This window comes from Lissotriton helveticus, chromosome 1_2, assembly GCF_964261635.1.
Source record: "Lissotriton helveticus chromosome 1_2, aLisHel1.1, whole genome shotgun sequence".
Classification (NCBI taxonomy): domain Eukaryota; kingdom Metazoa; phylum Chordata; class Amphibia; order Caudata; family Salamandridae; genus Lissotriton; species Lissotriton helveticus.
Window position 1 is genome coordinate 275,931,636 of NC_136058.1, and position 144,179 is coordinate 276,075,814.

The window sequence follows — 144,179 nt, forward strand, 5'->3', positions numbered from 1 at the left end:
TAGCCTTTAAAAGCAATATTGTGTGTGCCTGATTGTCACTTGTCACTCATGTCAGACATCATCGGTCACCTTCCAAGTCTTCCTATTTCTAAAATAAAATCAACATTTTCGGATGAAAATCTGCTCGATACTTTCGATTCCCACACTTTCACTAAATCTATAAACTATATCAGCAAAATCTGTTCATATCACGTTACAAAATCCTATTCCAACCCAACAAATGCTGTTTAGAGAATAGGACACATTTTAGGCTGCAGGTGTTTACAATTCGTCCTATTACCCCACATTTTTTACTCCGCAAAATCTTTTACAACGCAGGGCTTTTCAACGCAATCAATCACAATGCAAGCTCACTCGTGAGTGAAGTTTGGTTGTGTTGTGTTACCGATGTCCTGATGAGGCCTGACTTAGTGGGCCAAAACACGTTGAATTAAAATGTGTATAAAGGCGCCTGACAACATACACAATATATGGACTGAACAGAGGAGGAGTTTCCCTCTGTTTTTGTGTGTGTAAAGTATTACCTCTCCTTGGATTGCGTACATTTATGAATTTTGTTGCAAGGGGCTTAAAATGGATGGGTACGGAAAGGTTTAGGAGTTTTTTGTTGGACCTTTGAATTTTGTATGTACAACGTCTTTTTTTTTGTGGCAATTTATATATATATATATATATATATATATATATATATATATATATATATATATATATATATATATATATATATATATATATATATATGTTATTTAGGCATCCGAAGAAGGCCGTCTTAGGCTGAAATGCATCATGCCGTTTTCTCCGAAGAAAGGTGTTTCCCAGTGATCCCCCGTGTGGCCTCTGCTCTTCTTCTGGAGAGAGTGTGGTTGGATATTATTTCACGGCAGCCGGCGCCGTGATTCAGAGGCCCCCGGTTTGCAAGTTGGCCGTGGACTATGCTGGCAGCTGCTGCTGCAGAATTCTTTGGACTCCGAGGTATCAGGATGTCCGTGGTCCACCTCCCTCATCAGGATGCTGTAAGGCGGCGAGACGTAGGGTGGGATGAAATGGGCACTCCTGCCTCCGCCTTAATTGGTTCCTGGTTTGTGGGGTTGAAGCAGTGTTTGGGGACCGGAGGAGGCACCTGGGAGTACATTTAAGCAGGAAATTGGCCGTGTCAATCATCACCGCATGCCCGACACTCCGCGATTCCACATGGATTGAATTCCCCCCCCCCTCCGCAGCACCTACCTGGACAATAGTGGTATCCTGAGACTTGTAGTCCCGACGAACTACAAGTTGATGAGCAAGCATCTAAGGAGGGGGTGGAGCGGGTTCCTACCAATGAGGAAGTGTTTGAACATTTAAATAGGTGCGTTTTCAAGCCTCCTGTCAATTAGGCATCTGAAGAAGGCCGTCTTAGGGCGAAATGCACAATGTCGTTTTCTCAGAATAAAGGTGTTTCCCAGTGATGCCCGTGTGGCCTCTGCTCTTCTTCTGGAGAGAGTGTGGTTGGATATATATATATATATATATATATATATATATATATATATATATATATATATATATATATACACAAAATGGATTTAACCTCTTCCATGCTGATGACGAGCTCAGCTCGTCATCAGCATTACCTACCCTTTGCGGATGACAAGGTGAACTCGTCACTCAACATGTTGATTTTGAAATTCCAGCACACAGCGGGAAAACCGCTAGCATGCAAGTGGTTAAAAAAGACATTTGAAAGAATTAAGAAAAACTCCATGAGTGGGTAAATTGTTTATGAGTTAAGGAAAATATTTCTTCCCCTGTTGAAATAACTGATGTGTATCCACCCCCAGACATCACTCTCTTTTTGCATCTGTATGCTTCTGCCCAGATGTGTTGGGTTCACTAGGGCATAACCTGCGTCTTTTGAATACCCTCTAGATCTCTGAGCAAGAGCAGGAGTAGCTAGGTACGCTGATGGGGAAATCCCTCTGCAATCCCTTTCATATGGTCTGATATCTCTACACCTCTGAGCAGGAGCGGTTAGGTACCCTGATGGGGACTTCTCTATGCCATCCCTTACATGTGCTCTAATCCTCTAGACCACTGAGCACTGACAGCTCCATGGTTTTCAGGATCTAGTCACATATGAGGACAGTTAAAATTACTGCCTACCATTACTAGCAAGGTGTCCCTGCACTTTTATCCACTTTATTCCCTGAGCCTTGATAAAGCCCTGCTCAGGGCCAAACATGTACAAATGTGTATGGGGTTAAATTGTTTGGTGCAAATAAGTGAATTACACTAACACAAAGCGCGCATTTCTAGAGACTTCAGCTACATGGCTCTAGACCGTTCCTCATCAGAGTCTCCTCCCACTTACTTCTGAGTGTATTTAGTTATTTCTCAATCTGTTACTCTCTTTCTGATTCTATCTTTCTCTGTTATTGTTATTATTTCTTTCTCAATCTCTCCCTCTTTTTTCTCTCTAGCAATCTTGTTTTCTCCATCTCAATCTTGTTATCTTGTCCTCTCTCTTTCTCTCTATCAATGTGTATCTCTCAATTACATCTGCATATGTTTCATTATGTCTCGGTCTAGTTCTCTCTTTCTCATTCAATCTTTCTCTGAAAATCTCATTGTTTAATTCGCCGATTGTCCCTCTTTTTCTCTTGAACAATCTGTTTTCTCTGTATCAATATTGTTCTCACTCCCTCCGACTGTCTTGATCTGTTCTTCTCTCTCACTCTCTCCTTTACTTCCTAAAGGACAAATATACCTCTGGAGGATTATGTCCTAATTTTTCTAGCTGCTCCGACATTTGAAAAACAAGACCTTGACTTTGTGGGAGCACCTGTCCAGGATGCTGAAGACCAGCCCTGGCACCATCCTAGCCCACAGGAGTTACTGAGAGAGAAACTGAAAGCTTTGTACACTCCTTACTAGGGTGGAATGATCCTTTATATATTGAAATAAAAGAGAAACTATCATATCATCTGGTGCTTTATACACAGTGGTAAAACTAAAACATGATACGGCAACATTTACTTTAAATGTAGTAAAAAAACACAGCAATTGTCTTGTAAATGATGCTTTAAATATCATGGGCAATGTATAACTTGTTTCGCAAGAGTTCTCTAAATATTCTGGGCATATAAAACTGGCTTGGCAGTAGGTATCTTACATTCAAGGGCAATTTGTAATCTAACGCAGAATGCTGTGCAATGAGTACTGGAGCAAGGATGGCACTGATACCATGATATTAAGTGTAATGGACAGGTCTTCTCTCTGAGCGCGTAATATCAGTAACTTCAGAACAATAAGCAATTTCTACAAGCCAGAGGATCTACAGACTCAGGTCTCTTGAGCAGCACCCTGGTCGGGTAGAAAATCATCTGTCACAGTGAGCACCCCCTGAAACAGTAGATAATCCTTCGTCACAGTGACCGCCCCTCACACTGTAGATAATCCTCTGTCACAGTGACCACCCCGGCACTGTAGATACTCCTCTGTCACAGTGAGCAGCCCCTGACATGTTAGATAATCCTCTGTCACAGTGAGCAGCCCCTGGCACTGTAGATAATCCTCTATCACAGTGAGCAGCCCCTGGCAAGGTAGATACTCCTCTGTCACAGTGAGCAGCCCCTGGCACGGTAGATACTCCTCTGTCACAGTGAGCAGCCCCCGGCACTGTAGATAATCCTCTGTCACAGTGAGTAGCCCCTGGCACAGTAGATAATCCTCTGTTGCAGTAAGCAGCCCCAGGCACAGTAGATACTCCTCTGTCACAGTGAGCAGCTCCTGGCACGGTAGATACTCCTCTGTCACAGTGAGCAGTCACTGGCACTGTAGCTACTTCTCTGTCACAGTGAGCAGAACCTGGCACCATAGATACTTCTCTGTCACAGTGAGCAGCCCCTGGCATGGTAGGCACTCCTCTGTCACAGTGAGCAGTCACTGGCACTGTAGCTACTTTTCTGTCACAGTGAGCAGCCCCTGGCAATGGAGATAATCCTCTGTCACAGTGAGCAGCCCCTGGCACAGTAGATAATCCTATGTTGCAGTAAGCAGCCGCCAGGCACAGTAGACACTCCTCTCTCACAGTAGATACCCCTATGTAACAGTGAGCAGCCCCGGGCACATTAGATAATCCTCTTTCACAGTGAGCAGCCCCTGGCACAGTAGATACTCCTCTGTCACAGTGAGCAGCCCCTGGCACAGTAGAAAATCCGCTGTCACAGCGAGCAGCCCCTGGCATGGTAGATAATCCTCTGTCACAGTGAGCAGCCCCTGGCACAGTAGATAAACCTCTGTTGCATTAAGCAGCCCCTGGCACAGTAGATAATCCTCTGTCACAGTGAGCAGCCCCTGACATGTTAGATAATCCTCTGTCACAGTGAGCAGCCCCTGGCACTGTAGATAATCCTCTATCACAGTGAGCAGCCCCTGGCAAGGTAGATACTCCTCTGTCACAGTGAGCAGCCCCTGGCACGGTAGATACTCCTCTGTCACAGTGAGCAGCCCCTGACATAGTAGATAACCCTCTGTCACATTGAGCAGCCCCTGGCACAGTAGATAATACTATGTAGCAGTAAACAGCCCCAGGCACAGTAGATAATCCTCTGTCACAGTGAGCAGCCCCTGGCATGGTAGATAATCCTCTGTCACAGTGAGCAGCCCCTGGTACTGTAGACAATCCTCTATCACAGTGAGAAGCCCCTGGCAAGGTAGATACTCCTCTGTGGGCAGCAGCTGACATGACAGATACTCCTCTGTCAAAGTGAGCAGCCCTGACATAGTAGAGACTCCTCTGTCACAGTGAGCAGCCCCCTGGCACAGTAGATAATTCTCTGTCACAGTGAGCAGCCCCTGGCACTGTAGATAATCCTCTATCACAGTGAGCAGCCACTGGCAAGGTAGATACTCCTCTGTCACATTGGGCAGCAGCTGACATGACAGATACTCCTCTCTTGCAGTGAGCAGCCCCTGACATAGTAGATACTCCTCTGTCACAGTGAGCAGCCCCTGGCATGGTAGACACTCCTCTGTCACAGTGAGCAGCCCCTGGCACGGTAAATACTCCTCTGTCACAGTGAGCAGCCCTTGGCACCGTAGATACTTCTCTGTCACAGTGAGCAGCCCCTGGCATGGTAGATAATCCTCTGTCACAGTGAGCAGCCCCTGGCACTTTAGATAATCCTCTATCACAGTGAGCAGCCCCTGGCAAGGTAGATACTCCTCTGTCACAGTGGGCAGCAGCTGGCATGACAGATACTCCTCTGTCACAGTGAGCAGCCACTGACATAGTAGATACTCCTCTGTCACAGTGAGCAGCCCCTGGCACTGTAGATAACCCTCTGTCTCAGTGAGCAGCCCCTGGCACAGTAGATAATCCTCTGTAGCAGTAAACAGCCCCAGGCACAGTAGATAATCCTCTGTCACAGTGAGCAGCCCCTGGTATGGTAGATAATCCTCTGTCACAGTGAGCAGCCCCTGGCACTGTATATAATCATCTATCACAGTGAGCAGCCCCAGGCAAGGTAGATACTCCTCTGTCACAGTGGGCAGCAGCTGACATGACAGATACTCTTCTGTCAAAGTGAGTAGTCCTGACATAGTAGATACTCATCTGTCACAGTGAGCAGCCCCCTGACATTGTAGATACTCCTCTGTCACAGTGAGCAGCCCCTGGCATGGTAGACACTCCTCTGTCACAGTGAGCAGTCACTGGCACTGTAGCTACTTCTCTGTCACAGTGAGCAGCACCTGGCACCGTAGATACTTCTCTGTCACAGTGAGCAGCCCCTGGCATGGTAGACACTCCTCTGTCACAGTGAGCAGTCACTGGCACTGTAGCTACTTTTCTGTCACAGTGAGCAGCCCCTGGCAATGGAGATAATCCTCTGTCACAGTGAGCAGCCCCTGGCACAGTAGATAATCCTATGTTGCAGTAAGCAGCCCCAGGCACAGTAGACACTCCTCTGTCACAGTAGATACCCCTATGTAACAGTGAGCAGCCCCGGGCACATTAGATAATCCTCTTTCACAGTGAGCAGCCCCTGGCACAGTAGATACTCCTCTGTCACAGTGAGCAGCCCCTGGCACAGTAGAAAATCCTCTGTCACAGTGAGCAGCCCCTGGCATGGTAGATAATCCTCTGTCACAGTGAGCAGCCCCTGGCACAGTAGATAAACTTCTGTTGCATTAAGCAGCCCCTGGCACAGTAGATAATCCTAAGTCACAGTGAGCAGACCCTGACATGTTAGATAATCCTCTGTCACAGTGAGCAGCCCCTGGCACTGTAGATAATCCTCTATCACAGTGAGCAGCCCCTGGCAAGGTAGATACTCCTCTGTCACAGTGAGCAGCCCCTGGCACGGTAGATACTCCTCTGTCACAGTGAGCAGCCCCCGGCACTGTAAATAATCCTCTGTCACAGTGAGTAGCCCCTGGCATGGTAGATAGTCTTCTGTCACAGTGAGCAGCCCCTGGCACTGTAGATAATCCTCTCTCACGGTGAGAAGCCCCTGGCAAGGTAGATACTCCTCTGTCACAGTGGGCAGCAGCAGACATGACAGATACTCCTCTGTTGCAGTGAGCAGCCCCTGACATAGTAGATACTCCTCTGTCACAGTGAGCAGCCCCTGGCATGGTAGACACTCCTCTGTCACAGTAAGCAGCCCCTGGCACGGTAAATACTCCTCTGTCACAGTGAGCAGCCCCTGGCACCGTAGATACTTCTCTGTCACAGGGAGCAGCCCCTGGCATGGTAGATAGTCCTCTGTCACAGTAAGCAGCCCCTGGCACTGTAGATAATCCTCTATCACAGTGAGCAGCCCCTGGCAAGGTAGATACTCCTCTGTCACAGTGGGCAGCAGCTGACATGACAGATACTCCTCTGTCACAGTGAGCAGCCCCTGACATAGTAGATAACCCTCTGTCACAGTGAGCAGCCCCTGGCACAGTAGATAATACTCTGTAGCAGTAAACAGCCCCAGGCACAGTAGATAATCCTCTGTCACAGTGAGCAGCCCCTGGCATGGTAGATAATCCTCTGTCACAGTGAGCAGCCCCTGGTACTGTAGATAATCCTCTATCACAGTGAGCAGCCCCTGGCAAGGTAGATACTCCTCTGTCACAGTGGGCAGCAGCTGACATGACAGATACTCCTCTGTCAAAGTGAGCAGCCCTGACATAGTAGATACTCTTCTGTAACAGTGAGCAGCCCCCTGGCACAGTAGATAATCCTCTGTCACAGTGAGCAGCCCCTGGCACGGTAGATACTCCTCTGTCACAGTGAGCAGCCCCCGGCACCGTAGATACTTTGCTGTCACAGTGAGCAGCCCCTGGCATGGTAGATAATCCTCTGTCACAGTGAGCAGCCCCTGGCACTGTAGATAATCCTCTATCACAGTGAGCAGCCCCTGGCAAGGTAGATACTCCTCTGTCACAGTGGGCAGCAGCTGACATGACAGATACTCCTCTCTTGCAGTGAGCAGCCCCTGACATAGTAGATACTCCTCTATCATAGTGAGCAGCCCCTGGCATGGTAGACACTCCTCTGTCACAGTGAGCAGCCCCTGGCACGGTAAATACTCCTCCGTCACAGTGAGCAGCCCCTGGCACCGTAGATACTTCTCTGTCACAGTGAGCAGCCCCTGGCACTTTAGATAATCCTCTATCACAGTGAGCAGCCCCTGGCAAGGTAGATACTCCTCTGCCACAGTGGGCAGCAGCTGACATGACAGATACTCCTCTGTCACAGTGAGCAGCCCCTGACATAGTAGATACTCCTCTGTCACAGTGAGCAGCCCCTGGCACTGTAGATAACCCTCTGTCTCAGTGAGCAGCCCCTGGCACAGTAGATAATCCTCTGTAGCAGTAAACAGCCCCAGGCACAGTAGATAATCCTCTGTCACAGTGAGCAGCCCCTGGCATGGTAGATAATCCTCTGTCACAGTGAGCAGCCCCTGGCACTGTAGATAATCCTCTATCACAGTGAGCAGCCCCAGGCAAGGGAGATACTCCTCTGTCACAGTGGGCAGCAGCTGACATGACAGATACTCTTCTGTCAAAGTGAGCAGCCCTGACATAGTAGATACTCCTCTGTCACAGTGAGCAGCCCCCCTGGCATTGTAGATACTCCTCTGTCACAGTGAGCAGCCCCTGGCACGGTAAATACTCCTCTGTCACAGTGAGCAGCCCCTGGCACCGTAGATACTTCTCTGTCACAGTGAGCAGCCCCTGGCATGGTAGACACTCCTCTGTCACAGTGAGCAGTCACTGGCACTGTAGCTACTTCTCTGTCACAGTGAGCAGCACCTGGCACCGTAGATACTTCTCTGTCACAGTGAGCAGCCCCTGGCATGGTAGACACTCCTCTGTCACAGTGAGCAGTCACTGGCACTGTAGCTACTTTTCTGTCACAGTGAGCAGCCCCTGGCAATGTAGATAATCCTCTGTCACAGTGAGCAGCCCCTGGCAATGTCGATAATTCTCTGTCACAGTGAGCAGTCCCTGGCATTTTAGATAATCCTCTATCACAGTGAGCAGCCCCTGGCACCATAGATACTTCTCTGTCACAGTGGGCAGCAGCTGACATGACAGATACTCCTCTGTCAAAGTGAGCAGCCCTGACATAGTAGATACTCCTCTGTCACAGTGAGCAGCCCCCTGGCACAGTAGATAATCCTCTGTCACAGTGAGCAGTCCCTGGCACAGTAGATACCCCTCTGTAACAGTGAGCAGCCCCAGGCACAGTAGATAATACTCTTTCACAGTGCGCAGCCCCTGGCACAGTAGATACTCCTCTGTCACAGTGAGCAGCCCCTGGCACAGTAGATAATCCTCTGTCACAGTGAGCAGCCCCTGGCATGGTAGATAATCCTCTGTCATAGTGAGCAGCCCCTGGCACAGTAGATAATCCTCTGTTGCAGTAAGCAGCCCCTGGCACAGTAGATAATCCTCTGTCACAGTGAGCAGCCGCTGGCACCGAAGATACCCCTCTGTCACAGTGAGTAGCCCCTGGCATTGTAGATACTCCTCTGTCACAGTGAGCAGTGCTTGGCATGGTAGATAATCATCTGTCACAGTGAGCAGCCCCTGGCATTGTAGATACTCCTCTGTCACAGTGAGCAGCCCCTGGCACGGTAGATACTCCTCTGTCACAGTGAGCAGTCCCTGGCACTGTAGCTACTTCTCTGTCACAGTGAGCAGTCCCTGGCACTGTAGATACTTCTCTGTCACAGTGAGCAGCCCCTGGCATTGTAGATACTCCTCTGTCACAGTGAGCAGCCCCTGGCATGGTAGACACTCCTCTGTCACAGTGAGCAGTCACTGGCACTGTAGCTACTTCTCTGTCACAGTGAGCAGCACCTGGCACCGTAGATACTTCTCTGTCACAGTGAGCAGCCCCAGGCATGGTAGACACTCCTCTGTCATAGTGAGCAGCCCCTCGCACCGTAGATACTTCTCTGTCACAGTGAGCAGCCCCTGGCACGGTAGACACTCCTCTGTCACAGTGAGCAGCCCTGACATAGTAGATACTCCTCTGGCACAGTGAGCAGCCCCTGACACGGTAAACACTCCTCTGTCACAGTGAGCAGTCACTGGCACTGTAGCTACTTCTCTGTCACAGTGAGCAGCACCTGGCACCGTAGATACTTCTCTGTCACAGTGAGCAGCCCCAGGCATGGTAGACACTCCTCTGTCACAGTGAGCAGTCACTGGCACTGTAGCTACTTCTCTGTCACAGTGAGCAGTCCCTGGCACTGTAGATACTTCTCTGTCACAGTGAGCAGCCCCTGGCATTGTAGATACTCCTCTGTCACAGTGAGCAGTCACTGGCACTGTAGCTACTTCTCTGTCACAGTGAGCAGGCCCTGGCAATATAGATAATCCTCTGTCACAGTGAGCAGTGAAGAACTGGGTTTTAAGACCCAGCGGTGCCAGGGGCACGCCCAAAGTCTTCGGGTTCCACCTGTCTTAGAATACAGAGACACGGGGCTCTTCTTGGTGGCGTCAAAGATCAAATTTATTGGCTGCAGCCAGTAACAGAAGTCCTAGAAATCATCACGGTATGAGTTCTCAGGAGACTGCTCACTTTTACAAAGCAAGTCATCCCTTTTTATGCCAAAAATCACATTCCAGACGAATACCTTACATTTACAAACTGTCCAATCACATGTATCCACACCAGAGGTATCGCATGACTGTAAAACCCACTTTTCAGTTGCCCAGCCCATGATCAATCATCGGTCAAACCCAACATTCTTCTTTAGACAGGTCAAACAAACCCATAATAAAAAAGGGCACATCCCCATCGTAAATAGACCATAAAGAAAGGAGCAGAAACAGGTGAGAGTAAGATAAGGCATATTTCTGTGCAATAAAGTTTTACGATGTCCTGTGCTCTGATCCTTAATCTTGATCAGCTAAAGGGCAGGAACTGGTTTAACAGGGTCAGCTTCAGGCAACAGGGTCAGTTCACTCAGGTCAAGCAGAAGTCAGCACGAACTGGAGCTAAAGTATACATGTACTTAAAAGACTTGTTCAGCCACAGTCATCGGCCTATGTGAGGGAAATCCCTAAATACGTAGTGAATCCATCAGTCTAACATGACGAAAACACTCATACTTGCCGCACTAACTAGTTACGGTTCGCTAATATCAAATTCATAACGAAACCATGACCTTTATGGAACGGGTTCAGAATACACGGAACCTCAGCCCCTCCTTTTGCCTTTACATAGGCAATAACCTAAACTCACGTCAATCTGAATCCAGGTCTATATTCATCAGATCATCAAGATGTTACTGGAGCATAATCCTATTACTTAGTACCTCTCTTGGGACAGGTCTCCTTGCACATGTAGTAGCACAGAGGCCACATATAGCAGGAGCGCACTGCACACAAAGACAGAACAGGAAAAGAATCGCTAAAGCCATCCCAATGATCATCAGAATCTTCCATCCCCAGGTCGATAACAGTTCCCAAAACCATCCAATCAACGACCAATCTCCTTTATCCACATTTATAGACTCAGAGATCTTATGTAACTTAGAAATGGCCCGGTATACCGTAGGAGCATTGTCTGGTATGAAAACGCAGCAACTCGATTGGATCACTTTACATACCCCACCTCGATCTGCAAGTATGACGACTAAAACCATTTGATTCTGTAACGTCATAAGGCGATCCGCTTGAAGCTCAGCGGTCAGATTACTAAGGGCACCGGCAGTTTCATTTATGGTGGATTCAACCACTCTCGTTAATTGCCGTAAGTTTCTACTGTTTGCCATAGGTCCCCAAAACGGTAGGAAACCCTTGAAAAAGTCTCCCACTTCTTGTCCAGTGGTATCTTCCTTACTGAAGACACCCCTAACGACTCTCGTTCTGTGGTAATCTACGGCAGCAGTGTACGTAGGAGGTAACAAATATGCAACATAACATGTTCCCGAAAAATCAGGGGGCAACCATGTATATGCTCTATCATAGCAGACAAAATATGTGCCCTTAGCTGCTAAAAACGGTGGGGAAGTTTGGGACGCAAAGACATAAGTCTGAGTACAAACACTCTTCCCTAACTGAGCTCTCGGATTCTTGCCTTTCCCTTGCAGACACAAATGACCACGATGGGGTACAATCCAAATCGGAGGTGACCTTTTTCGTCTCTGCTTCTCACCCAGACTAATACTATATCCGGTTGCATTCCAACCAACATATACTAGTAACTCATCCTTGGGAATAGTCTCATACGTTTCGATATCTCTACTCATATCTGTAATTCCCTTCACCAAGGCTTTATTACTTGAGTTATCTCTCATGGAACGCAGGGGATAGATTTCGATGGCATAAATAAACATAGTCTGATATGCCCATACGGACCCATTGTAACTGAATGGCAGAACCAGATAAGGAATACCTCTATCCATAGTATGTGGCATAAGACCACACACCCAACAATTAGTGGTGTTTACTACTAACTGGTGTTGATGGAGAAGTTGCACAATGGAATTATTCACAAATTCCGACCTTCTAATCTGTTCGTGTTCAGGTAAAGTATGAAAAGAATGCAAAGAAGTAGTAGCAGGTAAAGTCGTAGGTTGGAAAATGGGTGCAGAAATCAGTTGAGGAGAAAATACAAACCAACCCACCAAAGCTAACATCATGCTAAAAAACATCAAAAGACATGTGATCAGAAAACATTTGCTATGCATAATTTTACACAGTTTCTTCTTAACATTAATTTTCTCAACGGCTCTCTCAATCTCAAAAAACTCCATCCTCTAACCGATGCCGTTCACGGCGGTTGGTTTCTTCTGCTAAAGAATGCTTCTGTCAGCCCAGGGAACTCCCTTAGACCAACCAGAACCGTTGACCTTGCGTCTTCGGCTTGCACTCTCTAGTCTTTGCACCGTGACCCTACAGCTGAACCCGGATGGTGGTTCACAAAAATATACCAAAAAAGTTTCTTGGCTGAGAGAGTTCAGTTCCAAAAATCAAAAAGGAATTGTTTGTTTTATTAGTTCATTGTCCCTAGGTCGTAGATTATAACGGTCTTTTCCAGGCTTCGTTTGACTTCGGTATAATAGTTCAGGTTCAGTAGTGTCCAATCTTAGAGACAAAGGCACAGCTTCTTGAAGGACATCGCCATCTTCTTTCTCGGAGCCTCTCCACACCAACTCAGCGTCACTAAACGGTGCAAACTTCGGCACCCTTTCAGTCTCTGAATCTGCAATACCTTCACGGACCCACTGGTCGTACGGCAGAGGCAACGGCGCCCTCTTACAATGTATGCCGTGGATCAAGTTTTTCTTCCCGAAAACCTTTACTGAAGTCCTCATAGATAGCAGGAATTGGTACGGTCCATTCCAGCGGGGCTGATCATTCTTAGTCCGCTGAAAATTTTTCACCAGGACCCAATCACCGGGATTGAGGATGTGACCTGGGTCCGCAGAAGCTGGCGGCAATTTATCATGAACCTGTTGATGTAAGACACGCAATTTAGTCGTCAAGTCATACAGTAGTCCACTAGCATAGGGTATTCGATGTCACTGAACTTCGTTGGCCTCGGCACTCCCCACACATTTGTCGGACGGCCAAAAACGATCTCATACGGACTAAGGCCTATCCGGGAATGTACTGTAGTTCTAGTCGACAAAAGTGCCAACGGTAAAGCATCAGGCCATTGAAGACCAGTGCTCGCTTGAATCTTAGCCAGCTTTAACTTTACCGTGCCATTATAGCACTCAACTAAACCAGCTGATTGGGGATGATTCGCAGCGTGGAATTTCTGGTGAATTCCCAACCCTTCACACACTCTCTTCATCACCTTCCCCACAAACTCACTTCCGTTATCACTCCATACCATCCTTGGCAACCCAAACCTAGGGAAATATTCTTTGACCGGGACTTTAGCAGTGGACGAGGCAGTATTATCTTTTAGGGGGTATGCTTCTACCCATCTAGAAAAGGCGCAAACAACTACAAGGACATACTTTAAATTATTGCACCTTTCCATGTGGATGAAATCCAATTGCAAAACCTCGAACGGATACGTCGGAGGAGCAAAGTGACCAGCTGGAGTTGGGGTTCCCTTGCCAGGATTATACATTAAACACACCATGCAATTCTTGACCACATTCTCCGCACACTTGGGAATTCCAGCATTCTGCCATACTGGAGCCAACAACTTACAAATCCCTTTCACACTGATCTGAGACAAACCATGTGCCATCATAACCACCGCAAGCACATACGCATCTGGCAACATCCATCTTTGGTGTTCTGACAATTCAACCCAACAGCCAGTCGAATCCAATCTACACGTAGTTTCTCTCCAAACATTCTTCTCACTTTCAGTAGCTTCAGCCTGTATTGATTTCACACTCTCAATCGTATCTTCGCACATTCCAACATCACCAATCCATCTCGCAGGGCCTGCAACATACATTCGGCTCATCAGATTTCTTGCTGTGTCTTTCGCAACTTCATCCGCAAACGCATTACCACGGCCAACATCATCCTTAACCTTCCGATGAGCACTACACTTCACAATCGCAATTTGCTTCGGCAAAGTAAGTGACTCTAGAAGCTCATTCACCAACTGTCCAAGCTGGATTTTAGTTCCATGGGAAGTAAGGAACCCACACTCTCTCCACAAACGCCCAAAACTGTAAGCAACACCAAACGCATACTGACTATCGGTATAAACATTCACTCGTTTTCCTTCCAACAACACACACGCTCTAGTCAGTGCAATCAACTCTGCTACTTGCACAGAATTCGTGGTATACGTGCTGTCTCAACAACTGTATTTAAAGTTGTGATAGCATACGCTGCAGTCGTCTCACCATTCGGAAGCTAAAAACACGAACCATCAACCCACAGCGTACCATCCACATTCTCAAAAGGAGTGTCTTTTAGATCCACTCTAGCTTTTGTTTCTTCCTCTGTACGAAGAAAACAATCATGCTGTTCTTGAGCATCCGTCTCTGTAGAGATCGGCAATAACGTAGCTGGATTCAACACGTTACATCTTCTGATGTGGACGTGGCTAGCCAACAGTGTCAACTCGTAGCCTGAAAGACGTGCACTAGTAAGGTGCTGTGTCTTAGTCCTGTTTAATAAGGTATCCACTGCATGCGGCACCATCACAATCAACGTATTATCCATCACCAGTCTAGCAGACTGTCGGATAGAAACAGCCGCTGCCGCTGTAGCTCTCAAGCAACTCGGCAACGCTCTAGCTGCCGGATCTAACGTTGATGAAAAATACGCGCATGGACGCTGCTTGTCCCCAAAAGATTGTGTCAACACTGACAACGCACATCTCTCTCTCTCGTGCACATACAACGTGAAAGGCTTGTTATAGTCTGGAGTCCCCAACACAGGAGCAGAACACAATGCATCACGCAACTCAGAAAAACTTTTCTGACAATCGTCAGACCACGGAAGAGGATTCGGTGTATCTTTACAAGTCAAAGCCAACAGAGGTTTTGCCAATAGAGAGAAATTTGGAATCCACTGTCTACAATACGACGTGATACCCAAGAAAGCACGCACTTCTCTCTGTGTGCTTGGTACAATCATTTGCGCAATCACTTGAATTCGTTTTGGGGTCAACCTTCTTCCCTCCTTTGACAAGAGATGACCTAAGTAGGTCACTTCTTGGCGACAATACTGCAACTTAGAAGGTGACACTTTATGATGCAAGTCCGACAGATGTCGCAACAAAGAAAGAGTATCTTCTTTACAAGTTTTCTCATAATCAGCGGCCACTAACAGATCATCCACATACTGAATAGGAGCAGCACCAGCAGGCAACACAAGAGTATCAAGTTGAGTTTTCAAAGCCTGACTATAGATAGAAGGACTTTCACAATAGCCTTGGGGAGCTCTCTTAAACCGGAAGCTTCGGCCTCCTAAAGAGAAGCCAAAAATATCTCTACTCTCCTCAGCAATTGGAATGCTGAAGAAAGCATTTTTCAAGTCTATGACTGAAAACCAGGCAGCTGAAGCAGGAATCAATGTCAGCAAAGCAGTAAAATCCGGGACAACTGGAAACTGTGGCACGACAATCTTGTTGACCTCTCTAAGATCGATCACAAACCTATAAACAGGTGGCTGAGTAGAGTCAGTGCGCTTCAGGACAGGCAAAACGGGACTGTTACACACATTACCTCTCGTTTCTTCAATCACATCTTTCTCAATCAAATCATAGATGAACGCTAAAAGCGCTCTTTCACCATCGCTAGAAATCCGATATTGGGGAATATGCGGCATTTTAACATTCGCTTTAATCGTTACAACATAAGGTGGGATCTCCAAAAGACCCACATCATTAGGACCAGTAGCCCAAAGAGTATCAGGGAGAGAACGCAATTCCGGTGGAAGCCGATCTTTAGACAAATACATCGGAGAGATCACTTTCTTACCCAATGTAAGCTGTACTCCCGCAGGAGAACAACGTAATGTTGCATGCAACCTTTTCATCAAATCCAAACCCAACAAATTCTCACCACAACCTGTCGTTAAAATGAGAGGTGCTTCCAACTCACAAGGCCCTATAGAAGGAGACAAGGGACTAGAAACTGGGTTACGAACTGGGGCGCCAGAGAATCCTACTGAAACATTAGTTAAGCCAGACAAAGGTGCGCCAGGGAGTTTAGAGTGCCTGATAGAACTCTTCGCTGCACCAGTATCCAAAAGAAAAGGCTCTACCACACCCAATGTGGCTACTGCAACATAAGGCCCACTCTGATCTACTGGAACCAACACTACTCCCTCTCTTTGTCCATGGCTGTCCTAGCAATCATTATAGTCAGCATTCTCACTCTCAACATAATAGTCATCAGCATAGTACTGAGTCGACTGACCAGATGCAATTTTCTGTTGATCAAAGCAATTCATAGAATTCTGCGGGGGAAAGGAACGTTCGTTCTGAGGAAACGCACCACGTCCTCTACCCCTAGACACTTGCTGAAAACCACCACGACCTCTCGGGGCCGTCATACCACTCGCACGCTGTCGCAACACAGGGCACTCATTTTTATAATGACCTTCCTCCCTACAATACGCACACTGATTCAAACCCAAGGGGGGTCTTGGAGGAAAATACCCAGCATTCTGTTGCGGTCTCTGAAACTGTGGGCGTTGCTGTGACTCTTGCTGATTCGAGCGAGGCGGATACGCCTGAGGTAAAAGAACCTTTGTCTTTAAGTCTTTTGTCTTCTCATAGTACTGTGCAGTCGCCAATATCTGGGCCGACGATGAAACAGCCCAAGAACTTTCAGAATCTTTCAACTTATTAGAAAGTTCAGGGAGCAAATTAAAGACAAATGTATCTACGAACAATCTTTGCCCACCTTCCGTACTCATATCCTGACCACTATGATCTATAAATGTTTCTTCAAATCTAGTGAAGAAATCAGATACACTTTCGTCCTTCTTCTGCTTACATGCTGCTAACTTGTCCCAATTTACTCGTAACGCTGGCATCATCGTCTTCATTAAATTAATAATTCTACCTGGCAATTCCGTAACCAAAGGTTCAGGTTTAGCACCTCCCTGTTGTCTACCATCTGCAGCAATAATATTCGCCCAAGTATCTCCTAATTCTGCTGCATGATTCTCATGACGAATCTTCGCCCACAAAAGTTGCGGAACTACATTACCCATCAACATGTCAATGTCGGCTAAATTCATAATACATGCATCTACTGTCTATGACAACTCTTTGTAATAACCAGCAGGATTCTTACGAGGATCAGGTAAGGTCTGCTTAAGAGCCAAGACCTCTGCTCTCTTCCATGGCACGTGTACCCATACTCACTGAAAATTAGCCGGTGCGGCAACAATACCCTGATTTACATTAGCCTGAACAGCTTCCTTCCATACAGGAGGAACTTCTCTCATGGGATACTGTCTCGCTTTTCTTCTAACAGAGGAATCAGGTTCAAACAGTGGCTGAGAAGGGAAATCGCTCCTTAACGCAAGTACCTTCGCAACTGCATTCTCAATTCCGGGACCCACTATCGTCCCTTTTGCAAACTCAGACTGGACATTTAGCAATTCTACAGGGACTGAACCCAAATCATTATCTTCCCATTCCTCACGAAGGAAAGTACACATAACTTCAAAAACATACCTTTGCTTGGGTGCTTCCCACTGCTGGAAAACATCCATAACTGACTCTAAGTTATACCTCGAAACATTCGAAACCCATCTGCAAGCCAAGAGATCTAACACTGCCCGTTCTTTGGGACCAGGTAGCTGACTACGCATTTGTTTACGTGCAGAAACAGGGGTCATACTCAATGACCCAAAGAAAGGAGACAAAAGACCAGTAACAGTATCAGTCATTCGTTGTCGAGCAGAAGGAGAAGCTGTCATAAGGACAGGAGACAAAGTATTTTGAGGTGATAGAAGCGTAGGGTTAGTAGCAAGAGAAGTTGAAGGTACAGGAGAATAAGGCAAAGTAGTTCCAGACAAAACTGATAGCAAAGTCGGCGGCCCCAGAGGAGGCTGCGCCGTAGGAGAAAGAACCAGCTGAGGAGGAGCCGGTGGCTGAACAGCAACAAGAGGTTGTGCAACTGGAGGTTGCGGAGATGCCGTAGCACTCTGTGCATAAGGGGGTGGTAATCTCAACAAATGTGACATCAAAGGATCCTTCTCAGGGTCCTTTGTTGCCTTCTCAAGAAGAGATGGCAAAGCTGGATAACATTAATCAATAGCCATATTATGTTGCCTATCTGACACCTCAATTGCTTTATCTTCTTCGTTTTCTTTAAACTGCCTAGCAGCTTGCATTATTGATACATGCTTTTCTCTTTTATCTCTTTTAGCTTGTTTAATTTCTCGTTGTCTGGCTTCTTTACGCCAAAGGCGAAAGGAGTCAAACATTGCCGGCCGGGCTTTCTTCCTAAATAATTTAACTTCCAAATTATCTAGAATCTCTGTGTCATAGCTACCATGATGTGGCCATTTTAAAACACCGTCTTTCCTAGTGTATCGGACCCATACTTCATTGAACGTAATGGGGCCCACGCCGTGTTTAGAGTAGAGCTCATAAGTCGCAGTTCCAACTGGAGGCATCGGACATGAATCCTCCAATCGGGAATCCCTGTTGCAACCACAACCAAACCAAGTACCAAATTTGCTACGATTAGGCATCTCCGCTCACTAATCGAGCTTCAAACTTCAAGGGATTATCTCTACCGATACACTTGTAAATATACAAGACCCTCGGCTTTGGAAATTGCAATTTTCAAATCAAAACTAAGGACCAAACAAACTAAGAACCAAAGGACCAAAAACTAAGGACTGGGAGCGACCCACTTATACTTAACTGAGGTATCAGTCACGCCACCAGAAGACCCTTCTATCGTCTCGCCTTACAAAGCATCACAAATGGGTCCAAGACAGGGCGACAGTCAGGGCAGCAGTCCTTCGTAGCCATCAGGAAAGCGGGAAGCCTTGCAGAAAAGACCTTCAGTCCACATTCGACATGCCGGGGTCGATGAAGTGGTGGCCGTCCTCCAGAATTTCCTCACAAAGCTCCTCACGATCTTCAGGCTTGGACCGGTACCGCTGAAGTCGCCCCACGTTGGAAGCGCCAACTGAAGAACCAGGTTTTAAGACCCAGCGGCGCCAGGGGCATGCCCAAAGTCTTCGGGTTCCACCTGTCTTAGAATACAGAGACACAGGACTCTTCTTGGTGGCGTCAAAGATCAAATTTATTGGCTGCAGCCAGTAACAGAAGTCCTAGAAATCATCACGGTATGAGTTCTCAGGAGACTGCTCAATTTAAAAAGCAAGTCATCCCTTTTTATGTCAAAAAATCACATTCCAGACAAATACCTTACATTTACAAACTGTCCAATTACATGTATCCACACCAGAGGTATCGCATGATGATAAAACCCACTTTTCAGTTGCCCAGCCCATGATCAATCATTGGTCGAACCCAACATTCTTCTTTAAACAGGTCAAACAAACCCATAATAAAAAAGGGCACTCCCCATCGTAAATAGACCATAAAGAAAGGAGCAGAAACAGGTGAGAGTAGGATAAGGCATATTTGTGTGCAATAAAGTTTTACGATGTCCTGTGCTCTGATCCTTAGGGCTCCATTAGGATGACAGGCGGACATTGTCCGCCCGCCACCCTATCGCAGAACGGGACCGCCCGCCATAAGGGCGGGGGTCCCGTGGGGGGAATTAGGATGTGCCCGCCACAGTGGCGGGCACATCCTGTAGTTTTAGCATTGTGGCGGGAGGTGCACTCTGCACCGCCCGCCACAATGTGAAAAATGCTTTTTTGCATTAGCATATGCAAAGCGGCAGGCACCGCGTGGTGCCTGCCGCTTTGCATATGCAAATGTGGGGGGGTACCTCCATGTACCCCCCGACAGTGGTGGCAACCTGGGGGCCCTGCAGGGGGCCCCGCACCAATCTCCGCCTGCCTTTCCGTGGCGGCATTGCCGCCGCGGAAAGGCCTCTACATATTGCCATTGTAATATGGCTGGCGGTGTCCATTGGACACCGCCACCATATTAATCTATTACCGCCGCGGTCGCAGGGCGACCGCGGCAGTAAAGCGGCGGACGGTCTTTCCGTCCGCCATTGTCCCCTCCGCCATCCTAATCAGGCGGAGGGGAAAACGAGAGTGGTTGTCGGGCGGATTGCCTCCGCCAGGGTGGCGGTGGCCACCGCCACCCTGGCGGAGGCAATCCGCCCGATATTGTAATGGAGCCCTTAATCTTGATCAGCTAAAGGGCAGGAACTGGTTTAACAAGGTCAGCTTCAGGCAACAGGGTCAGTTCACTCAGGTCAAGCAGAAGTCAGCACGAACTGGAGCTAAAGTATACATGTACTTAAAAGACTTGTTCAGCCACAGTCATCGGCCTATGTGAGGGCAACCACAAAATGGCTGCCATACACAAAATGGAACCCAAGGGTTCAGAACGAAATCCCTAAATACGTAGTGAATCCATCAGTCTAACATGACGAAAACACTCATACTTGCCGCACTAACTAGTTACGGTTCGCTAATATCAAATTCATAACGAAACCATGACCTTTATGCAACGGGTTCAGAATTCACAGAACCTCAGCAGCCCCTGGCATTGTAGATACTCCTCTGTCAAAGTGAGCAGCCCCTGGCACCGTAGATACTTCTCTGTCACAGTGAGCAGCCCCTGGCATGGTAGACACTCCTCTGTCACAGTGAGCAGCAGCTGACATGACAGACACTACTCTGTCACAGTGAGCAGTCCCTGGCACTGTAGATACTTCTCTGTCACAGTGAGCAGCCCCTGGCATCGTAGATACTTCTCTGTCACAGTGAGCAGCCCCTGGCATCGTAGATACTTCTCTGTCACAGTGAGCAGCCCCTGGCACTGTAGCTACTTCTCTGTCACAGTGAGCAGTCCCTGGCACCGTAGATACTTCCCTGTCACAGTGAGCAGTCCCTGGCATGGTAGACACTCCTCTGTCACAGTCAGCAGCCCCTGGCACCGTAGATACTTCTCTGTCACAGTGAGCAGCCCCTGGCATCGTAGATACTTCTCTGTCACAGTGAGCAGCCCCTGGCATCGTAGATACTTCTCTGTCACAGTGAGCAGCCCCTGGCATGGTAGACACTCCTCTGTCACAGTGAGCAGTCCCTGGCACTGTAGCTACTTCTCTGTCACAGTGAGCAGTCCCTGGCACCGTAGATACTTCCCTGTCACAGTGAGCAGCCCCTGGCATGGTAGACACTCCTCTGTCACAGTGAGCAGCCCCTGGCACCGTAGATACGCCTCTGTCACAGTGAGCAGCCTGGCATGGTAGACACTCCTATGTCACAGTGAGCAGCCCCAGGCAATGTAGATAATCCTCTGTCACAGTGAGCAGCCCCTGGCATTGTAGATACTCCTCTGTCACAGTGAGCAGCCCCTGGCACTGTAGATAATCCTCTGTCACAGTGAGCAGCCCCTGGCATTGTAGATACTTCCCTGTCACAGTGAGCAGCCCCTGGCATGGTAGACACTCCTTTGTCACAGTGAGCAGCCCCTGGCACGGTAGATACTCCTCTGTCACAGTGAGCAGCCCCTGGCACCGTAGATACTTCTCTGTCACAGTGAGCAGCCCCTGGACCGTAGACACTCCTATGTCACAGTGAGCAGTCCCTGGCACTGTAGCTACTTCTCCGTCACAGTGAGCAGCACCTGGCACCGTAGATACTCCTCTGTCATAGTGAGCAGCTCCGTGGCATGGTAGAAAATACTCTGTCACAGTGAGCAGCGCCTGGCAGAAAGTGTCACCCAGACTTATTTGAACATAAGCTGTAGTACTCTAGCAAAATTACGTCACCCCCTAGGGTGCTCTCATATTGAGCTGTATGTTGTCTGCATCAGTCTAGAATTCTTGAGCCGTCCTCTAAAATACTGGTAGCATTCTGCAGGAAGTGCCAGCACTCAGATTTCCATTGTATGTGCTCTGCCATAGGGAGGCAACACAAAGGCAAATAATAGCATTGGTTCAATGGCGTTCTTATTTCTAGTAGAGAACATTTGATAAGCTATGACCGGAGACAGGAACAGTGATAGGCATTGGTAAATTTATATTCTCGTGTCAGACTTCTGGTTTACATTTGCGGCTCAAATAAGTAAAACATTGTAGGCATTACCTATTCTCCAACATTCTTAACTTCACTTCCATTGTTTTTAATCTAAAATACAGTTTATAAATGTTACTGTTCCTAGTTGACTTGGAACATATGCGACTAAGAAATTAAAGTAGAAAACATGTCAGTGGAATTTTTCCTTCTCCAATTTATTTTCAAATATTATTTACCTAAGCACATCAATGCTTGTATTTCACTTTTTTAAGGTGGGTGTTGCAGCTTTTGTCCTGCCACAGTCACCAGTGTTTATCTTGTGGAAGACATCTACACTGGGAAAACCAGCCATTTACGCTCTACCAGGCTGTCTCTGTAATCTTAGCAGCTGGGATGCTGCGTAAGCAGGACTCTATCATCTTTAAAAAGTTGTGAAATTTGTTCCCATTAAGATGGCCATCTCCCCCAAGATGTAACGTGTAGTGTCAGTACTTAAAGCTTATATAGTAAATGGATATGCTGCCATGAACTCACTGGCCTACCCTTCCACATGTACACCACCAACCAACCTCACTCTTAAAACTGTCTGAATTCTTCTTTTATGCTCTAGGCCACAGACACACCCCCAGGGAGCTGGCCTTGATCACTGACACTACTCAGCTAGTTATCACATAGTACACATTCCGATGTGTCTTTGAGAAACTTGACAGACTATTTCAAAGACTTTCTTCAGTACTGTTCCAACTGAGGCTATCTTTGCTAAATGTTTTTTCCTGTGGTACTTGCCACAGTTTGTGGCTTGACTGATGTCTCTGAAGAGGTGCCCAGAGCATCCTGGAGGGGGAACGGACTGGTCAGACTGGTTAGGCGAATTAGTTTGTGCCTCTGGAAATAACTGTGACTGTATTTTGGCTCGGGATTTTGGTGCTTTTTTTCATAATTAACAAGTTTTTCCTCAGTGCAAATGAACAGTAACAAGTATCCTGAGTCTGGTTGGCATAGCATGGTATGAAGGGCGCCAAGGGCACTGTGCCACAACCAGAGCAAAGCTCCAGCAACAACACTTAAGAATCACTGCGCTGTGAAAATGCAATATATATTTGTATCGATCATCTAGCTTCTAAAGCGCAGGAGTGTATTGTTGGGGATTGCTATGGTCCCTTATTTGATAGGGCACACTTTCCCTGTTTTCGCCCGGAGCACCTGGTTAAGGTGCACCGGGTGCAAACAGGGAAAGTGGGCCCTTTGCATTGAATGTGCTGCCCCAAGTGCAGCCACAAAGTCATGTATTCAATTTAAAAACGGCTTTGAAGAAGCTGCTCCATGTTTCACTGTGCAGGCGGCAATCCGCCTTCACTTCTTCGAGGGGAGAGAGATTCCCTTGCAGGCAGGAGCAGTGAGTGACTGCTCCTGTCTGCAAGGGGATGTCTGAGGGGTCCATAGGACCCCCTTGCCCCATCCAGAGGGCTACCATCAGGGTGTGCATTGACAGCGTGCCACCTTTTGGGTGCTGCACTATCAGTACCCGACCTGAGAGCTTCTTTGCCTCTACACGTGCTTCTATAATACAGTGCGTGCGCAGAGGCAAAGAGATTCCCTCATTTGCATGGGGCCACATCCTCCAGCCTCTGGTGATAGCGCTGGTAATATATTTGCGCTTGCACCTTCTGCATTATATAAAGGGGCACACATGTGTCTGCAGCTCTTTCTGGAATACCAAAGTGCACCAGTGGCGTGCATAGCAGGCACACATGGGTGTTGTGCCCCTGGGGTACTATCCGTACTACAGCCCCTGTTGTGCAAATGTTAGACAAAGGCATGCGATGGGTTAAAATAGTGGTGACTTGTGAACTGTAACACTTCAACAAAGCTTACACAGAGTTGCAGTGAAAAGCAAGAGAAAACCAATTGTAAAAGTATTAACTACTAACCCTGGGCGGAACTTGTGTAGTAGTACTCCACGGAATTTCACAGAGTTACTAGAAAACTTTGAAATTCTGTGCAGTTCCATTGCTGGTGAAGTCGCTCATTGCCCCCGTCTCCTTGCACCCCCTTGCTAAACCCCCACACCCACTAAACCCCCGCCCGCCCTCCCGCTAAACCCCCGGCCCCCCTTCCTGCTCCCCTCCCACTCCAACTCCTGCTAAACCCCGCCCTTCCTCCCGGGTAGTAAGGTCTGCTGGCTGGGAAACCGGAGCAGCGGAAGGCGTGTGGAGCCACAGCAGCAGGAGCAGGCAGGACCCCAATTTGGGACTAAAGGAAGGTGAATCTTACTCCGCTCTGCTGCAATTGCGGGGTTTTGGAAAACTTTGCACTTCAAATGGAGTGCAGAGTTTTAAAACTGCGCAAACTTGGCTGGCGGAGCGGAGTTATCCACCCAGCCTTATTAACTACCTCTTTCTTATCCTGCATTGGTGTAAGCTTTGCTTAAGCTTCCAGCTTACAAGTCACTACATGTGACATTAGGATGTAGGTCTAGATATGACATACCTAAGCACTACCTATCACCATATTGTTCTAGTATTCCCAATTGAGCAAATTAACCACCTATATGCTTAAGCCTTCTGAGCACATGATAGGATCCAATTTGGAATGTGTTTGTCACTGGTGATTGGTACAGCAGAATTGTTCGATGTTCTAACAGCCTGATTCATGAAGCGAAATAGCGCCCGCAATGGCTGCGAAAACGCAATTGCGGGTGCAAAACACGGAATCGGCATTCAAGTACGAAATAGCGAAATCGCTAAAAAATAATAGCGATCGGAATAGCGATTACGCTGTAATAGTCGCAGACTCCGGGAAGTCGAGCATTAGCGATACGGAAATAGCGACCAACCACGGAATCTGCGAAATGAATAGCGAAACGCAATATTGTCTCAATCGGCATTCATGAAAGAAATACATTAGCGAAAAAGCGCTAAATCGCACGTTTGCGCGGCGCAATTTAAGGACAACTCAAAGCAGGTGGTAACCATAAAAGCCATGATTAACCAAAATTTGAAAAACTGTTAGCCAATCACCAACAGGTCCAGGCCTGACCAATCACACATAAGGACATTCAGCAGCAGCATTAGGCGTTCCACAATGCCTGGGATGTACATGGTGTTGAGGCGGCGAAGGCTACAGCGAGCAGCACGGAGGAGACGCATGAGGCAGGCAAGGATTTACCGGCAGCGGGTCACCTTGCTGGGCCAAACCAGAGAACAGATTTATGCAAAATACAGGCTGAATGGGGAAATGATCACCTGGCTGATACAAGAACTCGACCCCATCATGCAGCACCCAACAAGGCGAAACAATTCTGTGCCCACACATGTGCAGGTATTGTGCAGCCTGCACCTCCTGGCCTCCGGCAGTTTCCAGGGCATAGTAGCCGCTGCTGGGGGGATATCCCAGCCCACCATGTCACGCTGCCTCCACACTTTTGTTGACGCCATGCTCAGCCAGCTCCACCGGCACATCACATTTCCCACGAGCCAACAGGAATTGGACCTGACAAAACTACAATTTTATAATGTTGCCCATTTTCCCCATGTCCTCGGCTGCATAGACTGTACCCACATCGCCATCTGCCCACCAGCTGGCACGGAGTATATGTACCGCAACAGGAAGTCCTACCACTCCCTCAACATACAGATGGTCTGCAATGCCAAGACCATCATCACTGACATTGTGGCCCAGTACCCAGGGAGTACCCATGACTCCTTCATCTTCAGGCACAGCGGACTCCACACACGACTGATCAGGGGAGAGTTTGGGGAAGGACACCTACTTGGTAAGTACACTTTGTCGACAATGTCACATTGCTATGAAGTAACTGCGCTGCACAGGCAATCAACATCTGCTCCTCTCATTCAGGTGACAGTGGCTACGCCCTACGGGAATACCTCCTGACCCCTTACCTCAACCCTGCCACACCTCAGCAACGGCGCTACAATGTTGCGCACATCCGGACAAGGAACTGTATTGAAAGGACATTTGGCCTGCTCAAGAGCAGGTTCCGTATACTGCACAAGACAGGTGGGGCCATGTATTACAGTCCTGCAGCGTGCTGCCGCATTGTGGCTGTCTGTGCAATGCTTCATAACATTGCAACCAAGCGCCGGATACCAGTTGACATCTCAGGCAGTGAATCTGAGGGGGACGACCGGCCACCAGCACATGCGCACCATGCACGCGGGGAGAACCCAGCTGAAGGCCACAGACGTCGCAACCACATCACAGCTAACAATTTCTAGCCCACCCCCTTCCCCCACCCCACATATCACAATTGCATGCAAAATGTAATGATTACACAAGGCGAATGTGTGCAGCAAAATAAATGTAATTGTTTGATTCACAAGAAAAAAGGGTCATGGTAACAACTATTTACAAAATGCAGTATTCCTGCATACTGCATGTGAAGGTTCATGGCAGGCTTAGCTTCAGCCTGCGCCTGTGTCCCTGACACAATGTCATTGGCGCCTCTGGCGCACAATTCCCAGGCGCCTGTGAGGCTCTTCCTCATCCTGGGCAGCTGTACCAGGCGTAGCCCTGGTGCTGCGCCTAGGTGGGGGGGCCTGCGTGGCAGAGTGGCTGCTCACACTGGAGGCACCCTCACTCGCATCGTCTCCCCCCACAATGGCCGGTAGCACAGGTGTATGCAGTGCGGTAACGGCGGTGGTCAAGTGCTCCAGCACCCGGGTAATGTCCTCGCAGCACTGGACCAGTTGGTGCTGCTGGGTCAACGAGCGCCGCGACAGCTGGGTGGTGGCATTTGCTGCCACATAATTTGAGCGACTATAGGTGGACAGCCGGCTCAACAGCTGGTGGTGGCGCCTGCTTGCAACACTGCGGTGCTTCACCAGCGCTGCAGTATTGTCCTCCATTGCCGCCGTCATGCGGTCCATGGCCGCCGTCATGCGGTCCATCCGCTCGCCGACTCCCGCCACATTGCGGCCAATCTTATGCAGCTGGAGCTGGATGGCTCCTTGCTGCTGCGACTGGTGCTGGTGTATTCGGAGCATGCGGCGCTCCACGCTTATGCAGGCATGGAGATGCCCATTGCCCCTCCTGCTGTGCGGCCGCTGTGTTGCGGATGTGGCTGGCCCAGATCTGGTTGGACGAGCTGCAGGTGGTGTAGCAGCTGGTGTTGCAGGTGCGGCAGGCACTGGAGGCACATTGGTGGGGGCTCTGGTGTTGGCAGCCGGTGGGCCTGCAGATGTTGCAGCAGGTAAGGTGGGGGCTCTGGTGTTGGCAGCCGGTGGGCCTGCAGATGTTGCAGCAGGTAAGGTGGGGGCTCTGGTGTTGGCAGCCGGTGGGCCTGCAGATGTTGCAGCAGGTAAGGTGGGGGCTCTGGTCTTGGCAGCCGGTGGGCCTGCAGATGTTGCAGCAGGTAAGGTGGGGGCTCTGGTCTTGGCAGCCGGTGGGCCTGCAGATGTTGCAGCAGGTAAGGTGGGGGCTCTGGTCTTGGCGGCCGGTGGGCCTGCAGATGTTGCAGCAGGTACGGTGGGGGGCCTGGCTGCTGGTGTTTGCGCAGCGGCAGGGGCTGGTGGCTGGGTATCGGGTAGGGATTCCTCCTCCTGGGCCTCCTCATCGATCAGCAGCCTCTGGCTGTCACTGCTATCATCCGCACCTGTGAGGGTAAGTGGATACTCATTAGGTGCATGTGACTGTCAGACGTGCAGATGTTATATGCATGCTGGGTGTCATTCCCTGGATGGCTGTGGATTTGCGCACTTTGGAACCTTTCTGGCCGCATTGTGGTACTACTACATTGTGGACATACTACGTCTCCCACAATGCTTCAGGGCATTTCCTGATGCACAACATAGGCATGACTAAGGGCCAATGAGTGAGCCTATTTGGTCAGGGACGGTCATAGGGGACAGGGTCGCAGGCGCATGCCACTTACCTTGGGTGTCTTGGGTGGGGCGGGAGGAGTCCAGAGGGGTCACGCCAACACACGCCTCCCTCTCCAAGGTGTCCTCTACCTGGTCCTCCAGGGGGGTGTTGGGTGGGACAGTCGGTCCACCACCTCCAGTGCCTGATGCCTCACCAAGGCGCTCCGCCGCCCTCTCCTTGGCACGCCCTCGGAGGTCGTACCAGCGCTTTTTCAGCTCCTCCAACGACCTGTCCGCAACGCCCACAGAGTTGACGCTGGAGGCAATCCCCACCCAGATCCTCCGCTTCTCCTGCTCTGGGACCCTCCTTGAGTTGGCTCCAAAGAGCTGGTCGTGGTTGGCCACCACCCCTTCTATAAGGTTCTCCAGCTCCTGCTCGGAGAACTTTAGTTTGCGCTTGCGGCCAGCGCTGGTGCTGGGGCCAGGGAGAGGTTCGTCGGACATGGCGGTCGCAATTTCGGCCGGTTCGGGAGTCGCTAACGGAGGTTTAGCGGCAGCTTTCCGTCGTGAACACTCGAATGATAGCGTCACTGTGGTGTTTGGGGGTGGGATTTGGCTGCTTCCTGGTTGTGATGTCATCACGGTGCTCGGAATGCGTCTTCCCGTTTTCCAGATCCCGCGAGAATGCGACTCGCAATCCCGATCGCACGGGATTGCGAGTCGCAATCACGTGCGATCGGGATTGCGAGTCGCAATCCCGATCGCAGGTAGCCGGAAATAGCGATTTTTCTGCGTTTTTTGTAGGTCGCTAACGGCTTTAGCGCCCGCGTGCGAGTCGCTATTTTTTTCCCGAAAAGTACATGAATGCCGTTTTGCGTTTCCTCAATAGCGAGTCGCTATTAATCGCTATTAGGGACACGCAAAACGGCCCGTACATGAATCAGGCTGTAAGCCATTTGGCAGTCGCAAACTCTGCAATTCGCAAAATCACCGTTTTGTAATTTGGTAAATGTTATACGAATGCAATGCAAATCACAATGTGGAAAGGGTATATCTAAGGTGTAATTCCAAATTGGGATTTGCAGTGCAAGGTATCAATGTTTTGCTGACTCAATAAAGGAAGTGGCAACTTATTCACTAATTAGATGGGTCTCCTCTAGACCCCCTCCCCTTTGTGAATGTTAAAAAAGATTTGTTGAGGAGTAAACAGTGGTCCAGCTCTTAAATAAACTTTTTTTCAAATAGTAAACCTTTTTTCGTTAAATGCAATCCTGTTTCCTGTTTTCAATAAGGAAAATAGGCTGCATTTAAAAAAAGGAAAAATTTATTTAATTTATTAAATTGACATGATCGTCTGCTGAGCGCAGCAGGCCATCATCTCTGTGAGTACATCCAATTGAAATAAGTGGCAATTTTTTACCTACCTCGCTAATATTAATGTGGTAGGTCAGATTGCGACACACTCCAAACAGTGAATTTTTGATCAAATTTTGCAAAAAATGGCCCCACTGTGTTATAGTAGTATTTTTAGGCTTACTTGGCCAGACGTACTATTTACTGATCACAAATTACTAGTCGCAATTTGCAACCAATATTTTTGTGGCACATAAATAATTTTTTTGAACCCATCCAGGTATCATTAGTTTAACTCATCAAAAACATAATCTTATTCAGTCACACTCCGGTCTACCTAATTAATATTCATGAAGGAGGTTGCAAATTACAATTCAATCTGATTCGCCATAATCACAGGGATGGTGGTCTGGGAGGGTCAACAGGCTACCATGTCTGTGATTGATTTTCAATAGAGTAAAAAAAACAAGTTTTTAAATGCAGCCCACTATCCATCATCCTTTTTTAATAAAAAAGTTTTTAGTATTTAAAGTTTGTTTATGAGTTGACATTGGTCGACTCTTCAATTTTGTTAGGTTAGGTACAACCTCCCTTTTACGAATGGGTTCCAACTTCCTTTGAGCGGGCTCTACATTTTTTTATGTTTACAAAAGAATTTCACAAAACATTGATATATAATGTACTAATATGGTATTTGGAAGGTACACCTACAAAACGTTCCTTCCAGAAACCGAATTGGCACTATTTTGGAATCCCATTTTAGGAGTCACAAAAACTTTTCTGACTCCTAAAGTGGGATTAGTACATAGGAAAAAATAATTTTACCTGTTGCAAATGCTGAATTAGAGCATTTACGACTGTTACAATGCTACGTACATATAGCCCACTTTGTGTTCAGAGTTCTGCTTTTTTCATGTCTTCACATCTAACATGGGTTTCGATTGGAATTCCATAGAGCATATTATCAAGCCCATTATCGCCGCTTTATCGGCCGTTTTCGGCCGATAAAACGGCGATAATTTTATCGCACAGGCTTGATAATATGCCCCATAGTTTCTTACGCTACAAATAGTACCCCTTTTTGCACAAAATTGAACTCCCATTCCAAATGTTTAAATACAAATCTAATTGTGTGATCAGCGAGTGGTTTAAATGGCCTGTGATGAGTAGAATTTCCCTGAACTAAATGGTGCAGGCTATACTGTCTATCAAAATGGCTCAGAATTTCATGATACCAAAAACACTGTTTATGTTGCTATGAGGTGGGAAATCTCTGTCTGGACTTTGAATACGTTGAGCACCTAGGTTTAGGTACGAAATTGTGCTTACAACAGGATGAAAAAAGCAGAACTCTGAACACAAAGTGGGCTATATGTACGTAGCATCTAACATGGGTTTCGATTGGAATTCCATAGAGCATATTATCAAGCCCATTATCGCCGCTTTATCGGCCGTTTTCGGCCGATAAAACGGCGATAATTTTATCGCACAGGCTTGATAATATGCCCCTATGTTATTTCATTTGATGAGGTATTTTATCCCATTACTGCTTGCAAACATGGCATAGGAAATGAACTAATGAAGAAGATGTAAGAAATTGTAAATGACAGTTATTGAGGAGACCCACACAGTACATGCAGCAATAAAGGAACTCCGGTTCATCTTCAAACATTGACCCTGGCGCTTACTACAATTCGAAACAGACACCATAATAGTTCTTACAAGCAAGTAACATCACTACATATCTCCACTTTTCCCTCACAATATGGTAACATTATCATAACATACTCCCCCACAACAAGAGAAAATAACACACTCGAAAAAAATAAACCATCAATTAGATAAGTCTGCAACAACGTCCTTGTTCACCGGGATGGTGTTCAAGCACAGAAGCTCCTACATACATACACACCTCTATCTTCATGTTTTACTATTTTCTGGAGTCCCACGTGGCCGAGCTTCACACTTAACAACCCTCATACATTACAGCATTTCCCTTCAAGCAGGAGCTCACCTTTTCACTTCTTCCGTGGCACCTGGTATTTAGCATAACTTTCAGGGCATTGTAACTCTGCAGAAGTCTTGCAACCATCCACTGTACAAATTCCACAATCATTTCTATTCATCCATTCAACCAGACTGTTTACCTGAGGATGATATAAACCAAACCCCACTCTGTTCTAAATACTGTTTCCATTTTCCACAATGTAAACCGAGCTGCAGTATCTGAAAACATTTCATGTCAAAATATCAATGCCATAATGGGTCCCCGGCACAACAACAAATCTTTCTTCAGCCCATTTGGAATAGTAGTCCATCACTGCTTTGTTTGTAACCTACTAATCCTTTGTTTCACCTTGAACATCTTGAACAACTATTCAAAAAATTCAGAAGCTGTCTATAATCCAAAATTAAATCCTGAAATCAATCTGAAAAGTGCTATGTATAGTGAGGGAAAGAATAGAATCAATTCATCAGCTAATTTACACCTAATGTATATAGGAAAAATGCCCTACCCTGTCCACGTGAATAGAAGTGTTTCATGGCCTTTTCAATAACTGATGTACATATGTAAATCATTAAAAATAACTAAGAGATTGCCTGGCTGGGCAGAAAGCAAAGTTAAGCTGTGCCAGTGCAGTGATTATGCCCACCCTTTTTCAAGCCGAAGCCAATGCGGACTGAATTGTTCATCAATGTGCATTGCAGTTATAGTTTATCTCATTTCAAAAGGACCTTTACTGGGTCTACCATAAAGTCAAGTATGTAGGAATTATGTGTAGCTACAGCATTTTCCACATGTGTATGTATGCACTACATACATAATCCCCTATCTGCAGCATAATTTGTGGATTTCAACAAACATAGTTTAAACAGAACATTGTTAATTAAAAAGCAGTGCACATGGTACCCAGTATGGACAAACCTATACAAAGGTTTGCGGGTCCCTTTTAGTTGTAAACTGGTAATGATGAGGTGAAATATTTGCTCCAACAATATTATTGTCTGTTAGAATGTCAAAATAGTAAAATAATGCTGCCACGGATTGTGCTGCTGTATACCACAATATTTACCTTTGTTTTCTTAGCCAACCCTATTACATAATTTGAGCCTCCATTGCTGCATAATTCAACTAACCCTGGATATATTACACCATGATTAGGAAATGTAGTACACGATTTAACTCAACAAAAGCTGCTATAGTAGATGACATGTATTCCTAATTTGTCTCTCAAAGCCTATTCAAATCAATTCTGTATTTCTGTCCGACACTGGAGAACTAGAAGATACATTGACATTACTGATATGTGCCATGTTAGTCGAAAAGCTCTCAACATTATGGTGATTTTGAGAAGTAAACAATGTGTTATGTTGCTTCACCCTAAAAATGTCCATGCAATAAGTTTGTGCTTTGCTCACTAGTGTCCCTCCTGACACACAGAGAAACCTTTTCTTGGAGGGAAGCTTTTTCGGCAGATTGCGGCCCCAGTAAATATGTGAGAAGATGTCGGAAGCTCCCAGGAGCAGCAGAGTAGTTTAATAGACCTTTAATTGGTCTCATTAGCTGTTTTATAGCTTTTTCCCTACAACTCCCAGCAAGTTCTGTTTAGCGGCTGCCATTTTACGAGCTTCCAAGCTCATTTCTTTTCAGGTGACAGTGCTTTCATTTCTCTCACCAGCAATGTGGGCTAAAGGGACACAAGATATCTCCCTACACTGGAAAAAACAATTTTGATCCATTTTTTAACTGTCTCCTGATGCTTTCAATATTATATGGGCAATTTCTGAAGGTACCATGAATGTTATATGTGTATATTGTGTGGATTTGCCAACATACTGGTTAATATTGGATTGTTGGACTTTTATGTGACTCCTCCTAAATCTTTTACACCCAATTGGTCTGATTTACTAGGTAACCTCATTAAGCTGCACATTCAGTTTTCTAATTTGTTCTTCATGGTTACTGAAGGACTACATAAGCTATCCTGCTCTTTCCTCTGTCTAAATACGACAATGGAGTCTGGGCATTCAACTAAATCACAGGTTTCTATCAATTCTAATGTGAATGTGCACAAGGAATCAGGAGGCAATGCTAACAAAAGGGTTAAAAAAGACCCCTCTTCTCCAAACAAGTCACCTTTGCTTTTGACACTGGAGGATATTATGAATGAGTTGAGAAACATAAAACCTTTTATGGCAGATATTGGTGCGGCTCTTCAAAGAATTGAGGAAAAGTGGTCTCATTTGGATTCTAGACTTACAGAGGTCGAACAAACGGTTATTTATGCTCAAGATATTTCCAAAGAAGTGATTCAGCTAAATAAGTTGACAGAAGACTTGGAAAACCATAACAGGTGCAACAATTTACACATATACGGCATACCGGAAGGTTCTGAAGGCCTGACATGATCAACTTCTTGAAGATTCATATACCAACAATAGTTCACCTACACATCTCAATATCCAGAGGGCACACAGGATTGGTTCTCTCAGTGTTTTGACCTCAAATAGACCACGTGGGATCATCGCCTATTTTCTTCAGTCCTTGGAACTAATGATGATACTTTCAGCAGCTAAACAACGTAAACAAATGCTATGGTCTGGCCAGAAGATTTTCTTTACTCATCGCCGGAAGGAGTTTTTAGATTTCAGACCTATGCCGCATTCCATGAATGCTCGTTATGGCCTTATTCATCCTTGCTTTTTCAAGGTCACATTTAAGGACAGGACTATAACTTTTACAGATTCTGCAGAGCTCACAAATTCATACTTATGCACAAAGGAGAAGACATGGAGCTTAATAAATCCTAGTAAATATTAGGTGTTGCTTATTTATTTATAGCTTTCTCTTTTTTGCAGGTCCCCAGTTCTCCCTTGTCTTGATGTGGGTGTCTCTGTTCTATAGGGTTCTTCTATTCTAATGTCCATGTTTTGTTCAGCCGTGCTGTTCACTTATTGTTTGGTAAGTCCCAAAGGGGCCATGTTGGGTATGTCTTTTTCATTTTATGTTGTTCTTCCATTCTTGTTGATACCATGTTTACTTAATTTCAGTGTTTCGTCTTTTGTATGGCGTCTGTTTTTCTCTTTCCCCCTTTCAGCATTATTGTCTCTTTTTGTACTTTTCTCTTACGGCTAAAGTCTTTTGGCTTTATGCCATCTCACTTCTATATTTTTATTAGGGAGCCCTTGTTCTCCTCTTGCTACTCTCTCCTCTTCCTTTCTTTTTCCTTCTCTTTCCTTTTTAAATTCTCTCTATGATTTATTTTTTTGCAATGCAACAAACTTTCTCTTACGTAATTTTGATTTTTTGGTCATCCATAATTTTCTAACTAATCCCTTATGGCTGCATAAGTATTATATTTATTGTAGGGTTTTCTATTGTTTGTTCTCTATCTTTTCTTCGTGTTTCTTTCCATGAGTAACTTATGTATTGTGTCATGGAATGTTGCGTAATCCTAAGAAGCAAAGGGTATTATCACATTTCTCAAAATTAAACTGTCAAATCGCTTGATTGCAAGAAACACATCATGAGGAATAGGATATACCCTCTATGCGCAGACAGTGGGTTGGGAGTGTCTTTAGCTCCCATGCTATAAATAGCAAAAACTGTGTTTTAATACTGTTTCATAAATCTTTAAGTATTCAGTTGTTAAATAAGTTTAAAGATGATGCTGGAAGATGACTTCTGTTAGATATTAAGATAAATGTTATACAGTTTCTGATTTGTAATGTATATGATCCCAGTGGTGTAGATGTGCCATTCTGGAATACTTTTTCCTCTCTTTTATGCACCAGAGAATCTTATAGTGGGGGGAGACTGCAATCAATGTAAGGACCCCTTTTTAGATCGCAGATATCAGACAAAGTTTATTCCTAGCAAAATGCACAAAGTCTTTTAGAGAACCATATCTTCTAGAGGGCTAGTTGGCATCTGGAGAGCATCTCAGCCTGATGTCTGAGAATTTACTTTTTATTCTCCTGCTCATAACTCACATTCTAGAATAGATTATATATTTTATACCCAGAATACTCTCCAATTCCTAATACATGATTAAATAGTTTCAATACTCATTTCAGATCATGTTCCCGTCATTGTAGACTTGAATTACCCTAACCCCATTCCCTCTACTCGCAGGCGGAGATTTAACAACACTCTTCTGCTTGATAAACAATTTACAGAACAACTTGCAATATCGTCGCAAGAGTTTTTTGAGAATAATTCTACCACAGACAGGTAGATTAATTTGATTTGGGATGCCTTTAAAGCAACTACAAGAGGCTTTATAATAGAATTTGTAGTGAAAAAAAGAAGAGGGCCCTTAGGGATTCTGAGCACCATTTAGGACAGATCAAAGCTCTGGAACACAAATATTGTTCTCCTAATTGCAACAACACTTTGTCTAAACTTATTGAGGCCAAGATTCAGTACAACAAACAATCCTGGGATAACGTCTGTGGTCATCTGCTTTGGTTCAATGTCAACATTTTGGTGGTCAGAACAAGGCTGGCAAAACCTTGGCTAATTACCTAAAACTAAGATAGCAAAAACTAACATTGTCGCCATAACAGATACGGCCCGGATCAGGCATATTAGTGACTCAAAAATATTAGAGTGTTTTTCTGAATACTACATGAGGTTACATACCCCAGAATCCTCTTTTTCAACTGAACAGTTAGATACCTTTTTTCGATCAATTCCTAAATCCCATAATAGAATTGTAGATTTGTCCTCTCTTGATACTCCAATTTCCGAGCAAGAGATTTTAAATTCCATCATCCAGCTTCCAAAAGATAAAGCTCCAGGGCCTGATGTTTTTTCTGTACACTTTATTTATATCTTAGACATCTTTTAATTCCTACGTTATTTCTTCTTCTTACTCATTTTTTGACCTCAGGTTGGACATAAGGCTCTTTTTCTCAGGCTATGCTTTTTTTTACTCACAAAAAAAATAAGGATCTCTCTAAATTTAGCAAATATAGACCTACCTCAGTGATTAATACGGATTGTAAGATCTTTGCTAAATTATTGGCACTTCGTATTTATCTTGTTATTCCGGATTTAGTTGACATACATCGAGGTTTGTGAAGGGATGATCCGTTTCAGGTCATTCGAGAATCTTCCTTCATATCATTAATTTGGCCACTGAATTAAACTTTCCTTTAGCTGCCATAACTCTTGATGACGAGAAGGCTTTTGACTGGGTGAATTAGGAATTTATGTTTGGAGCATAGAAGTGGCATGGTTTTAGTCCTCATTTTCTTTAATATGTTCAGTTATTATATTCCAAACCCTCTACCTCTATTTGGGTCAATGGTAAACAATCCAGATACTTTCCTCTTCATAGAGGGAGAAGACAGGACTTCCCTTTATCCCCACTTGTATTCATTTTGTCACTGGAACCGTTCTTAGAAACAAATCACAGTTTTCTAGCTTTTTCAGGCTTTCAAATTAAAAACTTGGATATTAAATTTATGGCATACGCAGATGATATTTTGTTATATTTATCCAATCCTAATACATCTTCTCCGTAGTTCTTTTCAGCACTCAATACATACACTGCAGTCATGGGGTACAAACTTAACATAGACAAATCAGAGGTCTTGCCCCTAAATAAGTACAGCCTCCCAGATATGGTTAAAGATTCAGGGTTCACATAGAACTCAAAATGTATTAAATGTTTAGATATCCTTTACTCAAATACCATTAAAGAAACTATTAAAATGTATCTTAATGAAACTGTGACAAAAATCACTTTGTTGGCAGAGGGTTGGTCTCCTTTATTTCTGTCTTGGTGGGGTAGACTAGCTACAATTAAAATGATGCTGTTACCAATTGTGAATTTTTACTTGTCAATGCTCATGATTTCACTTTCACATATCTTTTTTAAAACTATTAACCGCTCCTTGATTACATTTTTGTGTAACAAACGCAAACCTCGAATCTCTCTAACCTGCCTTCAGCAATCCAAAGTCACTGGTTGGGTTAATTTTCCTAATTTTAGGCTATATCATTCAGCCTTCATATTGAAACATATCTTGACTTCACTCTCGGTAAATTAAAAAAAAATTATATACAGTTTGGGGCCAATTAGAACACGCACAATTTACACCTTTTCCTTTTAGGGAGGTGGTTCACATCTCTCAACTCCCAAAGATGTTCCTCTCTCGAATACTTACCCATTCTAAAGCTATCGTTAAACCTTTAATTATTTCCTCTAATTCCTGCTCTGAAACTTTTTCACAAACTCCAATTTTGTACAATAAACATGAAAAATTAAATAATAGAGGGGCCTATTAGCAAGAATTAGCGATATTTATCGCTAACGTGGTTAGCAACTTTTTTTTATTGCTGGCTATCACTGGCTATTTTAGCGAAGAAAACATGCTATTAGCAACGTTTTTCTCCATTGTGCTAAAAATATCCAGCCATAGCGGCGAAATGCGAGAATGTCGCTGGAAATACAGCGATATTCTCGCATTAACGCCAATGAGGGTGATAATCCACCCCTCATTGACTTTACAGGTAAGTCAGCTTTTTAGCAGGCGTTAGTTTATAGCGATTTTTTTAATCGCTTCGCCTGGCTTGCTAATAGGCGATAGCTGTGTTAGCGACTGTTTTCAGTCGCTAACAGTTTGGGTATGCCCACTTGCATGTCATTAGCGATAAATATCGCTGACATGCAAAGCGCCTAGAAGCTGTCGCTAACTGCTGTTAGCGACAGCTTGCTAATAGGGCGATAAAAATATCGCCGCTTTAGCGGGAAAAAGTCCCGCTAAAGCAGCGTTATTGCCCTTGCTAATATGCCCCTCAGTTCTCTCATGGATAGAATGGATCACCAGTGGGATTACAACCATAATCCATCTATTCTCTAATAGTTTCCTGTTAGATTTCTCAGATATCCAGAGAAAATACAACATATCTTCTTACTATGCCTCTCACTTTCAATGCCTTAAACCTCTACTTCTACTTTATATTTCCCAACAATCCACTACTGTTTCAACTGTGCAGCCTCCCCCTTTTACACTGGATTTCTCTTCACAAATGAAGGCCTCTGGAATGTATACGTTTTTGACTGACTCTTCTAATTTGAAAACAGAATTTAAAATAGAGCATATATGGGAAACAGACCTTCATCATGAGTTCATACTCCACACCTGGAATTCAATATGGGCTGAGATCCACAAGCAAGCACAACCAAAACATTATATTATTTCTACAACAGATTATTTTCAACACCCACAAGCCTATATAAATGTAAGCTTTCTAACAATGCTAAATGCTGGTCTTGTGCTCATAATAAAAGTGATCTTCTACATATGTTTTTGAATGTCATCCCCCCACTATGGCGTTCTTAAGGTATGGTTGGGAAATTCATTGACAGTTGCTCTTGCTTTACAAATAATCACAACTAATTGGAAAGATACCACTAAAATTACCTATATTTGCTGGTGGAATCTTATGTCATCACCACAAATTGGACCAAGCTTACGCTACCTCTATTCCTTCAATGATTAAAAAAAGATTTATTAAGCTCTTACTCTTGGAGATGGTGAAGTCAGTGGCAAAGATGGCGGTTGCGTGAGCCTGTAGCTCCGTACTGGCCCGTCATTTATCCTCAAGCTTCAGCGGCAGCCCGGACCTGGGTGCCTGCCTGGGGTGGCCTCGGTGATCGGAGGGGACCCGGAGGTGGTTCTGGCCCTCCCGCTGCCCAAGGGTGCGGGGGCAGCCAGGATTTGTGGGCGGTGGTCTGACCTGTGTACCTCCAAGATGGCAGCGTAATATTGTGGAGACCGTGGCGGAGATCGAGAAGACCCGAGGCTGCTGGGTTGCATGTCGAGGAGGAGGTCCTTCGAGCAGTCGTGCAGACTTAGATGCGGGGGAAGACCCGGGAGCCCACCTGGTGTCACGGCATCGACACCAGAGCAGTGATCTCGTAGTGGTGAGGTCCACGCCTGAAGGACTCCTGGGACTGCAAAACTGAGAGGCGGTGCCCAGATCGGGACGGTGAGCACTACGTATCATCCCGAGCAGAGAGGGGAGCAGTCCTGGTATTATCTGTTGCGCCCGCTCAGCGGGAGTGAGCGGGGGCTATCCGACACTTAATGTGCGGCCTGGCGGCTTGGGGCTAATTCCTGAAGGAGGAGGCTGTACTGGCGGGGAAACAATGATTGTGGCCTAAGACTGGGCCCGAATAGGTACTGTGGTATGAGAGAGGCACCCCAAGCGCAGTGAATGATTCTGGAGGCTTGATCAGTGCTAGGATTGTGACTGGTAGCAGTACAATAACTTTACAATGTACAATGACCTTAGCCTTGTGATGATTGATAACTAAAGTTGCCTGACCCTAAGATGGCGGCAGAAATGTACGGGAAACGCTTTTCTTTTCCCTACGGAGATGCGCTGCAAAAGATTGGCAACTCGTGCAAGTATTAATAGTAAGGCTGTGTCCGCTACCTATGAAGGTTGATCGTTTCTGAACACAATCGTTTCCACCAGCACAGCGATCTTCCTCAGAGCGGGGCCTCGCCCTAAGATGGCGCCCATGGTCTGATATCGACAAAATCAGTCAGAAATATAGCCATCTGAGTTTGATGCAACGTTGAGCTCACTTCAACCCTTCCTTGCTTCACCAATTCGGGGGACACGCTACCAATATTACCAGCCTGTTACCAGCTTATCCCACAATCTGTCCGCACCGATGACATCTTTCATGGAGCACAGCTTTTAAGATCTCAGCTCCCATCTTTGGAAGTAATTAGCCAGGCATTTGACAGCCATCCAGACACCTATGTGATTCCGCTGCTTGACATCGGATCATACACAGCTCTGTATCCTTTGCGGCCGATACGCATGCGATTAGTCAAACATTCTGTGAGGTGAGCTTCACTCCTGCCAAGAGGGTGGAAGGCAAGAACGATGGGTTGTCACACAATCTCCAGACTTTGGAATCTGTCCCTTCCACCTCTCCTCTCACCACTCTTGACCTGGGGGCGAGCTGAAGGAGGAGGAAGCGGATGGCGCTTCCCAGCCACACCAAGACCGGTGTTTTTCGATGGAATTATGACAATGCTATTCATGTGGATCAATCTGGATTCATGAAAAAAAGATATTCATCAAACAACATTAGACTTTTGTTTCATGCAATTGATGCAGCAGCATTACTGCCTTTTCCTGCTGGAGTTTTAGATGCGGAAAAAGCTTTTGATAAAGTTCATTGGCAATACCTTCTCCATACCCTACAATTTTTCAATTTTGGTCCTTTGTTTCTGCTTATGATTTCGGCACTCTACTCTAATTCCTCTGCTAAACTTTTTTATTAATGGTAAACTCTCACAAAAGGTTTGCCTTTTTAGAGGGACCAAACAAGGCTGTCCATTATCTCCCCTACTTTTTCTTATTGCAATTGAACAACTATTATGTGCAATTAGAAACTGCACAGAAATTGAAGGTCTCCAAATTAATAATGTCTCTATCAGGGCCCCCTAAGCGCACTGTACACGTACACGCACAGATAGGGTCCGTCTGGGATCTAATTTTAAACTTAGGCTGCCTGTTCTCTCATGCTGGCCATTCTTTCCTGCCTTCTCACCATGGTAACCATTTTCAGATTTCATAAAATCACACTTTCCTGTTCGATTTTGATGTTTGGTGCTTTCTCGCACTCCTGGCCTTTCCTCGACCTCTATGCATGCTAGTGACAGCCAGTCTCAGGTATAACAACAACTTTCCAACTCCAACTCCAATGACACAGAACAGCAAATAGAGATGGAAAGAAGATGAAGGCATCAAGGGGCATATTACCAACAAGTAGCGATATTTATCGCTAAATAGGCTTACCGACTATGGGGCAGATTTATGAAGGCCTTGCGCCGCCGGTGCGTCATTTTTAACATGGGAAAAAGTGACGCACCGGCGGCGCAAGGCCTTCATAAATCTGCCCCTATATTTTTATCGCTGGGCATCGCCGGAATTCATCGCTGAGATAACGTGCTATTAGCAACGTTTATCTCCAAAGCGATACATTTTCCGGCGATAGCGGCGAAATGCGTGAATATCGCTGAGAATACAGCGATATTCACGCATTAGCGACGAAATGCTCTTAGCCATGTTATCCACCTCCCATTGGATAACATGGCTAAGAACTGATCCGAGCAGGCATTAGTTTCTAGCGATATTCGCGCTTAGCGCACATTTTTTTATCACTTCGCCTATCTCGCTAATAGGCGATAGCGATGTTAGCGACTGCTTTCAGTTGCTAACAGGTTGGATACGCCCACTTTGCATGTCATTAGCGATAAATATCGCTGACATGCAAAGCGGGCCCCAAACCGCTCGCTATCGCCTACAAGCTGTCGCTAACTGCTGTTAGCGACAGCTTGCTAAAAGGGCGATAAAATTATCGCCGCTTAGCAGCCGAAAACGGCCGCTAAAGCGGCAAAAATTGCCTATCGCCCCCCTTGATAATATGCCCCTGTCTCCCAAAAATGTAGCACATTCGACTCTATAAGGTCACATGAGCGAGTGCAGATTTACTACAATGTATTATTCACAAACATCAGTGATAGTTCTCCTTGAAAGCTGCTTTAATCGTAGGTTCACAGGAGTAATTACTGTTGGCAATTGTAATGTGATATTTTTACAACTTGCTATTTCCTAAATGCATAATTGTGCAAGGTACAACTACGCGTTTGAGAAGAGCACATTTTTCTTTTTGTTTCCCCACAGAGACACTTCTTCTATTATAACCATGCACATTTTAAGGGGTGATCCCCTCCCCTTCCCATCCTGGTTGGGGATTTACTCCAGCCCGTTGCTGGAGCACAGAACTAACTTAAGACAAAATCCTAAACTTACTACCATTTTCGTATTCACAGAAGGCACTTACTCATTTTGGTATTCACAGAAGACACTTATTCATTTCGGTATTCACAGAAGTTAGGAGTCCTAACTTTAGGACTCCTAAATGCCTTCTGTGAATACCAAAAGTCTTAAAATTAGGATTTTTCTCAGTTTAGTAGTAGTAAAGTTAGGACTCCTAACTTTAGGACTCCTAAATGCCTTCTGTGAATACCGAAAGTCTTATAATTAGGATTGTTCTCAATTTAGTAGTAGTCAAGTTAGGACTCCTAACTTTAGGACTCCTAAATGCCTTCTGTGATACCGAAAGTCTTAAAATTAGGATTGTTCCCAGTTTAGTAGTAGTAAAATTGAGAATATCCTAATTTTAAGACTTTCGGTATTCACAGAAGGCATTTAGGAGTCCTAAAGTTAGGACTCCTAACTTCTGTGAATACCGAAATGAGTAAGTGTCTTCTGTGAATACCAAAATGAGTAAGTGTCTTCTGTGAATGCGAAAATGGTAGTAAGTTTAGGATTTTGTCTTAAGTTTGTTCTGTGAATCGGGCCCATGGTGTATAACTATTTGTTAGTAAACGCATATAGGTCCGCCTGGTATACCTTTGCGTATACATGAGAGGCATGAATGGAGATATTTTTGCCGTAAAATATATATAAGGCTCGGCGTTCTTAGCCGTTGGGGACGGGCGAGTGGGCAGGAAAGGAAAACTGGCTCTTTTTTTCTTTCCTTCTTGCCCAGAGAAGACAAGCGCAGTGTCCACTTCTCTTTCTCTCTCTGCCACTGTCATCTAAACCCCCCCTCTCATTCTTCCTCTTCTTAATATTCCCTCTCTTTCTGTTTCTGTCTCATGAATTCAACAAACTGCTTTCACCCTCTCTCTTCTCTCCTTTCCTTTATTTGTTCCCCTGTGCAATGGATCCCCCCAAAAAAACCACATGCTGGAAATGTCATCTTTTTCTGACATATTTCTAATCCAAAGTGCAGTCTTCCGAAGGAGAGACAAAAAAGGTGAAAAATACAATAAATAAATAGCTAAATAAAGCAAGACATAGTGGTCGCAAGGAGGCCAGATTGGTTTTATTCACACTCACACACTTTAGCGCCACTTAACAAAGTTTACAAGTGAAGAGGTACTTTAGTTTTCTCATCTTTCTTGAAAAGCATTGTTTTCCTTAGTTAGGGAAGTGCAGCATTCCATAAAGGAACTGCAAGACATAGTTAATGTGTAGAGTGGAAAATGTTTACGTTTAATGTGTTCATTGTCAGCTGTTTTCCTTATTTTAGTCTATCTGGGCCCGATTCACATAATGAACTTAAGACTCAATCCTAAACTTACTACTATTTTGGTATTCACAGAATGCATTTACTACTTTTGGCATACACAGAATGCACTTACTACTTTTGGTATTCACAGAATGAACTTACTACTTTTGGTAATCACAGAAGTTAGGATTTTGTCTTAAGTTTGTCTTAAGACAAATTTAAGACAGACTTAAGACAAACTTAAGACAGACTCAAGTTAGGATTTTGTCTTAAGTCTGTATTAAGACTAACTTAAGACAAAATCCTAACTTCTGTGAATACCAAAAGAAGTAAGTTCATTCTGTGAATACCAAAAGTAGTAAGCGTATTCTGTGAATGCCAAAAGTAGTAAGTGCATTCTGTGAATACCAAAATAGTAGTAAGTTTAGGATTGAGTCTTAAGTTCATTCTGTGAATCGGGCCCGCAGTGTCCAGGGATGTGGGGCCCGATTCACAGAATGAACTTAAGACTCAATCCTAAACTTACTACTATTTTGGTATTCACAGAATGCACTTACTACTTTTGGTATTCACAGAATGAACTTATTACTTTTGGTATTCACAGAAGTTAGGATTTTGTCTTAAGTTTGTCTTAAGTCAGTCTTAAGTCTGTCTTAAGTTTGTCTTAAGTCTGTCTTAAGTCTGTCTTAAATTTGTCTTAAGACAAACTTAAGACAAAATCCTAACTTCTGTGAATACCAAAAGTAGTAAGTTCATTCTGTGAATGCCAAAAGTAGTAAGTGCATTCTGTGAATACCAAAATAGTAGTAAGTTTAGGATTGAGTCTTAAATTCATTCTGTGAATCGGGCCCTCCGTTACTGAGATCACAGGACTCTTGAAACCAGTCCGCCTCACGCATTGGTACCTCCATTGGCCTTCTTACAGCAGTAGTAGTGCAACTCACCAGGGATCGGCAATGCAGAGTTTGCACGCACGCCAAACTAAGTTTGCACACTTCACTGTCTCTCTGCTTCATGCATGAGCACTTTTAACATGGGCTGTCTGCTTTGGGGCCATTGGAATTATACAGCTATGGGGGACAACATTATGCTGCATTGTTTACTAAATTATGTAGCAAAAAATCAGCTGCAGCGTAATGCTGTATATTTTCTGATACTTTATTATTTAGACTTTTACACATACTGTCTTTGCAAAGATTTTGCCTCATAAGTACCAGTGTAACATACAAATGAAGCAGTGGGAAAGGTGATCAGTCAACCTTTGCAAAGGGCCCTCCACTTCGCAGCAGCACAAGTCACAATTTTTAGTAACCTTTGATCCGTTTGAGCTACAAACAATGTATTAGTTATAATCGTCAAATGATACAGCAGATGATGTATCATGTGACCAATATGGCAGAGCCATAATTATGTGGAATACATTTGCAAACTAGGATATTTCGCCATTCACATTTGAACTGCTCTTGTGGAAAAGGGCAAGAGAAGTACTGATGACAGAAACTGCATGGCTCGGAGACAGATTGTTTGTGATTCCACTTTTGAGCATATGTGGGACATTCTGTAATTGGACATGTACTGTAATGTAATTTCGCATTTATAGAGCGTGTTATCACCGTCGGGCCACTTTGTGAATGTATTTTAATGTCAATAACTCATATTAAACCTTTAATAAACACGTGCATCCATTGGTTGAATTATATAATGTAATAAGTTGTAACTGGTCAGTGAAATGCTAAACAAATACTTGAAATTGGGATGTCCTTCTCTTTTAGGCTACACCTCTGACTCCGCCCACTGATGCAATCTTCGGGTTATCCCCACACTCTGATTCTCCGCCCACAGTTCCCCTACTTTTTCCCCCCACTTTAACCACTGGTTGAGTTCAGTTATGTTTTCTCTTCATTTCTCTGCAGTTGAGGCTGCTTTTATTTAGGGACCTGTGTTCCGGATTTACTTGCATGCCATTTGCGAGACTCTAGCCACCACGAGCCTACACCCATCATCAAATAAGCCTTACTTTCGTGAAATTTTGCAGATGTCAGCCTGCGTCCCTGCAAGGGTATTTGATTTATTGATGCTTCTTTATTGGCGGGTCCAGTGTCTCTGGATGGGGTGCAGCACATAAAAAAACTTGACAAATGTTTTTTTCAACAGCTATTTTCTTTTACAGCCTGCTGAAAACTAACATGGGCGGATTTTGCGGATTCACGATTCACGAATTTGCGGATTCACGGATCGTGGATCCGCAAAATCCGCGGATTTTGCGGATCGGCGGATTTGGGGGCAGGGCTTCCTCGAGTGTGTGGGCGGGGCCAAATGGACGGGGCTTCCATGCGAGCGCACATGCCTCTTGTGTGTATAAAAGGTCAGAGACCGATCAGAGCAGCAGATTAAGAGACAGAAGCTCCTGGTCACAGGAACAGCACGGGGATAGCGCTCGTGAAAGTCAAAGATGCAAATGCCTCTGGCCTGCATCACAGCGGATTTTCGATGGTATATTTGGGAAGAAGGCACACCTGCCCAGACTCCACAACGCTCACGATTGTTTTTGGGCTGATGAATGAGTCACTGAATTTAAGCTTCAACTAGGGCACATGCTTTATTGATATCTGCAAGTGTTTCCTGTTGAGGTTTATTTTTTGTGCCAGGACCGTCGTGCCAGAATGAACCCTGCCCTTCATATTTATTCAAGAGGACACCACCGTTTGAGACCACCGTTTTTCCCCAACAAAAGTTCAAAGCCTAATTTACGATGGCGCCGGCAAGCTGCCAGCGCCATCCTGAAAAAGTTACTTAATTAGCTTCAACAGGAAGCTCCAACTGATAAAATAAAGCAGGCGCTCGAGCCCCTGCTTTATCTTATCTATTAGAGCTTCCTGTTGAAGCTAATTAAGTAACTATTTGAGGATGGCGCTGGCAGCTTGCCGGCGCCATCGTAAATTAGGCTTTGAACTTTTGACCGCGGAATCCGCCGCTCGCGGATTGCGGATTTTCGGTAAATTCGCGAGAGTTCGCGGACCGCGAATTTACCGAAAATCCGCAAAATCCGCGATCGGAGCGGATTTTGCGCTCATGCTTACTGAAAACTATGAAAGTGGACAAACGGCAAGACCCAAATGTCTTAAATCCCATGCTTCCTCTGGAGGAGCGGTGTTCTGTTAATATGGCTATGTTAATTTTTCATTGTTTTTAAAATACCCAATCGTGCTTCACATTCAGAGTAAACTGTGCATGCCCCTATTTCTTTTTTCTGCAACGTTTGTATGTATATTAGGCAATACTTCAGGGATTATTTTTCTCCAGCAGAGATGTTACATAACCCCCACAGTGTGGGGTGCAGAACTCCAGGTGGCCCCCTCAGCAAAAGTGGTAGGAGTTGGGGAGGGGGCCCCCTCCATGTACTTTGCAGGGGGGCCCCTTCAAGTTTCGTTACGCCACTGGTCTCTATTAAAACTTCCGCTTATGCTGATGATATTCTTTTATATATTGCTAACCCTGAATCTTCTATTCCTTCATTATTAAATTTAATTGATGTTTATTCTATTATTTCAGGTTCCAAACTTAACACAAAAAAACTGATTTGTTTCTGTTAAATATGCATTGCTCACCTGATATGCTAATCAATAACGAGATTGTCTGGCAAAAGATGAATTAAAATACTAAGGAATTTTGTTTGCTAATAGTGTAAAACAAACATAGAATTTTGAATCTACTCTGGCATGTATTAAAATTAAAATTTAAAAAAATGGTCCTGGTGGGGAAGAGTAGATGCTGTTAAAATGATTTGGGCTCCTAAACTTTTTAAAATATTTTTTCAATGATACCTGTTCAACTTCCTCTAAGTTGTTATAACATTTTAGATAAACTCCTGTCTCATTTTATTTGGAATAATACATTGTCTCGCATAAATTATAAAAAAATTTAAACTATCTAAATCTAATGCAGGTTTTGGTTTGCCAGATTTTCTAAGGTATCATAAAGCATTCATTTAGAAGCAAAGTATTTTCTGGTTTCAACATTCTGATCTTAATAATTCACCTACGTGGATATGTATTAAAAAGAATTTAGTATCACCTTTTTCTTTTCCTGGTTTGCTTACAATGTCCAACTCCTCTGTTCTCTTAAAGAAATCAGTAATATTGAAATCTACCAGATAATTTTACGTGATCTTGACTCATTTCATTTTCCGGTTACCATTACATTAAGTTTAACACTGTGGTATAACCCATTACTAAAATTAGTTTGTCATGTTAAATTTTGGAATTCCTGGATTAAAGCGGGCATTTGGTATTTTAAAAATATTTATTATAATAATGCCTTTATATGTTTTGAGGATTTAAAAGATAGATTTCATTTGTTACCGTCAGACAGTACCAAATATGAATTGCTTTGTAATTCTCTTCTGGATTCCTTCCCAAATGTTTTTCCCTCCATTGTTTCCTCTGACTTAGAAGTGTATCTCCAAACAATTGCCTCCTCTTCTCATACAGTGTCATTATTATATAAAAAATGTAAACTCTCTAATGAAGATAATATTTATTTCCTTCAAACCTTTTGGAACAAAGAATTAAATGTGTCCTTATCTTTAGATATGTGGAGGACGATTTGGGTAAATTCTATTTCGGGTTGGTTGCCTGTAAAGCTATATTTAATTTAATTTAAAAGAATTTATAAAGCGCGCGTATGTCGTGCGGCTTCATGGCGCTGTTGAGCACTAAAACCAAAGACAGGGGAGTAGGAGGATTTTTAAGCCGGGAAAGCTTTCAGAAAGAGAAAAGTTTTAAGAGATTTTCGGAACTCCATGTAGGAGGCAGTAGAGCGTAAGGCCAGCGGAAGGGAGTTCCAGAAGGAAGGTGCCAGGACAGAAAATTTCAAGCCCCCCATCCGGCTCTTCTTGAAACGGGGAACTGTCAGAAGACACATGGAGGAAGAACGCAGCTCCCTAGTGGGCTGATAGGCTTGAATTGCGGAAGAAATATAGGCAGGCGCCGTTGCCGCTCGGGCTTGAAAGGTGGTACAGCCTAGTTTGAATAAGGCCCGCTCCTTGATCGGCAGCCAGTGAAGGGACTTCAGTAAGGGTGAGGAATGGTGGAATTTAGGCAGCCCGAAAATCAGCCGGGCCGCCTGGTTCTGAATTGCCTGAAGGCGCTGGAGGGCATAGGTGGGAGCACCGTTATACACGATGTTCCCGTAATCTAGCCGAGAAAGAACCATATCAAACTGATTCCTACATTCTTCTCAATTGTTTTTGGACTCCTTTAAAATTATATAAAGCTAAACATTTAACATCCTCCACTTGTTGGAATTGTTCTTCAAAAGTTGGATCATTAAAACATATGTTATATGAATGTCATTTTGTTAAAATGTTTTGGGTTGAAGTTTGGGATAAGATCACTTGCATATTGAATATATTAGATACTCTTTTGTATGAGTTAATTATTTGTAAAGCATCCTCTCTTACCACAGCGTTGCCCTTGTTACATAATAAGCATTTTGATTTTTTAATTTCAGCAGCTGTAAGAGCGATTACTGCTAATTGGAAAGACTTGCTAGAGCGGGACTGCAAAAATAAATCTTAAATCAGCCTCACCATTTCCCTCAAACCTCCGAACACACATTTATTCTCCTGTGGGGCCCATAACACTGCACACTTTCTCTGTCTCATTTATTTCGATTTCAGGGATTGGTGAAATACAAAGGAGTAATGCTGTAACATTGGCAGAGTGTCTAAACCTGTTTAACTAGTCATTTATTTATATCTGTAGCTTAAGCAATTTACCATGGTTTTAACAAACAATGAATTTATTCAGACACACCACCATAGTGGCAATGGATCTGCTAGAAAGAAAATCAGGCGTAGGAAAAATTACAAGACAAGCTTTAATATTCCATTTTCCCAATTTTATTAAAAGCAAACTTTAATATGTCTGACATTTAAGCATTAATTAATTCTTTATTCAGTACAATCTTGTACTTTAATTCAGAATAATCATTTTATTTAGAGCTCGGAAAATAGTCATTTAGTTTATGGATCAGTTGAAAAGTTTAGCAAAGAATAGATAGTTCCAAATTCATTCTCTCCTAACAACCCTAACTAACGCCCTCATCTTATCCTTCAGTCCTGCAAAGCAAACAAGAAAATAAATCAAAGTATCTTACATCCAGGAATCGATCAGCAATCCGACAGCACTTCGAGATGAAATCAAAAGAGCGACCCTCTCCAAGCAAAATCAGGGGTTTTTATACACTAATTTCCTAAATTAATCTATCTAAAAAGTATCTAACATCACCAACTCGGGTTCTGTTTGGACAAATTTGGGATGGGTGAGCATCTCCTCGCCATTACAACATCATATTCACGGTGAATCAGCGATTTAATAAAAGGGTATTGTTTAGGACTGTCTTTGGCCTAGTCACATCCTCGACTAGCAACTTTACTGTTCTTTCCCACATTCAGAACTCTCGAATGTCCATGTTTTGGCAACCATCCTGACTTCCAGGGCACAGTAGCCTTTAACTTTCCATCCGAACACAGGCAGTTCACGCTTACTTGCAGGCTTTGGGCGCACATGCGCAGTCCAGCATTTGCTCGCAGTTTACCAGAGCAGCCATGTTTTCACTAGGCCTCAGAGGCCACTTTTGGAACTATCACAGAAACAAACACAAATTCATGTTAAATATGGAACTAAAGCCCACCGTACTAATGTTTTCCCATTAGTTATTACCTAGCAAGTAAGCCACATAAATGCGTTTCATACTCACATATCCGACGACTTTCTGGCCCTATAACATGTACAATAAGCACATTCATGCTACGTTTATTTATTTTTAAGCTGTGCATTAATTCACATCACAATAACAATACAAATTAGTTAATTATATTGCTTCATGCAGGCAAAAATGTGTATTCCCACGTGTGCATTTGTGTGCATCTTATACTATTGTTGATTATTTCACCACAACACACCATTAGTAAATGTTAACGTTATGGAACATTGATTTTACAAGGGGTAAATAAAATTTAGTTTTGCCACCTTGCTCCATCAGACTCACCTTCTTTATCTGTTCATATGTGGTGATCTTGGATTATTTTTACAAGAAAGGGTGCTCATTTGACGTTATCTGGTAATATTCATAATAATTCAAACTATTTAAAATTTTGGAAACCAATGGATGACTATTTATTGTTGCATTCCTAGTTGATACATGTTCAAGTATTCCTATTTATGTATCTATTTTTAGTTTAGTAGCTCTGAAGTTTTTATATGATATTATACTATTGTCTTTATTATTTTTCATTCTATATACATATCTTTTAGCATGAAATGTACTATATAGCATTTCACTGTAGTTCATATTTTTAATATTAGAATATTTATTTTTACTCATATGGTATTTTATCGATTAATATTTGTACCTTTTTGGTGCTCTTTTATGTACGTCATTTATTATCAAAATTCTAATAAAATACCTTGAACTAGGAACTACAACGATGCCCCCTGGGTGGATACCATAACTGTCTGATCTTACCGCGGAGCCTGAGCAACCTTGGCCGATGCCCGGTAGAGCTGTCCTTTGCAGCTATAGAGGAGTTTGGCCCTGGTTCACCCCCTCGGTCGGCACCTACCCAGCAGGACATCTGACATTGTTTTCCTCGTCTCCCCATTGTGTTTCCTTTCCTCTACCTTTCATTCCCCATAAGACTTGTGTCTTTGCTATACTATGCTCTAATAACTCATATTATTGTGTAATCTCATGGTTTTCTCCTATGTCTATATTTGGAACCTGTAATTGAAGTAATTATGTAACCTACAACTTGATGATCCTCATGTACAGCACTCTGATACCTCTGGGTCTAGCCAGCACTATATAAAACTTTGCAAAGAAATACAATTAAAAAATAAATACCTCATTCTTATCCAGACAATCTGCTCAATCCACATCTAACATTACTAATTATGAACCCCCATAAAGACTAGAATGTTTACTACATATTTATTATTATTGTTGCTCATTAATTTTATATAGGAGTATACTTTCTTATTTTCTTTCTCTTCTTTCCCTCTTTCTCTTTCTTTCTTGTTTTTCTTTTCTCTCTTTTTTGACAACCTTTCTTTTCTTTAAAAAAAAAATGGATAAAATGCATTCGTTTTTCGGCAAATATATTTATATATTTCAATTCAAGCTTTTAGGTTTCCAGTTTACTATTAAATGCTTTATGAAATCTAGATGGTTTTTATATTCTTAGTTCTCCCTTCTGTTTATAAGAATGGCGTATTACTACACTGTGGGGCATATTATCAAGGGGCTTTATCTCCGCTTTTTTGGCTTTAAAAGCCAAGAAAGCGGAGATAAAATTATCTCCCTATTACCAAGCTGTCGCTAACACCAGTTAGCGACAGCTAATAGGAGATAGTGACCATCTTGGGCCCCGCTTTGCATGTCAGTGATATTTATCACTAATGACATGCAAAGTGGGCGTGCCAAGATGTTAGCGACTGAAAACAGTCGCTAACATCGCTATCTCCTATTACCAACTTTTGGAGATATTCGCGCTAAGCGCGAATATCTCCAAAAGCTAACACTTGCCCAGGAGCAGTTCTTAGCCATGTTATCCAATGGGAGGTGGATAACATGGCTAAGAGCATTTGCTCGATAATGCATGAATATCGCTGACTTTTCAGCGATATTCATGCATTGCCGCCGTTTTTCATCGCATTTGCGATAAACCTTGCTAATAGCAAGGTTTATCTGCGATAAAAATCGCCGATTTGCGGCGATAATTTTTGTCTCTAAATAAGTTAGAGACAAAAATGATCTCTATTGGTTGGTAATATGCCCAACAGTATTTCTTAAGATTTGCGTGGATTGATTTTGTTTCTCTTTTACATCTTTTAAATGCTTTTTGTTTTGTATTTGCCAGGAGCGGTCAGTGGTTGGAGTGCTGCCGGGTGGTGTCGTGGGGCGGGGGAGGGGCAGGGTGGGGGTAGTAAACTACAGAATACGGCCAAATACAAGTAAGTAAACATATGAATATCGTTGCACGCAGTGCATTGCATTTTGCACAACAAAATGTGTTTTATTTATTTATATGTTTACTTACCTGTATTTGGCCATATGTACATGTGCAAAAACCCTTTTCTCTACACAAAATTCTGTCTGACTCATAAAATGCTTTTGCAGTGCTTTTAAAGGAATGCTTAGGAGGCACGGAAGGAGTATTCTCTGTCTATTTCCATATCAGAAAGGAATGTATCAATAGTTTGTGACCACAATTGCAGTCGCAAACTAATGATGTGTCACCAACCCTCAAGGTTTAGTAATAAATGATTTGCAAAGCGAAGGTGTTTACTCTCTACTTTTTTACTGTCTACTGTTTACTTGTTTACTGTCTACTCTCACTGATATTTTCCCAAACATCATTTTTTTAATTTATTTTTTATGTACCACCAGTTTTTTTATGTAACATTAGATGCTGTAAAAAAAAGTTTCTGGCTTGGGAATTCAAACACAGCAATGGTGTTCGCTTTTCCTTGCAGGTGACCATCCCTCTGTTTGTGGTTGTTGTCAATCCCAACAGGTCGCAAGTAGACCCACCTAATTAATAGACATTAGAAAGGTCATTCTGTAACACCACTCACCCCCCTTGATGATGTTGCATAGGTCGCATAATAAAATTAAAGACTGCTTGCAAAAATTTGGTGCACAATTTGCGACCATTTTTGCTAAACTGTCTGTTAGTACTTCTGGCTCTAGATTGCTGAGATAGCACAGAGAATAAATGACATTTGACAGAAGTTGGGGGCATATTATCAAGGCGGGCAATATGAGATTACCGCCGCTTTTGTGACCGTTTTCGGCCGAAAAGCGGCGATAATGTTATCGCCCTATTAGGAAGCTGTCGCTAACAGCAGTTAGCGACAGCTTGTAGGCGATAGCGACCGGTTTGGGGCCCGCGATATTTATTGCTAATGACATGTAAAGTGGGCATACTCAACCTGTTAGCGACTGAAAGCAGTCGCTAACACAGCTATTGCCTAATATCAACGCAGGCGACGTAATAAAAAAATTCGCGCTAAGCGCGAATATCGCCAAAACCTAACGCCTGCTCAGACCACTTCTTAGCCTGTATATCCAATGGGAGGTGGATATTCAAGTTAAATCGCTATTAATGATAATGCCTGAATATCGCTGGATTTCCAGCGATATCCATGCATTTCGCCGCTATCGCCGGATATTTTATCGCTTTGGAGATAAACGTTGATAATAGCACGTTATCTCTGCAATGAAATCTGGCGATGCGCGGCGATAAAAAATATATTGCTAAGCTCATTTAGCGATAAATATCGTTAGTTGTTGGTAATATGCCCCTAGTTCTGCAAAAGGGAGTGGAAATAAGTAAGACAAAGAAATATAAGTTGTTTTGGTGAACATTCATTTTCAAGAGTTTCAAAGATGCTAAAATCAGAGATAAATACCTTGGGGCAGATTTACAAGCCCCTTGTGCCACTTTTGCGTCATTTTTCCAATGTCAAAAATGACACAAATGTGGTGCAAGGGGCTTGTAAATCTGCCCCTTTCTTCTTTAGCCCGAGGAAGGCGTCTCATATCTTCTTTGTTACTCTTTAAGTATTACATTTGGTGGTTATTATCTTGTCACAAGCTGTTATTTAGCCCCTCAGGCTGTTCTATTTGTGGGTTATATTGTTTTTTAATTCCTTTACATTATTCTGTTGGCATGATCAGAAACAACCTTCCACCACTCAGCAGACCCCTCATTTAGAACAGCCATTCATGTTAGGTTCTCTAGATCTAGCATTCACTTTAGGAACCCTACAACACCACTGAACACTCCCAGACAGTGTGGAAGGATCTTGTGTTATTTACTTCTTATTCTACCCTTAGATCCTCAATAGCATCCTTAGTACTGCCCAGGCATCACTGGAAGTGCAAAGAATGAAAACTATTATGCCTACTGAAAAGGCTTTTTTAGCAAGCCTGGCCATAGTACTACTAGTTTGTACTAGTTTGTACTAATTTACACTCCGCAAATTGCACATAGCACAGTACTAAAACTATGCTCAATCACATAGTGTAGTAGTTAAATCAACAACACCCTTAGATGCTTTGATAAAGCAATTTTACCTGCTAAAAAGCATATAACCAATTCACTAAAAATGAACCTTTTGAGTAAAACTATCAGGCAATGAGAGAGGTGATGATTTGTAGGTCCCCCCTAACCTAGGGGGAGGTCCAAACAGATGCCTTGAACACAAATAGCATAAGCAAAAAGCACATCTTGTTGAACTTCGGTGGTGGTCCCATCCTCTTAGGACCACCCCAAGCACAGTTATTGGCAAAAAAACAATCCCAACCAAAGGCCCTGCAAAGCATTATGGGACGATATTCTAAAGTGCAGTGAATATTATAGTATCCAATATCAAAACCATCCTCAAGGGGCAGGATCTCGGGCTCAGCTGAGAGCTAATACTATAATATTCACTAAAATCTAGAATCTTGCCCCATAATGCTTTGCTGGGCCTTTGGTTGGTATTGTATTTTTGCTCATAAATTTGCTTGGGGTGGGACCACCACCGATCGTTCAGCATGATATGCTCTTTGTGTTCACAGCATCTGCTTGCCCTCCCCCTAGGTAAGGGGTGACCCCAAAATCATCACCACTCTGATTGCATAATGTTAGTCAAAGTTCATTTTTGTGAATTGGTTATATGTTTGTTTTTTATAATTAGCATGCAAAAGTAAAGTTGATTTATAGTAGTGTTGTGGGTACAGTAGCTAACTTCATTATGTAGCGGAGTGTGAATTCTTCTGTGATTTCCATGTTTTCTTTATAACTTTCGCTTGCGAAGTGGTGTTCATTACCCAAGGTTACTTTTTAGGTCAAAGCCTATCAGCCAGCGCAGTGGTCTGGTTTGCTAACGACATCTTGGGGACATTCAGTAAGCTTCCCTGAGAATGCATTCTCTCTACTGCTTACCTTGGCCTTGTAGTTTCTAACTCACATTTCCTGCTTTCTTTTTGCTTGCTTTATTTGTTTAGGCTGTCTAGCTTGCGTTCAGCTTGAGTTTGGGTTCAGCTTGGGTTCAGCTTGAGTTGCGCTTGAATTCGGTCCTTCCATTGCCCAAAGAAGTTTACTGTATTCTTCCACCAGTACTGGATTTGTGTAAACAGGCCTTTAAATCATATTCTTATCTTGTCACGTTTGCTGTGAACTCAAAAACAGAGGTCAAATGCCAGGTTATGTCTTCTGGGGAGCCTGGTATTTACTCTTCTTGTCTGACTTCAAAGTGAGAGGAGTTATGTGACGATCATGCTGGCTACTAGGGGTGTACCGTACAATAATATGTTTTTTTTAGCACAAATCAAAATGTAAATGCCTGTAAATGAACTGTTGAGATATTTCAGAATATGGAAATCACAAATGAAGCAAATTCTTTTGTAATTCTGAAGTGTGGTGGAAATAAATATTTTAATAGAATAAAAACAATTTGATACACCAGGTGATGACATTTCCACATATAATCATTTGTGTGCTGCACTACCACACCAAGCATACTCTACTTTAACCTACTCCACCCTACTCTGCACCTCGCCACTCCACTCCAATCCACTCCAGGCCACTGCACTCCACACCATTCTACACTGTGTCTCTGCACTCTACTCTGCACCACTCCACTCTACACCACTTCACTCGACACCTCTCTACTATACACCACACTACTCTATCATACACTCTTGACCACTACACTCTATGCCAATCCACTCTAAGCCACTCTAATCTACTCTGCACAACTGCAGTCTACGATATTTCATTCTACTCTGTTGCAATCTACTCTATGCCACTGCACTCGACGCCACTCTATTCCACTCTATGAACCTGCTATCTACCCTGCACCACTCCACTCTATGCCGCTGCACTCTATGCTACTTTACTCAAAACCAATACACTCAACGCCACTGCACTCTATGCCAATCTACTCTGCACAACTGCTCTGTATACCACTATACTCTACTCTGGAACACTCTATGGCACTCTACTCTACACCATTGCACTATAAATTAATTTAATCTGCACCACTGTACACTACTACACTCTACACTTATGCACTCTATGCCATTCTACTCTACACCACTGCACTCTACGATACTCTACTCTGTAGCACTGCACTCTATGCCACTGAACTCTAGGCCACTGTAATCTGCAACACTGCACTCTATGCCACTGCACTCTACTCTGCACCACTTTACTCTTCGCCACTCTACTGCACTCTTCACCACTGCACTCAATTTTATTTTATTTGCAGTATTTATAGAGCGCAACACTCATCCCTAGGGATATCACGCCGCTATGTACCAGAAAGGACTACTGATGGCGTATGCTGAGCGGTTACAATTTAGGGAAGAGGTGTGTTTTCAGTTTTTTCCGAAACTGAGGTTAGTTTGTAGTATGTCTTAGGTCGGTAGGCAGGTCGTTCCACCTTTTTGCTGCAAGGTAAGAAAAGGAGCAGCCGTCTGTTCTGACTTTGTGGATGCGTTTGGTTTTAGCCAGAGCTGATTGACACGAACGTAGGTTCCTGTTGGGTACATAAAAAATCGATCTTCCCTTGAAGGATTGTGGGGCCTGTTTTATATAAAGCACTGTGGGCATGGCTAAGCAGTTTGAAGGCAGCCCTCTGACGCATCGGGAGCCAGTGTGGTTTCTTTAAGCCCTCCGATGCCGAGTCTCGTTTGCCCTTGTTGCAAATGAGTTTGGCCGCAGGTTTTGCAAAACCTGTAGGCGGGAAAATAACTGTTTGTTCATCCCTACAAATAATGCATTGCCATAGTCTAAGCGACTGACCAGTAGGGCTTGTGTGACTGAGAGTCTGCAGTGCAGGGGTATCCAGGGAAATATCCTGGCGAGAAGTTTTAGTATGGCTTTGTAGAATTCTTTTAATATTGTATACCATATAATATTCACTGCCCACTGCTAATCTCATCCCATAATGCTTTGCAGGGCCTTTGGTTGGGAATGTTTTTTTGCCAATAACTGTGTTTGGGTTTGTCCTAAGAGGATGGGACCACAACTAATTCTTTCAATAAGATGTGCTTTTTTGTTTTCAAGGCATCTGTTTGGTACTCTTCCTAGGTTAGGGAGGATCCCAAAATCATCACATCTCCCACTGCTTGCTGATTTTTCAGTTTCACCATTGTGAAAATATTATGTGCACTTTAGCATATCAAGATAGAAATACTTATTTTATCATATATGGTCATATACAGGAAGCTTTTTGCAACTTTTGCACAGTACAGACAAGTACACAGTGTTTTCAGCTACACTGCACAACGTGTAATGCTGCTATGCAAACTATGTCCAGGCTAATATCAGTGTAAAATATCAGAAGAAAGAACTATCGGAAAATACTGAGACATTCAAATATCATGATGCACAAATATTGTTAACAAAATATTGTTTTTGAGGTAAGTAATATAATCATATTAATGTTTTTAATGCAGTTCTCAATAACATTGTGGTTAAAGTATCGTCAACAAGAGAATCACCTTCCGTCTCCTCACCCACGCACACAAAGCCCTACACGATCAAGGCCCGAGCTACCTCAACAACCGCATCAACTTCTACACTCCCAAGCGCCACCTCCGATCAGCCAGTCACGCCCTCGCCGCCGTCCCCCGCATCCGAAGAACGACAACAGGAGGAAGGTCCTTCTCCTACCTGGCCGCCAAGACCTGGAACTCCCTCCCGACCGACCTGCGCCTGACCCAAGACCACCTCTCCTTCAGGAAGAAGCTCAAGACCTGGCTGTTCGAGCAGTAGCAGCACCCCCCCCCTCCCAAGCGCCTTGAGACCCTCCGGGTGAGTAGTGCGCTCTACAAATGTCCTTGATTGATTGATTGATTGATTTTTAATTATTTGAATATGTTTTAGTTGATATATTAATTTTATGAGTTACTAATATTTAGATAAAGGTTATTTTCTTTAAATATAGCTTTTTATTTTAAGTCATTTAGAATATTTTATTAAATTGTTTATAGTAATTTATAGTTTTGAAGCAGGTTGTTGAGTTGATAGGGGGACAGGGTGGGAAGTTAGGGCCTGATTACGATGGCGTGGAGGCTGTCAACGACAGGCTGTCGGTCTCCCTGCCATCGGAACAGGGATCTACGTCTGCCATATTATAATGGCTTCTGGACGGGTGGCCATGGTCCCAACAGGTGGTCTCTATCCAACCGCCTGTCAGACCTCTCTGTAGTCCCAGAATGGCCAAGTAGCGGAGTTAGCTACTGCACCCACAACCCTTGATAAAACAACTTTATCTTTACATGCTAAAAAGCATAAAACCAATTCACAAAAGTGAGCTTTAAAAGATATCAGGCAATGAGAGAGATGATGATTTTGGGGTCCCCTCTAACCGAAGGGGAGGACCAAGCAGATTCCTTGAACACAACAAGCATATCAAGGCCCTGCAAAGCATTATGGGGCGATATTCTAGAGTGCAGTGAATATTATAGTATTAGCTCTCAGCAGAGCTGGGAGAGCTGCTGCCGCTTGAGAAACATTTTAATATTGGATACTATAATATCCACTGCACTCTGGAATCTCGTCCCATAATGCTTTGCAGGGCCTTTGGTTGAAATTGTATTTTTGCCCATAACTGTGCTTGGGGGTGATCCTAGGAGGATGGGACCACCGCCGAATTGTTCAGCATGAGGTGCTCTTTGTGTTCAAGGCATTTGCTTGGTTCTCTCCCTAGGTTGGGGAGTGCCCCAAAATCATTACCTCTCTCATTGCTTGCTATATTTTCACTTTTGTGAGATGACTATATACATTTTAGTATGTAAGGATAGAGGGGCATATTGTCAAGGGATTTATCTCTGCTTTTTTGGCTTTAAAACCCAAGAAAGCGGAGATAAAATTATCTCCCTATCAACAAGAGGGTGCTAACACGCAAATTCGCATGTTAGCACCCTTTTTCTCTATGCTTCTCCTTGCATCTCTAAAGAGATGCAAAGAGGGCGTTCCAGAGAAAAATAATAGGAGGAATGTTGTTAAGTGACATTTCTCCTATTATCAAGGATTTCGCGAACCCTGTTAGTGATAAAAAAAGCAGCGCTAACAGCGGTTAGCACTGCTTTTTTTACACCTGGTATTTTCCTGACTTAGGGCCCGATTCACAGAATGAACTTAAGACTCAATCCTAAACTTACTACTATTTTGGTATTCACAGAATGCACTTACTACTTTTGGTATTCACAGAAGTTAGGATTTTGTCTTAAGTCTGTCTTAAGTCTGTCTTAAGACAAACTTAAGACAAATTCCTAACTTCTGTGAATACCAAAAGTAGTAAGTGCATTCTGTGAATACCAAAATAGTAGTAAGTTTAGGATTGAGTCTTAAGTTCATTCTGTGAATCGGGCCCTTAGCCATGATATCCTATGGAAGGTGGATATCATGGCTAAGTTTGTGAGCCCCCATCATCAAGCTAACACCAAACTTCGAGAGATTATCGTTAGTTTTCCAGCGATAATCTCTCATTTGGCTGCTAGCGCGAGGATTTTTATCACTTCTGAGATAAACCTTGCTAATAGCAAGTTATCTCTGCGATAATTTCCGGCGATGCTTAGCGTTACAAAAACCGTTGCTAAGCATCGTTAGCGATAAATATCGCTAATCGTTGGTAATATGCCCCAGAGTTACTTGGTTTTTTACCAAAGGTATGGGAGGTTTCTGTTTAATGAATTAGGATGAGATGTATGGAGCCCACCCTTAATCCTAAACACAATGTGGTCCGTGATTGATATTTATTATGTATATTATATAATATTGATTTATTTATTATTCTATGTTATTTGCAGCTTGCTAGATGTGTAGGAGTCTAGAGTGGAAAGGTAATTAATCAATAAACAATTAATAAATATGTAAAATATGGAATACTGATTTATTTTACTGACATTTTAGTTGTGGGATGCTAGGTTTGTAGGATTATAGGGTGGATTATAGGGTGGAAAGTTAATTAACTAATCAATTATTAATTGTAATATAATTATTTGTTTCATTTTAAAAATGTAAATTATGGAATACTTATTTTTTTAATTATATTTTAGGTGTGTAGGGGTATAGCATTGAAAATTAATTAATTAATAATTGAACAACTATTATGTATTAATTGGAAGTATGTATATTATTGAATAGTAAATGGATCATTTTTTTGTTTTTTCTATTCCATATATATGTATATATTATGCTAATTACTAATTTTTATATTACGATTCAAATATTTTGTCTACATTTATGGTGTTACTTATATACTTGCCATCTATGCAATGTGAAGCACTTTCCCTAATCTTGTTTAGACTGCAATAGGTATGGTAAAACTAACCCCTTTGCAGTTCAACACTTTCGCTACTGTTGTGCTGTTTGGAGTGAGAATAGTAAATCTCACCCCTCCAAAATCCAACGCTTTCCCTCCTGTTTCCCAGACTGGAGTGGGAATACTAAATTTTACCCCTTAAAGTCCAACACGTTCCCTACTGAAGTGCTGACTGGATTGCAAATAGTTTATTTCACCCCTCCGAAATCCAACATTTTCTATGCTGTCGCACAGATTGGAGTAGGAATTGTAAAACTTACACCTCCTAAGTCCAACACTTTCTCTAGTATTGAGCTGTTTTGAGTGGGAATAGTAATAGTAGTCATTTTTACTCCTCAGAAATCCAATGCTTTTCCTACTTTTGCCCTGTTGGAGTGAGAATGGTAAATGTTCCCCCTCCGTAATCCGATTCTTTCCCTACTGTTGACCTGTTTTGAGACAGAATAGTAAATTTAACCCCTCCAAAGTTTTTTTGAAAATCTTTTTATTAGCAGTATAAGTAAGAACACATATATCGATTCCATTACAAGTATAGGCCCCATAGTCCATGGTTCTTACATAGTAGCCACAGTGAGTTGTTAATCAAACATTTTCATTTTATATATTCCCAACTATTCCCATATATACGCTTCCCGCCCTTACCCTCCCCCCTGGCACTCACGGTTAATCACATTCGTCACTCATGGTACTTGTCCCAACTTAGCGTAGTTAATTCACAGTTATTGTATTAACATAAACCTATAGAGGACTACGTACAGTACAATACATATGTGATTTCCAATTTTTGCACCTAGAACTACTCTCTCTCATCGGAGCATGGGTTGGCACCAATTATAGGAGAAGCTCCGCATACTCCAAGCATAGCACTCTGCCCCTCATACATCAGTGGTTGATAAATTGGATGAAGTGTCATCACCCATCTCAAAGGCCCCCAGTGTAGCATTCCAATCTAAGGACGTTAGAGTCTTCCTGAATCCCCTACGCTCTTCGCGCTGCAAGGTCGTACCCTCCGCCTTTGCCCAGCGCAGTACCTCTGCTCTCCATACCTCTGGGTCAGGCGGCCTAGCCGACTTCCATCTCATTGTTATGATACGTTTGGCAAGTAGCAGGGCTAGGTCAGTAAAGCGCGTAGCTACACCTTTTTTTCCGTTCTGTAGGTCCCAGTCCCAGTATAGTGTACTCTAATGTGGCGTAAGGTTTGGAAGTTTAAGTAGAGCCTCATGGACCGTCTTCCAATAGTAAGCCAGTTTCGGGCAATCCCAGATCATGTGTAGCAGTCGCGCATCGTCTGCGCCACAGCGGGGGCATGTGTCGGTTGTGTTGGGGAACATCGCATGTAGACGGTGGGGTGTGAGGTACGCCCTATGCAAAATCATAAGTTGAATGAATTTAAACTTCGGGTTCCTCGATACTTTTTTCGGGAATTTGATGATTCGTTCCCACTCTTTGTCTCTAACCGTCCTCCCTATGTCTCCTTCCCACTTGTCTCGCAAGGACTGTAGCGAGGTTGCTCTCCCCGTTCTTATACCATTCGTTATCCATTTCATCAGGTGACTGCCCGACCCCATGAGGTATTGCATCGTGAGTAGCGGGTTCGTGGGTGGTTCTGCCCCGTTTGGTGCCCATGTCTGTGCTATATAACGACGCACACCAGCGTGTAAGAGAAACATTCCTCCTGGGGTATGGTGTGTGTCGCAGAAATCCTCAAAAGCCATAATCCTGCCATCTGCAAATAGATCCCCCACCTGTGTTAACCCCTCCAAAGTTTAACAATTTCCCTACTGTTTTGTTGGTTAGAGTGGGAATAGGAAAGTTTATCCCACCGAATGCCAACACTTTCCTATTTTTGCATAAAATAGTATATTTAATATTCTTACACTCCAATAGTTTTCATAATGTTGGTTAAATAGAATTTATAGTATTAATTGTTTTAGTTTTCAAAATGTTTTATATTATCTGTTTTTACATAAAAATATATTTTAATATTTATAGTATCTTTTATAAATGTGTGTTTTGGATTTTTTAAATTCTAATATTTTGGGGCTCATTAGGATGGCGGACGGAAGAGCCACCGCGGCCCTGGAGTAGGCGGAAAAAGCCTTTTCCGTGTCCGCCTGCCGCGGATACTCCGTCCGCCATATCAGGATAGGAAAACGTGTCAAATTTCCGTCCGCGACGGAAAAGCACGCACCGCCGCCGAACTACACACGACCACGTGGCGGACGGAACACATCCGGAGGCCCCGCCGTACGTACTGACGTCTAAGACCGTCCCCCAAATCAAGATGGCGGAAAACACACATAAAACCGCAGCGGAAAAACAACCTGTCTGAACACGGCGGAATCCCCACAGCGAACATAGGTGACATAGCAGAGATACCCACCGCAAGCTGACCACCACCATGGACCCAGCGCTACACGCTTTCCCGATGCTCTTCGCGATCCACCACGTCCTAGTCATGGCCCACTATGGACGACGACGCAGGTAAGGCACAAACCATTGGCTGTCTGGAGGGGAATACCAGCAAGGGACGTGACGTAGGGAGGGGGAGTGTCATGTTACCGAAACCACTGATGAGAAGCATATACGAATACACATTTGTAGTACGCAAGCAGGAATGACAACGACAGACCACGAGACTTGGTAGACTACCTTTATTGTACAAAATAGGGGTATAATCACAGTGTATGCGTGAGCATGGGCAAAGTGGGCACCAGAGCAGCTACATCATTGGCAGTTAACGAGAGGGCAGAATGCAGTATCAGAGCTTCAACAGGGCATTGTGCAGTACAGAGCAGGTACATCATAGGCAGGTAACGAGAGGGCAGTATGCAGTATCAGAGCTTCAACAGGGCATTGTGCAGTACAGAGCAGGTACATCATAGGCAGGTAACGAGAGGGCAGTATGCAGTATCAGAAACGAGAGGGCAGAATGCAGTATCGGAGCATCAACAGGGCATTGTGCCCAACAGAGCAGGTACATCATAGCCAGTAAATGAGAGTGCAGAATGCAGTATCAGAGCATCAACAGGGCATTGTGGAGTACAGAGCAGGTACATCATAGGCAGTAAACGAGAGGGCAGAATGCAGTATCGGAGCATCAACAGGGCATTGTGCAGTACAGAGCAGGTCCATCAGAGGCAGCACGTGAGAGGGGCTAAGTGCATCAACAGTCCATTGCACAGAACAGGTCCATCAGAGGCAGCACGTGAGAGGGGCTAAGTGCATCAACAGTCCATTGCACAGAACAGGTCCATCAGAGGCAGCACGTGAGAGGGGCTAAGTGCATCAACAGTCCATTGCACAGAACAGGTCCATCAGAGGCAGCACGTGAGAGGGGCTAAGTGCATCAACAGTCCATTGCACAGAACAGGTTGATAAAAGGCAGCACATGAGAGTGCAGAATGCAGTATCAGAGCATCAACAGGGCATTGTAGAGTACAGAGCAGGTACATCATAGGCAGTAAACGAGAGGGCAGAATGCAGTATCAGAGCATCAACAGGGCATTGTAGAGTACAGAGCAGGTACATCATAGGCAGTAAACGAGAGGGCAGAATGCAGTATCAGAGCATCAACAGGGCATTGTAGAGTACAGAGCAGGTACATCATAGGCAGTAAACGAGAGGGCAGAATGCAGTATCGGAGCATCAACAGGGCATTGTGCCCAACAGAGCAGGTACATCATAGGCAGTAAACGAGAGGGCAGAATGCAGTATCAGAGCATCAACAGGGCATTGTGCAGTACAGAACAGGTACATCAGAGGCTGCACAAGTACGTGTCCCTACCAACCCGTCACAGGAACCACAAGAGTGCCACGCAGTTCTCAATGGACACACCATGTGAAATAACATTTGAGTGAAGTGTTCAGCACCTCACATCACAGAATCAGGGGGACTGCGTGAACTACCTGCCTCGGACACACTGGCAGCACCAGCAACAGGAGTGTGAGACACAGCCACAGCCCGAGTGACACACACATGGGCCACGGACCCAGACACACTGGCAGCACCAGCAACAGGAGTGTGAGACACAGCCACAGCCCGAGTGACACACACATGGGCCACGGACCCAGACACACTGGCAGCACCAGCAACAGGAGTGTGAGACACAGCCACAGCCCGAGTGACACACACATGGGCCACGGACCCAGACACACTGGCAGCACCAGCAACAGGAGTGTGAGACACAGCCACAGATGTAGTCACTGACACGTGAGCCACTGACCCAGACAGACTGCCAGCACCAGAAACAGGAGTGTGCAACACAGCCACAGATCTTCTAACTGACACGTGAGCCATAGACCCAGATACACTGCCAGGACCTGCAACAGGAGAGGGCACAACTGACACTGTGCCACCATCTGATACATGAGAGTCAACTGCACCAGCGCCACTGGGACAACTGAAATGATGAGCCACAGGGCTGTATGGGCCAGGAGGCAGGGTGGGCCTGGGAGCTGGGGATAGCTGACCTAGAGCCAAATCGGGGTTGGCAGGTGTCAATGGTGTGTGTCTGCGTTTCTTAGGGATGTGTGAGTGCACCCTGGACAGGACAGGACTGCCAAGTGGTGGGGACTCCAAAGAATCACCACCCACCATAGGTGGAGCATCTGCAGCCGGGGATCTGGTTTCTGGGGACGTGCTGGAGCCTGCTTGTCGTTTGCTCTATGCCTGCCGCCTGGACTCGGAATCATGTGTAATGGGGGATGCAACTACAGGGGACACCCTCCTCTGCTTCTGACTGGCCTGGATGGGAGTGGAGGTATGAGGGGACTCCGCCGCGGAGACATCTGTTTGGCGTTCAGTAGAAAACATCAGCCTCAGTGCAGCCAGGGGTGAAGTATGCCTGTCCTTGATTGCGCCATTGTCCATGCTAGATGCCTTGTCCGTAGGATGTGCCTTATCCTTAGGTGGAGTGTTGTCTCTGGATGTAGCCTGTGCCCTGGTCGCCGCCCTGTTCCTGCCAGCAGACTTGTCGTCTGTGGTGCACCTGTCTCCAGTAGACACCTGCTCTCTGTGTGTGTCCCTGCCCTTGGGAGATGGACCTTGCTCTGCTGTGGGCCTGCCCTTGGGAGTCTCCCTGCTCCTAGGAGGTGCCTTTGTCTTGTCACTGTCCTTGGGAGTGTCCCTTTCCTCTGCTGTGGCCCTGCCCTTGGGAGTCTCCCTGCTCTTAGTAGGTGCCTTTGTCTTGTCACTGTCCTTGGGAGTGTCCCTTTCCTCTGCTGTGGGCCTGCCCTTGGGGGTCTCCCTGCTCCTAGGAGGTGCCTTTGTCTTGTCACTGTCCTTGGGAGTGTCCCTTTCCTCTGCTGTGGGCCTGCCCTTGGGAGTCTCCCTGCTCCTAGGAGGTGCCTTTGTCTTGTCACTGTCCTTGGGAGTGTCCCTTTCCTCTGCTGTGGGCCTGCCCTTGGGAGTCTCCCTGCTCCTAGGAGGTGCCTTTGTCTTGTCACTGTCCTTGGGAGTGTCCCTTTCCTCTGCTGTGGGCCTGCCCTTGGGAGTCTCCCTGCTCCTAGGAGGTGCCTTTGTCTTGTCACTGTCCTTGGGAGTGTCCCTTTCCTCTGCTGTGGGCCTGCCCTTGGGAGTCTCCCTGCTCTTAGTAGGTGCCTTTGTCTTGTCACTGTCCTTGGGAGTGTCCCTTTCCTCTGCTGTGGGCCTGCCCTTGGGAGTCTCCCTGCTCTTAGTAGGTGCCTTTGTCTTCTGGCTGGCCTTGTCCAAGGTACAGTCCATGGACATGTGAGTATCCCTTGCCTTGGGAGTACCTTTTGTGTTGAATGCCTGTGTAGCTCCTGAAGGCATGTCCCCCAACAACACTTGTGGATCCTGTGTGTGTACTCCAGTGTATCTGACGTCGTCTACGTGAACAGATTTAGCTGATCTAGGGGATGGGGTCTGTGCCCTGCGTGCCCTGACGTGCTGTCTGACGCTGCTTCTAGTGCAATAACCTGTATTTGAGTCCTGCTCAGAATAATCACTACCCCCTGAGACATCCAGTGGTGTAGATGGGGAAACAGAAGTAGCACCCTGTTCATGCGACTGTACTATTGCAGACGACACACTGCTTGCCAATGACTGCACTGTCCTGTGTAGACCTGCAAGATCGCCATGCATCCCTTCCATGAATGCCACCACCTGCCCCAACTTCCTATCATGGTCCTGGAAAGCATTTGTCATATTGGTCTGCCCCACACACAGCTGTCGCAGCAGATCAACGGCCTCAGCACACAGTGCATTTTGGCTCACCGTGGCAGGGGCAGCGGTGCCTGCACCGAACGCCACTCTGCTCCCCCTACTCCTCCGGCCACGAACAGTACATGGTGCAGTTGGCGGAAGTGTGGGCCCTGTGTGCTGTCTTCCGACAGAAGGTGATGAGTGCCCACTCCCAGTCTGTGACAACAGTGCAGGCTCACCAAGAGTGTCCGACGAGGAGAACGATGGTGTCTCCACATGCGAGTCCTCAGGGACGGTCCTGTCCCCCTCTCCGGCGCTGGCCTCCTCTGTGTCAGTCTGCGTGTGTGCGAAGTCTGAGCCGGACTCATTTCCTCGACTACTCTCCACCGTCTGTGGCTGAGTGTCCTTTGTCATAGCTGAAATGCACATAAAAGATGTGTGAGTCATGGGCAGACTGACGTACAGAAGGACCAGGATTGCCAAATTACATAGCTGACAAAGATTTTGTAGCCCTCATCCTGCACACGGCCCACCTCTACCAGTCATCCTCACATTTCCTGCCATGGGGCCATGGATCACTAGGGGATGTGCTTCAACACTCAACTACTAAGCAAGTGGCGTGTCAACATGGCGGACCTGGATGTCAAATGAGAACCACCCAATGGGACCAAAATGGCATCACAGACATACATACGCAACACGGAACTCAATACTGTGTCTGTGCACCAATACATGCATAGCACTCACAGGTTTCCTACACAGACAGTATGCTCACCGCTAGTTTGCTGTTGATCGGCACTCAGACGTTCGGCCAGTTCAGGATGCGTCACTGCAATGATACGGTGCATGAGAGGGGTCATGGAGCGTCGGGCCAGACGGGGCGTCCTTGGAATCAGGCCCAGTGTTACTTCCGCTACATTCTTGCTCAGCCTGGAAATGTCGTCCCAGCGTTTGTGGCAGTGTGTATGTCGTCTGTTGCACACCCCCAATGCCCGTACTTCCCGTGCTATGCTCCTCCACAGGTCCTTGCGAAGGTGCAGCTTGACCTACCATGATGGGAGACAAAAGGGTTTAAGTCAGTGGACAGGTGGCCTGTCACACACATAGGGGCAAGACGTAACTGTCAGCAGCCATGCACAATCAGGAACATATGTCTAGCCCACACTACACAGCTAAGATAGAAATAGGCCTGATTATTTGGCCCCCTCATGCACACCAACATGTCCCACACTGCACTTACCACCCGTCCTGGTGCGCCGTAGAGGCGTCCATAGTTGCGGAGTACACCGTCCACGAGGACATCAAGCTCCGCGGCGGTGAAGGGTCGAGACCGGATCTCTTTGCCTCTCGACATGGCAAGATCACGGAGTATGGCACTAGAGCAGCAGTCGGTGGTCAGCTCAGCAGCAGCAGCAGGTCGAGGTGATGGTCACAGGCAGCAGTCGGTGGTCAGCTCAGCAGCAGCAGCAGGTCGAGGTGAACAGGCAGCACTGGTCCCCAGGGCAGGAAGTGTCATTTTGGCCAACACACATATATAGGGCCCTCAGCACGTGTCAGTGGCATACGTCGCCAGCAATTGGTCAGCCCTGGAAGCGTGATCGTGAAATGGGCCAATGACTGGCCCTGTTGTTGCGGTGCACTGCTTCCGCTACTTGCGATTGGCCATATGCGGCCAGCGGCCCTCTTCCCATTGGCTGCATGTGCAGGGACTGTCACAGGCACACATCGGCAACCGCACGTGCAAGCCTCAGGCACGGATGCTTCAGTTGCAACAATGTTCTATCACTGGCGCCTCCATGGCGGTGCACGTACTCAGCGGGGGAGGTGCAGGCCTATACACCCTGTAGATGTACTCAATGGACATGCCAGTTCATGACCCCCCTTACAGTCACCTTGCATCATCCACCGTACACCGGCCGGAGCGGCCGGGCCTAGGACGGCCGTGCCCGGCCATGTACACAACCGCCGTGCCCGGCCATGAACACAACCGCCGTGCCCGGCCATGTACACAACCGCCGTGGCCGGCCATGTACACAACCGCCGTGCCCGGCCATGAACACAACCGCCGTGCCAGGCCATGTACACAACCGCCGTGCCAGGCCCGGCGGTTGTGTACATGGCCGGGCACGGCGGTTGTGTACATGTCCGGCCATGGCGGTTGTGTACATGGCCTGGCACGGCGGTTGTGTTCATGGTCGGGCACGGCGGTTGTGTACATGTCCGGCCACGGCGGTTGTGTACATGGCCGGGCACGGCGGTTGTGTACATGGCCGGGCACGGCGGTTGTGTACATGGCCGGGCACGGCCGTCCTAGGCCCGGTCGCTCCGGCCGGTGTACGGTGGATGATGCAAGGTGACTGTAAGGGGGGTCATGAACTGGCATGTCCATTGAGTACATCTACAGGGTGTATAGGCCTGCACCTCCCCCGCTGAGTACGTGCACCGCCATGGCGGCGCCAGTGATAGAACATTGTTGCAACTGAAGCATCCGTGCCTGAGGCTTGCACGTGCGGTTGCCGATGTGTGCCCGTGACGGTCCCTGCACATGCAGCCAATGGGAAGAGGGACGCTGGCCGCGTATGGCCTTTGGGAAGTAGCGGAAGTTGAGCACCGCCATGGCGGCGCCAATTATGTTATCTTGTCAGACGCTGCACCGTGATGTGTTGTGTGCAGTTGTGTCATGAGGGATGTGAGCGTGATAGGGAAAGGTCATATGTCATACAATATAGCATGTGTGTCCATACAATGCCCATCGGTCGGCACACAATGGGCAACAGATGTGCATTTGTACGTGTTGACGTCGGGTGTGACCCTACAGACGTTCTTACATCTTCACAACTACACAGTACATCACGGCTGTATGGCCAAATTATGCATCTGTTGTCAGTGTCTTGTTCTGGCGAGGTGACTACAGTGGTGGTGGTACACATGCATTCCGTGTATGTGTTTTGGACGTTGTGTCACCATGCATGTAATTACCGTATGCACATCATTATTGGTGTTGGCATTTGTGCTTGATGACATGGCGTGTGTATAATTATCGTTTGTGTGCATGCAGTTGCATGTGTGTCTGTGATGTGGCTACTAAACATTAGGGTGAAGACTGAAGTTTTGTCAGTAAGGTTCACATGTGATGGAGTTGTACACGTATGCGTCGTTTGTAAGTTGACCTAAGTTACATCTCTCTCCCACACAGGAGGGCTCCAAATGTGCATCGGCCATACACTGTGCTGGAGGATATGGTTGACGAGGAGGTGATTCGGAAATTCCGGCTGGATCGACGTCGGTTGCTGGAGCTTGTGGCTCAATTGTCTCCTCATCTGCAGCCACGTAGGACGTATCCTGGGTCGATTACACCCACTGCAAAGGTCATGGCGGTACTACATTTCTTTGCTACTGGCACATTTCAGTACACAGTTGGACATGCCGGGGGGATGTCACAGGCCATGTTCAGCACGGTTCTTCGGGATGTCTTAACAGCTATGATGCTGTACAAGAATGACTACATACATTTCCCACGGCCGGAAGAGTTGGCAGCTGTCAAAGCTGATTTCTATGCACTGGGCCACATACCTCACGTTGTGGGCTCAATTGATGGCACACATATCGCTATCATTCCACCACGGGCACGGGAACAAGTGTTCAGGAATCGCAAACACTTCCATTCGCTGAACATGCAGGTGGTGTGCCTGGCAAACAACATCATCTCCCATGTGTGTGCAAGATTTCCTGGCTCCGCACATGACGCCCACATCATGCGGAGCAGCATTGTCCCACGACTCATGGCAAATCTGCGACCCGGTCAAGCGTGGCTTGTTGGTGAGTGTGCAGTGGGGACTCTTGTGATCTCTGTGTTGCATGGGGTACCCACCATATCTTGTTGTGATGTTTGTGTCTGTCATCCCCCTACATAGGCGACTCGGCTTACCCAAACCGGCCCTGGCTCCTCAGTCCCCTACGTAATCCTAGAACAGCGGGTGAAATGCGGTACAATGAAGCACATGGAAGGACACGGAGAGTCATCGAACGTACCTTTGGACTGCTAAAGTCTAGGTTTCGGTGCCTCGATAAGACCGGAGGGGCCCTGCCTTACTCACCAGGAAAAGTATGCAGGATCGTGATTGCCTGCTGCATGCTCCACAACCTGGCAGTACGCAATGACATTGAACTGCTGTTGGACCCTGAAGACGAAGAAGTTCCTCGGCCTCCCATCCCACCCATGTCGACTGATGAGGATAGTGGTGAGGAGGAAGGTGTGGACCAGAGGCGCCAGCTCATAGATCGCTACTTCCCTTGAATGTGAGTAACTACCTCTAGTGGCGGTTGACAATGCCTCATGTATGTTTGCTGGTGTTGTGTGGATGTGGGGTTCATCAGCTGGGTGTTGTTTGTGATGGTTGCATATGTGTGTCTTCATGTCTTTGGACATACAAGTCTCTATGATGTGTGTGCTCTCATCCCATGCTTTTGTGATGGTTGTCGTTTGTGTAATGTTGCTGTGCATTGTGTTGTGATGTGTGTGAATCTGTTTCCTGATGTGTGTTTGCTGTCTCTGATTTTCTCTAGGTCACTCCCGCAGCGCCATGATCATGTACGACTATGATCCCTGAACCTGTTTACGTCTGTTTCTGAAGGCAATCATGTGAATAAACATGGAGGCAAAACATCATTGTGTGAGTAAGTGCAATTTATTTACAGGTTGTGCTTCTGTGCTGGTGAATATTTACAAGTAAGTGGGGTGGAGGGAGTTGGAGTTGAAGGTAATGGCAGATGAAATGTCCGTGCTGACACCACATTGGGGGGTGTCAGGGTAGTCCAGCAGACCAGTGGGAATGATTGTCTGTGGGACAGGATACTTAGCTGGGTGAATGTCTGGCACAGGCAGTGACATTGTCATGGTCGTCCCCTCTTGGAGCGTGTGGATGGCGCTCCAACACTGCTCTCAGCCACTTCCTGCCTCGGCCGGCCCCTCCGTCTCTGAGGTGGAACAGAGTCAGCTGGGAGGGCAGGTTGTTGATGGGCCACATCCGTCGCCAGGGGCACAGGTGGTGGTGGCGGCGGTGGAGGCGGAGGTGACGGTGGCGGGGGAGGCGGAGGTGGCGGTGGAGGCGGAGGTGACGGTGGCGGTGGCGCTACGACACTTGGTGGAGGGGGGGGGGTTGTTCCGGCCAACCCATTCCCTGCACATCGTTGCCTGCTGGCCCATGATCTGCAACATCTGGCCAAGGATGCCACAGATTTCGCGCTGGATGTTGGTGTTGTCCACTGAGTCCTGGTGTGCACGATCAGCGTTTGCCTGGGACCGGTCGTATGACGCCTGGCACCTGGCAAGGGCTTGCAGGGACTGTGCCACTGGATGGGGTAGCTGTCCTTCCTCTGCACGGCGGTGTGTGGCTCGCCTGATTGGCTGATGTCCGTTGCCTGTGTTTGTGGCCCACTCACCCTGCTTGTGTGTGAGGCCGATGGACCAGCGTCGTGCGCTGGGTTATGCTGGGTGGCACCGGCAGGAGTCGTGGTGCTGGTGGTAGTGGTGGTACTGGTGGTACTGGTGGTACTGGTGGTACTGGTGGTGGTGGGGACTGTGCAGATCACAGAGACAGGTGTCGCTGGAGTCACACATGCGACGTTGGTCGGTCCCGGGAGTCCCTGTGAGCCAGATGGCCCTGGCTGCGTGCTTGGTCCCGCTCCATCCTCCGCACCGGAGCTGCCTGTGTCCTCGTCACCAGAGAGTCCTGTAGGTGTGGGAGGCGAGGCTGGCGGCCGGGTACTGGTTTCCCCAGTCAGTTGACGATCACCTGAGGGACGAGATAGAGCTGGTCAGTAATGTGGACATTACATGGTTATATAGATTTGTAGACATTTCTGTTTCCTGTCGCACACACCCCACCCTCCACCACCACCACCCTCCCCGTGAACATGGGGGCCTGTTGGGAGTTGTAGTTTGGGCCTCTCACACACCCCACCCTCCACCACCGCCACCCTCCCCGTGAACATGGGGGCCTGTTGGGAGTTGTAGTTTGGGCCTCTCACACACCCCACCCTCCACCACCACCACCCTCCCCGTGAACATGGGGGCCTGTTGGGAGTTGTAGTTTGGGCCTCTCACACACCCCACCCTCCACCACCACCACCCTCCCCGTGAACATGGGGGCCTGTTGGGAGTTGTAGTTTGGGCCTCTCACACACCCCACCCTCCACCACCACCACCCTCCCCGTGAACATGGGGGCCTGTTGGGAGTTATAGTTTGGGCCTCTCACACACCCCACCCTCCACCACCACCACCACCACCCTCCCCGTGAACATGGGGGCATGTTGGGAGTTGTAGTTTGGGCCTCTCACACACCCCACCCTCCACCACCACCACCACCCTCCCCGTGAACATGGGGGCCTGTTGGGAGTTGTAGTTTGGGCCTCTCACACACCCCACCCTCCACCACCACCACCCTCCCCGTGAACATGGGGGCCTGTTGGGAGTTGTAGTTTGGGCCTCTCACACACCCCACCCTCCACCACCACCACCACCACCCTCCCCGTGAACATGGGGGCCTGTTGGGAGCCATGGACATGTTAGTGAGTTGGTGTCCAACGTGCATGGGTTGGGGCGTAGGAGATGTTTCTTCTCAGTTGTGTGAGCCTGACCATGTCGTGCTGATCGTGGTGCTTGGTTTGTACTCACCAGTCTCTTCTCCTTCGTCAAGTCCGTCTAGGCTCTCTGGGTGTAGTATCACCAGCACCTTCTCCTCCCAATCGGTGTAGGGTATGGGCTCCGGGGGTGTGCCACCGCCAGTATGATTGGCTCTAGCAAAGTTTTTAGCTCGGATGCCCTTGACCCTGGTCTTCAGGTCATGCCACCGCCTCTGAATGTCATGCTTCGTCCTCGGCACAGTCCCCGACGCATTCACCCGAGTGACGATCCTGTCCCACATGTGGTTCTTTTGCGCCACGGACGTCTGCTGGACTTGGGCCCCGAAGATGTGGGGCTCAACACGGATTATTTCATCTACCATTACCCTCAACTCTGTCTCTGTGAATTTAGGGTTTTTTTTGGGTGCCATGGTGTGTGGTGCTCAGTGTGTGAGTTGAGTGAGTTGGGGGGTGCAGGTGTGTGGTGTGTGATGTGTAGGATTTGTGTGGTGGGTGTTTGTGTGGTGGGTGTGGTAGGGTGGTGGGTGGGTGTCTTCTATGTGAGTTTGCAGTATGTCAAATTGGGCCTCTTGCTAGCAGCAATGCTGTGATGCAAAGGATTGTGGTAGTGTGTGGGTGTCATTTTATAGTCGTGTCTCAATGGTTGTTGGCAGTCAGGTGGTAGGTGGGCGTGTTGACTAGTGTGCATTATTGGATAATTGGGACGTGTCATGGTGGCTTGTGCTTGGTGTTGGTGTGTGGGGGGGGGCGTTGTCAATGTTCGTATGTTTGCTTTGGACTTGCGGTACACTTTCTAACATTTGTTTGCCGCTAGGGATGTTGTGCGTGTTGGCCTTCCGCAGTGATGCTGTGGTTATCGTAGCATTCTTTCCGCCGCGGACGTGGATGGCTGTGAGTTCCGTGGTACGGGCGGATTTATCCTAATTGCGGCCACGGAGTATTCACAGGTATGGCGGTACATGTGTTATTTTCCACGGTCATTTCCGTCCGCGGCAGTGGTTGTTCATTGGACTCCGTCCGCCGCGGACGGAGTTGGATGTGTTCCGTCCACCGCGGACGGTGTTGGTTATGATACGTCCGCCGCGGTCGGAGTTTCGTGACATGATTATCCTAATCCCAACCGCGGAATCTCCGCGGCGCAGCCGGGAGTAAAATTTCCCCCACCATGGCGGACAGTACCCATTTCCGTCCGCCATCCTAATCGACCCCCATATCTATGGTCTACATTTGTCTACAGTCATTAATATATTTTTTCTTATTCAGTTTTTTATATTTTTTAAGGTTTTACTGTGTATGTGTGTGTGCGCGTGTGTGTGTGTGTGTGTGTGTGTGTGTAGATATATATATAGTATATCATAATTAATAAAATATTTATTTTACATTACATTCATTTTAATTTTTTCAATGTATTAGTTAAAAAAAAAAAAATAATAATATATATATATATATATATATATATATATATATATATATATATATATTAAACCTCAAACGCCTGGAGCATTTTGAGAGCACACTCGACATTTCTCCACCCTCTGGGTTTCTTTGTAGCGCACTTGTCCATCTTGCATAGTTTTCCTTGTGCCCGACGCGTTTCGGGGAATTCATCCCCTCATCAGGGGCTGCCGACAGTGAACACTCGTTGGTGCATTCGTGGTTGCAGGGATCTTTGTGAACAAACCACCGGATATGCGCGATCTTTATACGGCGTCATACCTTGCTTTCTGGGGTTTGTAGTCCATTATGAATGCCCCCATGTTTGTCTTGCTTTGTAGTAAAGTCGAGTGCTTGCTGTCTAATACGGCAATTCAGAACCTTGAGTAGGCTGCATTATGTGGGTCAATGCGCTTGTTTGTTCAAAGGGAGTTATGTGCGATCCCTCCAAACAGTTTGGAAGCATCCGCCTCACGTTGCTGCGAAAGGGCGTTTTTCTAGCAAGTGATGGTGCACTCTCCACGGCACAGGCAGCCGTGCAATTAATTAAACCTCAAACGCCTGGAGCATTTTGAGAGCACACTCAACATTTCTCCACCCTCTGGGTTTCTTTGTAGCGCACTTGTCCATCTTGCATAGTTTTCCTTGTGCCCGACGCGTTTCGGGGAATTCATCCCCTCACCAACGAGTGTTCACTGTCGGCAGCCCCTGATGAGGGGATGAATTCCCCGAAACGCGTCGGGCACAAGGAAAACTATGCAAGATGGACAAGTGCGCTACAAAGAAACCCAGAGGGTGGAGAAATGTCGAGTGTGCTCTCAAAATGCTCCAGGCGTTTGAGGTTTAATATATATATATATATATATATATATATATATATATATATATATATTATATATATCCTTTTACCACGAAACTCCTTCCGGGCTTCATCGGACCCCTGGAGAGTGGCGCGCACGCCGGCAGAGTAGACCGGCAGTATTAATCTCTCACAAAAAAGTAGCAAATCAGCTCGCTCTCAGAAATGCCAGACGCAGCGATGTTCAGGAACCTGAAGTTTATTCACTACAGGTTCCTGAACATCGCTGCGTCTGGCAGTTCTGTTAGTGAGCTGATTTGCTGCTTTTTTGTCACATATATATATATACCAATCTCAGAACTTCAAAAAATGAAGAGTGCGCACTAGCGTGAGAGGAGAAAGACTCGATTTATTCAACGAGTCACGAAACAAACTGAACGCGTTTCACCTAGCACCTTTTTCAACTGTCAGTATGTTTGCAGTATTACCGTGCTTATATTTTTACAACAATAATTTGGATGTCCTGTAACGTCATTAATATATCAACATAGTAAACGGACTTGCATTTGGAAAGGAGACCAATGCAGTGTAAAAGAGGCACCATCTTTGAAGTTTGAACATCATGATATTGTTACTGCTCATGCAAATGCATACACGCTGTGACATTTTACAAAACTGTTGCAGATATAGAATTCATTTCTAACATAAATTCTCCAAGAAAAATTAGGTTAATTTAGAATTTGTGGTGTTAATAACACTTATTAATGCTCTGGATGAGTTATCATTCATATTAACAGTTGATAATATTTTCAGATTTACACAACCGCTATTGAGCTTTGTATGAGCGTATGTACCGTTCCTAAAGGATTATAACCATGTATCCATCTTGGAACTGAATTACAGGACATCAGTTCATTGTGAATTTTCATAATCCATAAGATTTTTTTTATAAAGAAATACATTTTTACAAATAGCAATTCATAGGTACTATAAAAAATTAAGTCAAACATTTTGCTAAAAATGAAGAAGACTTTTCAGCCAGGGGGCAAACCCAGTTTAAATTATCCTAGGTAAATTGCCAATTCCTCTTCTCTGTTCAGACCTAGAGGCACTTTTGTTTGCAAATCAACAATATACATTTTTACATCTTTACTTTTCAAATGGGGAGATAACAACTGTGTTCCAAGATAGGAATAGTAAAATCATGTGTCAAAATGTTCATACAATAATTTTGACACCACATGGTATGGTTAGAGAGATATCAAAGAGGAAAGAGAAGACAGAGATGACTTTGATCATACACTGAACAAGAAGTGCCCAGACCAGTTAAGCAGAGACTATACCCAGATCAAGAACGTAAGCTTGCCACTAGCTGGAAGTGTCAGGAAGCCGATCACGAGAAATGTTTGTTACAATTCTTCAATTCTTCTCATGGTATTCAAATGTCATTCAAGCACTGAGAAATACAGAGTAGTGGTATTCGGTCCTCCTCCGTAAAAAACGGCAGTGAAATTTTGAGAAAGCTTGCCCCAAGTGTACATGTAGTTGAAAAAATCTGATGCATCCCAGGGGTGCTAGCTCACTCGCCACCTCTGTTCAGACTTAGCTCCGTCCGTCATATCCTTGTGTTTGGTTTGTTCGCCTTAAGTTGGCAGGGTACGCCCAGATGTGGGTCCCTTGCTCACTTAGGGCCCGATTCACAGAATGAACTTAAGACTCAATCCTAAACTTACTACTATTTTGGTATTCACAGAATGAACTTACTACTTTTGGTATTCACAGAAGTTAGCATTTTGTCTTAAGTGTGTCTTAAGACAGACTTAAGACAGACTTAAGACAGACTTAAGACAAAATCCTAACTTCTGTGAATACCAAAAGTAGTAAGTGCATTCTGTAAATACCAAAATAGTAGTAAGTTTAGGATTGAGTCTTAAATTAGTTCTGTGAATCGGGCCCTTAGCCACTGGATTCAAGCTTGCCCGCCTGATGAGGGTTGCTACCCCGAAACCGGTCCCAGGATGCTTGTTTCTGGTTCAGGGAAGACCTGGCTTGGCAGTTCGGGCTGGACTGTTCCCATGAGGCACAGGTTCAAGCCTGATTTGCATATAGCTGGGTCTAAACTGAGGTGGTAAAGTGAGCTAAGGAACTAAGATGGATTCAACCCAGATCTGTGACTGGGAGTGAGTGTCTGAAAAGTTTCAGCGCTCCGTCCACCATCTTCTTGTGTTTGCTATAATGGACTTTCCCTGTGACGCAGGGCAGCGCAGCAAGGTAACTTTGCACCTCCTCCATGTAGCGCAGAGTCTGTGTGCCTCCTAAAGGTCTCTTTGCCTCTATGTCCTATGGGTCTTATTTACAAGCCCCTTGCGTTACCAGTATGTTGCTTTTTCCCATATTAAAAAAGTGATACACCGGCGGAGCAAGGGGCTTGTAAATGAGCCCCTATGACTGTAATGCTTCTATGGCATAGTGGCATAATACTGTAATGATATGAAGCCTTAATCTTGTTTTGAGATGTTTATTACATCGACACAGAGCAGTCCACTTGTTTCCAACATCTCTCTCTCCAGCAACTGACTACAGTAGAATCTCTGTAGATTCTACGTGGTCATGACTACAAGGCCACCATTCTTATCCATGGCATAACTACAGCTAGGGGCATATTACCAACAACTATTTATTTATTTTATTTATTTATAATTACATTTGTTGAGCGCGCAGCTACCCGGAGGTTTCCCGGCGCTAGAGCAAACTGAACGGTGAAAGGGAGGGAGGATCATAAGATCATAAATTAGTTGTTGAAAAGCCAAGTTTTTATTCCCTTACGGAATTTCAGAAAGCACAATTCAGTGCGCAGAGATTGAGGAAGAGAATTCCATAAGGATGGGGCCAGCAGGGAAAACGAGCGTCCTCCCATCTTGGCTCTGTTGATGCGCGGAATCTTAAATTTATTCTGCGTCGAAGACCTGAGTGTGCGGGGGGGGATGTATTGCTGCACCAGAGCAGAGAGATAGCAAGGGGCTCTACCAGTCATAATTTTGTGCATGTAGCAGAGTGCTTTGAAGTTAACTCTGCTTTCAATCCGCAACCAGTGCAGATTCCGCATATGGTGCGCGACCGAGGATCGGGCAGGAAGGTGACAGATCAAGCGGACAGCCATATTCTGTACCACCTGGTACTTCTTGATTACCTCTTTGGCAGCACCTAGGAGCAGGATGTTCCCATAGTCCAGGCGTGAGATGACAAGAGCCTGGACTACGGTCCTCAAGGTGTCCGCAGGTAACATCCAGGTGATCTTTCTCAGCCACCTGATGATGGTAATACAGGTGGCTGAGACTTTCACAGCGTGTTGTTTGAAAGTGAGTTGGTTGTCGAAGATCACACCAAGATTGCGGGCAGACACAGATGGAATGGGAAGAGGACCCATCTCTGGAGGCCAATGGTGTGGGCCCCAGAGAGAGGTGTCTGGGCCAAACAGGAGCAGCTCTGTTTTATCCCCGTTTAATTTTAGTTTGTGCTTCAACATCCAGTCCGATATATGTTTCAGTCCAACTTGCAGAGAGGAAGATGGGAGGTTTTTATTGGTGGAGAGAGAGTAGATGACTTGAGTGTCATCAGCGTAGGAATAAATTGTGAGGCCAGCTTGTTCCGCCAGGAAAGCAAGCGGCCTCACGTACAGGTTAAAGAAAAGGGGACTAAGAATAGACCCCTGGGGAACACCGTGAGGGGAAGGGAGAATAGATGAAACAGATGTGGAAGAAAAAACTTGAAATGTGCGCTCAAAAAGAAAATTAGCGATCCAGGCCAGGGCGGTACCACCGACACCAACTGCCTCCAGGGTGGACAATAGGATGGAATGGGAGACGGTGTCAAAAGCGGCACTCAGGTCAAGCAGAATGAGTGCCACCGTCTCACCATTATCCACTTGGCGTCTGATGGTTTCTGACACGCCAAGGAGAGTTGTTTCCGTGGAGAAACCAGCCCTGAACCCGGATTGAGAACCATGAAGAAAATTGGTGGATTCAACAAAGGAAGACAACAAAGAATTAACATGCTTCTCCAAAATCTTGGAAAAGCAAGAAAACAAAGAAATAGGGCGAAAATTGGAAGGATTATTGGGGTCTGCGTTGGCCTTTTTTAGTAATGGTACCACCATTGCGTGCTTCCATTCGTTTGGGACAATCGCTTCTGTTAGGGAAGCGTTCAGGACGTCCAAAATAATGTGGAGTAGGGCTGGGTCAAGGGAACTCACAACTTGAGGGGGCAGAGGGTCAAGGGGGGAGCCAGATTTGATGTCCTGAAGATACGTTTTTAGAAGCGCGGGGGAGATAGGATCCCAAGCGTGAAGTGGGGTGGTGATAAGCAAAGAGCAAGGAGTAATAACCGGAGGAGAGTTGCAAGGAGCTTGAGCAGCGTGAGTTGAGGCGGCTGGAGTAGAGTTGAAAATCGCATAGATTTTATCAATTTTTTCACGAAAGAAGTTGGCTAGAGCATTACACTGGGCCGTGTCTAGGCAGGGATCCTTAGGAACAGAGGAAGCACCTGAGAGCTCCTTGACTATTTTAAACAAGGCCTTGGGTCTATTTTGAGCTGTGAGTATGGTGCTGTTGGCAAAGTTAGCTCTAGCGGTGTCACATGCCGCATGGTAGCTTTTAAGAGCTGACCTGTATTTTGCTTTATGCTCAGGGTTATAATTTGAACGCCAAATTCGTTCCAATTTTTTGCAGTTGGATTTTTCAGAACGGAGGGAGTCATTAAACCAGGGTGCCGGGGGGTGATGAATTTGAGATTTGTTTTTTTGTGTAGGGAGGCATGAATCCAAAGCAGTAGTTAACCATGATCTAACCACAGGTAGCTCTTTGATAGTCAAGTTGGAAACCGAAGGTTTGGAACTGGCAAGGAGAGAGTTTAATTTATTTAGATCTAAGCGTTTCCAGTTCCTGCTAGCTTTGTGAGGAGGGTCAGGCCTGAAAGAAACAGCTTCGCACGTTTTAATCGAAAAATTAACAATAAAATGATCTGACCATAGAACAGGGATAGAGGATTGATAGGAGATGCCAATCAAGTTGGAAATGATGGGATCTAGAAGATTACCGGCCTTATGAGTAGGGTCGGAGTTAAGGAGATGCAGATCTAAGGCTTCAAGATCCTGTATAAGGCGTTTAGCAATGGCACAAGAAACAGAATTAAAATGAATATTTAAATCCCCAACAATAGTGAAGTTGGTAGATTGTGCTAAAAAAGGGGCGATAAGATCAGGAAATGAAGCAGCCCAGCAGCTAGCTGAACCTGGCGGGCGGTAAATCAGGGTGCCAGTTAGGGTAAACTGAGGAGAAAGAGTTAATTTAAACAGGCCAGCTTCACAGTTTGGAAAATCTAAATCTTCCCAATTACAAGAGAATGCTCTCTTGAAGATGATGGCAATTCCCCCGCCGTCTTTAAGCGCTCGATTTCGTCCCACATAGGTGTAGTCATTGGGAAGAGCCATGGCGATATCGGGGCCAGAGCTATCATTTAGCCAAGTTTCGGTGACAAACATGGCAGCAGGATTAGCTGTCTCCAAAAGGTCGAAAATATCTCTCTTGTGTTTTGAGAGTGACCGACAGTTAATGCTAATGAAGCTCAGAGCAGGTGAGGGTTTGTGCAAGGTGGGAGGGAAGGTGCGCGTAGGGGAAGGGAAATTCCAAAACGTGGATGACATGCTGTCTGTACATGAGTCAAGGGAGTCCAAAGCCAGAGAGCAATGGGAACAGTATATGGGAGCATTGTTACAATTCAGCACGGTATGTGAGGGGCACAGTGGTCCCCGCAACTGCAGTAAGGCGGAACGTGAGTAGGAGGTAGGAATATGTACAGAGGGGCTGAGCCCTGGGCACGTGCTGGCGCGGACGGGCGCAGACGGGCAGGACTTTGGCACGACTTCGGCGCGAAGTCGGCGCTCCCGCTGCGCTCGTCCGCTGCGCTTCCGCCATTGTGGCATTAAATACACCGGGAGAGATAACCACTACACCACTAACCTGCCAATTGGGGAGCAGGGCGGAAGTGAGGATGAAGGGCGGAAGTTAGAGTGCGCTCGTGTGGCCACCGCCGCTGCTAACGGCACAAGCCGTGGCGGATCGGTGCCAGGAGCGAAGGTAAGGAGGTGGCAATCAATTACACACGTTGCGCCAGAAGCGGCGATCAAATAACAAACGTTGCGCCAGAGCGGCGATCAGAAGAGGTGCGAATGCGTTATTAAAATCAACACAATGCAAAGTAAAGCAAAGCGCTGAAAAGCGCTCACTCCAACATAAAATAGTGCTTTTAAAAGTTATTACAATAACTAGCGAAAATTATCGCTAAATAGGCTTAGCGACAATTTTTCTATCGCCAAGCATCGCCGGATTTAGCAACGTTTATCTCAAAAGTGATAAAATACCTGGCGATAGCGGCAAAATCCATGAATATCGCTGAGAATACAGCGATATTCATGCATTATCGCTAACAGGGTCTTAGCCATTATATCCACCTCCCATTGGATATAATGGCTAAGAACTGGTCTGAGCAGGTGTTAGTTTTTGGAGATATTCGCGCTTAGCACGAATATTTCCAACGATACGCCTGCGTTGATAATAGGCGATAGCGAGTTTAGCGACTGCTTTCAGTCGCTAACAGGTTGGGAATGCCCACTTTGCATGTCATTAGCGATAAATATCGCTGACATGCAAAGCGGGCCCCAAACCGCTCGCTATCGCCTACAAGCTGTCGCTAACTGCTGTTAGCGACAGCTTGCTAATGGGGCGATAGAATTTTCGCCGCTTATCGGCCGAAAACGGCCGCTAAAGCGGCGAAAATTGCCTATTGCCCCCCTTGATAATATGCCCCTCACTTCCTTGTAAGTATGGGATCGCACCATCACACAAAGGGGGGAACAGTCCCTCCTAATCACACCAGCGCCACCCATATTATAGGAGAGTTCCCTAGGGGGTGCAAGAAGCAAGCACAAACAGTTGAGCACTCAGGGCAAATTACTGTGATACAACCCAAGGTGAGTTTTCGGCCTCTTAGACACAAATACCAGAGGAAGTGGATGGAACCCCAGAACCTCAGCTTGGGTCAGTGGATTACAGCCTGTTCGTTCCAAGGGCCCTACTCCTGATGCAATGAGAAAGGTTTGTCCAGAGCTGACCTCAGCCGTCACGTAGGCGTGAGTTCTTCCTAGATTGCCTTAGGTTGGAACAATGCTTTGCGCCTTGGCACCGATGCAACAGCTGTTGTCAGTGGTAAATTTATTTTAAAAAATAAGTGCCGGGGCTCTCGTCAGGAGGCAGCTTGCACCTGCCCATTTCTCCTGTTAGCACCGCCTAAAACAGAACCAACTACTAACCATGAAAGTGGGGAGAGGTGGCATAATGGCCTGAGCTGTCGACTTAGAATCTCGGCGTCAGCTCAACATCTGGGCAAATCACTTCATCTTCCCCTGCCCACCATAAATGAAAGTGTCCTTAACTGGTGCTCATGAAAAGAGACGGTGTTTTGTTCAAAGGCATGGACGTATAGCCCAGCTATACTTGGAGCAAAAACACTGCCCATGGACGTGCCTCCTATTTGGAGGTACAGTGAACCCTCATATTCGAAGTAGTTTCTTTTTAGTGCGAGAGTGGCACATTGTAAGATGAATGTTTTAGGCGTTTGGTGCTCCCAATTGTTCTTGTCCAGGATGGTTTGAAGGACATTCAGGGTGGCATCTTGCGGTATACTAGTATACAGACTCTCTATGTCAAAGCTGAGTAGGATGGTTTCTTCGTCTACTCTTATGTCATTCAGGAGTGTCAACAGGTTTTTTGTGTCTTTTAGATATGTTGGTGTTGATTGCACGATGGGTTTTAGAAAAAAGTCACAAAACTACATCCTGACGGAGGAGAATCCCTACATTGAGCATATCAAGTTCTGGCGCCGGTACATTGACGACGTCATAGCAATCTGGCAAGGACCTGAGGAAATACTCAAAAATGTCATCACATGGATCAACACCTGTGATCCACACCTCAGATTTACCCACAGTTATGATAGACAACAGATGATCTTTCTTGATATAGAAATCACTAAGGAGGAGAATGAATTGATGACCAAAACACACTTCAAACCAACAGCCAAGAACAACTTGCTGAGATACGAGAGTTTTCATCCTCGCCCCCTCAGAGAAAACCTGCCCTACGGGCAATATCTCAGAATACGGCGCAATTGCAGTAAACTATCGGACTACAAAACTCAAGCACAAGATCTCACTTGTAAACTAAAACAACGAGGATATCCTAACAAGATAATTGAGAAATGCCAGAAAAGAGCTAGGAATCAACCTAGAGACGCGCTCCTAGAAGACTAATTGGCACACAATGACCCAGTTCCCCTCACTTGTGTCACGACATACAATACTATATCTAACAAAGTGAGTAAAAGTATCAACAAACATTGGCCAATATTGAATACTGGTATGCTCAAATGGGACAAACCTCTTTTTCCCTACAAAAAGGCACCAAGCATAAAAGACAGCTTAGTCAACACCAGACCTAAAGTAAAAACCAGCAATCCCAACCCAAGCATCACAGAACTGTGGAATCTGCCACCAGTCACTGGACACTTCAAATGCGGGGATTGTAGTGTGTGCCATCTGACAGAGAATACAAAAACATTGAATTTAGAAGAAGGAAAAGTATGGGAACAGCGCAAACACACGAATTGCAACAGCACTAATGTCGTGTATATGATCACATGCACATGCGGTAAGAACTATATCGGCATGACTACCAGGAAGGTCAAGCAACGTATCTGTGAGCACCGCAACACCATACGCTGCAAGAAAAATGCAACAAAACAGACGGACCATTTCTTAGATGCAAACCACACTCCTAATGACATGAGGTGGACCATCATCGAACAGATCCCGACAGGACCAAATTCGCAACAACTCCTGTATGAAAAAGAACAACGTTGGGTCTACAGACTATCTACCCACATAACAGGCCTGAACGATAATATCCCGTGGGCGTCAGTACTTAAATAATACCATCTGATCCCTATCCAGTACCATCCTCCTAGCATATGAACTCCCCACCGGGCAGTCCATCAAACGCCCAAAACGAGAGCCACATGATGTAATATCACTAATCCCTTTTTGGAATATCTACAGTTCCTCCCAATGTCCCCTAGCATACTCTCTAGAGCTACCTTCACGGGCACTTAGAATTCATGCCAGTTTTAAACAAATCCCTCTATTTCCAATGGTTCTCAAAATAAAAACCTGGCACCGCCCCCGTCTGACAATGGCTGGTCACATTTCGACCATTTCTAATATGTCTGTGTGATTTCCGGTTTATTTAACATTTACCGATTACTATATATAATCCTTGTCAGGGACTTTGTTCCGTTTTTTAATTTGTTTATTATCCAGATTTCCAATTCACCCTCACTGGGTACCCAGACCGGGGATCGAACACCCCGTGGTAACCACTACCATGTCCCAATGCAGCCACCATTCTTGTGGCTTTCCCGGTCTCCGAGATACCGCTCACGTGATCGGGAAGGGAAACCCCGCCCATCATGGAAGCGCGCTGACGATAACTGCCACCTCCGACGCCCAGCTCAATACTAGCGGGGCGGAGAAGGAAGTAGGTTACCGGCCAGAGTCCTCGCTGCCTAACTGTAAGTAAGAACCCAGCTAATCCTGCCTGTTACACTAGGGCATTACTAACGCATTGAGCGCCATCACGCGCCTCCAGGACACGGCTCTGAGCTTTCCGAAGCCGGTCTCCCGCGCACTAACGCTCTACTTTGGAAACACCCTTTTCTTTCAGAATACGTTTCGATGCGAGGGTAACCTCCCCTGCCCTATGAAGTCTTCGAACACTCCATTGAGAGTGAGCCTTGGTCTTAGTTTGTTTCGTATTGTTGGCGTGTTTGTTTTGTTTTATGTTTTGCAAATTAGCATGGAAGTGCATGCATCATCTAATTGATATGCCCTCGCACACACTAGTCTGTATGCGAGTTAGTACCACGCCACAAAAATTACTGAGTTGCGTGGAAATTGTGTAGATATATACGAATACACAGCACCTTAGTTACTTAGTGTGCAAGTTGCGGTTAATTTCCACCGCCCCCCTTTGGTCACATTCACTTCCTTCCTTCCACTAATTTAAGTCGGAGCTGAATATTACCTCTGTCGCGCCACATTGATTGGTGTTACAAAACAATACACAGCCTCATTGGGAATGACAGCATGCAGGCACAATGTTGAACCACTGCACTACGTAACAGGCATGTATACCGTCCATTATTTGACAAGTGTCCGTATCTTCCTTTACAGGTATTTTATTTTTGGAGCTCACCCATTGAGGTGCGAGCTGATACCACGGGCACACTTTTGCCTTCCAGTGGTCCCAGAGTGTAGGATTGGGTGCGTCTTTTAGGGGACGTAGACCGTCCACCCTCTTGGTTTCTTGGTCCTGAAGAAAACCTGGTTAACTATAACCTTTATGGTTGAAACATGTAGACCGACCTAACACATACAGAGATACACGGGCCCATTACTGCCCTCACTTTATCTCGCCACGATTTTAACATTGTCCAGTTGCTTGCTAATAAAAATTTTATTTTCTTCAAGTTCAAACCAGGACAATTTTTAACACACTTACTTTTTCCGTCTTTCACGCACCATCACTCACAACCTGCTCCACTGTAATCAGGTGTTGCAGCACACCCTGATGGCGCTAGGTCATTAGGGTGGACCCTGATGATGAAGCATGTCATCACTAGGTGATGAGTGAGGGGTTTCTAACAAAAGGAGACTTTCTTCCTTTTGTCTAAACCTTCCACCCCAATAGGAATCTGTGATTTCTTGCTGGTGGTACTCCTTCTTTTGTTTTCTACAGTTACATCCAGGGGTACAGGAGTACTCCCCGTTCACGTTCGGTGAACATAACCCTTGCTCTCCTCTTTGTTCCTTCAACCCCAAGTGCCCCAGACTCGGTAAACTTGTCCCTGGGCCTTATTTTACAAATATGGACCTGTTTTAGGCTGGGAGAAGATTGTTGTTCATAAAACAGAACATGCATCCAAGCCTGTCCAGATCTGGCTCTCTGCAAAGAAATGAAAAAAGCTCTTACTGGAGTATTTGGGGCAGATTTTCAAGGAACTGACACATCTGCATAGATGAGTCAGTTTCCTTGCACAAGCCTCAAATGTCCTTGTGCCACCATGGAAGCACTGGGACAGATTTACAAGCCCCTTGCTCCACTTTTGCGTCACTTTTCCCATGTTAAAAATGACGTAATTGTGGTGCAAGGGGCTTGTAAATCTGCCCCGCTGTATTTACAATACAGTGCTCCATGGCGCAAGAATTAACAGATGCGTCACAAATTCTAACGCATCAGTTGGCCCAAAAGTCACGCATTGCTGTAGTTGTGTTGCAAGCACGACGCAACTTCAGCAATGTATTTTGAGGCCTATACTTACTGTACTGCCTCACTCCTTACGCCTGCTTTAAGCAGGCATAAGGTTTTGAAGCAGTGGTTTCCTAAAAGTGGAGGAGTGAAATCTTGTAGATTTCACTGCGTCACTTTTAAGAGGCCTTCCGGCGTGGGAACGCACACCCTGCATACATTATACCTGACGCAGGTATAACATGGCGCAGGGCTTTACAACGTGACGCATCTCCCTAGATGCATCACGTTGTGAATCGGATGCATTGTTTGCGCTGCCGTTGCATAAAAAGTGACCCAATCATGTCGCAAGAACGCGCAAAGGGCTTGTATATCTGCCTCCGTTTTTAAATTTCAAGACATGAAACATGTGGAATGTTCTAAACATGATTTTTCACTTTGGCTTTAAAATTCTTGCCTCTATCGATTAGAGCTGGCCAAAGCCGAGCGCAGAGGCCAAACGTGTCTATTGATTGCCTTTATCTGCAAAGTTTGCTAAGATTACCATTCTTGCGCAACAGCATTTGTGATAGAGAGAGGTTTTCTACACAATGAAAGATTTTGCAAGTGGGTTTTCATATTCTTTTAAGAAATTTTTCCTCCAAAAATTGTGTGTGTGTGTGTGTGGAGTCTTCTTCTCCCTCCTTCTATTTCAAAGTTTTCTTTTGCTATGTGTTTGTTTTAAAATTTTCAAAGTTATTAAAGTTTACCAAAGCTTCAATAATTTGTGGAAGAAAGGCCCTCTGAACATTCACATATTCCAACATTCCCCTTTTAGTAAGGGACGCTTCGCTCCCCTTCCCCCGCCCTCCGGAAGTATTACCCTAGTGTCTTTTGGAGCATGTGTGACTGAAGCTAGCTTCCTTTACACGGGGTTCAAGGGACCATCGTGGTCAATGCTGACAGATCCCACCCCATCGCCATTATCTTTCCCTGCAAAGCTGTGTGAAAATGAGCTGGCACGGACCACCGGCAGACTTGCTACTTGGACATCATTTAAGGGTATTCAGGGGTCACAGCTGCTGCCCTTGCCACTGCCTTTGTGATCCGCGGCCACAGTGGTGGCACAGGGTCATGACTGATTTGCATATGGTCATGTCTGAACTGGGGTGGCTTGGTGAGCAAAATAACGATGGATTAAACTCAGATCTGTGACCGGGGGTGAATGTTTTGCCATTGTGCAACATTCCGTCCATCATCTTGTTTGTTTCGACAAGGACGGCTGCTCCATAGTTGTTTTCTCGACATTTTCTGTTACGCTAATAGTGAATAATGATGCATTATACTATTTGCCTAATAAAAAGTGGAGCAACAGGAGCTGGACCAGGAGGACATTCACCGGCATCTGAGGTAAATAAAATAAAATATTTTTTTAATGTATATTGTTTGCGTGCATACTTGTGGGTGAGTGAGTGAAAGTGAGTGAGCGTGAGAGGTAGTGAGTGCGAATGACTGACAGTGAGTTTCAGTAAGTGAGTATGAGTTAGGTTAGAGAGTACAGTCAAGTGAGAGAAAGAGGGACTGCAAATGAGTGAGAGTAAATTAATAAGAATGAGTGTGAGGGAGTATTATAGAGTGTCAGGGAGAATGAATGACAGCGAGTGGCAGTGTATAAGGGAAACAATGGGCCCGATTCACAGAACTAACTTAAGACAAAATCCTAAACTTACTACCATTTTGCTATTCACAGAAGGCACTTACTCATTTTGGTATTCACAGAAGGCACTTACTCATTTCGGTATTCACAGAAGTTAGTATTCCTAACTTTAGGACTCCTAAATGCGTTCTGTGAATCCCGAAAGTCTTAAAATTTGGATTTTTCTCAGTTTATTAGTAGTAAAGTTAGGACTCCTAACTTTACTACTACTAAATTGAGAAAAATCCTAATTTTAAGACTTTCGGTATTCACAGAAGGCATTTAGGAGTCCTAAAGTGACTCCTTGGCGCCACTATGGCAGACAGGCTCCTGGGACTTTGAGTCCCTCGTTAGCACCATGGCGCAAGGATTGACAGATGCGTCAGAAATTCTGACGCATCTGTTGACGCAAAAGTCACGCATTGCTGGAGTTGTGTCGCAAGCACATTGTGCTGCGTCACTCCTTACGCCTGCTTCAAGCAGGCGTAAGAATTTGACGCAGTGGCATCCCAGAAGTGGCGCAGTGAAATCTTGTAGATTTCACTGCGTCACTTCTACGAGGCCATTTTGCATTGAAACGCCCCCCCTGCATACATTGTACCTGATGCAGGTATAATGTGACACAGGGCTTTACAACGTGACGCATCTCCCTAGATGCGTCACGTTGTAAATAGGCCGCATTTTTACACTGCTGCTGCGTCCCAAAAAGTGACACAACAGTGGCGCAAAAAAGACACAAGGCTCTTGTAAATCTGCCCCTCCGTATGCAGGATCACGGCGACAAGAGGGGTGCTGTAAAGAAAAAGGTCTATACGGGTAGGTATGCTGTGTACAGGGGAATAAAGGTAATAGTTGTGCTCTGGGTGCTAGAGGCACCACGCATCACACACCCCATGATGGGTCAGCCAGTCTCCTATACGGGCAGTCGTTCTATGGCAGACTGCCCTTGCAAGAGTGGGGACAAAACGGTTCATATCTATGTTTAGGATGCAATTGATGTCACTGCCCCATAGGGCTGGATTGTGGCGGTCACGCAGCAAGGTCAGCGTGAGTCTATCCATAAAGGCCGGGTGACCTACATTGGGGCATAGACAGCTGCCAAAGCCAAGGGTCTACTGTCTAATCTCCCCTTGACAGCAACATGCCTGCCTTCCGGGTCAGTACTGTGAACATCTGAAACCAACGGAGCCCCCAGGGCAATCCAGATGGGAACCTCCGGCATAAGCCAACACCGTGGTTCCATAGACTTGTCCCTTTCATTTTGTATGCAATTTGAGAAATTCTGTCTTGGTCAGATGCGTGCCCTGGAGATTCACCACCTGTATGTGATTTGCCTAAGATAAAAGGGGACGCTGTAGCCATATCTCGTACATTCCAGGTCATAAAGTTATATTAGGTGGTCATATGTTTGTTAGGTGGGGCCATGCAAACTTCGAAATAGGAAGCAAGCAAAGGCTAGCTGGCCTATCCAACACCTATCCAACACCAGGGCGTTCTCGGTGAGAATACCATCGCATCCACCTAGTGATGCTCCAGCCGGAGGTCATGTAGCAAATAGATAGGTCAACAAACAGCTGGAACCCTATGCCCCAAACATAATAAACATTCCCTCTCACTACTCCCTGGCAAAGAAATGAGTCCATCCTCTGCCATAAAGTGAAAAAGAATTCAAACAAAGCAGAAGTTGAAACAACAATGCCCATCAGTCTGTTTCGGTAAACTAGGGTGTGGATGACAAGGAAGCAAATCGCCCTGTAAATGGCACTATGTACGGAAGTATCATTGATCCACACCGACTCGTCCTCCCCCCAGGCCATCAATTGAAGCCCACTGCTGTGGCGATATAGCCAGCTTACCCCCAAGAAGAAACAGCAGGAGAGAATCATGGGCCATATTATCAAGAAAGGGTGATACATTATCACCGCTTTTATCGGCAGGAAACTGCCACTAAAGCGGCGATAATGGGCTTGATAATATGCCCTTGTGAATTCCCATAGCAGCCCATGTTCTGGTGTTAACCAGGGCATCTATGGGAATTCACAAGGGCATATTATTGAGCCCATTATCGCCGCTTTAGCGGCAGTTTCCTGCTGATAAAAGCGGCGATAATGTATTGCCCTTTCTTGATAATATGGCCCCATAAGTCATCAGCTATGCGGACGTCACCAAGGGGCCCCAGAAGCTATGGAGATGGTGCATAACCTACTCAACTGCCTGTGCATGTTCAAGGGCCACCTGTTCCGAGGTCAGAGTGAAGGAGGATCTGCAAGGTCTATGTTTCCACCGCCACAGCGTGAGCCAGACCCCAGGATCCTCGGTCGAGGCAACATGCCCACCAGGCCTTTACTGTGGAGCCAGTGCCAAGCATTCACTGGATTCAGAAAGAAGTGGTTTTGGTCTCCATCTGTAACGCAAAGTTTGGCAGGAAACAAGGCATAGGTAAGTCCCGAGGCTCACAGCTGAGACTTCACTGCCTTGTATGAGGTGCGGCGGTGCTGTACCTCTGCAGTGTAATCCGGATAGGCAGTGATTTTAGAGTTCTTGAAGTGCACGAAAGAGCTGGAGAAGCAGATCCCTGTATTTGTAATTGAGGAATTGGGCAATCACCGGGCTTGGGCATGCCCCCGGCTGTGAGGGCATACTTGGCAGATGGTGGGCTTGCTCAATGGAGAAGAATTTTGGACTTCACCCAGCTGGCACCATCTTGGACAACCACTGCTCAAGAAAGGGTTCTATATTAGGTCCCTCAAAGCGTTCTGGAAAGCCCACAAATCACTCACTGTTGCGCTGGAAACAGCCCTCCGCATCCTCCACGCTGTGGGGATACGATGTAAGCCTGCATCTCCTAGACCTGGTAACGCAGGTCTCGCACCATAGGTTGTACACTAGTCAAGACGGATTCAGTGTTATCCACCCACTTAGCTAACTTGCAGCGATCTGTGGGAAGTATCTCGAAGACTAGAAATACCAAATCAATATTAAATTCAAGCTAAGTCTTGATATCCAGTATGGCCTGCGAGATAGATTCAAATTAAGTGGAATGCCGGTCAAAATGAGCCTCGAGGTGGTGTGACGCGCCATCCCCTTCTGACTCCTAAGCAACAGGGACTGAAGGCTGCCCCCTAGCAAGGCATGAGTCTTGTTCGTCTTAGGCTTCACCATGTTGGAATGGCGTCAGAAGTTCCAGGCACCACTGGAGTCAAGCTATCCTGGCTGATGACGGCTGATAGCCAGAAACCGGTCCCAGGATGCTTGATTCCGGTCCAGGTAAGACATGGCTTGGCAGTTCGGGCTGGACTGTTCCCATGAGGCACAGGGTCAAGACTGATTTGCATATGGCCATGTCTGAACTGGGGTGGCTTGGTGAGCATAATAACGATGGATTAAACCCAGACATTCCGTCCATCATCTTGTTTGTTTTGAGGGTCATTTGTAAAGCAGGAGGCTGGCGCATACTTCCACAAGGCCAACAAGTTATGTCCAACCGAATAGGGACACAAAGCACCTGGTTAAGATCCCTTTCCTCAGGTCCAAACCACTAACCCACAGGGTTGGGTGCCACCCAAGCACTCGCAAAAAATCAAAAATCAGCTTCCATTATGCACTGGAACTTCTAGGCTGGGGGATTGTGATCTCCGTGTGCTCTCCTTCCAGTTGATCAAATCCGACAACAAGGGTGCCCCAAGGTCAGCTATGTTGGGGGCTGCAGAGGCATAAGCACAGTCCAAAAGGCAAGGTCCCTCCCGGTGTCAGGTGAAGGGAGCCACAGCAAAGGAATGAGGGGGCTCGCTCCACCAATCAGCACTAACAAATAGCCCCAGATATGCCCACAGTGGGCGACTCACCCGCTGCGGCTGAGGGGCCCTCTGTTAGGCATGTCACCACCAAATCACAGTTCACTTCAAGGGACCGCCAACTCGCGGGTTCGAGAGCCACACACTAGACTGTCGCTGTCAACCATACTACCTCCGCGTTGGAGCCTATATAACAACCTGGCTCACCTTCCCAATGAACATTAGGGCTGCAAGGGTGAGTGCACTGTGCTGGGGCCCCCTCTGCAGGAAGAGGGGCCCTCGGTGGGCACCGGTGTCTCAGCAGCTACTGTAGTACTGCAGCGCGGCCTGACCAGCCCAAGCTGCTCCCCTCACACGCAGCCCACTTTCACTGGCTACCAGGGCTTGGGCCTGTGTCTTATGCAGGTCTCTGGTACAGCAAGATGGGTCACCCATCTGAGGTCTGGGTGAGACCAGACAGCCACCCCTGCTGTACCACCGAGGCCGCACTGTGGTCACTATATGCTGGTAGCCCTAGCGGCTCCTCAAAGTGATACTTCACATCCTGCTAATGACAGCAGCAGTGACGAGCATGGCCGGCTGGGGGGTGAGTGGGAGGGTAGTCAGGCACCCCCCAATAGTGTTGATGCGGTCCCAGGGACCCAAAATGCCTGCGGATGAAGCTGGGCTCGTACGGGCAGAGATGTCCTCCTCGGTCACACTCTTGGCCACGGCCCCTATGATGGATTAAACCCAGATCTCTTGGCTAGGGGGTGAGTGGTTGAAAAGTTTCAGCACTCCATTAGCTTGTTGTGTTTGCTATGTTTGCCCTAAATTGCGAAGGGTATGCCCAGACGTGGGTCCCTTGCTCGCTGTGTCACTGGATTCAGGCAGCCTGGCTGATGAGAGTTGGAACCTGTAACTGATCACAGAATGCTTTTTTCCGGTCCAGGGAGAACCTGGCCTGGCAGTTCGGGCTGGACTTTTCCCATGAGGAACAGGGTCAAGAATGATTTGCATATAATTGGGTCCAAACTGGGGTGGTTTAGTGAGAAAAAGAGCAATGGATTAAACCCAGATCTCGTGACAGGTGTTGAGTGGTTGACAAGTTTCAGCACTCAGTCCATCATCTTGTTAATATTTGCTATGTTTGCCCTAAGTGGCCAAGGGTATGTCCAGTCGTGGGTCCCTTGCTCACTGTGCCACTGGATTCAAGCTAGCCAGGCTGATGAGGGTAAAACCCCAAAACTGGTCCCAGGATGTTTGTTTCCAGTCCATAGAGGACTTGGCCTGGCAGTTCAGACTGGATTATTCCCATGTGGAACAGGGTCAAGACTGATTTACATATGGCTGGATCCAAACTGGGGTGGCATAGTGAGCAAAAGAACGATGGTTTAAATGCAGATCTCTTGACTGGGGTGATCAGGCTGGACTGTTCTCATGAGGGACAGACGGATTTGAATATAGTTGGGTCCAAAATGGGGTGGCATGGTGAGCAAAAGAACACTGGATTAAACCCAGATCTTTTGACAGGGTGTGAGTGGTTGAAACGTTTCAGCACTCCATCCATCATCTTGTTTTGTTACCATTTGAAGGGCTATGGACCAAGCACCTGTCTTCTTGCTACCAAAGTGCCCTTCTGACTGCTTGCAGCTTCCTTGGTAAGGAACAGTCTTATCATTCTTCCCTGTTCTCTTCTAGAAGTCAAAATCCTTCCCTTCTTACCAGACTATCCCATTCTCCCCGAAAGACCTTTACTCCCAATTATCTAATCAGTCTCTTTGTCCCATTAACCAAACTCACACCTCTTTTCTGGGTCATTTCCCATTACATCTCTCTGCTTCTGCATCTATTAATCTGCCTGCATAAAGCCTTGTGCAGCTATCAGTTCCATTGCACACTATATTGACAACAAACCACACACTAATAGTTTCACATACCCCCAAAAAATACACACCGGAGAAGATAGACCCTGACCTGCCAACACTGCCCGCAGCCCTACAATTCTAACCTTGTGATACTTTTGCATACTAATATTCATACTGATTTCAATCCTATGCACCCACAGTTGTATTTAATTTCTGTCCACCACAATTCACCCTCTACCATACATAACAAACCCTGCAAAAATATCAGTACCCAACCTCTTCCCATGCCTAACCAAGTCAAATCTCTACTTCCCCTACTGGATAATCCTGAGGAAGCGTGATTAACAGAGCACCTTTAGAACTTGTTGCAATGCTGGCCAGAACAAACTATGAATATGCCACAGACCAACCACCACCTAATCCACCAAGGATACGTGGACCAATCTATCACTAACCTAGAACCAGATGATGTAACAACCCTGAAGAGCACCAACACTGAAGCCACTCAAGCCCCAGCAACGTTCAGAGAAGTATCCTGAGGATTCACAAGAACATTCTATAGATATACAAGGCCAACACTCAACACTTGACTGCACTGGCAGGGAGTTCACCTGAACCCTGGGCAGATACAAACGTGTACAATAACTAGTTTCTAACCCTCTCTCCCTGATCAACAAAGATCAAGAATAAATATTTGTGTAATCTATAGTAACAAGCCTAAAATAACATTTGTCTGCGTCTTAATCAATACAGATCTGAAGGGAAGAACCAAATCCACATGCATGACTCTTTGATGGGTCTTTCCCCACTTTTGCTATTCCCACAGAGTACAAGTATCAACAACAGCTGTTATGCTCTTACGAATAGACTATGCCAACAGAGTCTGCATTGGGCCTAATTAACAAACTTCTACAAAGTCCAAAATGCTACTGCGGTCGACAGGTTCTTAGCCTGAACAGATCGAACTATGGGCCATATTATCAAGAAAGGGCAATACATCATCGCCTCTTTTATTGGCAGGAAACTGCTGCTAAAGCGGCGATATTGGGCTTGATAATATGACCTTCTGAATTCCCATAGAAGCCCAGGTTCTGGTGTTAACCTGGGCTTCTATGGGAATTCATAAAGGGCATATTATCAATCCCATTTCGCCACTTTAGCGGCGGTTTCCTGCCGATAAAAGCGGCGATAATGTATCCCCCTTTCTTGATAATATGGCCCCACATTACCCATCTTCTGTAGGAAGCACTCTTTATCAACCGCAGTAAGAATATCATGCAAAGCCCTCTGCTTTGGCCACAACGCAATTCACTCAAAACGACCAATTTTCTTACAATTCAGATTCAAACTATACAGAAGAAGAAAGCGCAACATGGGATCAAGAACCACAAAACTACCCGCCAGCCCAGGAGATCCTGGACATATGGTAACACATTTTGATACAAACATGCAAGCTCTTGTACACAATACTAAAGAAAATCATGACAATAAACAGCCTTCTAGAATTGAAAAATGCAATAAAACATGTTTTTCCAAACTAAGTCGCAACCTTCCAAAATGAACAACTGCATTAAGTGATCTTGTTATACTCCTTCATGACCAGATTACAGGTATCTGATGGGTTCGATTATAACTCAACCTCACAGATGGTTACGTCTACCACCACAACTGGAAGAACTAAACTTAATGGATGCGCAATCAAAGTGCAAGTTCAACCAGAAGAACAATCAAACACTGTCAACAGCAAGCTTTGCTCAGCACTCAATACACAAAGAGAGGTTACGTCTATCCTCATACTTCTCTGCAACATTGTACTCACGTGCAAAGAAGCTTGCCCAAAAGTACCCTCTTATCTACAAACCGCTGGCATATAACTCATTGTATCACATTGAGGTCTAACAGCCCTTTCAACCATGCACCTGAAGAGGGCCCCCAAACTTGATGAACGGTATACCTAATATATATGCACCAGCTTCTTACTCAACAATCCAGAAAGTAATTTAAGCCTCGCAAGGGGAATGGAAAGCGCTAGTGAAATTACCAAACAAAACGCGGTAAAGTGCAACAGGGGATGCTGTTGATATGGGCAACCAGTGGAGTCTGATACAGGAAGGCAACATGTGGTATCTGCATTTGATGCCAAATATCTTTCTGAGGGCTCCATTATTTCATGGCTACAGTTTAGTTGTTTGGTACCCTTGTTAGGAAGCCTGGTGAAGAGGGGAATCCTATAGTGAAGAGTAGTATGCTCTCAGGCACCACCAATGAGGTTTCCCATTGAAAGCATACGTCAACTCTGCAGTTTCTGTTGATTTGCAATTGATGATTGCGTTGTGTTTGCAGTTTTGAAATTTAAAAGAGAATGGTGCATATTATCAAGAACGGCGTTACAACTATCGTCGGTTTAGCTGCAGAAAACTGCAGCTAAAGCGGCGATAATGGGCTTGATAATATGCCCTAGAGAATACCAATAGGAGCTCATATTCACACCAGAACATGGACTTGGAATTCTCAAGGGCATATTAGCAAGCCCATTATCGTTGCTTTAGCTGCAGTTTTCTGCCACTAAACAAGTGATAATTTTTAACACCGTCCTTGATAAAATGCCCCAATGTGTGGTCAGAATGACTGCTTAGCCTTTAGTGATGTTCATCTTCTGTGAGTAAAATCAAAATATTGCACGGCCAAAAGTCTGGCATTCCAGTTCACACATAGGTATTTATATATTTTTTGATATCATACATTCAGCAGGGAGTTTGAGACCCCTCATTTGAGCTCCCCAAAAAATTGATGGATTCTGATCTCTCCTTAAAAGACACAGCAGTAATATTCAGATGTCCCACGTGCGATCCAGCACCACCAACTAACGCTAGTAGTCCAACCTTTCTGTTCTTCTTGCTGTCCACTGACGACAAGTTTCTACCATCATGGCAGCCTCCACGTCCGTGCAATTCACACTTTGGTGTGGCTCGTGTTGCGAGCAGGCTGACGGTACTTTGGGTACATGCAAGGTCTCACCTCCATAGGACTTTGTTTCTGTTGGCCACCACTGTGCCTCGATGAGTCAGTGAGAGGCAGCTCCTCACAGATGCAAGGGATCAGATCTACAAAGAATGTGTCGACGTGCCTGGCAGGCAGTGCACCTGCCAAAGGAAACAGACATCTGTGCTTCACTTTCGGGTTAATTGAGTAATACACTTTGATGGGATTGAATCAAACTTAGTAATAGCTTTCAAACAAAGTGTCAGCATAAATTCCCATACAGTTGATGGACGTTTCCTTATTTACAAAAAAACATGTGAAGGGGCATTGACTCTGTTGGGATTGAGCTACTTTGTGAAGATCGATGCTTGCCCTGGAGGTTCACTGCTGGTCCTGTGGGAACCGGTGCTCGCTTTACAAGGATAGGTGCTCATCCTGTGAGGATCAATGTTGGTCCTGTGGGAACCGGTGCTAGCTTTACAAGGATCGCTGCTCATCCTGTGAGGATCAATGTTGGTCCTGTGGGAACCGGTGCTAGCTTTACAAGGATCGCTGCTCATCCTGTGAGGATCAATGTTGGTCCTGTGGTAACCAGTGCTCGTCTTACCAGAATCGGTGCTCATCCTATGATGATCAACGCTGGTCTTGTGAGGGTCAAGGCGGCTCTGGAGGACCATAGCTAGACCTCCAAGGACTGGTGCTCATCCAACCAGGGTCAGTGAAGGATCTGTGGCCATTGGTTCTAGGCCGCAGAGGATGGATGCTGGCCCTGCAAGAATCGATCCTCCGAGGATCGGTCCTGGCACTTCAGCGAACTGTGCTGCCCTTCGAGGATCAGTGCTGTCCCCGCTTTAGACCTCATGATGATACCACTTACAGGATGTTGCTGTTACCAGCTACAGTGATGGCACCATCGCATATCGTACGCAAAATATGTGGCAGCAAATATATTGGCAACAACCTATTCACCGAAACAACGTTTTCAAAGAGCAGAAAGTCTTTAGGGACTGGATAGTTCACCCTGATGCTGGCAGCAAAAAGGCCACTCTTAGGCAAGATGTACTTCTGAGCTTCAGTGGCAACAGAGGAAGCCAGTATAAACTATAAGCTGCTATTGTATTCAGATTTGCCATTGGATGTTCAAAACACACGGTCATGCCAGTCACCTGACTTCAACCACTTTTTGGTTTCTTAGGGGCAGATTTATGAGTTCTGGCGCATCTCTGCAAATCAACAGGGATGCGCCAGAACTGATGCGTCACGCAATTCCCTCCTTGCGGCACCACAGATGCGCCGCATTTACAATGCGGCGCACCATGGTGCAAGGAAGGGCAGATGCGTGACGCATCTTGTGGTGTACGGGCGGCGCATTGCTGGAGTAGCGTCGCAAGTGCGACGCAACTCCTGCAATGTACAGAGGCCACCCATACATAACGTGGTGCGTCACTCCTTACGCCTGCTTCAAGCAGGCGTAAGGATTTGACCCAGCAGCGTCGTAAAACTGACTCAGTGAAATCTTGTAGATTTCACTGCGTCAGTTTTACGGGGCTTTCCTACGAGGGAACGCCCACCCTGCGACAGAACGCCCACATGAAACCTGACGCAGGTTTGATGTGGCGCAGGGCTTTACAACGTGATGCATCTGCCTATATGCGTCACGTTGTAAATAGGTCGCAGGGATGCGCCATGTTTCCGCGCCGTTGCGTGACGCAACGGCGGCGTAAACGTGGCGCAAGTCCGACATAAATCTGCCCCTTAATCTCTTATAAATTCTGGCTTAGCCAAACATGCAGGCAATTAATTACTCATACGTGTCACATGCATGCTATTAAAATCCACTTTAACACGATTTCATATCCACTTCCACTCTACAATCACAATTGAAGATGTTCCTCAAAGCATATAGACAAATTTAGGGGCATATTATCAACAACTAGCGATATTTATAGCTAAATATCGTCGCGCATCGCCGGATTTTATTGCAGAGATAACGTCCTATTAACAACGTTTATCTCTAAAGCGATAACATTTCCGGCGATAGCGGCGAAATGCGTGAATATCGCAGGAAATCCAGCGATATTCAAGCATTATCGCTAATAGGGACTTAGCCTGAATATCCACCTCACATTGGATATACAGGCTAGTGTGAGCAGGCGTTAGGTTTTGGAGATATTCGCGCTTAGCTCAAAATATTTCCATCACTACGCCTGCGTTGATAATAAGCGATAGCGATGTTAGCGACTGCGTTCAGTCGCTAACAGGTTGGGTATCGCTGACATGCAAAGCGGGCCCCAAACCGCTCGCTATCGCCTACAAGATGTCGCTAACTGCTGTTAGCGACAGCTTGATAATAGGGCGATAAAATTATCGCCGCTTTTTGGCCAAAAAAAACGCTAAAGCGGCGATAATCACATATCACCCACCTTGGAAATATGCCCCTAGATTCCCAGCAAACTTTACCAAGATTTTACATATTATTTGTGTCAAAATATTACAATTGAAAGTCAACTGTTCATAGTGAAGTAGCAAGAGCCCTCTCAAGAAGATCTATTGTGATTTAGTGACAGAGGTCTCTCCCCTGGGTGATTCAGTGAAGCATTGATGGAGCCCTCTCGTCCACGGCCACAGGTGATAGAGTCACCTTGTAAAAGAGCCGGTGTCATACAATGATCTACTGAAAGAGCCCTCCCACCCCACCTTTGTATCTTAAGTAGATCCTGTAGCGGTATCTAGAGATACACCGATAGGGCCCTTCCACCTAGCTTCTATAGAGCTGTCATGCATGTTTATAGTGGTACAGAGATGAATAACTTTTTTCCTGTTTCTATAGTGACACAGAGACAGATTAGCATCACCTAGGTAGTATAGTAATGCGGTTATAGACACTCCTCCTTACTTCTAGGTGCTATTGAGCCCCATTTCCTTAGGTCTGTAGTGAGAGCCATTGCACACAGTTTTGTGGCAATTGAGCAGTAGAACCTTCTCACTCAGGTTCTATAGTGATAGAGCGCTCTCATCTAGGTTCTATAGTGATAGAGCGCTCTCATCTAGGTTCTATAGTGATAGATCGCTCTTATCTAGGTCCTATGGTGACAGAGAGATACAATACTCCCACCTGGGTTCTATGGTGATACTACAATTGGACTCTCATGTCCAGTTTCTAAATAATAAGCGATAGAACCCTCTCTCCATGAAAGAATAGTGAAAGAACCAATCACCCCAGGTTCTACTAATAATAGTGCAACCGCTCCAAATATCTCCGGCTCTATTAGTGATGTAGCTACCTCTACCTAATTCTTGTATTAAAATATAGCTAAAGTCCCTAATTGTTCTCTTCCTAAAGGTGTCACTTCTTCTTTGTCGCTTTCAATTTCCTTCTTTTTGCTTCTTTTCTCTTTCATCATCTCCTACACTTCTCCTTTCTTCATCTCTTCGTGTTTTTCTTTTCTCTGAGGTTTTCTCTCATTGTAGTTGCTATCTTTTTTCTAATTGTTTTTAATGTCAGTACATATTGTCTCATGGAACGTTGAAGGTCTTAACTCTCCCATTAAGAGACAAAGAATTCTCTCTCACCTTGCCAAATTGAATGTGGATTTCGCTTTCCTGCAAGAAACTCATTTGTCTGAAGCGGAATCTGTTAAGCTTAAAAGAGGTTGGGTGGGAGAGGTGTGTTTTGCTCCTGGAGATGGTAAGCGCAATGGTGTCGTTATTCTAATTCGTAAATCTCTTACTTACTCCTTGTTGGCTACTGAATCGGATTCTGATGGTAGGTGGTTATATGTCAAGCTTTCCTTAAGGGGTGTTCCACTCTCCCTTCTAAATGTTTATGCCCCCACAGGTGGTGACCCACTTTTTTGGCACGAGATGGCCACTCGCATCACTAATCTCATTGATGATAATTTCATTATGGCAGGGGACTGTAACCAGCCTCTTGATCCATTTTTAGACCGAAACTCTAAAGCTTCCTTTGTTCCAAACAAGCCTCATAAACTTTTAACTCAAGCAGTGTCACAGCATAAACCTATTGATGCTTGGCGTCTGTGTAATCCAATGGCCAGAGAGTTTACCTTTTATTCTCCTTCTCACCGTTCCCAATCACGCATTGATTACATTTTGGTATCCCATTATCTTTCACAGTCTCTCACTCATGCAGAAATTGTCCCTATTCTATTATCTGATCATGCCCCAGTCTCTATTAATATTGATATACTACCCAAAGTCATTGGGCCTAAGAGGTGGATTTTCAATAATTCCTTGCTTTTAGATCCCAAATTTACCACCTCCTTCACTGACTTTTTTAATGAATATTTTGCCTTTAATGATACCCCTTCTATTCCTACTCACACTATTTGGGATGCATTCAAGGCCACATCTAGAGATTTCATCATCAATTATGTGGCTAAGAAACGGAAGACCGCTCGTAAATACACTAGTGATCTTCTCAAAAAAATCAAGGGTCTGGAGCACTCCTACTATACCTCTCATTCACAGGAAAGCTTGACAGCACTTATTGACGCCAAATTGAAATTTAACAAAAAATCCACAGAGGACGCCTCTCTCTACCTATTGAAATCTAGTTCGAAATTTTATGGTGGGAGAAATAAAGCAGGAACATTTTTGGCTAATTATTTGAAAATCAAACACAACAAATTAAACATTGAATCTGTATTTGATGACAATGCTGTTCTTAAACATAAAGACAATGATATTCTAGATGAATTCTCCCGCTTCTACTCTACCCTTTATTCCTCTGAAGCTCATCCTACTCCCCAATCTCTCTCTGATTTTTTCTCTACTATTCACCAATTAGACCATTTTCCTATTGACTTAGCCTCTTTGGAATTGGACATCTCCCAGCAAGAATTGCTCTCCGCCCTTAATTCTCTCAAAAAAGATAAAGCTCCAGGGCCTGATGGATTTACTGTTGAATTTTATCTTCATTTTTTCAAATTGCTAATGCCTAAATTACATTCCCTTATAGATCCTTTTGTTACCCCTGGCAGCTCTTCAGGTACCTTTTCTGATGCTCATATTTGTATCATTCCTAAGGAAGGGAAAGACACCCGATATTGTAAAAACTATAGACCAATCTCCCTTGTCAACATTGATTATAAGATCTATGCCAAATCCCTTGCAGCTCGGTTAGACCCCTTTTTACCTGAATTACTTGGCCCGAGCAATCTGGATTTGTTAAGGGACGCTTTATTACTGACAACACTTGACTTCTTTTTAATGTTTTGTCTAAGTCTCCACGCTTTCAAAATTCTCTGGCGGCTATTGCCTTAGACGCAGAGAAGCCGTTTGATAGGGTAGAATGGACCTATCTTTTTTCTGCCCTTAAATGGTTCGGTTTTGGCCCCAAGTTTATATCCCTAATTTCCTTTCTTTATTCCAATCCTAGAGCAGCGGTCTGTGCAAATGGTCTGGTTTCCTCTTTTTTGAGTTGGGTAGAGGTGTGCAACAAGGTTGTCCTTTATCCCCTTTTCTCTTTAATTTAGCTTTGGAACCCTTTCTCTCCAGACTTAGGCAAAATCCTGACATAAAGGGCTTTCAGACATCACATTCTAACATTAAACTTGCTGCTTATGCAGATGACATTTTGCTCTTTATCTCCAATCCTACTGTCTCTATTCCCGCCTTCCTTGCTGAAGTACGTGAATATTCGCAGATTTCTGGCTATAAGCTAAATAATGACAAATGCGAAATTGTACCTCTCACGAAATATACCTTCAAACCTGACTTTGCTGCTTCTAATTTCACTTGGAGCTCCTCTCACATCAAATACTTAGGCTTACATGTCACTCCCTCCATTGCAGATACGGTCTCGCTCTGTCTCAACAAATGTACCCAGAAACTCTCCGATCTCACCACCAAATGGCATCCACTCTATCTTTCATGGTGGGGGCGCCTCGATACCATTAAAATGATGTTATCCCCCATTGTTTTGTATACTATTTCTAATATTCCAGTTCCCATTCCCATGAAGTTCTTTAAGAAGATTAGCACCATTCTTTCTTCCTTTCTCTGGTTAGGCAAAATATCCCGTATGTCTCTCTTTAGATTAACATGTCCTAAATCTGAGGGTGGTGTCAACTTTCCTGACTTTCCAACCTATCACAAGGCCTTTCTTTTACGCCAAGCCTCCTTTTGGCTGTGAAACCCTGATGAGCCTTGTTCTCTCTGGGTTACCGTAGAGCGTCTCTCTCTCTCTCCCTTTACTTTTGCTGAATTTCTATCTTTTTCTCGTAAACCACAGCTACCATCCATTCCCATGCACAAATTCACTGTCAAGCTCCTCTTAGCCTCCTCCCCGACCCCTCCCTCCCCTGTAGATGATTTTTTCTCCACTGCCATTTGGCATATTAAAAGTCTCCTTATCAATAACAAACCTTTTTTTTTGGAAATCTTGGAGGCAGAAGGGTTTAATTTGGGTTTCTCAACTTTTTCCTCACTCCACTTTTTTATCCTTTTCAACATTACGCCACTCTTTTAATCTTCCCGCTTCCTTTGCTCGTAAATATCTTATACTTAAAGAAGTGGTCATGTCTACTTACACCCAGCTCCAGCACTCTCACAATCATTCTCCATCTCCTAACCTCACCCCACAACTCCACGCCTTGTTAACTACCTCTCCTAAAGCCTCTCTCATTTACACATTCCTTCGTGCCATACCTTCTCCTCGTCTAAAGTCTAAGGTAGAGGAACAATGGGAATGTGACTTTGCTACTTCTCGGCCTATTTCTTTGTGGGATAAGTTATGGACCAAAATTCGCAAATCCTCTAGATCTGCCACTTTAACACAGACACTATTTTTCATCTATATTAGACTTCTTTTTACACCACACTTGCTTAGTAAGAATTTCTCTTCTGTCCCTGACTTCTGTTGGTCTTGCTCTACACCCACTGCAACTCTATTCCACATGCTCTTCTCTTGCACTATCGTTCATGATTTCTGGAAACAAATTTGGACGCAAATCAATGATATTTTTCACACTCAAATCCCTTTTTCTTTCATTCACATTTTCTTAGGTAGTCTTTCTCCTTGTTGGGATAAGTTCACTTCTGATGTGCGAATCATTGATTTACTAATAGTGGTTGCATTCCAACAAATTATTGTTAATTGGAAGAATTTTACTAATATCTCGTTTAAAGCATGGTGGTATAATGTTTGTCATACCTATAGGTTAGATACTGCCTTTGTTTTTCCTCTTCATATGGCAATGAAACGTACCATTTTATGGCTTCCTATAACATTATACCTTGATACTTGTGCTAAAAATTCATTTCATTTATCAGCCATTCAGCAAGAAGTCTCCAAACCTCCTTAATTGACCTTATTGTTCCTAAGTATTTTATTATCTAACAGACTTTACTACTGTTTCCTTTTTATTCCTTTATTGTATAACCTCATCCTGTCTTCATAACCAGTCAACCTTTTGTTATTCATGCAGTGCTTTTCTAGAATGTTTTTGCTTCTTTTCTGTATTACCTATGTATAATGTATTGACACTTCTTATTGCTCAATAAACTCTTTATGAACTTAAATAAAATATATAGCTAAAGCAACCTCAAGCCTGATGTAGTGGTAAACGCATCTTATCTTGGTTCTATAATATAGCAGTAGATGAATGTCATGTCAATACTAGAGTGATGAAGCTGTAGACTCCTGTCACCTAGGGTCCAAGGTGCTGTAGCAACAGGCCATATTTACTTAGGTTCTATGATGAGGTACCATTGGACACCTCTCATGGAAGTCCTATAGTGATACAGCAGTAAATGTCTCTCACCTAGATTGTATACTAGTGTAACAATAGATGCCTGTTACCTAGGATCTGTGGTGAATTAGCGGTAGACGCCTCTCACCTAGGTTCTATAGTGATGTAGCATTAAACGTTTTTCACCTAGTCTCTCTAGTGATGTTAGGGTAAATGTTTCTCACACAGGTTCTATAGTGATGTAGCATTAAACGTTTTTCACCTAGGCTCTCTAGTGATGTTAGGGTAAATGTTTCTCACACAGGTTCTATAGTGATGTAGCATTAAATGTCTCTCACCTACATTTTGTAGTGATGTAACTGTATTTGTCTCATTCCTGGGTTATGTAATGATGTAGCATTAAACATCTCTCACTAAGGTTCTATAGTTATGAAGCATTAAACGTCTGTCACCTAGGTTTGTATTGATCTAGCAGGGTTCGCCTGTCACCTAGGTTCAATAATGATGTAGCTCTAGACGCCTCGTTCCTGGGTTCTATATTGATGTAGGGATAAATGTCCCTCACCCAGGTTCTTCTATAGTGATGTAGCATTAAACGTGTCTCATCTAGGTACCGTAGTGATGCACCATTAAATATTTCTCACCTAGGTTCTGTGCTGATGTAGGAGTAAAGGTCTCTCACCCAGGTTCTATAGTAATGTAGCTTTAAACATCTGTCACCTCGGTTCTGTAGTGATGTTGGGGTAAATGTCTCTCACCAGGGTCTATAGTGATGTAGCGTTAAACATCTCTCATTCAGGTTCTGTAGTGATGTAGCTTTAAACATCTGTCACCTAGGTTCTGTAGTGTTGTAGGGGTAAATGTCTATCATCCAGGTTCTATGGTGATGTAGCATTAAACGTTTCTCACCTAGGTTCTGTAGTGTTGTAGGGGTAAATGTCTCTCACCCAGGTTCTATAGTGATGTAGCTTTAAAAATAGGTCTGTCACATAGGTTCTGTGGTGATGTAGCAGTGGATGTCTTGTTCCTAGGTTTTGTGGTCATGTAGGAGTGAATGTCTCTCACATAGGTTCTGTCGTGATGTAGGAGACTCTTGTGTATGTACTAGACTGATACAGCCATAAACACCTGTCACCTAGGTCCTGACCCCAAGTCACAGAGATAATAGCCAGTAATAGAATTACAAAGTATAGCTTCCATCCAGACAAAATATTCTCCTAGAGCCCAAAGCAACTGGACCTCCTATTGCAGTGTAGACTGACAGCTCAGATTATCTCAGGTATGCCACAGACATCTTGTCAAACATGCCTGTGCCCTTGTTTGTTTCTGCACTCAAGGTTAAAGCACCAATGAAACTCCCCGGAGCTCTTATGCTTCACACAGTCAATGATGCGGTGGGCGGTGACTCCAAAGACATCATGCGTAGATGTACACGCAGACATACCTTTAGCGTTTTTACAAATAAGTCAGCTGTAAGGTAAAAAAATAATATTTGCTCGGTGAAATCGTTGAACGTGAAAGTATTTGCTTTACTCAGTAAATTTTGCTGTTTTGTTTAAATGGACAAAATTCCTGCAGAGTTTCGCATTCCAGGAGCTCGACTGACGGTAGGCCCTTAAACATGTGATGTCTGCCTTCGTCTAACCTCAGGGCTTCAAGCCACGCCCACTTCAAAGGACCAGAACATGCTCAGTGCTGGGCTAATGGCTCCTTACTTTCTTGCATTTGCGTAGCCTGGGGGAGGGGGCCACAGGAGCGGTTGTTCCGGGCACAAAATTCTTAGTGGCACAAATTGTTAATAATGACATAACATTTTGAAAAAAAAGTGGATGGACTCTTGCCTGCCCACCGGGCACTGCCAACCCATGCTATGCCACTGGTCTTTTGCACTGATTATACCAAGTGTGGCCTGTGGGAAGAGGTGAGAAGAAATGGTTAATAGGGGATTTTGATATTTGAACAATGTTAATACGTTTTACATGCTCCACTCCACTCCACTCCACTCCACTCCACTCCACTCCACTCCACTCCACTCCACTCCACTCCACTCCACTCCCCTAGTTTTGTTAACTACTAAACTACAACCACAAATGCTTTGATAAAGCAGCTTTACATGCCAAAAAACAAATAAACAATTCACAAAAGTGAATTTTGGAAATAAAGCATCCGGCAATGAGAGAGTTGATGATTTTGCCCCTCCCCCCTAACATAGGGAGAGAACCAAGCAGATGCCTTGAAAAGAAAGAGCACATCTTGCTGAACTATTCAGTGATGGTCCCATCCTCTTAGGACCACCCCAAGCACAGCTATTTGCAGAAAAACAATCCCAATCAAAGCCCCTACAAAGCATTATGGGACGAGATTATCAATGGGCATTGAATATTATAGTACCCAATATCAAAATAATTCTACAAAGTGCTGCAGTTCCACTAGTCGTTACTAGATGTCCCTCACAAGCCAAATGCAAAAGCTTCATGAAAAAGTTTCAATGCCCAGTTCTCTCAGAATCCTCAAGGCACTAAAGTCGGGCTCACCCAACGACCCGTGTTCAGCTAGGCTTCTGTCTGATGTGGCGGATACCATCAATCCTGAAGTGAATTTAATGATTAATCAGTCACTTCAAGACGCGCATGTTCCAATGCCTTGGAAGCAGGCGTCCCCTCCTAAAAAAGTAATCTCTGGATCCTCTGCTACCTGAGAACTACCGCCCTATTTCGCTCCTACCAACTTTGGCCAAGGTTTGCGAAAAGGTGGTCACATCACAACTTACCAACTATGTTGAGGGGTCACGTCTGCTCCATCCGGCACAATCAGGCTTCCGTGATTCGTATAGCACTGAGTCAGCACTGCTAGCATTGTCAGAGGTGATTCGGGAGTGTGTGGATGCCGGCAGGAGAGCTGCTTTGGTTATTATAGATCTCTCGGTGGCATTCGACACGGTACCCAATTCTTTACTCCTTGACCGTCTATCAGAGATAGGCATTTCTGGCTCGGCTCTGCAGTGGATCAGGTCCTTCTTGGAGGGTCGATCACAGGAGGTCTGGCTTCCTCCGTGTGCCTCTGTGCTTATGCAGGTGACCACTGGTGTGCCGCAGGGGTCATCACTTAGCCCCTTGCTCTTTAACATCTATGTGACTCCTCTGGTTTATTTTGCGGAGTCATTAGGTGCCAAAGTGATGGTTTACGTTGATGATACCCAGCTTCTGTTTTCATGGAGCAAGGAGGATGACTCGGTGATGGTGGCCCAACACTGTCTGTCTTGTGTTTTTCAGTGGCTGGCGAATGCTCAGCTGAAATGCAATGAAGGAAAATCTGAAGTACTTCTTTATGGCTCGTTCACAACGGACTTCAAAGAAAGGCTCTGGCCTCTTGGTTTTCCCCGACCAACTGCGGACAAAGGCGCCACTAAACATCTTGGCGTCTGGTTTGATGAAAATCTGAATTTTTCTACACAAGTGAATAGGCTGGCCGGTACCTGCTACAGCACTCTAAAAATCTTTAGGAAGTTTCTTCCTCTTCTGCCAGGTAGTGCCAGAGAGACTGTGGTCCATGCTCTTATTCTGTCCAGATTGGACTATGCCAATGCCCTTTTAGTCGGCAGTCCGGGCTTTCATATTAAGAAACTGCAAGTTGTCCAAACCTCGGCTGCCAGACTTCTTTTGGGCTTGGCTTCAAGGCATAGTGTTCGCACCCACCCACGTTCCTTGCATTGGCTCCCAGTTGAATCTCGTCTGAAATTCAAAATGCTAACTATCGCTCATCGGGCCCTTTATGGGCTAAGCCCTATTTACCTGCAGAAGAATTTTTCCTTTTATACACCAGGTATACAGCTGCGTTCATCTGCTCAGCTGTTGATATAGACCCCCCCCGGTTTGAGCGCCAAAGACTTGGTGGGAATTCCATTGTGTGCCAAGTCAGTTTGGCTTGGAACACACTGCCTTTGGCTCTTCGGGGCACCCAGGGCCCTTTGTTGTTTAAGAAAAAATTAAAAATGCTACTTTTCTAATTTCTTATTTGTGTGCTTCTGTTCCTCTCTGGAGCTAGCGCCGGGACACTTTCGAGTAGCTGTGCGCTGTACAAATTAAAATATAAAAAAGACTGCATCTCAGCATGCATCGGAAACAGGCATCTTGGGACCTATTTCGGGGTATCACTCCACGTCAGCCAGGTCTTTCAAACAGTACTTGCTCTAGCACCAGAGATGTCCTGCTTACTTTCCTTAATTTCTTATTTTTCTGGAGTAGCCCAAGCAGACACTGCTTGACAATTAATGGTATTGTGTAACCAGTGCACCATTTCAATAAGTCTAGTGTTTCCTTCCAATGGCTTTTCATCACTCTACAGTGCCATGTCATATGTGCAAAGTCCGCCCCATCTGTGAGACAGCTGGGGCATTCGAAGTATGTTCTGTGTAAATGTTGCTCAGTGTAGCCGGGGTTAGGTATTTCATGCGGACATAATTGCATTGCTTGAGTTTGAAGCATGCATTGCTCGACACCTCTTTCATTGCTGCGCAGACCCTGTCCCACTCCGCCTCTGTGATAGGTTCTTCTGTATATCCCTACCATTTATCATATACCTTCAACCTATCAATTGGTTTATCCGCATGTAGCTTTTGATATATGATGGCTATCAGCTCCCTACAGTGTGATGCAAATCCACCATCTTTGTGTATGAGGTGGATTTGGAGCTGTGAACGTTTGCCACATTCCTCTGGCCATGCTTGCAAGTTAGACATACTGTAAAAAATGTCCCAGACCTCTCCCAAAGGTTTCTTGTGCATCAGGGAAAATTATATATCTACCAGCATGGTAAAGATCAGCCAGCGTTCCGCATCCCTCGTTCCCATCTTCTCACTGTTCTACTAAGTGCAATCGGCGCAAACAGGGGCATTCTTCATAAGCGCATTGTGGTCGCGTCAACATATTCATTGTCATTGAGCCCCATGCCTTACAGGTCTGTTGAATTATAAATGGCATGCACCCCGGGACTCCAATGCCCTTCCTCAGTAGGCTGCCCAGTAGAACACACCATGCGTCTCCTAGAAACCTCTTCTCCCAGTTCACATCCTCCTCCAAACAGTGTACCTTGTGCTGCAGCTGAGCAGCCACATAATACATTTCAATATCTGGTAACTTTAGGCCACCCTTTCCCAACTCCTTAATTTAAGAGTGATTAGTTTAACTCCGCTGTGCCTGCCCTTCCAAAGAAGTTTCACCAGGATATCCAGTTCTTTGAATACTGTGTGTGGCTTCTCATACGTGGCACCTTGCAGTACATATAAACAACGAGGTAGCAATATCATCTTAACACCACTTCTTTACCCATCAGTGAAAGTGGCAAAGTCTTCGAGGATCACACTGAGACATGCAAGTCATCTAGCACCCTGCCCATGATTAGTTTATTACTTTCCACCTCATCGTGTGTTATCCATATTCCGAGGTAGCGGAAGTTAGAGGTTACCCAGCTAAGTCATCAGGCAGTATTCCGTAATATCTCTGAGTTTACCCAGTGAGAACAAGTTAGATTTAATGCAGTTGGTCTACAAGCCAGGCATATCACCATATTCTTCCAAGGTGTTTAACGATATCGGAACCGAATACGTGGGTTGCCACAAATACATCAGAGCATTTTCACCATAGAAAAAGACAACATGTGTTGTGGTCTCCACTTGGATCCCCCAACTGTCCAGTAGTCTCCACAGTCAACTTGCCAGTGGTTCAATAACTACTGCTAGTAAGAGGTGGGAAGAAGGGCATCCCTGTCACGTCCCTCTCTCTAACTCGATTTGCTGTGATGCCTCCTAGCGTGTATATGAACTTTTGCTAAATGCCTTGCGTAGAAGATCAGCAGCTCCCCGGAATGCCTTGAGACTCTCACTTGTGAGTAGCAGTGTGTTACAAACACGTGATTGATTGATTGATTGATTGATTGATTGATTGATTGATACCCTTTGTTGGTATCTACGACCTAATGCCATGTGTTAGAAAGCCTTCCACATGTAATCCATATCTACTGCATCAAATGCCTTTTCAATGTCTAGTAAGGCCAAAGCATACTCCCTTTCTTCCAATGGGGGAGAATGAAGAACGTGTGACAGTCTATGTAAGTTGCAAGCAGTATTTCTGTGTTCCTAGTATGCTAATGGTACCTCTAGCTGTTGGTAGGGAAATTCCAATGCAGATCGATTAGCTGAGTATTTTGGGTATAGAACCCCGTACCAGGATCCACTGTTTAAAGATTACATATGAATAAAAGGTTTCATTGAGATGCTTATAAAAGACATCATGAATATGCAAACTTTCACAACATAAGAAAATACTGCATGAGCTTGGTATTTCATGTCAAAGATAAAAATCAGCAACAGCCTCACACTATGGGCCTGATTCTGATGCGGTTAGGAAAACATTCCCACCTAGTGCCTGATTCCGCCTTGGTTAGAAAGACCTTCTAAAAGCATTTGCTCCTTCCAAATCGAATCGGGAACATGTCTTACCGACCAATGGCCCAATTATGATGCGGTTAGGAACATATGCTCCCATTGAAGTCAATGGGAGTCCAACCAAATCGGACCGGGAAGCATCCGGATGCATCGTACTCCTTCGGTCTGACTCTCCCGATCCGAGTGGGTTGGAAACCATTTCCAAACCAATTCAGTTGGGAAGCTTTCCAACCCCCATCAGAACCGGGCCCATAGTCTAATACCAGCTTGCGGCGACTGCCCTTACCCATAAGGTACTTTCTGACAAGGTATATCATTACAAGCCATAGAAATTCAGTAGAAAATCATTCTTAAACAGATATTATGGTTGGCAAATAAGATCACAAGCCAGAATAAGTTACAAAAGGCATAAAGGAGCCACAAAGACCACCCTGAATAAACATCATCTAAAATGACGTCATTGTTAGAAAGCAAAACTTAAAAACCACAGATATTCCTCTGCTATGGTGATCTGCATAGATATAATTCACACATACACTGTTTTTGATCTCACGCATCATCTTACAAATGACAATACAAATGACAATACAGATGGCATCTCTGGTGACATCACCATGGGTTTCTGACAATTATTACACGGCTGCTTTAAATGTAGGTGTGTGGCTGGAGTATATCTGTGAGGGTCAAGAAACCCTTACAATGGATATATAGAGAAAATCCCTGCTGCAGTTATACTCTATGGTTATACTTGTTCTCATAGATATTAATTGTAAACCACAGAGGTCCTTGTGATTAACTCATATAGAAACAAGGCTATAATTGCACTTTTACAATACAATATGCACAAAATCAATCATTTGCATTATCAATGACGTCATTTGTATTACCATTTCTGATGTCGAGTTAATATAGAAATTAAACCAAACAAATAATCATTGCTGTAATTAATCTCGCTAGACAAACATATCCCCAGGCAATGACAGCGGATGGAAGTCAGCTTGTGTTCCGGTTCAGGGAGGACCTGGCCTGGTAGTTTGGCTTGGACTACTCTCATTGGAGCAGGGCTAACACTGATATGCATAAGGCTGGGTCCAAAGTAAGGTCTGGACAACAATGGACTGGGATGCTGCCTGAGTGACTGCCAGTGGCTGAGATTAATTCAAGCATTCCATCCATTACCTTGTTGTTGTTTCTGTGATGCTCAAATTGCGATGGCTATGCCCAGGCACGGGTCCAGTGTTCACTGTGTCACTGGAACCAAGCTATACCTTATTGATGAGCCATAACAAGGATGAATCTGGTCCTGAGTTGCTTGTGTTCAGGTTCAGGTAGGACCTGGCCGTTCAGGCTGAAGTGTTCCCATTGGAGCAGGGTCAAGACTAATTTGCATATGGCTGGGTCCAAACTGAGGAGGCATGATTGGTGACAAACAATGGATTGGGATGCAGCGTGAGTAATTATCAGTGGTTGAGATTAATTCAAGCATTTCATTCATCACTTTTTTGTATACTTTAGTGTGTTGACCTAAGTGGGATGGGTGTGTTCAGACGTGGGTCTTGTGCACACTGTGTCACTGGAACCAAGGTGTACCCAGCTGATGAACACTAACTAGGCTGAAACTACTCCTGGTTTGCTTGTGTTCCGGTTCAGGGAGGACGTGGCCTGTTAGCTCGGCTTGACTGTTACTAATGCGTCTCCTAGAAACCTCTTCTCCCAGTTCACATCCTCCTCCAAACAGTGTACCTTGTGCTGCAGCTGAGCAGCCACATAATACATTTCAATATCTGGTAACTTTAGGCCACCCTTTCCCAACTCCTTAATTTAAGAGTGATTAGTTTAACTCCGCTGTGCCTGCCCTTCCAAAGAAGTTTCACCAGGATATCCAGTTCTTTGAATACTGTGTGTGGCTTCTCATACGTGGCACCTTGCAGTACATATAAACAACGAGGTAGCAATATCATCTTAACACCACTTCTTTACCCATCAGTGAAAGTGGCAAAGTCTTCGAGGATCACACTGAGACATGCAAGTCATCTAGCACCCTGCCCATGATTAGTTTATTACTTTCCACCTCATCGTGTGTTATCCATATTCCGAGGTAGCGGAAGTTAGAGGTTACCCAGCTAAGTCATCAGGCAGTATTCCGTAATATCTCTGAGTTTACCCAGTGAGAACAATTTAGATTTAATGCAGTTGGTCTACAAGCCAGGCATATCACCATATTCTTCCAAGGTGTTTAACGATATCGGAACCGAATACGTGGGTTGCCACAAATACATCAGAGCATTTTCACCATAGAAAAAGACAACATGTGTTGTGGTCTCCACTTGGATCCCCCAACTGTCCAGTAGTCTCCACAGTCAACTTGCCAGTGGTTCAATAACTACTGCTAGTAAGAGGTGGGAAGAAGGGCATCCCTGTCACGTCCCTCTCTCTAACTCGATTTGCTGTGATGCCTCCTAGCGTGTATATGAACTTTTGCTAAATGCCTTGCGTAGAAGATCAGCAGCTCCCCGGAATGCCTTGAGACTCTCACTTGTGAGTAGCAGTGTGTTACAAACACGTGATTGATTGATTGATTGATTGATTGATTGATTGATTGATACCCTTTGTTGGTATCTACGACCTAATGCCATGTGTTAGAAAGCCTTCCACATGTAATCCATATCTACTGCATCAAATGCCTTTTCAATGTCTAGTAAGGCCAAAGCATACTCCCTTTCTTCCAATGGGGGAGAATGAAGAACGTGTGACAGTCTATGTAAGTTGCAAGCAGTATTTCTGTGTTCCTAGTATGCTAATGGTACCTCTAGCTGTTGGTAGGGAAATTCCAATGCAGATCGATTAGCTGAGTATTTTGGGTATAGAACCCCGTACCAGGATCCACTGTTTAAAGATTACATATGAATAAAAGGTTTCATTGAGATGCTTATAAAAGACATCATGAATATGCAAACTTTCACAACATAAGAAAATACTGCATGAGCTTGGTATTTCATGTCAAAGATAAAAATCAGCAACAGCCTCACACTATGGGCCTGATTCTGATGCGGTTAGGAAAACATTCCCACCTAGTGCCTGATTCCGCCTTGGTTAGAAAGACCTTCTAAAGGCATTTGCTCCTTCCAAATCGAATCGGGAACATGTCTTACCGACCAATGGCCCAATTATGATGCGGTTAGGAACATATGCTCCCATTGAAGTCAATGGGAGTCCAACCAAATCGGACCGGGAAGCATCCGGATGCATCGTACTCCTTCGGTCTGACTCTCCCGATCCGAGTGGGTTGGAAACCATTTCCAAACCAATTCAGTTGGGAAGCTTTCCAACCCCCATCAGAACCGGGCCCATAGTCTAATACCAGCTTGCGGCGACTGCCCTTACCCATAAGGTACTTTCTGACAAGGTATATCATTACAAGCCATAGAAATTCAGTAGAAAATCATTCTTAAACAGATATTATGGTTGGCAACTAAGATCACAAGCCAGAATAAGTTACAAAAGGCATAAAGGAGCCACAAAGACCACCCTGAATAAACATCATCTAAAATGACGTCATTGTTAGAAAGCAAAACTTAAAAACCACAGATATTCCTCTGCTATGGTGATCTGCATAGATATAATTCACACATACACTGTTTTTGATCTCACGCATCATCTTACAAATGACAATACAAATGACAATACAGATGGCATCTCTGGTGACATCACCATGGGTTTCTGACAATTATTACACGGCTGCTTTAAATGTAGTTGTGTGGCTGGAGTATATCTGTGAGGGTCAAGATACCCTTACAATGGATATATAGAGAAAATCCCTGCTGCAGTTATACTCTATGGTTATACTTGTTCTCATAGATATTAATTGTAAACCACAGAGGTCCTTGTGATTAACTCATATAGAAACAAGGCTATAATTGCACTTTTACAATACAATATGCACAAAATCAATCATTTACATTATCAATGACGTCATTTGTATTACCATTTCTGATGTCGAGTTAATATAGAAATTAAACCAAACAAATAATCATTGCTGTAATTAATCTCGCTAGACAAACATATCCCCAGGCAATGACAGCGGATGGAAGTCAGCTTGTGTTCCGGTTCAGGGAGGACCTGGCCTGGTAGTTTGGCTTGGACTACTCTCATTGGAGCAGGGCTAACACTGATATGCATAAGGCTGGGTCCAAAGTAAGGTCTGGACAACAATGGACTGGGATGCTGCCTGAGTGACTGCCAGTGGCTGAGATTAATTCAAGCATTCCATCCATTACCTTGTTGTTGTTTCTGTGATGCTCAAATTGCGATGGCTATGCCCAGGCACGGGTCCAGTGTTCACTGTGTCACTGGAACCAAGCTATACCTTATTGATGAGCCATAACAAGGATGAATCTGGTCCTGAGTTGCTTGTGTTCAGGTTCAGGTAGGACCTGGCCGTTCAGGCTGAAGTGTTCCCATTGGAGCAGGGTCAAGACTAATTTGCATATGGCTGGGTCCAAACTGAGGAGGCATGATTGGTGACAAACAATGGATTGGGATGCAGCGTGAGTAATTATCAGTGGTTGAGATTAATTCAAGCATTTCATTCATCACTTTTTTGTATACTTTAGTGTGTTGACCTAAGTGGGATGGGTGTGTTCAGACGTGGGTCTTGTGCACACTGTGTCACTGGAACCAAGGTGTACCCAGCTGATGAACACTAACTAGGCTGAAACTACTCCTGGTTTGCTTGTGTTCCGGTTCAGGGAGGACGTGGCCTGTTAGCTCGGCTTGACTGTTACTAATGGAGTAGGGTCAAGACTGATTTGAATATGGCTGGGTCCAAACTGATGTGGCATGATGTGCAAAATAATGATGGACTGAAATTTGGTTCCGAGTAATTACCAATGGCTTAGATTAATTTGAATATTCCATCCATCAATTTTTGTATATTTCAGAGTGTCACTCTAAGTTGGACGGGTCTTCCCAGTTGTGGGTCCAGTGCACACTGTGCTATACCTACACTGTGCTATACCTGGCTGATGAGCCCTAACTAGAGCGAAACTGGCACTGGTTTGCTTGTACTCCAGTTCAGGGAGGACCTGGCCTGACAGTTCAGGTTGAACTGTTCCCATTGGAGCAGGGTCAAGACTGATTTGTATATGGTTGGGTCCAAACTAAGGTGTCATGGTGTGCAAAATAATAGTGGACTGGGATGTGGTCCTGATCAATTACCACTGGCTTAATTCAAGCATTCCAGCTGTCACTTTTTGAATACTTTACTCTTTCACCTATCAGGAAGGAGATGAGGGAAATGTAATTCTTGTTATTTTTGTAGTTTTGTTTAATTTTTTTGTAGGGATGGGTAAGACTCTGTGCAGACACTCCGGAGAGGAGGTCACCCAGCTACAACACATTTTTAACTTATTACTGCCATTGTGAGAGATCAGGACTGGTGTCTGCCTGATTCTTCACTACCTGTTCTATTGTGTGGCTGGAAGAGGAACATAGCAGGTGGCAGCTGTCCCTTTTCCTGTCATTGTGAAGCTCTGAGCCTCCGAAACAGAGTAGGATTCTCCCATATACATCTTATTTTTCTGCTGGAAGCCTCACAATAACATTAGAAGCACCTGGCTTCAGATCACAGTAGGGAGAGGTGGGCCATGACAGCTAGTAGTTGGCCAGTCCTTGCCAGGGGCCTGTATGCATTACTCCTCAGACCTAACTGTACCCATTCCATGGCAAAATAAGTAAAGTTTGCAATCTTAGGGCCAGTTTTCTCCCAATAGAAGTTCTCTTGTTGGGTGATCAGTTTTGTTCTGCCCTATATGAACCATGAGGTTTTACAAAATTTGCAGTTTTATTTAGCGTCAGACTCAACCCGAATGCATTACTTTACATGAGCACCAGTTACGTTACACAAAAACACATCCATTTTGTTGGTAGGCATTGGGAGATTAAGGGACATATTATCAAGGCGGGCGATATGAGATTATCGCCACTTTAGCAGCCGTTTTTGGCCGCAAAGCGGCGATAATTTTATCGCCCTATTAGCAAGCTGTCGCTAACAGCAGTTAGCGACAGCTTGTAGGCGACAGCGAGCGGTTTGGGGCCCGCTTTGCATGTCAGCGATATTTATCGCTAATGACATGCAAAGTGGGCGTACCCAACCTGTTAGCGGCAGTCGCTAACAACGCTATCGCCTATTATCAACGCAGGTGTAGCGATGGAAAAATTTGCGCTAAGCTCGAATATCGCCAAAACCTAATGCCTGCTCAGACCACTTCTTAGCCTGTATATCCAATTGGAGGTGGATATTCAGCTTAAGACCCTATTAGCGATAATGCCTGAATATTGCTGGATTTCCAGCGATATTCACGCATTTCGCCACTATCGCCGGATATTTTATCGCTTTGGAGATAAACATTGCTAATAGCACGTTATCTCTGCGATAAAATCCGGCGATGCACGGCGATAAAAAAAATATCACTAAGCTCATTTAGCTGTAAATATCGCTAGTTGTTGATAATATGCCCCTTTTTGCCCGGACTCACAGGATGAGTCACAATGCAGCACACATAGAAGTTGCAAAACGTCTTCGATTGTTTATGTGCAGGAAGGGGGACATTCCTTAACATAAACAATCAATGGCGTTTTGCTGTTTTTATGTGTGCTGCACAACGCAGCACACATGGAAACAGCAGAAAAGAGGAGAGATTAAATATTCTCCTGGTTCCACCAGGGTAAAACCAGGTTTACCCTGTCTTAATTTTGACGCTGCCCCATATTTGCACCACCCATGTAAATATGGGGCAGCGTCAAAATTAATGGGAGTAGCGGCTGAACGCTCACCACAACATCCATTGCCCACCACTTTTACGCTAAGTATAGAGTGGAAGGGTGCCTTATTCACAAGGCGACGTTAAACTGTATTGAGTGGCTTAATGCCGCCTTGTGTATAAGGCAAAGCCCCTATTGTCACCACAACGTCGGGAAAAGTAATGTTGTGGTGGCAATAGGGGCTTGTAAATATGCCCCCTGGTTCCGCAGCACCAAAGTCAGCAGCTCAGGCCATTACACCACATCTTCACAACAGTTTCCCTTCCGACAATGGCAGCCATTTTCTCCGCAGACCCTGTCAGAGCACAACCAGCACAGACAGAAAATCAACAAAGAATGTTGTATGCGCAGCTCAATGGAGGGATTAAAGAGTGAACTGCTTTCTTTCCCCTGGATTAGGAAACCTGCCAGGTGTTTATTTGCTTAGAGAAAGTCTTTATTTTGCTTTGTGAGAACCTTTGCGGCAGCACCTGGGAAATAACATGTATGTTCTATGAATAGCTCGTGGCCTGGCGGGCGGGCTCGGGGGAGGGGGCGGTGCAATAGTTTGGCACAGGGTTCAAGGAACATCTGCAGAACCGGTTTGAATAAAGTGCCGATCGCTATTGATTTAAAGGTATGACTGGCTGGTGGAATTCAGCTTGGACTGCACAGGCGAGGAAGCTATGGAAGTCACAACCAGAGACATGGCCAGAGGGGAACGGTTTCACGACAGGGGGGTGCCTCACATATGACTGACCTTGCCCCAGGCCCGCTGATGTTCCAGAGGCACATGCCTTTCAAGAGATCTACCACCGACCTCAAGGCAGTCCGAGCTGGCCATACTATGGGGCATATTATCTAGATGTGAGTTATATAACGCACATCGCACATTTCCATATCGCCGGATTTTTTTGCCGTGTTAGCGCGTAATTATCAATGCGCAACACGTAGGCGAAATTAAATCCGGCGATAGTCGGCGATATGGAACATTAGCGCGTGAAAACAAACGTTGTTTTCACGCGCTAATGTGTGCCTTGATAATATGGGGGGGCGGATTCAGCGTTATGATCCACACCCCCATGTTATCAATGCCTTAACTCCTGGTCAGAGCAGGCGTTGGGAGACCTGCGATAAACAAGTTTATCGCAGGTCTTCTTCTCCCAACGCCTGCCTTGGTAATAGGGTGTTCCCACCTCTAACCACATTTTACATGTGGTTGGACGTGGGAACGCCCACTTTGCATGTCATTAGCGATGTTTCTCGCTGACATGCAAAGTGGGCTTGAGGCAGGCGTTGGCATGCCCTTGTTAATAGGGCGCTGGAAGTATTGCCGCTTTCTCGGCACAATTCGCCGAAAAAGCGGCCATACTTCAGCTTGCTAATATGCCCCTATATTTGTTGCAATGAAAAAGCAACACATGGGTGCCTTGTGGTATGTGAAGTGTATTTAAGAAAGAGGGGTATTGGCAAGCCTTTCTTTTGCTCCAAAATATTTTTTTAATAGAAACACAGATATTCAGTACAGAATAAATTAACTTTATGCAGACCAATTAAATAAGGAAAATATCAAATGGGAGTGGGAAGGATAAAAGAGGAATAGGTAAATAGGTGAAAAGTGACAAGGGAGTGAATGAACCCAAACCACTTCGCAAATACACTTAGGGGCCTATTATCAAGGAGGCGATATGAAATTATCGCGGCTTTTGCGGTCGTTTTCGGCCGAAAAGCAGCGATCATTTCATCGCCTTATCAGCAAAGACATGCTGTCGCGTGTTTTGCTGCTTTAGCAAGCCTTTCCACAACGCCCAGCTTTGCATCTCTAATGAGATGCAAAGTGGGTGTTCCAGAGCAAAATAATAGGAGAAATGTCGCTAAGCGACATTTCTCATATTATCAAGCTGCACGCTAACAAGCAGAGCGTTAGGAAAAGTAGCGCTAACCACAGTTAACGCTACTTTCCTAACGGGTGCTTGTGACCTGATTTAGCCATGTAATCCAATGGGAGGTGGATTACATGGCTAAGATTACCCTGTTTTATCAACAAGGTTATTGCCATTTTCAATGGAATATCACTGGACAACCAGCGATATTCCATTGAAAACGGCGATAATCCCCACTATCGCTGAGATTTGTATCTCAATGGCGTTAAGCGTTGTTAATACAACGCTAACATGGAGATTATCGCCAGCGATAGAGGGCGATAGATTTTCTCACGCTAACAGTGGTCAGCAATAATTATCGCTGCCACTTGTTAATATGCCCCATAGTTTTTCAAATACCTCCATAACGATGTAAAAATGTAGGGGCATATTAACAAGCGGCAGCGATAATTATCGCTGACCGCTGTTAGCGTGAGAAAATCTATCGCCCGCTATCGCTGGCGATAATCTCCATGTTAGCATTGTAATAACAATGCTTAACGCCATGGAGATAAAAATCCCAGCGATAGCGGCGATTATTGCCGTTTTCAATGGAATATCGCTGTTTTTCCAGCGATATTCCATTGAAAATGGCAATAACCTTGTTGATAGGGCAGGGTAATTTTAGCCATGTATTCCACCTCCCATTGGATTACATGGCTAAATCAGGTCACAAGCAGGCGTTAGGAAAGTAGCGTTAACTGTGGTTAGCGCTACTTTTCTTAATGCTCTGCTTGTTAGCGTGCAGCTTGATAATAGAGGAAATGTCGCTTAGCGACATTTCTCCTATTATTTTGCTCTGGAACGCCCACTTTGCATCTCATTAGAGATGCAAAGCTGGGTGTTGTTGAAAGGCTCGCTAAATCAGCAAAACACACGATAGTGTGACTTTGCTGATAAGGGGATGAAATTATCGCCGCTTTTGCGGCCGTTTTGGCCTCCTTGATAATATGCCTCGTAATCTTTAAAGACATATTATTCATCAATTAATTTTCCTTTCTGAGGAAGCAAGAAGACTCTATTCTTGAATCCCTGACTGGATGACAGGTTTCTTTTCTAAGTTGCTCTTGACATAGCGCCGCTCAATATTTCGGTGCCAATGTGCCTTCGTAACAACGGGGCTTATTTACAAGCCCTGTGCGCGGCTGGAATGTCAATTTTTTATGAAGATCCAGTGGTGCACTGTGCTGACCCATATCTACGAGGCCACGTAACGCCACCCTGCGTGACTTTTCATGGCCTTGTAGCATGGGCATCTGCAAATATTTCTTCAGGGGGGCATAATTTTAACATCATCCATCGTCCGCGCCTTTTTGACACTGTCAAAGGGCAGGTGCATAGTCATTAAAGGGCAAGAGAAAAATCCGGGGGGAGGGGAGCGCTCCCCTTTCCCCTCTACGGACGCCCATGCATCGTGTATATGGTGTGAGGCAATGCAGCGCAAGTCGCGAGGCGTGCCCTGGGCATTACGCTGGGTATTTCAAGTAACACCCATTGCATTTGACACATTCCAAGATTTACAACATGCTGTAAACCTGGGAATGAGTTAAAAGCATAAACAGGGGTGGTGTAAGGGTTGTTTTTGTGTGGGAAGGTGTCCCTTCCCCAAGAAAAACAACCTGATTTCAATGTAGAGTGCCTGCATTGCCGCATGGCAGCCATTTTTGTGCCAGCGCTGTGAAGGAGGACAGGAATGCACCATATCTCATAGATACTGCAGATTCCTGCCCTTTTCTTTTGACATAGAGCAGCACAGCAAGAAGGCTTGCAGTGCCCAATGCTCAAATATTGCAAATAAGCTCCACAGGGAGATGTGTGAAGTTTATATAGATTACGCAACGAGAGAAATTATACAAACTGAAGTGGTTTAAACGTCACTGAGGGGCTTATTTACAAGATGTTGATCTAGGGCAGGGCCGTAAGGCTTCGTGCTGCACTGCCTTATGCCAATTCAAAAGGGCAGGAAAGCAATGTATTAACAAGATAGGGTGTATTCCTGTTCTTTCAGCCAGTGCTGGCACACATTTTGCAGCTGCGCTCCAACGCAGGCGCCCTTGCACCATGATGCAAGGGCGCCTGCCTTATTGTCAGGATTGGTCTTGCGCAGGAAGGGGCATCCTCATACAAAGCAATACCACAGCGCAGGTTAGATAGAGGGCCCTAGTGGTGAGTTGACTGATCCCATCCCAGTACAGCGTGGAGTAAGGCAGGGGGGTGCACTCACGCCCACGCTTTTTTCACTATATATCAATGATGTGGTTTCCTTTTTAGGCAAGTGTATAAATGACTCCCCCAAACTAGCAGGTTGCTCCACGCCAGCGCTCTTACTTGCAGAGGACACACTTCTGCTTTCCTGTACTCCATTCGGGCTTCAAAATCTTCTCAATACATTTCAGGAGTTTTGTCTCAGCCATGGCCTAGAGGTAAACACCTCTAAAACAAAGATCATAGGTGCATATTATCAAGGGATTTATCTCCGCTTTTTTGGCTTTAAAAGCCATGAAAGCGGAGATAAAATTATCTCCCAATCAGTAACAGGGTGCCACGCTTCCCCTTGCATCTCTAATGAGATGCAAAGGGGGCGTTCCAGAGAAAAATAATAGGAGAAATGTTGTTAAACGACATTTCTCCTATTATCAAGGATTTCGCTAACCCTGTTAGTGATAAAAAAAGCAGCGCTAACCGCGGTTAGCACTGCTTTTTTTACACTTGGTATTTTCCTGACTTAGCCATGATATCCTATGGAAGGTGGATATCATGGCTAAGTTTATGAGCCCCTATCATCAAGCTAACGCCAAACTTCGAGAGATTATCGTTGGTTTTCCAGCGATAATCTCTCATTTGGCAGTTAGCGCGAGGATTTTTATCACTTCTGAGATAAACCTTGCTAATAGCAAGTTATCTCTGCAATAATTTCCGGCGATGCTTAGCGTTAAAAAATTCGTTGCTAAGCCTCGTTAGCGATAAATATCGCTAATCGTTGGTAATATGCCCCATGGTGTTTAACCCGCATAAATCTTACAGAGAGCACTTTCAGCTGAATGGGAAATCCCTGCAGGTAGTAGGTAAATTCGACTGCCTGGGGATTAGCATTGGTAAGCGCAGGTCAAGGAAACCTCAGATGGAAAAGAGCGAGGCGGTCCTCTTACACTCTGCCTCCGCCATCACTAAGTAGTACAGGGCAACCACCCTCAAGTATGTGTCCCCAGCTATCGAGGTATATAGGGCAAAGGCACAGGCAGCTGCTTTATAAGGTTCTGAAGTTTGGGGTTCTTCCAATATTAAAGGCCTGATCAATAAGGAAAACAACTTTTTGGGCTCTCTATTTAGTCACCCCCAGAGCAGACCCACCCTCTCACTTTTTTATGAGAAGTAAAAAGTGTGGTCGACCTAGCAGTGCTTAAACCTTTCTCTGGGTGAGGCTGTGGTCGACCCCCAAGCTTTTCCATGAAAGGCTAGTTTTGAAGGACATCATGTGCCATAAAAACGCTCTCCTCAGAGGCCCCTCCCGCGTCTAGGGGCAGGGGCCTTTAGTGGCATTTCGGGCGAGAGGCGGCAAGAGAGAGGCTGGGCCATTGCACATGTGGGCAAGGGGAGTAGGAGGGGTCAGCAGGAAATACGAGGAGGTAGGCAAGCTCTTAGGCATCACCTAGGTGTGCAGGCGACCCCCCCAGGAAAAGGGATAAGAGCACTGAACACGATGGAAAAGCCCTCTTTGTCCTCTTGCCTCAAGCACCGCGGGTCGCAGCTAGAAGCAAGTTGCCCACCCACCCATCTATGTTGTCAAAGGTAGAACGGGCGGGGGCCCAGGCAAGAAAAAAGGCTGGACTTCTTTTTTGGTGGGGACTGGCTCATCCTGGAACAGGGAGGGTAGTCAATGGTGCTCCGGGCTGGCAGGAGAGGGGGCCGTCCTGCTGGTGGTCCTGGACTCTTCGGCCCTACCCGAGATGCGGGTGCTTGGAAGAAGCAATTTTGGTGAAAGTTGGGGCACAAGGAAAGGCGCAAAGCAGTACCAGGTGGCCGCGTCTAAGGGGTAGACGACGGGTAGTTACCTGGAATGGAAGGAAAGCAATGGAGATGGGTTGAGGCCTGCTGGTACAACCCGCATCCAATGGGGCTCTGGAGATCATGAATTGGAAATACAATTGTAACCTGTTGAGCAAACGAATGTTTATCAATGTTTGTTGGATTGGTTTAATAAAGTTGGTCTAATGTTGACAATGCATCAACAAATAAAGAGGGCGTTTTCTGAGAATTAATAAAGACTACGCAGTGAAGACCAGCCACTTTGTATGGTGCCTTTTTGTGGTGGGCAAAAGGGAGTAAAGTATGGTGGGACGAATTGCACGTTATATGCCTACTATTCTCCCCTGGCTAAAGCATGTAAAATTCCATCTACTTGACCTGGCTTTAAGCGTTGTTTTGACTAATCCATCATCAATGGGGGTAGATACAAAAAGGTGCTTTTTTTTTTTTTGCAGAGTTTTATATAGCGCGAACTAGACCCGAACCGAATCAGGTATCAGAGCGCTTTACATAGCACCAGTTACGTTACATGAGGACGGACACACATTCATTTTAGGCACGGGGAGATTAAGTGATTTGCCCAGAATCACAGGAGGTTTTTGGCGTCGTTACTGAGACTCGAACCCAGATCCCCAGGTCCGAGGTCGAGCGCCCTAGCCGTTAGGCCAACTCCTCTCAAGAGAATCAATAGCCACCACCCAAAAGTGAACTCTGGGGGGTTGGTAGAAGCTTTTATGGTGGGGTGAGTGTTGTCCCTACCAAGGAAGCATACATGGACCAGATTCAACCACCAAGGGCGCACACATTGTACATTACGTTCTGATTGAGAATACTTCATGTAAATAATTTCACACATACATGGAGGTGTCACCAAACTAATTCCCCAAACTTTGATACTTGTAAATTTGTCATTGAGGATCTTAAACGTGTACTCTTTTTTTATCCTGCCTCTGTCCATTTCCAGGCAGAGATGGATCAAACCACTGTGTCCTTTCTGGGATGTGAGGGCATACCAGGTGACTTGCTGTATTTTGAGATGGGACACTAGCCAGGCAGTGGCATTTGGTGTGAGTCTATACTTCTATACAGTGTGGCTACACAGTAAAAAGCAGAGGGTGTTGTTTCAATTGAATATATACTTGCTTTTATTATTGATTAGTTCTCTTACACATGTTCTACAATGCCCCTGGGCCGCCTTGTTTTGGTTACTGCACGGCCATACTTTTCAATGGAAATGTGCTAGCTGCTATATTATTATTTTTTTTTTAGAAAAGCCCCCTTTTATGGTCAATCACCTGTTCAGTAGGGAAGGACTGAGATTGGGAACACTGTGCTTTTATCTGCTTTAATCGATCTTTCTGTCTGTAAAAATGGTTTTATGATCTTAACTATTTTAACAAACCAAATCTTATTTGGCAAATGTCATTAAATGTTTGTCTATAATGTTTTTATATTCTCTTTTGGTTTGAATAGCCGAAATAAAGATGAACTGACTGACAACGGTGCAAATCTATATATAAGCGATGCAGCAACTGCAGATTGTGTATTCCCTGAAAATGTATTCTTGAGAGCTACATTCAAGTCCATGAAGCTCCGTTCATGCCACTTCCTGACATCAGCAACCCAATATACCACTTCCCACCATATCTACCAGCCTCGCAAGCAGTACAAAGACTTCATAGGCGAATTCTCTGACCTTCTTAGCATTGTATATTTTCGATACAGCCACACCACCCTCCTCCCCAACAATGCACGCACAAAGAAAACCAAAAGCAACACCCTCAGCCTCATCAACACACTCAGATACAGCATGTCACCAAGTCATCTCACTCTGATGGCCACATTCTCCACATTGTCCTCTCAACTTCATTTACCTTCCAAAACAAACCTCCTGCATCCCAACTAATTTGCCATCCCTCTCACCTTTCATCATGTCCCATTTGGCCATCCTGCAACACTAACATAGCTACCCTACAAATAGTGCCCATTGCCTTCCAGGCAAAGGAGAAACAGGACTCCTGCATCTCATACGTCTGGATCTTTAAATCACCTTCAACACTGTTGACCTTCCCACCTTCATTCACACCCTAAACCATCAAATGGGATTCATGGACAAAGTCCTCCACTGGTTCTCCTCTTACTTATCTGACTGACACCATTGTATCCATATGGGCACCTCCAGATCTAAGAACCTCCTGGGCAGAAAAGAGCACTTGAAAACATTTGTTGAACTACTTCTTTGACATGATATTATAGTTAATTTAGGTGTGTAGTCGAACAGACATTGGGGCATATTACCAACAAATAGCGATAATTATTGCTATATAGGCTTAGCGATGATTTTTTTATCGCTGCCTATCGCTGGATATGTTAGGGAAGAAAACATGCGATTAGCAACATTATTCTCCATTGTGGGCGAAATGCGTGAATATCGCTGAGAATACAGCGATATTCACGCACTAGCGACAAAATGCTCTTAGCCATGTTATCCACCTCCCATTGGATAACATGGCTAAGAACTGGTCTGAGCAGTCGTTCGTTTTTGGCGATAGCGGGAATATTTCCATCGCTACGCCTGCCTTGCTAATAAGCGATAGCGACATTAGCGACTGCTTTCAGTCGCTAACAGGTTGGGTACGCCTACTTTGCATGTCATTAGCGATAAATATCGCTGACATGCAAAGCGGACCCCAAACCGCTCGCTATCGCCTAAAAGCTGCCGCTAACATCAGTTAGCGACAGCTTGCTAATAGAGCGATAGAATTATCGCCGCTTAGGGTCCGAAAACGGCCGCTAAACCGGTGATAATTGCCTATCGCCACCCTTGGTAATATGCCCCTGAGTGTCCTAGTCTATGAATTAGTAGGTATTCCAAATGTCTGGCCAAAATGATGTCCCCCTGTAAAACTGGTCCAAGTGCAGGTACTTAAACTGTTTCTCTTTCTCCAACACACCTCACCTTACTTAGCTGTGAGAAATCTGCATCTGATGAAGCAGCAGCTCTTGAGCTTTATCACCAATAGAGGACACCAGAGGGCATAGAATGTGGCACGGTAGGCCCAAACCCAAGGGGGTCTGGAGTGTGTAACATAAACAAAGTTACATGTTTTATGTTCATGATACTGGGGGAAAGCCTAATGTTGCCACAATGTGTTCAAGCTAGACCTGAGCAACCCCATTACGCTCTTTGTAGATGTTACCACACTGTAGGCCACAGTGATTTGGGTGTCCTCCCTGACCTGAATAAAGATGTATTCACTTATGATCACATTATATGCCCCAACAGGTTCTTTCTTACTTGAAGTCATCCGTCCAAACTCGGCTTGTTAGGGTCAAACTTGGACAAGTGTCAACCAGGTCAAAATTTTACAAAAAGACTCTTCATAGGGCGGACAGAATCCTACAACTAACCCCGGGGCATATTAGTAAGGGCGATATCGCCGCTTTAGCTGGACTTTTTCCCGCTAAAGCGGCAATATTTTTATCGCCCTATTTGCAAGCTGTCTCTAACAGCAGTTAGCGACAGCTTCTAGGCGATAGCTACAGGTCTGGGGCCCGCTTTGTATGTCAGCGATATTTATCGCTAATGACATGCAAAGTGGGCGTACCCAACCTGTTAGCGACTGAAAGCAGTCGCTAACACAGCTATCGCCTATTAGCAAGGCAGGCGAATCGATAAAAAATTTCACACTAAGCGCGAATATCGCCAGAGCCTAACTCCTGCTCAGACCATGACTTAACCTGTATATCCAATGGGAGGTGGATATTCAAGTTAAGTCCCCATTGGCATTAATGCCTGAATATCGCTGGATTCAGGCATTCGCCGGATATTTTATCGCTTTACAGATAAACGTTGCTAATAGCACGTTATCTCTGCGGTAATATCCGGCGCTAAGCGGCAATACAAAAAAATGCCCTAAGCGCATTTAGCGATAAATATCGCTATTTGTTGCTAATATGCCCCCATGTTTTTCCTTCTCTTTCCACCTTCTGCTAGTGAAGGGATATTTCATTCGGGAGATGGAACCGGCAGATTCTTCTGACCCAAAATGTCCCTTTCCTCCACCAAAGATTAATTCTAATGTTTCAGTGTTTATTGCCACTTCCAGTCATCCTTCTTTCCCAAGAATTAAGCGAATCACCTGATCCTGAAGCTCAGAACAAGATTGTGGTCGAAAAGTCCTAAATCTGTTTCTTCAGCAGAGTAACATTTTGAAAGGCCTACTACGGCATACCAGAAGTGACCAACTAGGCGGCTTATTTACAAGTGACTTGCATCACCGGTACGTCACTTTTCTCATGTTAAAAATGATGCAAAAGTGGCACAAGGGGTTTGTAAATAAGCCCCCTAGGTATCTATAACCTCACACAGATTAACCACACCTCAGTCCACAATGAAGCTTAATAGTCCACTCCTGCTTCCATACTGGAAACTAAAGCCGTTGTTGCTATGAAGACTCTGCTTATTCCATGGAATTGCTGGTGAACAATTACAGCCTGTTGAGTAGCGTTGGTACTAGACAGCTGTGCTACATACCTTTATTTTCTTTAAACATACTGTGTAAATATTGCAAAAAATGATAGAGGTCCGGGAGACTCGGGCAATTGTCAAATCTAATTGGTGAATGTGGGCATAAAAAAGTTTAGGAGTTACTGGGAAGATACTGCAAAGGCTCTACCACCTGCCACAATGTGCATGTCTACTTGACACTCTCATACAGACCAATAGCATGGTCGCATCAACTGCAAGTAACAAATGTTACTGCACTGTACTGTAACCATTAGGTAGGTTAAGTAGACTTTGTGGCAGCAATGGTGTTGTCCAGAATGGAATATTCCATTTTCCTTTTTCTGGATTTACTGAGGAAAGCTCTTTAGGTCTCGCTGAACCAACGCGCATAAGTTGTTCTGCAAGGAGTATAGTAAGGAGCTTTCAAAAATGCTCCCAAAGTCTGCAGGCGGATCGGGCACAGTGCATGTGCGCCGGGCGCGCGCACCATTTTCCCGTCTGCAGCCTTTGGGAGGACTTTCGCGGCCGCTTTGATGTTCTCAGTGAGCCACGTGGCCACTGAGAACATCAAAGCGGCCGCAAAATGCTCACCATTTGCCACCCCCTCCCGTATCCCACTTCCTGCTTGTAGTCTGCTGCAGTGAAAAAATAAAACAAAAATCTTTGGCGATATATTCTTTCTTTCGTTCTTCCCGCCATCTCTGTCGTCTCCGTTCTTTCCTTTCTCACACTGTCTCATTATATCTCCTCTCATTTCCTCTCTCTGTCTCGCTTTCTGTCTCACCCCCAACCTTTCTTTTTTCTATCATTTTTGCTTGTTGTTATTCCAGCCCGCGGGTCACGGTGCCTCCTGTGTTCCCTTGTCCCCGATGCCTTTCCCTCTGTGCGCTTGTGTCCTTTAGCACTATGCTTCCAGATGCATCTGCCTATTTGTAATTGTGCCCTACACATTAAAGCGGTCGCCGTCCTGCGTACCTCTGCTGCTTGGGTCCCATGATCTCAGGTCACCTTTCCTCTTTGTCCTTTTGTTTCCTTCTGCCTATGCGGACTGGCTTCCCTGTCCCTCTCTCTGCTCCGATTGTTCCTATGCTGCTTCGCACCTGTTGACCCCACTTTACTTCCTGGTCTTTATAGCGCCTACTCTCCATGCTCCCTGACCGCCTCTCTGTCCCCCTCTGCTATGCTCCCTGACTCATGTGTTTCTCTTCTACTTATGTGCCTTATTCTTCTGGTCCGTGTACCCTTTGGACCCCTGATGCTTTTACCCAAGTAGCACTACGTCATTCTGTTTGCCTTTGAAGCCCTTTTGTGCCCGGTCCTTGCCCCAAACCGTTTTTCCCACCATGTGTTGCACTGTGCGCCCGAGGATGTCTGCAGAGTGGCCATCCTGAAGTGCCACTCTCTGCACACAGTGGCCCTGTCCTCTGCGGCCTCATTAACGCCTCGGAATTGGAGCCCGTCCTAGGGCTCATTAGTAGCTCTGCTGCCCGTGCACATGGGCTCGGTAATTAGAGCACCCCCGCCCCCGGGACTTCAACTGCACAGTGCACGACTAATTGTATTCTGCCTGCAGCCACGCAGGCCTTGATGCGCAGCTCCCGCAAAGCCAGTATTTTGGGGAAACATGTTTGGTACATTAGACTCCAAGTCTGGAAATGTGAGCATCCTTTATTTTGAGTTATGGCCACAGCGTAGTGCAGAGCAGATGTGGCCATCGTCACTGCAAAGGTACACCAGAGACTAAGTACAGTGCCCCCCATTGCGAAGTATGCTCACATTTCGTTAACATGTGTTTGCTGTGAATTGTGAAACTCATTGCTTTGAATTATGAGAAGATATACTTTGTTCCGAGAAAGTGTAATTTACATTCTACTGCTAAATGTTAGATTACAGGAAATAAATGTATTTGCGTATTTGGAAACAAGATTTGCTAGTAGGTTCCTCCAGGTAATGTGGCTTTTTGTAAGGATGTATTTTCATCTTTCTACAGAACTATCAATTGAGGAATTTGAGCGTGTGAAAGAGTGTAATTAACTCTGCCACACACACAACCAAACACATACACAACCACACACACACACACAACACACACAACCCCACACACACACACCCACACACACACAACCCCCCACATACAACCCCACACACACACAACCCCACACACACATAACTCCCCATACACACAACCCCCATACACAACCCCCACACACACAACCCACCCACACACACAACGCCACACACATACAACCCCATACACACACAACCACCACACACAACCACACACACACAACTACACGCTACCACACACACACAACCACACACACACAACCACACACACAACCACACACACAACCACAAGCACACACACAAGCACACACACAACCACACACAACCACACTCAACCACACAACCACACACACAACCCCACAATCACACACACAACCCCACACACACAACACCCCACATACACAACACCCCACACACACAACCCCCCCACATACACAACACCCCCCACACACACACAACCCCCCCACACAAACACAACCCCACACACCCAACCCACCACACACACAACCCCACACACAACCCCCTCCACACACAACCCCCCACACACACAACCCCCCACATACAACATCACACACAACCCCTCCACACACACAACCCCCCCACACACAACCCCCCACACACAAACCCCCCACACACACAACCCCCCAACACACACAACCCCCCCCACACACAACCACACACACACACACAACCACACACACACAATCACACACACACAACCACACACACAACCACAAGCACACACAAGCACACACAACCACACTCAACCCCACAACCACACACACAACCCCACAATCACACACACAACCCCACAACCACAAACACAACCTCAAACACAACACACACAACCACAGACACAACCCCAAACACAACACACACAACCACACACACAACCCCACACACACACCCACACACACAACCCCACACACACCCCCACACACACAACCACACACAACCACACACAATCACACACAACCACACACACAACCACACACACAACCATCTATCTATCTATCTATCTACCTATCTATCTATCTATCTATCTATCTATCTATCTCCTCTATCTATCGCACTCTATCTATCTATCCATCAATCTATCGCCCTGACTCTATCTATCTATCGCCCTCACTCTATCTATCTATCTATTGCCCTCACTCTATCTATCTATTGCCCACACTCTATCTATCTATCTATCTATCTATCTATCTATCTATCTATCTATCTATCTATCTATCTATCTATCTATCTATCTATATATCTCCTCTATCTATCGCACTCTATCTATCTATCCATCAATCTATCGCCCTGACTCTATCTATCTATCGCCCTCACTCTATCTATCTATCTATTACCCTCACTCTATCTATCTATCTATCTATCTATCTATCTATCTATCTATCTATCTATCTATCTATCTATCTATCTATCTATCTATCTATCTATCTATCTATCTATCGCCCTCACTCTATCTATCTATCTATCGCCCTCACTCTATCTATCTATCTATCTATCTATCTATCTATCTATCTATCTATCTATCTATCTATCTATCTATCTATCTATCTATCTATCTATCTATCTATCTATCTATCTATCTATCTATCTATCTATCTCCCTCACTCTATCTATCTATTGCCCTCAGTCTGTCTATCTATCTATCTATCTATCTATCTATCTATCTATCTATCTATCTATCTATCTATCTATCTATCTATCTATCTATCTATCTATCTATCTATCTCCCTCACTCTACCTATCTATCGCCCTCACTCTATCTATCTATCTATCTATCTATCTATCTATCTATCTATCTATCTATCTATCCATCTATCTATCTATCTATCTATCTATCTATCTATCTATCTATCTATCTATCTATCTATCTATCTATCTATCTATCTATCTATCTCCCTCACTCTTTATATCTATCGCCCTCACTCTATCTATCTATCTATCTATCTATCTATCTATCTATCTATCTATCTATCTATCTATCTATCTATCTATCTATCTATCTATCTATCTATCTATCTATCTATCTATCTATCTATCTATCTATCTATCTATCTATCTATCTATCTATCTATCTATCTATCTATCTATCTATCTATCTGTCTATCTATCTATTTATCTATCTATCTATCTATCTATCTATCTATCTATCTATCTATCGCCCTCACTCTATCTATCTATCGCATCACCACAGAATCACTCAGCACCACCACAGCATCACTCAGGGGCACCACAACATCACTATGCGCTACCACAGCATCACTGAACGCCGCAGCATCACTCGTCGCCACCACAACATAACTCAGCGCCACCACTGCATCAATCTGTGCAACCATTCAACAACAACTGATTCAAATATGTTCTCTCAATGTTTCAAGCTTTATTACAAATGTCACAAAAAGATGTTAATATTTCACTTCTGTTCTTGGATTTTCGTCACAATAAAATACACTGAACACAATGTTCACAAGTTATTTACAAAAGTTTAAGCTTTTGCCATTATAAATTACAATAACTATTATTTAAGTATTAATTATTATAAAAAATTAAAAGCCATTGTTATTTGTAATATCAATACATCTAAGTCACGTAAATACAACACATATTGCATTACAAATGCTAAAGGATTCACATTTGCGAAAGTTATAACTATTGGCATTGTAAATGACAAAGCTATTAATTTCGCTATTTTCAAAACCAACACATAAATAAAAAATGTGTCATTTACAATACCAATAGCTCAAACTCGGGCCACTCTCAGCTGAGCATAGACGCTGAGAGATCGGTCCCGAGTAGACGAAGGGAAACGCGGCGGCCATCTTGGGGGTGGTTAGCGCTGTGACGCGCTCTAGCTTGCTATATAAGGGGTCTCCTGCCTCGGCGCCTGTTCTAGCCTGAGCATTTTCTCCCTCCTGAGGCGGAAGCCGGGAGGTTTCTTTGGACTATCCCTAATCTAGCTTCTTTTAGCGCACTGACTTACCCTGCTTGATTTAATAGGCAGTGTATTTTATTTTGGACTTTGTGGCACTTTTTAAAATCACTTTGAAGCTTTCTCTTCCCTCCTCCGCTACTCGGGACACTCTCAGCTGAGCATAGACGCTGAGAGATCGGTCCCGAGTAGACGAAGGGAAACGCGGCGGCCATCTTGGGGGTGGTTAGCGATGTGACGCGCTCTAGTTTGCTATATAATGGGATGTCCACTCTCCGCGTAGCGGACGCGTCTTGCAGACGCACCGGACTCACGCCGGAGTCATGCCAGAGTCATGCCAGAGTCATGCCAGAGTCATGCCAGAGTCCTGCCCGTCTGCGCCCGTCCGCGTCACGTAGGCGGACGGTGCAGGGGATGCTGCGGGTTGTAGGATCGCCTATTCTGCGGCTGAGCTTTTGACACTTAGGAAATGTATGCCCATGTGTCAGCTGGTCTTTCCAGCGAGGTATAGAGGCAAACGCCGGTGTCCTGGTTGTGGATGGCTTCCAGGTATCCTCCCGGTGCTCGGGACCTCTAGCCCCAAGTCCTTTGTTAATTATAAGTGCCTTTTACTCAATACCCGCTCCCTGAGCAGACATGCTCTTGATATTTACGAGTTGCTAACGGTCGAAAAACCAGTATGCCTTATGCTCACGGAAACATGGCTAGGGGAGTCTTCTAACCCTGATATTGCGACTGCCATCCCTCCTGATTATGTTATTCACAGACATGATAGATCTACCGGGAGGGGTGGAGGGGTCACGATTGTGGTCTTAAGATCTGCCACATGTGTGGTTGTCCCTATGGCGCCCATTTCTGGTTGCGAGTCGCTGGCTTTTTCTATTTCCCTATCTGCTCATCAATTCTTCTCTGGACTCCTGTTCTACAGACCACCGGGTCTGCGTGGATCTTTTTTTGAGGAGCTACAGGAGCAAATCACGGCACTTTGCCTAAAAACAGAACTTTGCATTGTGCTTGGGGATTTCAACATACACATGGACGCTGGGACGGACGGTGATGCGATTAAAATCAATGACATCACCGCCCCTTTGGGCCTTTCACCCTATCTGTCTGTTCTGACCCATAACAAGGGCCATACTCTTGATCAGGTATTTTCCACCTTTCCTCTTGTTATGGCTAGTCCAGCCCCTGTCCTCTGGTCGGACCATTTTCTAATTTGCTTTCAGATTCAGGGAACTAGTAAATCTCCTAGCGCAAAATCTAATCATCTCAGACACCCTAGGCGGGCTTATCATCGGGTTACCCCTGAGATTCTGGCTCAGGCCTGTCTGGAGCATCCCTGTTCCCTATCAGGTGACTTAGAGAGTGACCTTGACTTGCTACAGAAATGGCTAGTAGAGCGATTAGACGAACTTGCCCCGTCTACTGCACCTCGGACTTCTACAAGGCGGACTTCAGCTCCTTGGTTTACGGAGTCTCTTGTTTTGTCCCGACTTAATTTCAAGGCAGCTGAGAGGTCTTGGCGCCTGCAATATGACCCGGAGGCCAAGGCTGTCTGTAGAGCCACTTTAAAGGTCTATCATGCGGACATCTTGGCCGAAAAAAAGAAGTATTTCTCAGCAAGAATTGAGACGGCGTCAAGTTCCTGCAGGGAAATCTTTACCATTGTTAAGGAGTTTGTAACTCCTAAGGCCAGTGCGTCGCAGCATGAGTTTTCTGAACCATGGGTGGTTTCATTAGCTAACTTTTTTACAACTAAAATTAAGCGGATTCAAGATTCTTTCTCCTCCTTGAGCCCTTGTGCTGCTACTATCCCAAGGGATCTGCTGTTGTTGACAGCCGATACTGGTCCTTCTTTATCGGAGTTTCCAGCTATCTCTGATTCCATCTCTCAGGACCTCCTCTCTAAACTTAAGTCAGGTTCCCCCTTGGACCCCTGCCCCGCTATTTTTTTGGCTAGGGCTGCGAAGGTCTTAAATCCATTGATTAATCCAATTCTTAATTTGTCACTGACGAGTGGTGTTGTCCCTATGGTCTGGAAACAAGATATGGTTGTTCCACTCCTTAAAAAGCCTGGTCTTGACCCTGAGAATCATGCCAATTATAGGCCAATTTCCCTTCTACCTGCTCTTGCAAAGATAGTGGAAAAGCATGTTCACTCTGTGCTCTCAACTTTCCTCGAAACTCATGGCCTGCTGCACTCCACCCAGTCGGGCTTTCGATCCAATCTAAGCACCGAGACGGCACTTCTGGAGGTTAATGAAGCCATTAAGGAAGTGCTGGATTCAGGTGGTAGAGCCATGCTGGTAATGTTAGATCTGTCGGCGGCCTTCGACACCGTCCCTCATGAGGCTCTCCTCAGCAGACTGAGATCGGTCTGAGAGGGACGGTGTTGAGCTGGTTTAGATCTTATTTAGCAGGTCGCCGGCAGATGGTCTGGGCCCCCCCTTACTCTGCCGAAGTGCCGCCTTTGGAGGTCGGAGTTCCACAGGGGTCGGTACTTAGCCCGACTCTGTTTAATATCTTCATGACCCCTCTGGCGGTGCTGGCAGAGTCCTTCGGGGCTCAGATCATGTCATACGCCGATGACACCCAGCTCCTTTTCACTTGTGGAAGGGGGGCGGAGTTCAACGGAGAGAGCATCCGCTGCTGCCTTGGGGCTGTTTTTGACTGGTTTCAGCTGAACAGCCTCAAGTGCAACCCTGATAAATCAGAGGTGCTTTTCTTTGGGTGTCAGGCTGACCCCAGCTGGCAGGATTGGTGGCCTGTGAACATGTTCCCTCCCTCGTCCTCTTCTCTGGTGGCCAAGAATCTTGGGGTCAAAATTGATAACAGCCTGTCTCTTAAGTCCCAGATTCTGGGCCTGACTGGCACCTGCTATGGTCTCCTTAAAATGTTGCGCAAATTTCTTCCCTTGCTTCCTCTGGTGCATAGGAAGACGACGGTCCAGGCTCTTATCTGCTCCAGGCTGGATTACTCAAATGTCCTATACTTGGGTCTTCCGGACTATCTACTCCAAAAGCTTCAGGTGGTCCAAAACTCGGCGGCACGGGCAATTTTCGGCTTGCCTCGTCGTGCGGAGCCTCGGACCTGCTACTCTCCCTACACCGGCTCCCTGTTAGGAAGCGGATTGTTTTTAAAGCACTTACGCTGGCGCACAAGGCACTCCACGCGGTGGGAGCGGAATACATCCAGAAACGCCTTGCTTTCTACAAACCCACAAGATCCCTTAGATCGGAATCCCTTGGTCTGGCTATTGTCCCTGCTGTTAGGAAAGCAAGGGTTGGGGGACGCTCTTTCAAACATTTGGCTCCTCAGCTATGGAACACTCTCCCCCTGTCGCTCTGCTGTACTTCGAACCTGTTGGCCTTTAGGAAAGGTCTGAAAACGTGGCTTTATGGACAGTGATCGTTTTTTCCTTCTGCCTTCTTTCTTGTTTCCTTTCTGTAGTTTTGCTGTGGGTCAGAAAGCGCCGGGACACTCCTCGGAGTAGCCGAGCGCTATATAAGACACCCATAACATTAACATTAACTTTCCTAATGCGAGACCTATTGCAATGCAAATGCTTGTTATAGCATGCAGCAGAGTTAGAATCGTGCTGCCAATTTCTTTTGGGTCTGGACAGATCAAAGCAGGCAGAGGTAGTGGCAAAGGTGGTAAGTTTAACCGGGTGGGGTGTCTCTTTTCTTGTGTCACCGGGCCCCGGAAGTCTCTGTGTTCAGTCACCCACTTTCATGCAGACTAACAGAGTATCAAAGAAGAAGAAGCGACCATTAACCAACACCTTGAGCTTGGCCAGGAACATCAATCTACATTGAGGCTTCATGGCACGGAGCTTTTGTTTGATTTTCTCACAGACTTTTCCAGCCCTATGCATACTTGCTACCAACCACAATTGCTGCTGCAAGTATCTGATTCCATGGCAGCTTACACTTGTCAGATAATCCACCATCTGCAGCACTTCAACATAAATATTTGCGGTTACACATATCAATTTCCAGAAATCAAGTGGTTCTTTCCCACCTGTTGTTGTCTGTGTTAAGGAACAAAATGGGAGAATTTTACCTAGATGGTGTCAATTATTCTAATAGGGGGCATGGTTGGATCAACCAAGATGGCGGATGCACTCTGAGAGTGCTCCCAGACCTACTCCGTGATCCGTCCGGATCCGTCCCTGTCAGCCATAGTACATAGCCTTCTGGACCCAGTACCTCTCTCCTGGTCTGCTGGTGAGCCTCCCTGAGAAATCCTGCACTGCGGACCGGGTTCATAGCCAGGGGCCACCTTGGCTTCCCGGCATGGTCATTTCTGCTTAAGAGGCTGCCTCCTCTATTGTCCCATGTTCCCACTGCCTTGGAAGCTCCAGTCTCACACAAGCCCTGGGCTAACCCCTCTGCCTGCAACTGACGCTCTCCAGACCCCAATGCTGTGACAGGCCCAGGACTGAGAGTCCACACAGGACATTGGAGCTGCACTGACCTGGGTGTGGCCGGCCATTGCGGCCACGAGGGTCAGGGACAAGGCCCTCCTGGGATGATCAGTATAGGAAACAAGTGGTCCTAGCCAATTATTTTCAATCGTCAATAAATAAAAAGATTACATACAATCATCATATGCGGTTATAACCTGCAAGAAAAAAGGGAAACCGAAAAGGCCTAATGCATTCATAAACATGAAGTAGTACCCGCAGATGAGTTTCAAGCCAATATAAATATCATGGCAGTTTATTCTTAGTTATTACATTACATAAAATAATGACAAGCGGAGTGTGTTTAGGTTACTAGCGAGTGGTGTTTTTGAAGAAGTGCAAAGGACGGCGCTCGTGCGGTGAAATAAGAAAAAAAGAGGGGCTAGAAAGAATAGATTCAAGGTGGATAATTCCAACGTGCCAAGGTTACTGATCCTTAGCCATGGAAGGAGCCTGCCCCTGTCGTCATTTGAAACATAGTCATTACTTCATCACAGCACAGTGATGTCATCAACTGTGAGGCTTTTTTTCAAAGGCAGGGGATGGGGGGGCAGACATAAGTGGGCGAAGGCCCCAGGATAGGGGGGGTTTCGTCGACGTTTTGACCATGACGCGGCAGGGTTAGTTGTACTCCTCAGCTGCGGGTCCTCCTCAGGACGGGGTTGGGGTGGGGACCTAAGTTGAATTATGGAGAGCCCCCAGCAGATCGGTGGGCAACCCTTGAGTGGTGTGCCATGGACATACATTAGTCCCAGCAATGTCAAAAGGCCGTAATGAAGACATCCGTGTGAGGAATTAATCCATTATTTGAACCACTGTGCATGTGCCAGATTATGGAATGTTCGAATTGGGCTTCTAAACGCGCTAAATAACTGCTTCCTTCATAAACTACTTGCGCAAGGATTGTCAGGTGTCACTCTGACGGAACCCCCAAGAATAAGACGACGCAACCAGCTCAGTGCTTTCTCCGTATTTGGAAGAGGCGCCGGCCACTCAGTGGAGTGCTTTACGTCCTCTTCCCAGCTCGGCGCTACTAAAAAGACCGCGGATGCAGCCCAGCAGAGAGAGCCTGTTACTCCGGTCAGCCACTACTGTAATAATGCACGCTTACGAGACACCACTCCCACACATGCAAGTGTGGCATAAAGAGGGGGCAGAGGTGTATAAGCTGTGGGGTCAGATCACTCAATAGGCAGAATCAGCGCCGCTCTGGGACCCCCAACCCGAAGGATCTAAAGAGGCCGATTACCTGACCCTAACATGGCCGCCTAGCTAAAGAGAAAATCTTCCTCAAGGGATCACAAAGGTCCCCCAGCATGCCCAGGGTGAACAGGGCGACCTCAGAGCACTCCTAATGCCATGGCACCTAAGTTGGCCAGTGAGGAGACCCTCAGGGTGGGCGGTGTATCAGCAAAGGTGAAGCCTGGTGAGGAAAGATAAGTGATTTGGGACTCTACTATACGCTCAAACGCTCCACACTGCTTCTACTAGACAGAGGGGATGGCCTGGAGCGGACCACGCTGTTGACCCCCTTATGCCAACAAAAAAGACCCCCAACACGGCTTCCAATTATTATCGCTCCACCGGCACAGGAGCGCCAGGCGAAGAGGCGTCTCCCTCAGCAAGGGCCATGGCGCTATCTAAAGAGGACCGCCTGTCTTCCCTGCGAGAATTTAAAAAGGAGCTCTGAACAGAAATCAATGCTGACATCGTCTGACTTCGTCAGACCACCTTCCAACCCTCGTGGATGGCAATGGTGAGCTCTAGTGTCCTTTTTAAGAACTATTGGGAGTCTGGCCTTTCCTTCCCTGTTTACCTCTATCATTTTCGGCAGACTCACAGTGTTGAAAAGGAGCCCAGGATACCCATCCCCCCCCCGGCTGTCTGCGCCAATTGCGGGACCTAACGCCGGATACCAACAACAGGAACAATGGTATCAACCCCAAGGCCAATACACCTCTGGATTTCCTTTTTTAGAGGACATTCAGTGGTGACCACCCAGAGGAAGGGGGCAGAATTGGATCAGACCGCCCCAACGTGGACAGAACCAACATCAACAGACATGGGACACTGAACATCCCCAAGGACAGAACCCGTAACAAGTCAAGTTCCAACAGGAGAATCATGGCGAGATAAACAGCAGACGGAGAACATACAGATGGTAACACTAGACAAAAGCCCAATCATCAATCTCTCAGGGCACACCCTGTCAGATGATGAAACCAAGATTCTGTCCAAGGGATTATCATTTGTACCAACTTCTTTTCCCAATCGCTTCAATGCCAAGGCAGAATTACATCAATTTTTCCGGAAAGTACGTCTACGACATTTCTACAGGCATTCCCCTTCATCCTCATCCTCATCCACCACTGGATTAAGACCACCATCCACATTCATGCCACCCAGCCACATGATGTCACACAAGATCTTGACGTTTGAAAGTGTAGTTGCACGAGATGTCCTGAAAGCATGCATAACCAAGTCATAAGTCAAGCACAATATATCCAAAGGGGAACGTGAGGCCCTCAACACACTCAAGAATAACAAGACCTTAGTTATTAAACCGGCGGACAAGGGAGGAGCCATTGTGGTCCAGAACACAAGCGACTACAAGGACGAGATCTATTCACAACTGCAAGATGGCATTAGTTACAAACCTGTTTCCAGAGATCCAACTCAGGAGGTGAGAATACTTATCCACCTTATAACTACAGAGGGAAAAAGAGGCTGGCTTTCTATCCGAACACGAGTACAACTATCTTAACAACGCGCAACCGCGCACCCCCATAAAATATACACTACCCAAAGTGCATAAGAACTTGGAGAGACCACCAGGGAGACCCATTATATCTGGATGAGGCTCACGTTTAGAACCCGTATGCAAATACGTGGACTTTTTCTTGAAACCTCTTGCTGAAAAAACAACAACATATCTCCGCGATACGATGGAGCTTATCAATCTGGTGAACGGGATGACCTTCAACCCTGACTCACAAATATTGGCCACCCTTGATATCAGTTCACTATACACAAGCATACCACAACAACAGGCCCTAGAGGTAATCATGCAAGCTCTAAATAAGAGACCTCAACCAGCTGATGTGCCAACTGAATTTATAGTGGCCATGATACGCAATTTCTTTGTCTTCCAGAACAACTTCTACATCCAAACCAAAGGAGTAGCGATGGGGGCCGCTTTCGCCCCAGACTTAGCCATTCTATACATGAACCATTTTGAAGACCAGCACATTTTCTCCTACACGAATCCATACAGGGTGAATGTTACCCAATGGCGGAGGTACATAGATGATATTGTCATGCCTGCAGTACGATCGGCGAGGCGAATTAGAGTAGTTCCGCGGTTCAGGCAGGTTATTTATGGTTGGCTTGGTTGGCAAGAAGCGTTTGAGAGACGAGTGCGCATGCGTTAGCACCACGCATGCGCAACTGAGCAGTATTCGAGTGATAAGCCCGCCCCGACATACAGGAAGCGCTTCGCGTTCAGTTAGAGAGTGTCATTTCCGTTCCGGGTTTCACTTCGGCGTCCGAGGAGCTAGGAGAAGGTTGGCGTGCAAGTACTCGTAGGTGCATTCGTTCTTCCGTAAAGCGGCTTGCTTCAGGAAGAGTGTCTTTGTTTTGCCTTATCCCTTTTGTCTTCTGTTTACCGCGGTGTGCGGTGGTATCTTTCAGTTGATTCCGGTTTTTTGCCTCAAGGAGTTGGAGGTTTACTTTTAGTTTACATGCTCGTTGCAGCGTGTGTGGTCAGACCCCTTTGTGGAGGGCATTTCGTATATATATTGAGGCGCACCTTGAAGGTGTGCAGGGTGAGTGTCTGTGCACTTTCTGTTAAGAAGTTTGATTTGGTTAATGTGGAGAAAACTGACATGTAATAAGTGTTGTTGTGTTTAAGGGTACAGACATTTCGTACACAGTCCGTTCCAGAGTTCACTAGAGTTCCTGTCGTTAAATATATATTCCTTTGGATTCGTGGGGCATTACACAGTCCCTAAGGTACATTAGACACGCATTACATAACATTACAGGGAAGACACAGGGAGGGGTTTCTTCTCATGATTGTTTCTTATATATCCTTGCAGTGTTATACAGAAGACACCATATACCCCAGCGTGGAAGAAGACTGTGGAGTGTCTGTCTTTTCCTCCCCCTCCTACCCTTGTTTTGTTCCCCTGTGTTCCTCTTAGTTACTTTTTGGGTGTTAGTGTTACTCCTGGCACCCGGAGGGTGACAGGGGGAAGGCAGGGTGAATAGCATCGTGGATCCAGGGCACTTCCGAGACATAACAGGTGCGTGCATGACAGAACGCGAAGCCTTTATGTACAGTGTCTCCTAGGTGTCATGGATCTTACGCTGCAGGACGTTGCTAGTATGGTGGGTAATCTCCAGAGAGAAACCCAAAACATCGCAGATAGGTTGGCTGCTTTGAGCGCTCAAGATGGGGATAGAGCCGGGACCAGCAATGCAACCCCAGTAGTGCAGGTTGTCACCCCCCAGTCTATTCCTTTAGCGCCACCTGAAAGGTTTTACGGTGAACCTTCCAAATGCGCTGCTTTTTTGACGCAATGTCAGTTACACTTTTTATGTAAAGCTGCCTGTTTTCCTACTGACCAAGCTAAGGTGGCTTTTGTACTGTCATATCTTGGAGGGTCCGCAGCTAATTGGACCATCCCATTAATAGAAAAGGATGAGTGACCCCATGTTATTGGATTATGAAGCGTTTAGACAAGCACTGAGAAAAATGTTCGACAAACACACCTTTACTCATGCTGCAGATACGGAGCTTCTGCATCTGAAACAAGGGTCTAAAGATTTGGTCACCTACATTACCACCTTCAACAGATTAGTTGTAGAGGCTGATTGGCCTGAGAATAAGAGAAGTGCTCTTTTCTATAAAGGGTTACGAGATGATCTCAAAGACGAATTGGCTCATGTAGTTGATCCTCCCTCAACATGTCCCGAGTTAATAGATCTTGTGGTTAAGTTAGATCACAGATTGGGCGAAAGAAGGAGAGATAGAGGAAGATACGAATACACTAGATACAGTCATAAAGAAAAGAAAACAGAAACGGATACCAAGGTAGAAGAACCAGAACCCATGCAGATAGGGAGTATAAAGGGTCCCTTAAGTGAGGCAGAAAGACAAAGGCGTAGAGTGAATAGACTATGTTTATATTGTGGAAAAGCAGGACATTTCGTACGTGAATGTCCTGTCAAACCTAAATCCTACCGCAAAGCGGAAAACTAGAAGACCCTAAGGTAATAGAGACCGTACCGCAGGGTCCATTGGTTCAAATGGTCTCCTCATTGGTTAATAATAAAGGACATTTTTTTATCACAGCCATTCTAACCTGGTTGACACAGTCGATAACACAGTCGATAATGATTGATTCTGGGGCCTCAGGCAATTTCATGGACTATTGTTGGGCTATTGCCAATAACATTCCTACTGAACTCAAAGAGACCCCCGAGGAAGTATATACCATAGATGGGAGCCCTTTAAGATCTGGGCCCATCACACATGCCAGCATCCCCTTGGAAATGTGTATCAATTCCATACATAGAGAACATTTAACGTTTGATTTGATAGAATCACCCCAGTTCCCTGTGGTCCTAGGTCTTCCATGGTTGCGTCTTCACAACCCTCACATAAATTGGAAGACCACTAGTATTACATTCCCGATACATGACGAACAATCACCTCCTTTCGATATTGTTCATGAACACTCGTCTTCAGACAGACTCTGTGCCAC